The 139728-nt window shown below is 37.7% G+C and overlaps 1 protein-coding gene across 1 annotated transcript; it reads right to left on the bottom strand.

Annotated features, from left to right (window-relative positions):
- Nucleotides 1-55923: 55923 nt before the first annotated feature.
- SLC7A11 (solute carrier family 7 member 11) lies at nt 55924-139019 on the bottom strand. Its single transcript, XM_008267436.4, has 12 exons — nt 138460-139019; nt 133588-133714; nt 129830-129945; nt 119862-119987; nt 115208-115307; nt 108883-108927; nt 74431-74554; nt 72543-72646; nt 71658-71754; nt 69996-70145; nt 68624-68801; nt 55924-60432 (listed from the first exon to the last, which is right to left on the bottom strand). Exons 1-12 carry the CDS (start codon nt 138734-138736, stop codon nt 60368-60370), a joined length of 1509 nt encoding a protein of 502 aa, XP_008265658.2. The 5' UTR covers nt 138737-139019; the 3' UTR covers nt 55924-60367.
- Between the last annotated feature and the right edge of the window lie 709 nt (nt 139020-139728).

Raw genomic sequence — 139728 nt, 5'->3', positions numbered from 1 at the left:
AATTATGACTATGTTTGAGCTTTGGTTTCAAGGCTGTGATGGTACATCTGTGTGTCAATTTAACCATATATTTGATTAAATATTACTTCTGGGTATGTCTGGGAGGGTGTTTCCAGAACATCTGAATTGGTGAACTAAGTAAAAACTATATGACCCTCTCAAATGTGAGCGAGAATCATCCAATCTGTTGAGGACCCCCCCCAAAAGAACAAGAAACAGAAATATTCAATTCACTCAACCCACTGCTTGAACAGAGTTGTTAATCTTCCCACACCTTTGAGCTGTACCACTGGCTTTCTGGGTCTCCAGCTTGCAGAAGAAAGATCATGGGCCTTCATGGGATTCCCCAGTCTCCAGAATCAATGAAACCAGTTCCTTATAACAAATCTCATTCTTTAGAAAAAGTTTAAATATAACACTATTGGCTGTTTCTTTGGAGAACCCTAATACATTATATTTCAATATGCAAGTGACATAATCTTTTATCCATACTGTGAGGAAAATTAACTTTTTGATCCATTGCTCCTCTGTTCAAAAGGAATTGATTTCCATGTAGATATAATATACAAGAATAAATATAAAATCCAGTAATTACAATTTGATGATTGAGTTGAGATTGTTTTAAATAACTCACATTGTCTTTGCCCTTTGAGTTTATTTGTTATATAATCACCAGCCCATGAATCTTTTATTTATAAGATTCTAAAGTTGGTATATTAGTAAGGTCACTGGGGAGACCTTGATCACCAAGGTGCTCAAAGATGCTCAAGAGAAAGACTTCCTTATTTTTCAAAGCCAAAAAACTACTGAAATTACAAAAAAAAAAAAGAACATTGAAACACAGAATAAAACTTGCTTAAGATAATCACATCTTCAGGGCAATCACCTTTCCATTGCCTTCAGAATATTAATGACTCAGACAATTAAAATGCTAGAACTTGAAGGAGCCATCAGATCTTCATTCCAAGGCCATCTCGAAGGTAGTGAGGAAAGACAACAGTTGATGGCCACTCCTTCTCAGCCAGAGCAACTTTCATCACTATTCTGTTACTTGGTTTCCTAGGCAGAGTTTCTCTTTGAAAAATCAAGCGTAGTAAGCCTGTGCTTATAAAGTAAACTGAAGTATGCTATCGCAAAAATGAAAGGAAAAAAAAAAGGAAAGGTGAAAGCAAGGAGATGTATGGGGGAGGGAGGAAGGGAAGTATGTCCATCTTCCTGGAATTTTATCTATGAAGTACATGAAATCTGTTCTTAGATTCAGTGTGACTGAAGACTCAGAACACCCACTCCTAATTGTGCAGCTAAACCTCACTTTCCATTGTGCATGAGATTCTATGACTCTGTCCTGGAGATGATCAGGTGCACCCCAAATACTGTTTATTTTGTATCTTTAATTAGGCCCTGGTCTGAGTACCATCCTTACTGTGTAAAAGGATCTCCCTAGCCTGGATGATTGTGATTCTGTCTCTTGAGGTTTCCCACGCTCACATCTGAGTGTGTACTATCATTTGGTCTTTCAATAAATCCTGCTACTCAGTTCACCTCTATCTGTGTCTACACGTTGTATTCATACATGGAGAAAGACAACAACCTGGACTAAGTCTACCTGGAGGTCTCTTTGGGCTCAGCCAGGGCTCTCAACCCCCACAACATAATTCGGTGATCTGCATTCTACAACTTGCCCCATCTTGCAGAGAAAACCAATCACTGATACTGGGATGGTTGAAGAAAGTGGGTATTTACTTGTGAAGGGCAGGGCAAGGATCCAGGTAGTTATTACTGAAATTCCCAGGCTTCTTGAGTGGTGAAGGGTGAAGTTTCTCATAAACTGAAGTCAGGCAGAAGAGATACATGTTTAGTTCATGTCCAGGTATCTAGTTGCTCAGTGGTACTCACGACCTTCCTTTGAGTGGTAGTGACACTGTGCTATTCAGGGAATTTTTATGATGGTCAAGTGGACTTCAGTCCATCTGAGGTCACATGCAAGTGGTAGGTGCTCTCCTCCCTGGGTCAGAATTCCCCTGAATGGAGACCCTATGAGATGATACTGGACAGACATTAATTACCGGAGATTTTTCTGGGCCAATTGCACCAATCATCCAATTCAGTTAATTCCTTTTGTTAGGTGTTTAATTAGCAATCCTAAAGGGAAGGCAAGAACACCTTAAATTCAAGATGGGAGATCCCAAGGAGCTGAGTGTGGGTGATATCTTGCCTCTGTGTTAGGAACACTGGTAGAGCAGTCCAGTTGAACTGCAGTAAATATTTACTTCATTTCAGGATCATCATGATTATTCTAATGATCATAACTGTGTCAGCAGCAGCATCTTTGTTGTCATCTCTTCTGTTCTTCCTGCGCTATATGATGTTGCCTGATTTGGTTGCCATTCAACAAGGACTATTAAGTATCTTAATAAACTAGGTGCTGTGAATATCAAGATCTGATTATATTACTTTGCACAGTTAGATATACTGCTTTGTGAGCATCCTAGGAGTTCCTTAGTATATGCAATTTTGCTCACACAATAGATTTTATAATTTCTGATACAATGTAGGAAAAAGGGTTTTCATTGTTAAGAAATGCTAAATGCTTGAGGAGATAGATATATTTACCTATTTACTCTTATTTGAACATTACATGATGTACATACATATTGAAATGTCATGTGGTGTGTCATAAATCTGGACAACTTTTATGTACCAATTAAAAATAACAACAAAGAAATGTTGAACTCATTTGTTATGTCTCTCCTGTTACACTTTTATTATCTAAGTGTCTAACATAGGCACACGATCATAGCAAATGATCTGTAAAGTACTGGTTAGGGAAACTAGAAATAAAATAGGGAAACTAGAAATAAAACCAACACCATTGAACTTATTGTTCAATGGCAAGAAGTTAAGAGTGGGAAGTGGAGATCAACCCCAGCTAAACCACGGGCGTGCTGCAGCCTTGCCTGACCTTTCTGTGGCTTTCTATGCTAACGATCATGCCCTGCTCCCTGGAACTTCCTATTCTCTTTGGGTTGTTTTTTTTTGTTTTGTTTTGTTTTCTTTTTTAAATTTGTCACAGCTCTCCTCTCAGCTGTTTGAAGCTGCCTTCCAAGGACAGTTTTATGGTTGTGCTCACCCTCCACATATTTTCATTCTTTCAAGTGCTTGTTCATAATATTCATTCCTTTGTTACTCTTTACTTGAACGTCATCTCATCTTCTAAGATTCAACTTCCCACAGGCTTTCCTTACCATTCAGGTTAGAACTACATGTTTGTTCCTCTTTTCCATTATAAATTAATTTAATTTTTCAAATAGATATTGCATCCATATGGTTTAAAATATAAAAAAATATAGTAAGCAGACACACAGTGAAGTGTCTCCTTTCCACTATTGTCATACATTGCTCAGCTTTCCTTCCCAATGGTTGAGTCTAAAGATACTTATGAATATTAAGCAAAAACAAGCAGATGTTTACACTGATTTTACACAAATGGTGGGATGCTATGAAGTATTATCCGCACATGATTGCTTTTTATTTAATTGTGCGTTTTGGAGCAAGGTGTTTTCATCTTAGTCCCTAGAGTATAGCATCATTCTCTTACAACTATATAGTGTTTTACTTCAGTGTAATAGCATAATATATTCAATTCCTCTCCTGTTAATTAAGGTTTAAGTGATTTTTAACTTTTTTCTATCATAAACAATGTTGCAATTAATGGCTTTGTACATATGTCATTTTGGAAATACATCCAAATGCACCTATAGGACAAATTGAAATTGTTCTATCAGAGAGCACAAAAAAAATTTTTTTTTTTTTTTTGACAGGCAGAGTGGACAGTGAGAGAGAGACAGAGAGAAAGGTCTTCCTTTGCCGTTGGTTCACCCTCCAATGGCTGCCGCAGCTGGCGCGCTGTGGCCGGCGCACCGCGCTGATCCGAAGCCAGGAGTCAGGTGCTTCTCCTGGTCTCCCATGGGGTGCAGGGCCCAAGCACTTGGGCCATCCTCCACTGCACTCTTGGGCCACAGCAGAGAGCTGGCCTGGAAGAGGGGCAACTGGGACAGAATCCGGCACCCCGACCGGGACTAGAACCCGGTGTGCCGGCGCCGCAAGGTGGAGGATTAGCCTGTTGAGCCACGGCCGGCGCCGGCCGAGCACAAAATATTTTAAGCATTTTCATTTAGCCTTCATTCATTCTATACCAGTGTATCTTTTCCAAAGCAATAGGTGAAGTGTTTGCTTCCCTCATCATTCTTGGTAACATAGCTTATGTACCTTTGTCTATCTTAATAGACAAAGACAAAGACAATAGGCAAAGGTAAGAGATGTTATTTCAGAGTAATTGTACTTTTCATTCCTTTTATAGTAAATCAGGTTGAGCACACTTATTTTTAAGGATCTTTTACTCTTTGTACCAGGAATAGAGGGATGACTAAATCATTCTTGTTTCTTATCAATACATAAGATAGGAACTTATATATGTGTAGCAAATCTTACTGCTCTTTACCATGCTTTTCCTGGTACCCTTTACTGGGTCTCCAAAATCCTCATTTTTTTCAGCAGAGAGTGGCATCTAAATGTGAAGTTTAAGTTACCTCTTTGGGATATGCTGATTTTTCTGGGCATCTCTTATGTATACATGAGAAATAAAAGAGGTCTTCAATTTTGTCCAAAACATTTTGAATTATTCATGTACATATTAATAAATGTCTGTTAAGGCCAGCATTGCAGTACAGTAGGTTAAGCCACCAATCCAGACACATGCATCCCCTATTAGAGTGCCTTCGGGAGTCTTAGCTACTCCACTTCTAATATAACTTCTTACTAATGCATCTGGAAAGGCAACAGATGATGACCCAAGTTTTAGGTTCCTGTCACCCATGTGAGAGACCTTGATGGAGCTCCTGGTGCCCATCTTTGGCCTGCCCCAACTCTAGCTGTTGTTGGCACTTGAGGAGTGAAAGAGTAGATAAAAGATCTTTCTCTATCTCTCCTTCTGCATGTATGTGGGTGAATGTGCACGTGTCCCTTCCCCTCTCTCTTTGTGACTCTGCCTTTCATGTAAAAATAAATAAATCCTTATAACATCTTTGAAAAACAAATGTCTGCTTTTTCTCTTGTTACTTTCTCTTTTGTTATGGAAGATTCTTACTAAGAACTCAGAAAGAATAGAGAAAAAAATCATATTCCTCCTCCTCAAAAACAAGCCAAAATTATTTAACAGATTGGTTTTTATTTGGGGTATAACATTTTAAATACAAACAAGAAAAACTAGATGTGGATGTATGTGTGCGTGTGCGTGCATTCCTGTGTACAGTTATAGGTAGAGGAAGTAAGCTCACCAAAGGATCCAAGTTTCTTTTTTAGTCTATAAAACAACCAAGTGCCAGAGTAAAAGCCTCCTAGAATACATGAAGTTTATCCATCCCAAAAGCTATTTACAAATAATGCCTTTGGAGTAAATCAATGGAAAACTTGAAAGAAATGAGAGACTTGCTCTTCAACAAATCCAAGATCAGTCAGTACTACTATTACCAAAATAGAGTCAGTTCCCTTCTTGATGAGTAGAAATGAAAACTTTCATCAGAAGTAATTCTCAGCACACACAATGTAATTTTTATTTGCAACAAAGAAAGAGACCATGGGAAATCATTTCCAAAGCCATAGCCTCCAGAGCAAGGAAAGCGGGTACCTGTTCGTTGGATGGGGAATGATTATTCAAGAGGGGAAGTTTTGTCATGTGGAAGCAGGCATTAACTCATGCAGGTGCAATTTGGAAACAGTCTCACATGCATTATATGGTATGGTAATGAAGCTTATGCTTCTCCAAGGGTAGGAATCCTAGCATTAAAATTAAAGAGTGACATTTAGATACTCTTAACCCGTGTCTGCACAGATGTTGCTCTTGTGACGGGGTGTGGACTAGCTACAGGGGTTGGTGGTTTCTTACAGGATTACAACTGAACACAACTTTCTTCTTTTTTAAAGGTTTTATTTATTTATTTGAAAGTCAGAGTTACACATAGAGAGAAGGAGAGGCAGAGAGAGAGAGAGAGAGAGAGAGAGAGAGAGATCTTCCATCCCATGGTTCACTGCCCAGTTGGCTGCAACAGCCAGAGCTGCCAGGAGCCAGGAGTTTCTTCCAGGTCTCCCACATAGGTGCAGGGGCCCAAGGACTTGGGCCATCATCTACTGTTTTCCCAGACTATAGCAGAGATGGTTTGGAAGTAGAACAGCCAGGACTCTAACTGGCGCCCATATGGGATGCCAGCACTGCAGACAGCAGCTTTACCCAGTACGCCACAGTGCTGGCCCCTGAACACAACTTTCAAAAACAGCAGGTGTTTAGAGACTCCAGGGCTTTGAAGATAAATATTTTTGAACTGCTCAGAGTATTAACTGGAACATACTTCCGTGTGTTCTTGATTTTCCTCTTTATATATTATGCATACAAATTTTAGAACAGTTTTTAATAGAAAAAAGTAAACATTTAATTTTATAGAACATTAGCCACTTACTCTAATGCTATTTTCTAGAACATTACCCATTTACTCTGATGATATATAGGGCTCCTCACCCTATGTTTAAAGTGAAGGTTGTTGTCCACCTGGTCAGAGAGAAAGTTTGGAACTCCACACTGCCAAGTTCATCCATTGTTTTATTCTTGGTTCAGAGCTTGATAAGGAGTCAACACAGCCTCTTTCACTGTTTGTTTTTGAGTTCCCTGTGCTGGCATGCAATTGCATGAGAGCAATTCACCATGATTTTTTTCTTGCCTCTGATGATTGCACAAAAAATAAACAGTTTTCCTACAGTGCTCAATAGCACTCAAATGTGCCAATCCAAGGACCCCTGTTCAAGAAAGTGAAATAAAACATATGGAAGGAAACTAAGAACTCTTGTCAAAATTATTCCACTGTGAAATTAGTTACATTCCACAAGAAAATATAATCATTCCAAGGGTTTCTTTCTTCAGTGACTCTCACATAAACTGCAGCAGAAGGAAAAAAAAAATATATGGTGTTCAGCTTCATAAGCTGTCAGTGCCATTGGCTACCTAAACCCATTCATATTTGATTATTTTCAGTCCACTGCAATTTTTACACAGCCCTCATGGATATTTCCTTGGTTCATTGAATAAAACATTCACATCAGTCTATGATTGTGTTGCCACCATCCCTTCCATAATTAAAACAGCAACAGATTAAAAAAAATACCACCTAAAATAACTGGTGTAGAGTTCACTTCCAAACAGAATACACATTAAAAAAAAGATTATTCAAGAGAAAGCTGCCAAATGTACTGTAAACTGGAAGAGTTTCAACATCCCTTATACACTCAGCTAGACGCTAACTGAACCACATCTCTGCTGCCAGCAGAGCATGAATCTCTTAGATTTGTTTCAGTTTCCATTTAGTCTCTGCCAGTTAAAACTAAAGCCTTGCATGGGGTAAAAACATATTTCCATTTCTACTAGACTTGACTACTTCCCCCTTGATAAGCAATACGTTTCCCAGGCATCCAAGGATGCTAGAGCCCCTTTATGAACACAACATTGTGAAAAGCAATGGTCTCATAAAGTTTCCCAATTTTTATCAGCATCCTCATCTCCACAATCCATTCTGATGAGCACACAATTGTGAATGCCACTATGCAAAGAAATCTGACAGGTTCTATCTTTATTTTTATAAGAATGTCTAATGGAAAACACACACAGAGAGAGAACCTAGAGATAGAGAGGAATGCAAAGAGTAAACTGCTCAAAATTTCCCATTGGATTGCTACTGCTTAGCAAGCAGATGTGTTCTCAGCACCTCATGCAAAGGTTTCTGTGTTTGACCTATCTCCTAAGTGTACCTAGTTTTCCTAGTAAACCAGTTTACTCATGGGTCCTGTGTCACATGATGCTTTCTTGTTGTCTGATCCCATCTCCTATATAAGCAAGAGAATCAGGGTCCTGGAGTTCACCAGTCTGGAGTATGGGGTATGAGATGCCTGATTCAGAGAGAGAGGGAAGTCAAAGAGGAAAGGTAGCCTTTGTATCTTATGTTTAGCCACTTGGCACGCAACTAAGAGAGGGATCTGAATCAGAGTATCCCTCGGAGGTGCCAGTGGAAAAGCATGCAGACTGTACAAATAAGGTGTCCACTTAAATTGGTGCTACAGGAATAAGGTAGAAAAAACAACATGTATGAAGGTGTGAGATGCATCCTGAAACTATAAATGAGAAAAGAAGTAGAATGGCATTGAAACCTCACCCAAATACTGTGCCTTGAAGGATGCTAGATATCATCAAGTCCCATGCTAAAATTAATTCAATGAGTTGAGGGAGTGGTGCAACTGGCCCTGCAAGATCCTTAGTCCCTGGTTCGACAAGGTTCTAATCACCAGACCAATGGGTTCATTTGTTTCTTCAATGGCTACTATCTTGATTGTCAGTCTTGTCTCCTGGAGTTCCTTCACCAGGAATGCTAGACCCTGAACAAACCTTAACCACCACCTACACGGAGCTGCCAGATTGACAGGAGCCCACTTTGCTGTCACCAAAACGTCTTAAAGGACATGGTATTGCTGACCGATTGAAGGAGGGACACCAGCACCGCAGGCCAATCAGGAACTTGGATGAGAGTGGAACACAAACCACCCAAACTGAATCCAATCTGTAAAGAAACTTTTCCCCTAATATCTTACTTTGGGAGCTTAGGAATTAAGCAATAGCTTGGGGGCTTCTTGCTCTAAACTTTGCAATAAATGTTTTGGTTTTCTCCCACTTCACCAATATCAGTGATTTGCTTTACATGTTGGGTGAGCAGACACCACTTTGGAAGTTCCATAGCAAATTCTCCATCCAGTTTTGGAGACTGTTCTCTATCAATAATCTGTATTGTGACTGCTTTTCTTGGTTTTAGGGATAGAGAGTGAATAGAACTGCATGCCCCCTGAGTGCTTATAACTATAGCATCTTTCATCTTCCTCTTCTGGTTTAAATCATATCATTTCCTCCAGATCCATCTCAAATATTATCTCCTTGGTGCAACTTAGCACTTTTCCTTTGAAAGAGGTCATCATTCCCTCTTTTGCACTCCATCAGACATTGTTGGTACTTGTCTGATGGCATTCCTTCCTACATTGTGGATTAATCTTTCATTTATGCTCACACAACTTTATTATGTATGTTGTAAATTATGAATGTTTTCTTTCTTCATATCAACTGTAGTATCAGCATACCAAGATACATAGCTGCTATTTAGTAAACATTCTTAACATTATTCTGACTAACATCTGAGAGAGTAAAAATATTTTTATGAACTATGGAACAACAAAAGAGGTATCAAGGTCTAAATGTACTTTTGGATGCTTTCCCTGTTGGCGAGTTTCTTTGGCCTTCCTCCAGTATGTTTTATACAGATAACTAGATATGTTTAGCTTTTACTGAATATTTACTTATAATTACTCGAAGTTCTAGTCAATCAGATAATTTATCACGATGAAATTATTCACTATGATCTCAAGCCATATGAAGGATGCTAAATTTCCATAGAAATAGAGACATGTCCATTTTAATATTCTCTTTTGTTCTTCTTAACATAACCAAGAGATGGTCTCAACCCACATAAAAATTTGATAACAGGAGAAATACAGGTAATGCTTTGGTTAAAACTTAGTTGGCTTTCATTTTTAATTTAATAATCCTTCCTCCCTCTATTATGTACAATCATTTTGGAAAAACCTAAGGTCCTAGTATAATGCAAAGAAAAAATTTACATATCAAAAGTAAAATACTTCTTGTATGTTTTCTGTTAGCTGATGGAAAAATTGTCACCAAATTTTCAGCAAAATCTAATTGGCATTATAAGAATCATAATTAAATATTACTCCTGGATTTATCTAAATTTTTCCTACTTATTTCCCATTTCTCTAATTTTTACTTTAAAAAATAGTATATCTTATAAGTCTCTTCAAGTATTTTTAAAATTGCATAACATAAACACATAACATCAAAATTACTTTATTCACTCTTCAATATCATAATGTCAAATATGTAGGAATATATTATTCTATGGAAAAGAGAGGGCCATATTTGTTCTACTTTTTGAAAGTACAATGATTTCAAAACTAGTTGGAGGTTTCAGGAAAAATCTATCCATCTCATTTATTACTAACACAAAGGCAAGTCATTTATTAATTTTTGTCTCTTAGTCTTTAAAGGGTAAGATAAATAAAACTCTAACATGCCCATCTGCCTTACTTTTATAATTCTAAAGTATAAAGATGGGAAATCTTAACTTTCAAAACAGCTGCTGATATGTAGAGACCTAGAAGTTTATAAGATGTGCAGAATAGTAATATTCATTCAGGACTGTGTTCTCCAAGCTATAGGAATCTCTCAAGGAAATAAATATGCTACATCATTGACCACTCAGCATTCCAAAAACCCTCCTTGAGGACTATAGTTTAAAGTATCACTATGTTCCTAAATCTGTATATATGAAATACATTAAACTTGTTTAAGTTCAATAAAATTTTTTAAAAGTATACAGTTCTTTCATTAAAATAAAAATGAAAATAGAATTTAAAGATGATGAATTACAACATCATTATTAAAGTAATGAAGGTTTCTCATGGTTGTTGCCATAACTTTCATATTTGTAGTAATAATAAATAATAAATTACCAACTAGAATGTTCTAAAACTTAATACTTTAGCTAAAAACAAGTATACAAAGTCTTGTGCAAATTGTAAAGTTTCACCAGTACAAAATCCATTCCGTTTTTAATGTGTGCAAACTATGAGGCTTCTCATGAACTGGTTACTTAAATGTGCAGAAGTGAGCAAATGTTACTGCTGACTCAAAAAAAGACACTTGCTGTGTGGGCAGTGAGCATTGAAGCTATTTGTGAAGGGAAGAGTATGTCACCTAAATTAATGTGGGCGCATCGCCTCATAAGTCATCTCCACTATTCTGCTCTACCACCCTGCTAGAAAGAATAGAGGTCAATATTCTATCATTTAGAACACATGGAGCCTATTTATCCACTGTTCAGTGCTCATCCCTTCATGTAGCTAGGATACAATAAGGCTCACATTAAAAACTTCATTAAGAGACCCATTATTCAAACCACCAAATCAGCCATTAAACTTGGACAATGATTTCAGAATCTTGCTTTCTGGAGTGACCATTTAGCCTGGTGGTTTAGATGTCTGAATCCCATACCAGAGTAGCTGGGTTGAGACTTAGGTCTGACTCCTGAGTCTAGCTTCCTACCCTGGGAAGTGGCAGAGATAGCTCAAGTGGTTGACTCCCTGCCACCTGCCTGAGAGACCTAAGCTGTACTCCTTGCTCCTAGTTCTGGCCCAATCTCAGCCCTGAGACACTTGATAGTGTACCAACACAAGAGAGTGTCTCTTTCTCCCTCCCCCTCCCAGTCCCCCTCCCCCTCCCCCTCTCCCTTTCCCTCTCACAAATAAACAACAATTTTAAAAGTCTTGCTTGCTATCTTCTGGTGACAAATGTTGTCTAACTTAGTGTGCAGAATAGGCAACAACCTGCAGACTTAGACCTCAGTGCTGCTAAATGGGTTCATCACTGCAACATAAAGAATTGTTTCCTTCCAGTCTGCTTATTAAAGTCCTCATTTCTCATTTTTTTCACAAAATCCTTTAAAAGGGTATGTGACATCTCTCTGCCCAAGAATTAAATTCCTCTATGTAGAAGAACTGTATTAGGCATGGTGGCGATATTCACAAAAAGAAGAAAATGAGGGCAGCAATGGGAGAATATTGGTGAAATAAGCAGATGATGACAGTGTCAAAATCAAAATTCAAGGGGCCAACTTTCTGTATTTGTCTTTCTTTTTTGCTAAAAGGCTGTATGTACTACATGCCCTTACCATAAGTACTGGAGAGCTATTTTTGAATATTTGGATTAGTAATTGCCACTCATAGAAATTAATTATGACTGGACAAACAAATTCAATGAATATTGAATAAATGGATTGTTCCTGTCCATGAGGGCCAGTTTCCATCAGTAAATACGTTCTCACTACTATTTTGTTCCCAAAGTTGCAGATTATGCTGTGCTTCGATTTTCTTGCTCAGTAGATCAGCTCATTCAGTATATCCTTATGATGTTCTAGATTCCATTGAAAAGTCAATCAGTGATTGTGTGAATGAGAATGGGCCTCTTCAATGTACTCATTTTCTTTATCTACTCTGAGGTTTTAAATTTTGGTTTGAGTTCATTTTGGTTGATAATTGTAAGAACCTGTAAATGGTTAGAATTGTTTAAATGTGTAGGAATGGAAAAGATGGCAAAAGGCAAGAAGGTAGGGGAAGACTCATGCTGTAATTAAATATGGCTACTTCGGTTCTCAGTTTCCTAATACTCCAAAGAAGCCATGTGTGTTCAGCCTTTTTTGCTAGTCTTTGTTTTTCCAAAATCAAGCACAATTAACTAGCCAACTTCTTTAAGATTTTCTTTTAAAAATATGCCTTGAGTGATAATTATACATAAAGTACTGTGGTAGATATTTAATGAAGAGCATTAAAAGAATGTGACTCATGTTTTCAAGAAGTCCAGATTCCTCATAAATGTCACTATGAAAGTAATATAATTAATAAAAAGTACTCTAACTGGCAGTAGATTTTAGATACAATAAAAGAGATAACACTTGTAGGATAGAAGGATTAACTAGAAGGAGAAATAGAAAAAGACTTCATGAAAGAGGTGAAGTTAGAGAGGGGCTTTGAGACATTGTGATAGAACCCACTTCTGTGTATACATCCAAAGGAACTGAAACCTGCATGTCAAAGAAATACTAAAACTTCCTTGTACATTATTCAAAGTGGCCCAGCTCTAATCATTACAGCCATTGGGAAAGTGAACCAGCGGATGGAAGCACACACTCTCTCTCTCGCTCTCTCTCTCTCTCTCTTTCTCGCCCTCTCCTTCTCTCTATGTATCTCTGCCTCTCAGATAAATAAATAATTTTTTAAAAAAATTAAGGAAACTGTATCATTTCCAATAATAGGACTGACCTTGAATGAAAATATCCCAAATGAAATAAACTATAAGAAAAGACAAAAACTATAATTCCACTTGTACATAGAATCCAAGAAAGTCCATCACATACAGAGTAAAAGGGTTGTTACCAGAGATTGGGGGTGAGTAGGGAGAGGTTAATCAAAGAGTACAAAGTTTCAATTAGATTTAGACTGGAGGAATGTGTTTTAGTGATACATTGCACTCCATAATGACCATAATTAATGATAATGCATTGTAGATATGTCAAAATTACTTAAAATAATTTTAATGTTCTTATCATAAAAAAGTTTGTGAGGTGATGTATGTGTTAACTATCTCGATTTAATCTTTCTACAGTGTAAAATAGACTAAAATATCCTATTGTACCCTATTATGCTTTAAATACACATAGTTATTTGCCAATTTAAAATATTTTTTAAATTGTGACTGCAAAAAAATAATATAAATTCAACACATGGGATATAATAAGTCAATTCATTTTCCTCAGCATCTGTGGGTATAATAATCAAATTTGGTGTTTATAGTTCCATCCCATGAACTTTTTAGTTGATTCATGTTTTCATTCCAAGCATTGTGTTGGCTAGAATTTTTGTCACCATATGTTCACAATCTCTGCTCTTATTTCATTCCTTTATGAGAAATGACTCAATTTATGTAACCATATTTTCTCATGAATTTCTATTTCCTTAGCATTTCTATCATCTGTTAGACCCTTCCTTAACCATTTGTAGTTTTCCTAAGTCCAGTTCAATGGGTTCTCTCAAAACGGAACAGATATCAGACATGGAACAGATCAGCACTGGATTTTCTTTTCTACTATAACATACACTTGAAATGAACAATAAGAAAGTCAATGAGACAAGTCAACAGAAAGGATGCTTCATAATATTACCTGAAATTACCCAGACCCTAAATCCTCATCTTGTTGAGGAAACATCATCTTGGTGGAAAGAATGGGAACTATGGCTACTGGGTGACTTACACAACTACTATCCATTGATGTTTTCATTTTCTAAAAGTGAGTCCCAGACTTCAGATTGCATACATATGCTTGCCAATACCTTTCCTTTAACCGAACACAGGAGGTTAGTTTAGTAACCAAGTGGAAAGAAGGAAGTGAATTGAAGAGTGAACAAGAGTAGATGAGTGTTATGGAGAAGAAATCACAGAGAGCACAGATGTGACAGTCTAGAACAGAAATGCCTCTGGGTTCAGCACACTTACACTATCTTCTTCCTCTCAGCTCATTCATTCTTCATTAACTGTTCCCTGGAAATTGGTGCTGTATCACTTTGATTTTAGTTATGTTTTATTTGCCCAAATGTGCTTTTGCTCTCAGTCCTCTGTTGGCACAAGAAAGAGGATGGTAAACTGACATCTATCCTCCTGAAACATGTATTTCATCTTCAGCAGCTCATTGAAAAGCTGACAATAACTCATTCCTACAAACCTCTTCCAAGAAGTCAGGTAAGAAATAGCCTACCACCCAGAATGAGAAAGAAAAGCAATTTTTCTATCATTTTAAATGTCTGAAAAGAAAGAACTCTATTGAAGACAGTTGTAAACTGCACACACAATAAATTATTTGAAAATTGATTAAGCTATCAAGTTTTGCTTTGTCTATTAATCAATGACATGAGCAACTTACTATTTTACATGTAATAAACAGAGTGATAGTGAAAAATCAACAGGCAAACCCAAATTTGACTGTAATTTGGTTAGGTCATCTTATGAATCTCACGAAGAAGGAAGACAAAACAGATAATTAGGTGGTACAGAAACTTAGGCATGCTAATTTTTATTATTGCTATACCAGCAGTGTTTGAGTTTTGACTGTGAAATTTTAGGATAGATTTTAGCTCATAATGTGTTCCAGTTTCCTAAAGGTTTCTTATGTGAAAATATACCCTGAAATTTGCTGTAAATGTTTTCCGTATATTTATGTATCTTTGAAAAACTATTTTATTCTACCCTTTTCATACTTTTTATTTTTCTACCTTTTGGAATAAGTTTGAGCTTTCCCAGGCATTTTCAATCATTAAAAAGTTGATGTGAAAATAGCTGAATGTTACAGGGGAAAACAGAATGGAGCAGTAGAATCACTGAGCTGCTGTCATTTTTTTAAAATTTTATTCAAGTTATACAAGTTTCATGTGTTTTATATATGCAGATTTAGTGATACTTCCCTCCCTAGTCACCCCTCCTGCACACACTCCAACACAATCCAACCCTTCTTCCTCCTCCCTATAACATTCCAACTCTTAATTTTTACAAAGATCTATTTTCATTTTACTTAATGATCATATGGTTAACCCTCCACTACGTAAGAGTTCAACAAATAACATGAAGAAAAAAAAGCAGTGTTCCTCAATGTAAGAGACAAGGGCTATAAACAATCATCAAATCTCAAAATGTCTATATCACTCCAATACATTACATTTCAGGCACTCTTAGTTACCTTGCATCAGGAAAAATGTATGATTTTTTGGGGGACTGGCTTATTTCACTAAGTATAATGGTTTCCAATTGCATCCATCTTGTTACGAAAGACAAGATTTTATTCTTTTTTACAGCTGGGTGGTACTCAATAATGTATATACATCTTAATTTCCTTATCCAGTCAACAGTTGATGGACATCTAAGTTGATTACATGCTTAGCTATTGTGAGTTGTGCTGCATTGAACATGGGGGTAGAGATAACTCTTTGATTTGCTGATTTCATTTGGTTTGGGTAAATTCCCAGTGGTGGGTTGGCTGGATCATAAGGTAGGTCTGTATTCAGATTTCTGAGATACCTCCATACTGTCTTCTACAGTGGCTGCACCAGTTTACATTCCCACCAACAGCGGATTATGGTACTCTTGCCCCTACATCTTCGCCAGCATTGGTTGTTTTTTGATTTCTGTATGAGAGTCGTTCTAACTGGAGTGAGGTGAAACCTCACCATGTTTATTTTAAAGCTTAGAAACTTTATTTATTGTGTGATTTACAAGTTATCTCTATACATGATCCATAAGACTGGATCACTTATATAAAAATTTAGACTTTACTTTTTCAGATATGTAATAAAAGTTTTTTTAACAGGATGAGAAAAAACAATATTTAAAAAAACACTTAAAAAACAGCTCAAGAAAGCCTAAGGGGCAACAGTGGAATAGTAAACATCCACAAAGCTGAGGAACCTCAGTGGTGTCTCAGTTTTACATACAATTATACATGCAAGGAAAAAAAAGGATTTTGCATCTTTTACATAATAAATATATTGGTACAATTTAAACAGCAATCATAGTCTTTTTTAAACTCACCATTCCTGCCACTGTCACCACTGCCACTTTTTACCTTCCCTCTTCTATTAGTTGTCATTTAGTAATAGGAACACTAAGAACCAACATATAGAACTGCTTACAAAATAACTTATTTAAAATACCATCTAAAATAAAGTGAAAAGTATAAAGCTACACTGTGACTTTAGCCTTTTGGTACTTTTTTTTTTATTCCAGCCAAGAAGCTACAGGTTGAGGCAACAACTTTTAATATAGGGCACATAAATCACTGGGATTTATTTCCTTAATGAAAGAAAACAGAGTCCTGAGAAGGGATGGCTGATGATGGCCTGGTTCCCATTTATGTTTAAGTTTTTAAAGATTTATTTCAAAAGAGTTACAGATGAGACTATTTTCTACTTGCTGATTCACTCCCCAGATCGCTGCAACCGCCAGTGGTGGGCCAGGCCCAAGCCAAGAACTTCATCCGGGTCTTCCATGTGATGGCAGGGAACCATCTTCCATTGGTTTTCTCATGTCCAGGAGCTTGGTTGGAGTGGAGAAGCTGGGACGTGAACCTGATGCCCATTGCTGGCTTCAGGTCTCACCATGATTTTGATTTGTATTTCCCTGATAGCTACTGATCCTAAGTATTTTGTCAAGTGCCTATTAGCCATTTGAATTTCCTCTTTTGAAAAATTTCTGTTCAAGCCCTCTGCCCATTTCTTAACTAGATTGTTTGTTTTGCTGTTGTTGAGTTTCTTGAGCTCTTTATAGATTCTGGATGCTAATTCTTTATCAGTTGCATAGTTTGCAAATATTTTCTCCCATTCTCTTGGTTGCCTCATAACTTTGCTGAGTGTTTCTTTTGCAGTGCAGAAGGTTTCCAGCTTGACGTAATCTTGTCTGTCGATTTTGGCTTTGATTGCCTGTGCTTCTGGTATCTTTTCCAGGAAGATCCATTTTGAGAGGACTTTTGTGTAAGGTGTGAGGTAGGGGTCTAGTTTCATACTTCTCCATTTGGAGATTCAGTTTCCCTAGCATCATTGTTAAACAGTCTGTCCTTGCTCCATGGGTTGATTTTACCTCCTTTGTAAAAGATAAGTTAGTTGTAGATGCATGGATTTTTTTCTTGTGTTTCTATTCAGTCACACTGAACTACAAGTCTGTATTTATGCCTGTACTAGGCTGTTTTGATTATAACTATATTGTAGTATGTATTGAAATCTGGCTTTGTTTTTGTTATATAAGATCACTTCAGACATTTCAGGTCTCTTGTGTTTCCATATGAATTTTAGCATCATTTTTTCAGGATCTACAAAGAATGTCATTGGTGTTTTTGATTGGTATCACATTGAGTCTATAAATTACTTTTGCTGAATGGGCATTTTAATGATATTGATTCTTCCAATACATGAACATGGAAGATTTTTCCATTTTTAATGTCTTCTTCTATTCTCTTCTTTATGTTTTGTAATTTATATTGTAGAGATCTTTTACACCTATGATTAAATTTATTCCAATGTATTTAATTCTTTTTGGAGCTATTGTGAATAGGACTGATCTTAAAAGTTCTTTCTCAGCCATGACATTGTCTGTATATACAAAAGCTATTGATAGTCCTGTGTTGATTTTATATCCTGCCACTTTACCAAATTCTTTTATGAGCTCCAATAGTCTCTCAGTGGAGTCTTTGGATCACATATTTATAGAGAGAATCATGTCATCTGCAAATAGGAATAGCTGGCTTCCTCCTTTCCAATTTGTATCCCTTTGATTTCTTTCTCTTGCCAAATGGTTCTGATTAAAACTTCCAGGACTATATTAAATGGTGATAGTGAGTGGGCATCCTTCTCTGGTTGCAGATCTTGGAGGAGGGGTGGAAGACTTACAGCTTTCCCCTATTTAATAGGATGCTTGCCATGGGTTTGTCATCAATTGTGTTGAAGAATATTTCTTCTATACCCAATTTGCTTAAGGTTCTCATCATGAAAGGATGTTGTATTCCATCAAATGCTTTCTCTGCATCTATTGACAGAACCATATTGTTTTTGTTCTTCAGTTTGTTAATGTAATGTGTCACATTGATTGATTTGAGAATGTTCAAACTTCCCTGCATACCAGGGATAAATCTCACTTGGTCTAGGTGAATGATCTTTCTAATGTGTTGTTGGATTTGATTAGCTAATACTTTGTCGAGGATTTTTACATCGATCTTCATAGATATTGATCTGTAGTTCTCTTTCTCTATTGTATCTTTTACTGGTTGGGAAATTAAGGTTATGTAGGTTTCACAGGAAGAGTTTGCAAGGATTCCCTTTCTTTTAATTGTTTTGAATAGCTTGAGAAAAGTTGGAGTTAGTTCTTCTTTAAATGTATGGTAGAATTCAGCAATGAAGCTGTCCATTCCAGAGCTTTCTTTGGTGGGAGGGTCTTTATTACTGATTAAATTTCTGTCTTTCTTATTGGCCTTTTTAGGTTTTCTGTGTCTTCATGACTCAATTAGGTAGATTGCATGTGTCTAGGAATCTATTTCTTCTAGTTTTCCCAATTTGCTGGCATGCAGCTCTTTGTAGTAATTCCTGAGGATTTACTTTCTAGTTTACTTTTTATTTCTGAGGTATCTGCTGTTACATTTCTCTTTTCATCTCTGATTTATTGATTTGAGTCTTCTCCCTCTTTTTTTTGGGGGGGGGTAGGGGTTAGTTGGACCAGTGGTGTAACAATTTTGTTTATTTTTTCAAAAAACCAGCTCTTCTTTTCACTGGGTTTTTTGTATTTTTTGTTTCAATTTTGCTTACTTCCTCTCTAATTTTAATTATTTTTTCCTCCTACAAATTTAGCATTTGTTTTTGGTTGCTTTTCTAGATCTTTAAGGTGCATTATAGCTCATATATCTGGTACCTTTCCAATTTCGTCATTTATTCAGCAATTACTATAAACTTTCATCTTAACAATGCTTTTGCTTATGCATCCCAAAAGGCTTTTTTAAGATTTATTTATTTATTTATTTATTATTTTAATGGCAGAGTTACAGTGAGGCAGAGGAAGAGAAAGAAGCCTTCCATCTGCTGATTTACTTCCCAAATGGCTGCAATGGCCAGTACTGGGTCAGTCTGAAGCCAGGAGCCACTAGCTTCTTCCAGGTCTTCCATGCAGGTGCAGGGGCCCAAGTACTTGGGCCATCCTCTACTGGTTTCCCAGGCCATAGCAGAGAGCTGGATCAGAAGTAGAACAGCCAAGATTTAACCAGTGCCTATACAGGATGCTGGCACTCCAGGCAGAGTCTTAGCCCACTATACCACAGCACAGGCCTCTCCAATCAGTTTTGATCTGATGTATTGTTGTCTTAATTTGTTTCCAGAATTTTTTATTTCTCTTTTAATTTCTTCTCTACCCTCTATTCATTCAAGAATGTGTTGTTCAGTCTCATTTTGTTTACATACGGCTAGAGATTCTTGAGTTGTTGATTTGCAGCTTCATTCCATTGTGGTCAGGGAAGATGCATTCTAATATTAAAATGTTGTGTTTCTTTGTGGGGGGATCATGTTGTCTTCCTTATTCTTGCTTCTGGAATTTCTGGATTTGTTTTTAGGCATTTATGAAGTTGATTTTTATTTTTTCCCTCTGATTGCTTTTATCTTTGATCTATGCCTCAGTGGCTTAATAGAATGTCTACACTCAGTGAATATAAAGAGGTTTGTGGTGGGTGTGGCCATGGAGCTCTGATCAGTGCTCCAAAATGGGGCAAGTATCCTGAGTAACACCCAAGTTTGGAATGGCAGATCTCCATGCCTGTGTGTTAGCCTCCAATGTGTTCCAAGCCATAGTATGAACCACACAATTGATCTGCACAGCCAACCTGCTCCAGGCAACCAAAGAGCTCTGAGCAAGTGGATCCCTACCCATTGATTGCCCAGAGACCCAGCTACACCCTGCCCCTCTTAAGTAACCACTGAGACCTCATGGTCTCAGCACACAAGTTTCCCACAATCACTGGCTGCAGAGGTTTCTCTACCCTATCCATCTGCCCAGTCAGCAGTGAGGCAGATGTTCTCCAAAACATCTCCACCTAGGCATCTTGAACCTGGCAGGCTGCAGGCACTTCAGTGTCCTACATGGTTGCCCAGCCACATCCCAATCAGGCTCAAAGTCAGTGGGGTCTGTGGGTTGTTCCCCCTGCTAGAATCTCCATCACACAGGTACACAAGAACCACTGACTGAATGTTGCTCTCACCTCACCACTGCTACCAGTATTACCAAGAAGATGGCATCCTGTTTCAGCCAGTTGCTGTTCAGGTGCACAAAGTCTTCTGCTGCTCCTGCCCAAACCCAAAATGGCATGCCCTCCTTTCTCAGCTGGACAGTGGGTAGTGTTGTGGGGAAGTTGGGGCAAGATAAGTGCCCTATCTACTTCCATTGGGTTCACGGGCTACCGCTAGTAACTGCTAGCCCCAAGAGCTCTACCCGGACTCATGCAATGCTCTCCTTCTGACTATATTACTATGAGTTGTAGTAATCTGTTCTTATCTCTGTCTCCAAGCTGCTGCCTGGTACTGCTCTCAGCTGCTGCAGTTGTGTGTTGTGTTTCTGTTTGTGCTGTGTGCCTGTACCCTCCACACAGGTCCGTAATGTTTTAGGAATTCTTGTGTGGTTTTCTCTCCAATTCTCCCTTGAAAGCACATTTTTTTTTACTGTTTATCAGTAGCCTAGCACAATATGTCATTCCTTGATACACCATTTTGGAATCTCCTCCATGAATTTTTAGACGTATTCTTATATAGAAAATATGTAAAATATTAAAACTATATTTTGAGTGACAAATAGACTTCAAATTGTTAAATGACACAGAAAATATGACTGCTGAAAGAAGTGAGGGAAGAGACAACTACTTTAAATAGGACTCTTTGACCCTTTACACTATTGCTTTTCCAAGCCATTTTGAAATGGCAATACATCATCAAAAGCTCAGATGTAAAAACTTGAGTTCAAATAACTGTCAACACTTATCTGGGCTCCTTCATTCCTTTTCACATATCTAAATCACATGTATTTCATAATGTTGAATTCAAGCCAGATGAAATCCCTTGACAAAAAAATCGAACAAGTTCAAATTGATCTCTTAAGTGGATCAATAGAAACTTAACTGATATGGATTGGGAATTTTATCAAACTTGATGTAGTAGAACACTAATAAGATCACTTCCAATCCACACATATAGAACTAAATTTTCAGCCATGAATTGATTTGATTACTAAGGATGAATGGTCACCTTTAATAATGGATTAAGGCAATAAAGAATTCTTTTTCTATACATAAATTTCTTTCAAGAAACTCTCAATTATTCCTCTAACTTTTCTTCTTATCCTGAATTTTATTTGTTTCTTATATGTCAAGTTCAGCTTTACAATTACATGATTTTCATCATTTAACCTGACTACCTGACCTCTACTTTTTTAATCAGAAATATCTTTTGAAGTATTTTCAATTAGCGTTTTTGTCCCAGCTGGAGTGCTGGATTCTGTCCTGGTTGCTCTTCTTCCAGGCCAGCTCTCTGCTGTGGCCAGGGAGTGCAGTGGAGGATGGCCCAGGTGCTTGGGCCCTGCACCCCATGGGAGACCAGGAGAAGCACCTGGTTCCTGCCTTCGGATCAGCGTGGTGCACCAGCAGCAGTGCGCCTGCAGCAGCAGCCATTGTGGGGGTGAACCAATGGCAAAGGAAGACCTTTCTCTCTGTCTCTCTCTCACTGTTCACTCTGCCTGTCAAAAAAAAAAAAAAAACAGCATTTTTGTAACAGTCAATAATGCCATAATGACACAAATACATTGTCCCAAAATATCCTAGTATCTCTAAAAGATATTTGTAAAATGATGCAATGAATAATAAGGTTGTCAACATGAAAGAATTGCCTGTTTTCAATTCGGGACATGTTCAAGCTGACTTACCTCAAACGGTAGAGTTAGAAACATACCAGGGGATTCCAATTCAATCCCATCGAGGTGGCATGTATCAGTGCCATCTCACTAGTCCCAGTGTTCAAATTCTGTTCACAATTGATCATAATGATAGGACTAAGAACCAAAGGGATCACAGAAACAAGAATGGTGTCTGCAAATACTAGCCGATAGAATAAAAAAGGGAGAGAATGATCCAACATGGGAAGTGAGATACACAGCAGACCCATAGAATGGCAGATGTCCTGAACAGCATTCTGGCCTCAGAATCAGCCCTTAAGGCATGCGGATCTGGCTGAAAACCCCATGAGAGTATTTCAGGCATGGAAAGCCAAGACACTCTGGAAAAAAAAAAAAAAACCTAAATGAAAGATCTCCGCGAGTGAGATCCCAGTGGAAAGAACAGGCCATCACCCAGGTGCTTGGGCCCTGCACCCCATGGGAGACCAGGAAAAGCACCTGGATCCTGGCTCCTGCCATCGGATCAGCGCAGTGCGCCGGCTGCAGCGGCGGCCATTGGAGGGTGAACCAACGGCAAAGGAAGACCTTTCTCTCTCTGTCTCTCTCTCACTGTCCACTCTGCCTGTCAAAAAAAAAAAAAAAAAAAAAAAAAGAAAGAACAGGCCATCAAAGAAGGAGGTACCTTTCTCTGAAGGGAGGAGAGAACTTCCACTTTGACCATGGCCTTGTCTAAAAATTATCAGAGTCAGTGAACTCAGGGGGCTTCCATAGCCTTGGCAGCTCATGACAAGAGCCTAGGGTGATTACTGAGGCCATAAACAAGAGTGTCAATTTGTTAAGTCAACAACAGGAGTCACTGTGCACTTACTCCTCATGTAGGATCTTTGTCCTTAGTGGGCTGTACATTGAGATTTAATGCTATAACTAGTACTCAAACAGTATTTTTCACTTTATGTTTCTGTGTGGGAGCAAACTGTTGAAATCTTTACTTAATGTATGCTAAACTGATCTTCTGTATATAAAGAGAATCGAAAATGAATCTTGATGTTAATGGAAGGGGAGAGGGAGTCGATAAGGGGAGGGTTGCCGGTTGGAGGGACGTTATGGGGAGGAAGCCATTGTAATCCATAAGCTGTACTTTGGAAATTTATATTCATTAAATAAAAGTTAAAAAAAAGTTTTCTTTTTTTAAAGATTCATTTTATTTATTTGAAAGAGTTACAGAGAGAGAGAGAGGGAGGGAGATCTTTCATTCAGGGGTTCACTCTCCAAATGGCCTCAACAGCTGGAGCTGAGCCAATCCAAAGCCTGGAGCTAGGAGCTTCTTTTGGGTCTCCTGTATGGGTTCAGGGGACCAAGGACTTGGGCCATCTTCTGCTGCTTTTCCAGGCATATTAGCAGAGAGCTGGATTGGAAGTAGAGCAGCCGGGACTCAAACCAGTGCCTGTATGGGCTGCTTGCATTGTATGCCAGCCTTTAACCCACTATGCCACAGTGCCAACCCAGTGAAGTGCATTCTTTGTTCAGTTTGTGACTATTAGTCTGATAATTCAGACAAAAGTTTCTTAGAAAATCTATTGCATGTTAAAATGTAAAAATAATATTCATAAAATTTATGCATGAAAATTGTATAATTAATTTTCTGCTTGGTTGACATAAAGATTCATCATTAATAATGATGAATAAAGGATAAAGATTGTGTTTCTCTAAGAAACAAAAATTTGAATCTATCCTCTAATACATTTGATAAATTAGAAGACTCATGCATCCTAAACAGCCATCTCTTCCTTTCAACACGAAGGGGCTAGCTTTGCAATTGCTTCAGAAATTGGCTACAGAATGCTCAGAGTAAGTTTCCCTTTTCTTCAACAAATACAAAAGAGTATTGTATTGAAATGCTCATATTCTAGGATGTCTTTTCAACATTTTGCTAGTGAATGTACGTGGGTATATAGGTATTCTGAACTCTCATATCGAGTCGTCGTCTTCTTCTTCTTCTTCTTCTTCTTCTTCTTCTTCTTCTTCTTCTTCACCTCCGCCTCCGCCTCCACCTCCTCCTCCTCCTCCTCCTCCATTTATCTCTCTTTCTCACTCTGTCTCTCGCTCCCCCCTCCAGAATCTCTCTTTATCTTTCCCCCTAATGACTCCATATTTCCTCATTTGACATCTGTTAAGTAAAGGAATTCCAAAACAAAAACATGCTCTAGGTTTAAGAATAATGCTCAAAGTAAGCATCCAAGGTTTGGAGGAAATGTATGGTGTTCCTCTCTTCTAGTCTCACTGGTAGATGTGTTTGAATTACAAGTTTTGAAACATATTTGCTCTTCAGTAAGGGAATTACAAGGCAAGGCATACAGAGGTATTTGCTTATGGGTTCCTAGGTGTACTTAATCCAAAGTGCTGAACTTCATCTAAAAGACTCTCCATTCTTTTCACTCAGGATAACTCACAAGAACTTTCTACTGGAGTATCAGCCTAGAGTGTCTTGTTCCCCAGTGTCTTTTCCCTTGTGTTCTCACCTGTATTCATTTTTGCCCAGGCCTGCAAAAAGGCCTGAGCTCTTGTTGAGCACCGATTTTGGACCATTTGTTGATCACTAGGAATAAGACAACCATAAAGCCACCATGTACACCTGGCAACATGAAAACTTTGATAAAACTAAAAATGAACGAGGCATTATACAGACTCTGAAATGATTTGGAAGCTTCCGTGAATTCTCAGATGCCAGTCTCCGCTAGTTATTCTCTATGCTTTATTTTTTTCTTACTTTGTTTTAAAAGGGAATTTAATTGCATTTTATCATATCTTCGATGAAAATAGCTATTTGAAAAATCTAAAAAAACAAAAGAAACAAAAACATATAAATCCCACAAACCAGAAGGAATTGCTATTAATGTTTTGAAAAGAACTTTCTATGTGTTTTAAACTAAAAATTCTAGAACTATAGAATTTGATAGGAAATCTCTACTTCTAGACCAAAGCCCAAATAATGGTCATATATTTTGTTTAATCAGTGCAAGAAAATGTTTTCTTTTCAAAAATAAGCAGAATGGAAAACAAAGGATTTAAAATTAGTTACTACAATTTTTTTAAATTTATTTATTTTACAGATAGAGTTAGTGAGACAGTGAGACAGAGAGAAAGGTCCTCCTTCTGCTGGTTCACCCCCAAAATGGCCGCTACAGCTGGAGCAATGCCAATCCGAAGCCAGGAGCCAGGTGCTTCCTCAGTTACTAGGATTTTTATTAAGAGATAACTAGTCTAATTCCCAATCCATTCATCCATCCTACCTGAGTATGTAGGAAAGGATATAAAAGGCAGAGACACAGTAAGTTGAAACACTCCTAGAATCTATGAGAAAGAAGCGACTTCATGCTACCAAGAGTGCCAGACCACTCTTCTCACTCAGCACAGAGAAAGTCATATCCATTGACAAGTGGGTAACAATGCTTTGAGCAATACATCTTTTAGAGCCTCATTTAAATGAAGAGTTTCATATCTTCTTGATTGAAGAGTTAGCATGTTACATGGGTAAACAGAATTTGAGCTCCATTCAGAGACCAAAACCGTAATATAGGATGTGACATGGGCATGGATAGTTAAAGTGGAGTTATGGTGGAAACTTTTTGATGTGAGGTAGTGAAGGAAATGAGAGATGAAGGCTAATGTTTTGTATAAAACCAACATTTAGTTCTCTCCATGAAATGTCTCTCTTGAAAGAATGTTTCCACATTCCCACTCTGTTAAATCTAGTAGTTGTTATGTAAATTTCTCTGCTACCATGTACACGAAGTAAGGTGAATTAATAAAAAGTAGAAGACTTAAAAGCCTTTATGTGGTTTGCTATGTCTCTTCTCCCGGTGCAGACAAAAATCCAGAGAAAGATGACTCCATTACTCTGAGTTCAAGAGAGAAAACAGAAGAAGAAATTAGCATGAGGGAAAACCATACATTTGGCATTATATGCCAAGAAGAGTTTTGAATTGTCTACTGTTGCAGTGTGATGTAGCCTATCCAATGGATCTAAACCAGGTGTCAATGCTTTCATAGACTAAGGACATCAATAAGAAGTGGCAGCGCATAATACAGCTATAAGAACTGAACTGAAAAAGAGATCTGTTTTCCTATGTAAGCTCTAAAGGTAATTTCTGGAAACAGCATAGACTTTTTTTCACTATGTATATGATTTTGATTATTACACTTTTTACTCAGATCATTGTTTATGCTTTATACATTTTTAGAAAGTAGACTTTTCTTTTTATATTTTTATTAATGTAAAGAGAACAGATTTCATGCATCCCATAGGTACAGTTCCAAAAACACACTCATACTTCCCTCCTTTCCCCTTCCTCGCCCAATCCTTCTCCTCATCCAATCTCCCTCCCTCTCTTCCCTTTGTTACAGCCAATATATTTGCTTGTGCTATTAGTATTTAGTTTGTCTCCTAATATTTGCCTTGTCAATGAAACTATAGAAATGATACTCATCTTGATATTTAAATTTTAGTACATAAGTTATATGTTGATTATAAATTTTACTTTATGAAAACTTTGATAGAAATATAAAAACTGCATATTTACAGTGCACTATGCAATGCTTCATCATATGTACATATACACCATATAATATCTAGTCAGATATTAAGACATTTAATATTTCTGTCATAGTGAAAACATTCAAAATCCTTCCTCTAAGTTTTTCCCTAGTAGACAAAAACAGTACATTAGCATTATGATAGGCACACTACTGTGCAATACAACAATGAAACTTCTTATTCTTTTCTAGCTATTACCCAATATCTGTCAACCAACCTTTCCCCAATATTCCCTCCCTGCTTTCCTCTGCACTCTCTGGTAACCACCATTACATTTTTTTTTTTTTACTTCTATGAGGTCATATACATTTTATTATCTACAAATTAGTTAAGATCATGATGTATGTCTTTCTGTGCTTAGCTTATTGCCATTACCATAATGATCTCAAATTCCTTCTATGTTCTTGCAAATGACAAAATTACATAATTTTTGTGGCTGAATAATATTCTATTATGTATATGTGCTATATTTTCTGTATACATTCATTGAAAGATGGGCATCTAGGTTGTTTCAATTTCCTGGATATTATGAATAATGCTGCAGTAAAATGAGACTATGATGTCTTTATGACAAATATATTTGATCTCCCTTGCAAATATACCCAGAAGTGGAATTGCTGGATTATTTAGTGCTTCTGTTTTTAACTTTTTGAGGAATGTTCCTACTGTTTTTCACAATGGATCTTCCAACATACTTATCCACCAACAATGTGGGTATGTGATGTTTTCTCAACATCTTCTACAACACTTGTTATCTTTTTTTCATTTTGATAATCAACTATCTTACTGAAGTTAGGAGATTTCTCATTGTGGTTTTGATTTGCATTTGTTATGATGATTGGTAATGTTAAATATCTTTTCATGTATTTGTTGCCCATTTGTATGTCTTTTTTTTTTTTTTTTTTTTTTTTTTTTTTTTTTTTTTTTTTGACAGGCAGAGTGGACAGTGAGAGAGAGAGAGACAGAGAGAAAGGTCTTCCTTTTGCCGTTGGTTCACCCTCCAATGGCCGCCGCGGCTGGCGCGCTGCGGCCGGTGCACCGCGCTGATCCGATGGCAGGAGCCAGGAGCCAGGTGCTTTTCCTGGTCTCCCATGGGGTGCAGGGCCCAAGCACCTGGGCCATCCTCCACTGCACTCCCTGGCCACAGCAGAGGGCTGGCCTGGAAGAGGGGCAACCGGGACAGAATCCGGCGCCCCGACCGGGACTAGAACCCGGTGTGCCGGCGCCGCTAGGCGGAGGATTAGCCTAGTGAGCCGCGGCGCCGGCCCTGTATGTCTTCTTTTGAAAGATGTCTGTTTAAAATCTACTGACCATTTTTCCATTGCATTGCTTGTTTATATAATATTGGGTTGTTTGATTTCCTTTTGCAACCGGATATTAGCTCCTTGTTGTGTGTATGGCTTGTTACTATTCTCTCCTATTCTATAGGTTGTCTTTGTACATTGATAATTGTTTCTTTTCCTGTGCAAAAGTGTTAATTTGATGGAATCTTATGTTTGCATTCTTCTTTTTATTTCATATATTTTAGGGGTCTAATCTAGAAAAATCCTTGCCCATTCCCAAGTTGTGAAGTGATTTCCTTATGTTTTCTTTTAATAGTTTCAAAGTTTCAGGCCCTACATTTATGTCTTTAATTCATTTTGAGCTGATATTTGCAAATGGTGAGAGACAGGGTATAGCTCTATTCTTCTGCATGTGAATATCCAATTGTCTTAGCAAAATTTATTAAAATGTCTATCATTTTTCCAATGCATGTTCTGAACAACTTTGTCAAAAATTAGTTGGCTGTAGATGTATGGGCTTAATTCTAGGGTCTCTATTATATTACACTAAATAAAGATTTGTTTTATGCCAAGGCTATGTTGTTTTAATTACTGTAGTTTTTAATATATTTTAAAGTCAGCTGGTATAATGCCTCCTGCTTTATTCTTTTTCTCAAGATTGCTTTAACTATCTGGAGTTTTTCTAGATCCATGAAATTTTAGTAGTTATTTTTTCTTTGGTTGGAAAAAAATGTCAGTGATAGGGATTTTATTGAACCTATAAATTGCTTTGAGTAATATGCATATTTTAATAATATGGACTCTCCCAATCCATGAACATGGATGTCTTCCTATTTTTTGTGTTTCTACAGTTTCTTTCATCAATAATTTATACTGATTATTAGAAATATTGATCATATTTTTATTAAACTTATTTCAATACCTTTTTTGTCATTATTGGAAATATGATTTCGTTTTCAGATTACTCACTGTTGGGGTATAACAATGCTATAGGTTTCACACATTGGTTTTGTATTCTTCAAATTTGCTTAACTTGTTTCTTATTTCTAGTAGTTTTTTATGGAGTCTTTGTGGGGTTCATATCATCTGCATGAGTTCACTTTTTTATTTTTAATTTTTTTAACAGGCAGAGTTAGACTGTGAGAGAGAGACAGAGAGAGAGTTACAGAGAGACAGAGAGAAAGGTCTTCTTTCCGTTGGTTCACTCCCTAATGGCCACTACGGCCGGCGCTGCACCGATCCGAAGCCAGGAGCTGGGTGATTCCTCCCTGTCTCCCATATGGGTGCATGGACCCAAGCACTTGGGCCATCCTCCACTACCCTCCTGGGACACAGCAGAGTGCTGGACTGGAAGAGGAGCAACCAGGACTAGTACCCGGTGCCTCAACCGGGACTAGAATCCAGGGTGCCGGTGCTGCAGGTGGAGGATTAGCCAAGTGAGCCACGGCGCCAGCCATGAGTTCACTTTTTTAAAAATTTTTATTTAAGATATACAAATTTCATGTGTTTCCTACTTATCGATTCAGGGGCATAATTGTACTTCCTACCCCACCCTCTTTCTTTGATACTCTCTCACCCTTTTTCCTCCTCCCTTTCCGATTCCCACTCTTAATTTTTACAATGATCTATTTTATACACTCTATTAAGTTACACCAGTCAAGGGAAATCATATGGTATTTGTCTTTTGGGAACTGGCTTATTTCACTAAGTGTGATGGTTTCCAGTTACATCCATTTTGTTGTGAATGAGAGGATTTCATTTTTTAAACCACTGAGTAGTATTCTATAGTGTATATATTCCATATTGGTCTTAGGAATTCTTGAAGGCAAGGAAAGAGAGAATTGAAGTAACACCTTGACAGTAGGGACTCCATTTCAGAGGACCTGAAACTCCATCTTAAGAAAGCATACTCCACAGGAGACTATGGTCTGAAACTAACTATAGTCTTAAAACTTAGACAATAATAGTAAGTACACTGCATCTCACTTGGAAGATTATAAAATCTCCCTAGCATGATCACTCAAGCTTAAAACATAGGCTGCACTTCAATCAATGTTAAGATTGTAACTTGTTTATTGTCAAGATTGTAACTGATACTAGTTTCACATATGACTTAGGTTAGTTTGACCCTAGTAACCACGTATTCCCCCCAATCCTAGCAACCCTGTATTCTCCCTCCCCTCTTGTGGTTTTTGCCTTTATAAACCCTGTTGCTTGGAGCTTTGGTGTTGAGAGTTCTTTAGAACATGAGACTACTCTCTAGCACCATCAATAAAGGGCCATCAAATTTTATCAATGTGTGGTGTACCTCTTTTTACACTTGCTCAGGCACAGCACAATGGCTTGGAAGGCCTTTGTAGTGAAATAATTACAGAAAACTTCCCAGATTAGGAGAAAGAAAGAGACATCCAAGTACAGGAAGCACATAGAACTTCTAATAGACATGACCAGAAAAGATCCTCACCACAACACATTGTAGTCAAACTCTGCACAGTAAAACCTAAAGAAAACATTCTAAAATGTGCACAGGAGACACCAGATTACTTTCAGAGGATCTCCAATTAGACTCACAGGGGATTTCTCATCAGAAACCCTACAGGCTAGGAGAGAATGGCAAGATATACTCAAAGTTGCTGGATCTTAGTCCACCTGAATGAGGATGGACTGGGTCCAAAGAAAGGTAAGTGCGCTGCTCGCCCGTTCCCCAGCCTCCCGATCCCGGAGACAATGACAGAGTGGGGAGTCAAGTCAAGCAAGCAAGAACTCCATTTATTGACACATGGCAAAGCTTTTAAAGCACAAGACCACATAATTACTGGGGCAGGGCTTAAGGACCAACCAATTACTTAAAAGGTCATTTTACAGGGCAACTTTTTACAGGACCATCCATATGTCTGTACACTCATCATCAGTTGTCGTCACCTCCCTTGATGCTGCGTGGCCAATCAGCTTTGGTGGTAAACGACTTTGGGTACTGCCCACCTTACTTCCTTTGGGCGCCATCTTTGAATTGCCACATGTGCCTAATTTCCCCACAAAAGTCTTAAGAGAAAACAACTGTGAACCCAGAATACTGCACCCTGCAAAACTCTCATTTATGAATGAAACCTTCCATAACAAACGTAAATTCAAAGAATTTGTCACCACACTTCCAGCCCTGCAGAAGATGCTTAAGGATCTGCTACACACAGAAACATGGTCATCAATATGAAAGAAGGTGAAAGCAGAAAATCTCCCAGTGAAAGTACAAAGAAAATCCAAAGTAAACAATATGAATATTTGTAGAAAAATAGCAGATCCAAGTTGTTACTTATCAATAGTAACCTTGAATGTAAATGCCCCCAACTTTCCAGTTAAAGGATAGAGACTGGCTGAATGGTTTAAAAAATAAAACCCATCTATTTGCTGCCTACAAGAAACACTTTTCAGCAAAAAAGATACATACAGGCTGAAAGTAAAGGGTAGAAAATATATTACATACTAACATAAGCCAAAGAAAGAGTTAGTGTAACCAACCCAATATTAGACAAAATAAAGTTTAATACAAAAGCTGTTAGATAAAGAATGGCACTATGCAATGATTAAGGAATCAATTCAACAGGAAGATGTGATTATAATAAATGTATACACACCTAATTACAAGGGCACCTGACTATTTAAAAGAAATGTTAATGGGAGACATAGACTCCCATACAACAGTAACAGGGGACTTCAACACCCCACTTTCAGCAATGAACAGATCAACCACACAGAAAAGCAGCAAGGAAACAGCAGTTTATTGACACTATAGACCAAATGGATCTAATTGATATCTACAGAACTCTTAATCCTACAGTAACAGAATACACTTTCTTCTCACCAGAGCATGAAATTTTCTCTAGGACAGACCACATACTAGGCCATAAAGCAAGTCTCAGCAAATTCAAAATAATTGAAATCATGCCATGTATCTTCTCTGATCACAATGGAATGAAGCTGGAAATCAACAACTCAAGAATCTCTAGAACATATGTAAACACATGGAGATTGAACAACATGCTTCTTAATGTTTCATAGAAGAAACAAAAAAAATTGTTGAGGAATATTTTTTTTCATATTGCTTATTGACCTCTTTACTTAGTATAGATTTAATCTTCTGTGTAAAGTTAATTAAAAATTAAAGTTAATTGAAAATGGATCTTAGTAAAAAATAAGAATGGAATAGGAGATGGAGGAGGAGAAAGGATGGGAGTGTGGGTGGGAGGGCAAGGCAGGTATAGTGGGAAGAATCACTGTCTTCCTAAAGTTGTATTTATGAAATGCATGAAATTTGAATATCTTAAATAAAAGGTTTCTGGGGAAAAATATTTTCTATCATTCCTTGCATTAATCTGTGACTTCTTGTATAAACATATCATATTTGCTATTTTCTTATTTCAGTAAATTACTATAAGCTGATACACAATCATTCTAACTGGCTAGCTAACCAGTATGTTACAAACATATTTATATTTGACTTTTACAGAGATAAATGGCAGGATTTTGGAACAGTTTCTGAAGGATAGCTGCAGTATGCATGATCTCACGACATAAACCTTGTTATTTCCAGAAAGGTCAACTCTAGTATCATAACTGAGCTTTACTATACTTGTGATGTAGGTAGCCATGCTTTCACTAGAGTTCTTTAGAAAACGAACTAAGATATGCAGGTTAAAAAAAGTATTATATTAATCCAGGTCCCATTTACCTTAGGTCTAAATAAAATGAAGTTTTATAAAGTCAAGACTATGAGGCCGGTGCCACAGCTCAATAGGCTAATCCTCCGCCTGCAGCGCCGGCACACCGGGTTCTAGTCCTGGTCGGGGCGCCAGATTCTGTCCCGGTTGCCCCTCTGCCACTCCAGCTCTTTGCTGTGGCCCGGGAGTGCAGTGGAGGATGGCCCTGGTGCTCGGGCTCTGCACCCACATGGGAGACCAAGAGAGACACCAGGCTCTTGGCTTCAGATCAGTGTGGTGTGCTGGCCGCAGCAGCCATTGGAGGGTGAACCAATGGTAAAGGAAGACCTTTCTCTCTGTCTCTGTCTCTGTCTCTGTCTCTCTCTCTCACTGTCCACTCTACCTGTCAAAAAAAAATGACTATGACTGGCTTAAATGTGTATTAGAAAAATAATGGAAGTGGAAGTCATGCTATCATCTGTGCAAATAGTAGTTCACAGATGATACACATTCATGTAGACAATCTATATAATTCTAAAAGGAGATGAGACAGAACTTAGCTTTATTCAAATTACCTTGTAATCTATACTATTAGGTTCAAAATTTACTAAATGCTATGCATATACAAGATGGGAGTCATGGAGGATGATTGAGAATGATAACCAAATTTCTGATTTGAGAAACAAGGTAAATGATAATACTAATCTCTAAGAGAGAAACACCCAAGATTACTTGAAGAGTAAACGTCTCATGTGGGCATGAAATTGTCAAAAAAAAAAGTGAAACCAAGATTTTTGTGTGAGTGTGTGTGTGTGTGTGCGTGTGTATCCTTCTGTTAATATGGGGATAATTTTCTACACTTATTAAACTGGTTAGTGCGGTATCTAATTCTGTTCCTTAGCTATTCTGTGATTTAAATTTACAAGAGATCAGAAAAGAAATGGAGAAATAGGAAAATGTTTTACCAAGGTAGTATAGTAGTGAAAATAAATGCTTACACAATAATAAGTTTAACTCATTTGAAGAAAGTACTGGTCATTAAAATATAGTCACAATAGATACTAGGCTGTGAATTACAGGGTCTTAAATACCTCTTTACTATTTGACTTTTTGGAGTATTGGTTGGAGTAGAAGGGAGTTTCACAATAAATAATAAAAGTCAAATTCTAAGCCTGTCAGCTATGATTTATTATCTGTTATTTTCACTTAAACGCTAAAGGAAATGACAATGGTATAAATAGAATGAAAGCCAACTTAATCAAGTCTTTTTTATACAGTTCAGCAACACTGAATTTAAACTATTTTTCAGACAAGACAATTTCAGCACTTAAGTCAGATCTCAGGACTGATTTGCTGGCATCAATACAGAGATGCCCTTTCAGCATTATCTTTGTGACCATCAGTTAAAAGGGTCAATGTACTCACATGATCTACTTTGCACATTTTTTCAATTTGATGGTCTCCAAACAATCCTTCTAGACTTACCAGGTTTAAGCTGTAGTTGGTGAAGATGTGCTACAGATGAAAACCTGATTAGCCACTTCAAAGTTTTGAGTGTACTAATAAATCCAAAATAAAGACACTTTATTAACTTATAAAGGTTCAAGGTACTTCAGTACAATCTAGTCAACCTTTTAGATTCTAAGGTACTATTATCTGAACTGTGATTGATCTAAAGGTATGTCATCATTATAATATCAAAACAAGTCAAAGATTGTGGCACATTATCCTTCCACATACCAATAGCTGTCTATGAATAAAAAATTGGTTCAAGGAAGTGAATTGGCACTGAACTTTCCCATTCATTTGACCATTCTATTGAGGATCTAGTTTAGGTCAGCCACAATGTCATATATGAATATAACACATATCAAGTGTATCATCCCTGTCTTTTGTAGAGACCTAGCTAAATGGCTTGAATTGCAAAGTCTAAAATAAATGTAAAATCAAAGTTTTCCATCAGCTTTTGAGATTCCAGGCCTTGACTTTATCTTGGTGCCTTGCACGTCCAGAATTATTCATAAAGGACACTTAACACCTTTAACAGTAAACCCATGTATGATTATGCACACATGTGCATACGCACTTGCCTATTGTCCAGTTCAGAAATGCAATTAAAAATTCAGCACTCTTGGGGGCCTGTCCTGAAGCCCCAGCATCCCATACAGGTCCCAGTTCTAATCTTGGCTGCTCCACTTCCAATTCTGCTCTCTGCTATGGCCTGGGGAAGCAGTGGAGGATGGCCCAAGTCCTTGAAGCCCTGCACCCATGTGGGAGACCTGGAGGAGGCTCCTGGCTCCTGGTTTTGGATCAGCAGCTCTGGCTGTTGCGGCCATCTGGGAGTGAACTAGTGGATGGAAGACCTCTAGAGAGAGGTCTTCTACCTCTCTCTGTAACTCTGTCCTTAGAAAAGAAAAAATAAGTGATCACTGTTAAATATAAGAGTGGAAATAAGAGAGGGAAGAGATGTGCAATTCGGGACATGCTCAAGCTGACTTACCTCAAATGGTAGAGTTAGAAACATACCAGGGGATTCCAATTCAATCCCATCGAGGTGGCATGTACCAATGCCATCTCACTAGTCCCAGTGATCAATTTCTGTTCACAATTGATCATAATGATAGGACTAAGAACCAAAGGGATCACAGAAACAAGAATAGTGTCTGCAAATACTAGCTGATAGAATAAAAAAGGGAGAGAATGATCCAACATGGGAAGTGAGATACACAGCAGACCCATAGAATGGCAGATGTCCTAAACAACACTCTGGCCTCAGAATCAGCCCTTAAGGCATGCGGATCTGGCTGAAAAGCCCATGAGACTCTTTCAGGCATGGAAAGCCAAGACACTCTGGGAAAAAAAAAAAAAAACCCTAAATGAAAGATCTCCACGAGTGAGATCCCAGTGGAAAGAACAGGCCATCAAAGAAGGAGGTACCTTTCTCTGAAGGGAGGAGAGAACTTCCACTTTGACCATGGCCTTGTCTAAATATGATCAGAGTCAGTGAACTAAGGGGCTTCCATAGCCTTGGCAGCTCATGACAAGAGCCTAGGGTGATTACTGATGCCATAAACAAGAGTGTCAATTTGTTAAGTCAACAACAGGAGTCACTGTGCACTTACTCCTCATGTAGGATCTTTGTCCTTAGTGTGCTGTACACTGTGATTTAATGCTATAACTAGTACTCAAACAGTATTTTTCACTTTGTGTTTCTATGTGGGTGCAAACTGTTGAAATCTTTACTTAATGTATGCTAAACTGATCTTCTGTATATAAAGAGAATCGAAAATGAATCTTGATGTGAATGGAAGGGGAGAGAGAGTGGATAAGGGGAGGGTTGCGGGTTGGAGGGACGTTATGGGGGGTAGCCATTGTAATCCATAAGCTGTACTTTGGAAATTTATATTCATTAAATAAAAGTTAAAAATAAAATTAAAAAAAAAATTCGGAATAAAAAGAAAAAATAAATAAATAAATAAAAATTTGATGCTCTTGGTATAGAATTATAGAGCTGAATGTACAAATTTCTCCCATCTCTCTATGACACTGCTCCTCTCTCCATTATACCTCTCACCTGTTCTCTACTTTCTCCATCCCTGAAGTTATTTTCCTCCTCTCATATCTGTCATCTCTACATTATTTCAAAAGAATACTCTAACTCAAAACAAAGTCCTCTATAATTCATGTCACTCAATAATCTCACCAACCTATAGAACAAGATTGATACATAGAGCATTCTGTAATGATGAAAATGTCCTGTATTCATCTTATCCATAAAATACCTATTATCACATAAGGCTACTGAGATATGAAACATGGCTAGGCAATCAATAAGTTGGACTTTTAGTAATTTAAATTTTTAATTAATTTAAATTTATTTTTATTTTTTTAAAGATTTATTTTATTTATTTGAAAAACAGAGTTACAGAGAGGCATAGAGACAGAGAGAGAGGTCTTCCATCCACTGGTTCACGCCCCAGATGGTCACAATGGCCGGAGCTGTGCTGATCCGAAACCAGGAGCCAGGAGCCCCATCCAGTCTCCCACACAGGCTCAGGGGCCCAAGGACTTGGGCCATCCTCCACTGCTATCCCAGCTCATAGCAGAGAGCTGGATTAGAAGAGGAGCAGCCAGGACTAGAACCTGCGCCCATATGGGATGCTGGCGCTTCAGGCCAGGGCTTTTTACCCACTGCAACACAGCACCGGCCCCAATTTAAATTTAAATAGCCACTATTTTAACAAAGTGTTCACTGATGCTAAATTGATGTATCCAACAGTTAGAACAATCAGCTGAGAATGTATTACTGATAATTAACCAAGATCCAAATCCACATTTGGTGTAAGTTCATCAGTAACACTAAAAATGTAATTTTAATATAAATTTTTATTTAATAAACATAAATTTCAAAAGTACAACTTTTGAATTATAGTGGTTCTTCCCTCCCACACACAAACCATCCCATCTCCTACTCCCTCTCCCATCCCATTCTTCATTAAGATTAATTTTTAATTAGCTTTATATCCTGAAGATCAACTCTATATTGAGTAAAGATTTAAACAGTTTGCACCCACACAGACACACAAAGTATAAAGTACTGTTTGAAGATTGGTTTTACCATTAATTCTCATAGTACAACACATTAAGGACAGAGATCCTACATGGGGAGCAAGTGCACAGTGACTCCTGTTGTTGATTTAACAATTGACACTCTTATTTATGATGTCGGTAATCACCCAAGGCTCTTGTCATGAGCTGCCAAGGATATGGAAGCCTCTAGAGTTCACAAACTCTAATTTTATTTAGACAAGGCCATAATCAAAGTGGAAGTTATCTCCTCCCTTCAGAGAAAGGTACCTCCTTCTTTGATGGCCCCTTCTTTCCACCAAGATCTCACTCATAGAGATCTTTCATGTAAGTCATTTTTTTTGCCACAATTTCTTGGCTTTCCATGCCTGAAATACTCTCATGGGCTTTTTAGCCATATCTGAATGCCTTAAGGACTGATTCTGAGGCCAGAGTGCTGTTTAGGGCATTTGTCATTATATGAGTCTGCTGTGTTTTTCATTCCCATGTTGGATCATTGCCTCCTTAAAATGTAATCTTAATATTGAATGCATGTTACTTGTACTATGGAGACCTAGATTTTTTTTTTTTGCTTCTGCAAGACAAGTTTTTGATAGCCTTTTCTTTCTCACTTGTGGTTCTCAGAGTAATTGCAGAATGTTCTGTGAATGTGGCGTCCTAAGATAAACAGGAACTGAGTAGAATAGCCCAGATGATATGATTTTGAATGTATTTGGTTAAACATATTATTAAAATTAACTTCACCTACTTAATTCTACTTCTTTAATGTGACCAGAAGAACATTTAAGGTTATCTATATTGCTTGTGTTTTGTGGCTCACATTAGATTTTTACTGGGTAGCTCTGGTCTAAAAAAAGCAAAACACCTTAGCCTATAAAAGTTCAAAGCCTCGTCACTATCTCTTTAAATTCCAAGATACTACACTTCTCACTGCACTTTCCTCCAACATCTGCTCAATGCACACCATCCCTGTTTTGCTCTACATTAGCTCAACCAAAAATTCATAACCTTAGTCTGATATTAATTTCAAGAAAATGATGTATATAGAGAGAAGGATTTTTTAAAAATTTATTTATTTATTTGAAAGGCAGAGTTACAAAGAGGCAGAGGCAGGGAAAGAGAAGGAAGTTTTCCATCTGCTGGTACAATCCCCAGCTGGCTGCAATGGCCGGAGCTGGGCCTATCTGAAGCCAGGAGCCTGGAGCTTCTTCTGAGTCTCCCAGGCAGGTGCAGGGGCCAAAGCACTTGGACCATCTTCTACTGCTTTCCCAGGTCATGGCAGAGAGCTGGATCAGAAGTGGGGCATCTGGGACTTAAACTGGCAACCGCATGGGATACCAGCACTGCGAGTGGCGGCTTTACCTGCTATGACACAGTACCGGCCCTGAAAGAAGCATTATCGACAACGGGTAGGGCACCCTAAGATCTATTTTCTCTTTTGCAGGCTTTCTTTCTCCCTTTGTTTTTTGTTTCTTTTTTTTTTTTCTATCTGCTCTTCTTAGGAACAAACCAATTCCTCTCTTTTTCTCCTGCACAGTAGTCTAGTAACATCTTGTATTGCTTTAGTATGCTTCTGAGAGCTGTCTCCCTCCTTCTGCAGACAGGCAGTTTTCTCTTAAGGATGAGCTCTAATGAATAAAGTTTTCTTCATCTTTTTAACTTGCAATACAAATATGAAAGCCACTGGAGAGCATTTTTTGCATGTTCACAGTGTCTAGGAGGATACGAAGATGATAAAAGAAAAATGAACACAGATTATGAAAAAAACTCCTTGAAAAAGCTATGTATAGCTGCTTTGGGAACACAGGGAACCATAGAGCTTAGTATTAATTATGAGAATTGATAAGTGTCATCAGTGCTTGCTTCCTTTGGGCTACATTGACACAGTGCTGGAGTCAATGGCCAAGCAACTTTTATCATTCACCATATGAACAATTCTCTGTTTCAGAGGATCTCAAAGTATAAGTACGATTTCACCATAAGTTCAAGTATTTAAACAAAATCATGTGGAAAATATAAACTTATACCTCAGATAAAAGCACATTTATTCTGACTTTGGTTAGAGATGTGGAGTTGCATCTGTTCTTTCCTCTATATTGTTACAAACTGATGACCCTATCAGACTTTGGGAGAGCAGTGTAAAAATCATAGTTTTTTTCCTTGGCTCCTAAAATAGTCTCCCAATTTTCCATTTCTGCCAAGTCCTATCAGTCAACATTGAGGGCTTCTTATCTTCCAAACATCCATAGTGCTGCCTTTCTTTTGCTCATCTCACTCCTGCTATTCCCTTTTTAACTAGTATGGTGTTGACTCTGATTCCTGAAATGGCTAAGAGCATCCAAATCCTTTCCTCCAATGTAATTTTCTTGTAGGCTTAAGGATCAAAGGCAACTGCCACTCATCCCTTATTGGCTAGAGGGTCCACCGGTACCTCAATCTCCATCTGCTGCAATACTAGAATTCTCACACCAGAATTATTGTTCTCTCAGTTTATATATTCATTTCAGTTAATATACCCCTCTTCTTAAAATCAGCTGAATTAAATACCAGGTAGTATTTTTTTTACTTTCTTTCTTACTCACCACTTTTGTAAATTACTGAGTCTTCTCAAACACTTTTTCAATTTGTCACCTGTGACAGGCACAATAGTGACTAGCAGAGATCTCCACATCCTCATCTCTCATGTGAGTCTATGATATGGCAAAAGAGACTGCACATGTGATTCATGATTCAGTTAAAACTCTTGACATAAGGACTTTATCCTGAAAATCTGGGAGAGCCAAACCCAGCATAATCACAAGGCTCAAAAGGCTGACATTTGGAGAAGGAAGTGTGACAACCAAAACAGAGGTCGTAGTGATGCAAGGAACAGGCTATGAGCCAAGGAATGCAGGAATGCTGGAAAGAAGTAGGCACTCCTCAAAAGCAACAAGAAGAAACACAGCCCTGTGGACATGCTGGTTTTAATCCAGAGGACTGTTTCAGATTCTTGACTTCAGAGCTGTAAGATAATATGCCTGCAGTGTTGTAAGCCACTAAGTATGTGGTAATTTAACACAGTAGCAATAGGAAACCAGGCTACCTCTTTTGTTCTTATCAAGTCTTGCCTGTTGGCTGGCGCTGCAGCTCACTTGGCTAATCCTTCCACCTGCGGCACCGGCACCCCAGGTTCTAGTCCCGGGTGGGGCCACCGGGTACTAGTCCCGGTTGCTTCTCTTCCAGTCCAGCTCTCTGCTGTGGCCCGGGAGGGCAGCAGAGGATGGCCCAAGTGCTTGGGGCCCTGCACCCACATGGGAGACTGGGAGGAAGTACCTGGCTCCTGGCTTTGGATTGGCACAGCACCAGCCGTAGCGGCCATTAGGGGAGTGAACTAACGGAAGGAAGACCTTTCTTTCTGCCTCTCTCTCACTGTCTATAACTCGGTCTCTCTCTCTCTCTCACTGTCTAACTCTGCCTGGCCAAAAAAAAAAAAAAAAAAAAAAAAAAGTCTTGCCTGTCACAACTTTTAGAACCCCTTTATTATAAGCCATCTTGTATGTTTATTCTCTATCATCCATTCCCTGCTATTATCTGAGAGTGCCCCTTGCTTACCACCTAAAGCAATTGTAGAAATCCCTAACCAAGTTCTGCTTGGTTCCACATGACCTCTCCTACTTCTGCCTACTTCTGCAGCCTGTGTCCTTTCTTCCTTCCTTAAACACGGCACAGGTATACTGTGTAATTTATACAATGTTCCTCTTCACTTCTCACATGCAGAAACCCCTAGATGGAGTGTTTTGCACCATCCCAACTCTCCAACCTCCCTTTGCTTGGCTGGATTCTCAAACTTTGTTCATGAATCATAGCTCCAGAATCTCATCTCTGCTCCATAAGCTGCATGTTTGTATTGAGCAAACCCATAAAACACTATTTTATATCTGTCTGTGGCTCATTCTTTCATCAAATTGTTAAATACTTGAGAAAAATTGTGCTTTATCTTTGAATACCCAAACTCAACCTGGAATATAGTAGTTACTTATTGTTTATTTAATGAGTGAAGCTATTGAATTAAACTATAAAATTATACATCTATAAAAAGATTAGTTTCTAGCAAAGGGAAGAAAAATATTTAATGTGTAATTGAAACAATATTGAAAAACTGTGAAAGAAACACATGTCACCAGTGCAAGACGTTTCAATGCATATTATAAAACACCACAACTCATTCAGTTATTTATAACGTGGAAAACCCATCTATGAGAGGAAGTACTATAAAAACAAATCAGGGTTACAATGAGAAATTTTCAGTTTAAAATATAAATTATCATTTCAGTAGGTTTGATGCAGATAAGATTAATGTTTGGAAAATGAAAAAAATATTTTACAGAACAAAGCAGTAATTTCAGATCCATATTCATGCTACAATTCAGAGAGTCTCTGGAATAATCTTCCATTGGTACATTCATCTTATTATATGGCTAAAAAGTTTAATAGGCCTAACTCAAGTTATCTATTTGTTACTTCATTTACTGTAGAATTAAAGATAATTTATGGAGAATATCTTATTTGAAAATTATATCACCTGGATACTACAACTTATTAGATCATAGGTTCTGCCAGAGGAGCTGAGAAAGGAGAAAGCCTGTTCTATACTAGGTTTTTCTCTGAAACTTAGTATAAATGGAAATGCCCTTATATGAAATGCTTGGAACCACAAGTGTTTGGTACTTCAAGTTGTTTTTCAGTGTACAGAATTTTAAGCTATCCTTTTGTTACTGATTTTTTTTTTATTTTGCTCTATTTTGACATAATCTCCATGACATTGAAACCTTAGAAGTTGATTTTCACTGAATCTAAATAAAAATACAATTTTTGTGAATGGTGCATTGGTGTGCTCAAAAGTCATATTTGTTTATTGGGTATTAAATATATATGTACATGTTAACAAATGCAGCTTTTTATGTGTGTATACAGATTTACAACATTCATATTTTGTTGCTTTGATCTAAATAATTTCTGAGGAAGTATTCAAAATCTCTACATAAAACTAGTACACTCTGTTCCCCCCAAAACAGACACTTCTGAAACCAAGAAGCGGAGGGAATGGCAAAATTTTAAATTAGAAGTAAAATCACATTTACTAGCTGTAACTTCATGGTAGGATTACAGGAAAAAGGCGTGTTATTTGACTGGAATTGCTTGCTATTTGCTGGAATGTCATCCTTATCATCCCCTCACAGCTAAGTGAGACATTGTCTAGCTAAACACCACTGTGCCCTGTGACCAATGGATATCCAGAAGAATCAAGTAATATCCATCATCACCCCTCCTGCTGAAAAACATTTCTGATACATTTTCCAAGTACATCAAAACATTTCAACAATTATGAGTTAACTGAAAATAAGATACTTTGGGGGTCGTAATTGGGGCATAGGGGGTAAAGTCACTGCCTATGATTCCAACATCTCATCTGAGCACCAGTTCAAGTCCCCACAGATCCATTTTCAATCTAGCCCCCTGCCAATGGCTTGAGAAAAGCAGTGGAATATGGTCCAAGTGCTTGGTCCCCTGACACCAATGTGGGAGAATTAGATGAAGCTCCAGGCATCAGTCTGGCTCAGCCCTGGCCATCTGATGCCTCTTGGGGAGTGAAGCATTGGATGGAAGACCTCTCTCTCTCTCTCTCTCTCAATTTGATTTTCAAGTAAATAAACAATTTTTTAAAACAAGGGGGAGGGAGAGGAAGGGAATATCATATTCTTAGAATTGTAACTACAAACTATATTGAATCTGTTAAAAACTATTTTAATATTTAACATTTGAATCTGTTAAGTGTTTTTAAAATAAAAGCATTTCAAAAAATAAAAGACATTTGGTAGTCAGAGAAAAGAAATAATTTAAGAAGTTGTTATTTTTTAAAAGATTTTATTTAATCAATGCATTTTTCATAGGTACAACTTTAGGAATATAATGGTTCTTTCCCCTATACCTGCCCTCCCACCCCGACTCCCGTCCCACCTCCAACTCCCTCTCCCATCCCATTCTTCATTATGGTTCATTTTTAGTTTAACATTATATACAGAGGAACAACTCTATGTTAAATAAAGATTTCAACAGTTTGCACTCCCCCCACATGTACAATATATAAAGTACAGTTTGAGAACAAGTTTTGCAGTTAATTCTCATAGTACAACTCACTAAGAACAGAAGTCCTACATGGAGAGTAAGTGCACAGTGACTTCTGTTGTTGATTTAATAATTAACACTCTTATTTATGACGTCAGTGATCACCCAAGGCTCTTGCCATGAGCTGCCAAGGCTATGGAAGCCTTTTCTGACCACAGACTCCATCAGTATTTGGACAAGGGCATAAGCAAAGTGGAAGTTTTCTTCTCCCTTCAGAGAAAAGTACATCCTTCTTTGATGGCCATCTTCTTGTGGAGGGACCCGAAGGCCATTTTGGACTCTTTAGCAGGGAGGGGTGTTCGTATTTTGTACTTGTAGTTGAAAGCAAGAGATTTGAATTTTGAACTGTTTTCTTGTGTGAACTGAAAATTAGAGTCTCGTTGAGAAGTCAAAGTTAAAATTTTATTCGGCTGCTCAAACTGAGAATTTATACCTGGAAACAACTAGTCAATTGCCTAAGGTAGCTGTTCCACAGGCCTGAGTTTGATTACAGATTTTATGCTTTTCTTCCAGAGTACATGCACTGAATTAGGTTTAAGCGATACAGATTTATGAGTGGTTATCAATCACCTTGAAAATCAAAGAACACCGGGTAATACATAACAGACGTGATTATTGATTAGGGAGGTACATTACATCCCAAATTCATTCCCACAAGGGATATTATGTGTAGGCAGGGTGAAGCTAACAATGGGGCTGATAATCACTCTTCCTACAATGATCCTAAGACATGAAGTTGACTCCTTTCTAAGGTACAGTATACGTTTTCTTGACCATAGCTGATGATGGTCACAGTTGAGGTTTGATGAGAGATCTTGCTACTGGGAAATCAGCTGCAGGGCATCTTCACAGCATAGACAGCATCATACTGGCTGACTTAAGCCTCTGCAGGATTTAAGTTCACACTTGACTGGGGGAAATGTATACCTTCAAAAATTGTTTAGAGAAACTAAGTACATGGAAGAATAGAAGATCAATGCAGTTGCACAGAGACAGAGAAATAAGAAACTGAGATACATAGGAGGATGCATTTGGTGCATCAGACAGCATGTGAGACAATTGCATTCCATATCAGAATGCCTGGGTTCATGTCCGGGATGTCCAGGTTTTGTTGCTTCTGATTCCACTTTCCCATACTCTGGGACACATCAGGTGATGCCTAAGTGCCTGCCAACCACATGGAAGACTCAAACTGAGTTTCCTGCTCTTGGCTTCAGCCTATCCCAGCCCTGGCTGCTGCCACCATTTCACAAGTGAACCAGCAGAAAGAAACTGTCCTTGTGTCTGCTCCCATTCCCCCAAGACCCCTGCCTTTCAAGAGAAACAGAAAGAGGGAAAGGGGGAGAGAGAGAGAGAAAGACGGAGAGAGAGAGAGAGAGAGAGAGAGAGAGAGAGAGAGAGAATATGAAACAAATGGAGAAAGTGTTTCCTAGATTCCTAAACCTTAGCATTTCCAGATTTTTGCACCTTTTCTGAGGCCATACTTAATTATTGATAAAGAATTCTCCAAGATAAACTATATCCTTATCATACTTCATCCATTGCTTCAATTAGTTTATTTTCTATTATTTGCATCTAAAAGAACCTCAAAAATACAATATAATCAACCCAACAAACATATTAGGGCTGAAGATTTTGTCTTTGGCTGTTTCTGGGATAAGAAGAGAATACAGTCATTTCTGTTTGACATCTTTTATTCACATCATACCTGAACCACAAAGCCCAGGATGCCTGCTGTCCATCCAACTTGAACACATGCAAGAAACCAAGGATACCATCAATGAACGTTTTCTAGAACTGCAAGAACTTTTGTCATCCCATTAAACAGAATTCATTTCAAATTCAGAGATCGTTAGTGGACACCTACTCTGTCATTTCCCCATTTAGTTATCCTGGCTTCTCTGTTCCCTACTTGGCTCCTGCAAGCTCTCTCCATGAGGCTGTGTTCTTCTCTGTTAAACTCTCTCCCATGGAAAGTCATCAGTTCACATTATCTTCAACTGCCAGTTTTATCTACACCTTCCATCAAAAACTATTGGTGAGTAAATAACATTTTTCAGGCATCATGCTTGAGGAAGATTGTGGATAGAGTACAAATGTTGTAGCTTCTGAACCAAGGGCGTTTCTCTTCAGGTCACTCCTAAATGTCATGAAGTAGAGTGAAGAGAAGATGATTCTTCCCCATCTCTGATGTTTAGTTCCCTGTGGAAGGAGCTACTGCACAGAAATATTTTTCGATTTTTTCTAGAATAGTGGTGTAACACTGGCTGTATGTCTTTCTTCTTGGTAGACAACTTGACACCAGAGAGCATTAATTCTGCTGCGTTGCTCCCTTTTTCTTACATTGTACAAAGTCAGGGATCTATGAGAAGAGGCTTAACTGATAAAAGTCCATCTATAATGGGATGGGCAAGTTTTTGTAACCCTGACTTCAATGTTAGAAAGTCTATGTGGCCAGCGCCACGGCTTACTAGGCTAATCCTCTGCCTTGCGGTGCCAGCACACCGGGTTCTAGTACCGGTCGGGGCGCCGGATTCTGTCCCGGTTGCCCCTCTTCCAGGCCTGCTCTCTGCTGTGGCCAGGGAGTGCAGTGGAGGATGGCCCAAGTCCTTGGGCCCTGCACCCCACGGGAGACCAGGATAAGTACCTGGCTCCTGCCATTGGATCAGCGCGGTGCGCCGGCTGCAGCATGTCAGCCGCGGCAGCCATTGGAGGGTGAACCAACGGCAAAGGAAGACCTTTCTCTCTGTCTCTCTCCTTAGTAAGTTGTAACAGCATTAAGGGTACTATTTATGCTCATGTGTTCTGATTTTGATGCATGTCTTAACTGAATCATATTTCAAATTGGGAACAGTATTATTTATAAACCTCCTCAAGGACATTAACATGTGAATCCGAAATACTGTCCTTTAACTGAGCTCTTGTCCTGTATTCTAGTGGTCAACAGGTATATCCAAATGTAATCCTCACCACCTCAAATGCAGCACTTTGCAAACGGAAATGTGATCCAATTTCCCATTACCCCATGAAAGGAAATTGAATTTACCATCAAACATGCCTGTTTCCTTCACATATTCCTTCACTCACCAACTCATTCAGGTTTAAAACCTCAACTCACCAATAATTCATCCTCCTTGGTAAGTGAAACAAAGAACTCTATAGTTTATTCTCCAGAATTTCTAGCTATTTTCCCTTGTGTCTCTGCCCCACTATAGACTTCTTCATACCTGTTTATTGCAAAAGCTCATCAGCTAGACTTTGCTGATCATAGATTTCTCCTGATATACTCTCTAGCAGAGCAGACAATAAATCTTTGCCCAGATACCTCTTAGACCAGATGATTCCTTCAAAACTGCCTTTAGGGGCTCCGTTTTCAAAAAGGGTTTGCTTTAAGTAGACATGAAACAACCACATACATACCTTCATCCAGAACCAACATCTACTCTCTTTTCTATCGTCTCCAAATGTTTTAGGACTAATACAGTGTTCAATGCATTTATCCTTTAATGCGCCAACAGTGGTCACACACAGTTCCACAGTTAATCACATACTGTCTTAACTTGTGTGTTTCTGTTGTATATTAAAGATTCATCTGTCCCCAAGCCAGAATACTGTGAGTTCCTAGAGCTGAAGAATCAAGGCATTTTTCCTACTTCAGAAAATTCTTTGTAAATCACATAGTAGATAAAAGAATTTAATGACTGACTGACTTGTGCACACAATATTTTCTTTACCTAAAAGATGGTCTGATCAATACTGTTTAAATGTAAGAGTGATTTGATAATCAGAGACTCTACTCTGACCTCTTGGACTTTCTCTGTTGCTCTAGGCAAGCCATTTTAGCTATTGTGGACTCATTTTCCTAATCCAAAAATGGAAGTAAGCCTTGTCATCTGTCTTATTCATGGAGAGTAGGGAGGAATGGCCCACTCAATGCAAAGCACATGGCTAATACAAAGTTTAATAAAAATGATAAATAACATCTATTACAAAATTGAACCATTGTTCAATTTCTACTGCCCTTTCAGATCTTTGATTCAATATTCTCTTACTGAAATCTGAGAGCTTTAATTTGAGAAAGTGTTTTACTAATAATCATAGACTTTCAGCATTAACCTTTTCTTATCATTAGACACACCTGGATGATATCAAATTATTCTTTTAAGGAAACCAATATATCACTATAAATGCATAGGAAAATATCTGGTAATGGGAGTTCAGGTAGGGGACACTTGAGTACAAAAATGTACTAGAGAGCCCCATTTTTCACAGAAAGTTTCTTTAAATGATATTTATTTCCTGAATTGTTTCCCCAAAATCTTGTTCTCCTGCTAGAAGAGCCACTCTTCCTTCCTTGTGAATTACGAAGAGTGGGAGGGGATCGGCACTGTGGCGCAGTGGGTTAAAGCCCTTGCCCGAAGTGCCGGCATTCCATATGGGTGCCAGTTCTAGTCCCAGTTGTTCCACTTCCAATCCAGCTCTCTGCTATGGCCTGGGATAGCAGTAGAAGATGGCCCAAATCCTTAGGCTCCTGCACACATGTGGGATATCTAGAAGAAGCTCCTGGCTCCTGGCTTCAGATTGGTGCAGCTCCAGCTGTTGCGGCCATCTGGGGAGTGAACCAACGGATGAAAGACCTCTCTCTCTGTCTCTAGCTCTCTCTAACTCTGTCTTTCAAATAAATAAAATAAATCTTAAAAAAAGGAGAGTGGGAAAAACTAAAAATCTATCCTCTGTATTTTGAAAGAACCAGAGAAAATAAATAATTCACTAGTAAACCACTAGAATCAAATGGATGGTGCTTTACTTGTAGGATAACTTCATTAACAGCATTTTAGCTGAAGTATGGTTTGATTTACTGTTCACATGTGGGCAAAACCATAAAATTTGAAGTGAGGATTACATTGCTAAGAATATATTAACTTCATTAAAATAAACATTAAAGCAGCAGAAGAGTATTTCCAAAATCAAAGACCACAAACCATCTTAGTGAGTGTTCAATAATATAGATCAAATAGAGTTTAATTTGGAAAAGAGGAGAGACAACCATAAAACTGCTAGAACCAAGATTGTCTATATCTGTTGATCATATTATTCCACCAATTATTTCCTTTATCAACAGGAAGCCTCTGGCAGTTTACAAATACTTTTAGTGGTGTGAAGTAATTAGAAAAAGAATAATAAACAATAATAAGTAAAACTCAAATTATTTCATTATTGTTCTGAAAGAATCCCTTTTAGAGGTGTCAGGAGAGGGAGATTTGAGTTTCGATAAAGTTCAATTGTTTATATTATGTCAAAAGTCATATCTCCATTTTATGGTATGAAGACCAAAGTTTAGAACATTACCTAGTAAGAACTCTACAGCTGTCCTTCTCTGGGTGAATTCTGCAACTTGTGACAATGCTAGGGCTAACTGGTTTTTCATTTATTTCATAGGACAATAGTGGCTTAGGGCCTTTGTCACCCAGTTCACCTTGCTTGTAATACCCTTCCCCTTATTTCCTCTGTTCCTTTTTACCATGTACCCATTCTTCAATGTCAATAATATTACACCACCAGGAAAGCCTTCACCAACATCCAAGATTATATTACATCCATTTGGTTGACATTTCTTACAGAATCTGGAAAGCATCTTAATTTGTAGTCAGCCCTGAATATACATAGGTTCTGTATTCATGGAGTCAACCAATCAGGGATACAAAACATGTAAGGAAAAACTTTTATCTCTATTGAGTATGTACAAACTTTGCTTCCTTGTAATATTGCCTAAACAATACAGCATAACAACTTTCCATTGTATTTATATTATTTTCAGTATATAGATAAGCTAGAGTTGATTTAAAGGATACAAGAGGAAGTACCTAGGTTATGTGCAAACATTCTGCTACTTTATATAAGGGAATTGATCACCTGTGAGTTTTGATATTCATAGGAGTCCTGTAATCAATATTTCTTGGAATGAAAACATTTGAGTGATTAAGAAAAAAAACCCTTTGGCTCAACTCAATAGCAGGTTCATGAAGCAGAGGAACACCTGGATTGCTAACTGTTGTACCACTAGCACTCACCACATAGACTGGCATAAGGAAGGTGCTAATTGAATTATTGTTGAATCAATAAATGAAAAACTGAACTTCCACTTCAGTTTATTGAGTAACCAATTATGAAAGATACAGGCAATTTTGGATTAAGAAGTAAACATAAGCAATTTTAAGCCAGAATTCAGAATAGGAAAGAAGTAAGCATGTTTGGATTTTAGAAAATGGAATATATGACAATAAAACATGTTACATAATTTCAACATAAATTACTACAACAAAAGCAAAATTAGTTTCCTTTTTAAGAAAAGTTAGAATAAGAGATAACTAACTTGCCTGTACATTTCCTAGAATTATATTCATTTATCTTCATATATTAAAATATATTTATTCAATTATATGTTATTTTATTGTAGATGGAGAGTATTTTGATTTTTTGGTAGTGCTTAGCCTATATTCACAACTCCAAAATCCTGTTTTGTGGCTTTCAGAGATTAATACATTTTAAAAGCAAAAATTTTGAAGGACATTGAATCCTAATTATATTTTTATTTATGAATCCCTTCAAACATCAAACATTTTTCAGAATGTACTTTTAGCCGGTGCCTGCTGGTGACCAGGTGTTCTTAAATTTAAGACCATAAAAACAGCTAGAGGGTTATAAAAGCCTGACTTTCAAAGTCAGATGCCCAGGGAGCCAGAAGATGTAATTTTTAGGGCATTTGGCACCAAAAAAAAAAACCAGTATGGTACACATAATCAGCTCAGATCTTTGTAAATTAGAGCCTACAAATGCAAGTAGAAAATTATTAGATGTATTTCAGTTGCCAAATTCTTGATGAACCTGAACCTACATGTTTAAATGCCTAATAGCTCAAAAACAAGTGGCCAAACATTCTACATTTTAATCAAACACATGTTTGGTCGTATTCATCAGTTTTAAAATAAGTACACATACACATCACATGGTTCATAATTCTTTCGAGGTTCTTTAAATTTAACAGGTGCCATAGTTTCCTTCTTCATGCTTTCCCAAGACATTTTACCAGGCAAAAACACTAACTACAATGTCTATTTCAAAGTGAATTTTGATAATAAAAATGTGGGTTTCCTTTGGCTCGTGGTACACTTCAAATCATAAATTTTTTTCTTTTATTTTGGGCCATATATTTTTCTCAAGATATTATGAAAAAATACCTAATCATGAACTCAGGAACATAAATATCTTCTAATAGGAAGAATTCGTAATATTTCATATGCATATGAGTTTTCTTTAACAAGAACCACCTACCTCTGGAGGAACTGGAGAGGTGGAAGAACAAAGACAGGAAGAGAGACTCAAACTTCCAGTCAGTTTGCTTTTGTACTGACTGTAAGGCATTTCATAGAAATTGTATTTCCACAGAATCTGTATGGGTTATTTAAATGCAGAGGTAACAAAAACTGCTCCAAAGAAAAGTATATCATGAAGCCTAATGAATAAGTCATTCATTCATGTGCTCATTTATTTATAAATTTAATAAATATTAATTGCACACCTGTGCTTCTACCAGCGAAAGACAAAAGTGTGCAAATGCATGCAGAGGAGTGCAATAAGTCAAAGACAACAGTGTTCAATGACTGCTATGAACGAGAGATGCCCAGGTGATAAGTGAGCTCAGAGGTCAGGTCCTCAACTAACTTGAGCAGTTTCCAGAAGCGGTGACTTTGCACTCAGTCTTGCGTGTTGAGTACACGTCCACTCTGTGTGGAGTAAAGGGCATGGAGAAAGGGGAAGAAACACAATTTTCCTGTAAGACTCTGCAGTGTGTAGAAGAAATAATGCTATCTTTTCTTTGTGGAGCTTCTAAAAGAACATTTACCATGTGTGCAGTAAATGTGGGAAACTGGAGAAAGAACGGTGAGAGGTTATGAAAAACTGTTTGTTATTTGGTAGAATTTTAATTTTATCCATCCAGAAATCAATGTGAAAGCATTGAAAATTTTGACCTTATTTGTACTTCAGGAAGAACAGACCAGGAAAACATAAGAAAGCTGAATTAGAAAGAGAAAAAAGGGACAAAACTCTCATTAAAGGCAGAATCTTGTTAAAAGATTCTGAACTTGCATGGGTGAATGTAGGAAAGGGGCTAGATATTTCAGATCAGAGGTCAGCTGCATGTGGGCCCTGAGAAAGAAATGTTTACAAGAGACTCTCTCTGCCACCAATTGCAGTTTGCAGTATGGGAAGTTGATGTGAAGTGCTATGCTCTCAGAAATACACAGAATCAGTGAGATAAGAACAATCATGAAAACCACAACTATCCATTCAAAGGACTGTGTGTAGCTAAAAAAGAAAGCAAAACATGATCTTTATTATGGAAACTATCAAATGTTTATTTAAATTTCCATTTAAAGTATTTTAAGTAAAAATATATACAAAAACAGATATACAAAGGTTGCAGCAACTAGAAGCATGAGAGGTACATATATATATACACATAAACACAACTAAAATTAAGTTCAATGCAAAGTTGAGTGACATCATATTGCACCAAAATTTATTCCATACAAAAACACATGCATCAAGAGGTTCCATCAGATGAAAGCACACTTATTTCATAGCATTTTACCACTTACACAAATAGCCCATAAACACCATCTGGCAGTGTGACTGCTGCACCAGATCTCTCCCCAGAGGGAAATCATTTAGCCGTAGAAGAATCCATTTTATTTCACATAGCTCATGCTGGTCTATGCATCAGTGCCAAGGAACCCTAAGAAACATGACACAATCCACAAATGAAAATCCCTTTACACCATTTATGTTTTCGTAGTTTAGTATATTACTACTCCTAATGTGCGTGGAATGTAGATGCAGAAAAGCAATTTTCCTCTTTAAGAATTTATCAACTGACATAAGACATTGTGTTACAATTTTATAAAACACCCACAATCACCTGCCAAGTTTCATTACCATAATGCCAGAGTGGACAAGAGAGGACCATTTAGGATTTTGAGGATCACTCTTCCCTAGCTGGATCTTTCTGTCCCTGTATTTTAGATCACGGGCCAAACCTCCCATGACCCTGCAATTTGGGGAATGGTTCACAGTCATGACAAATGCATTCCAGACCTAAGTTAGGAACTGAGCTGGTCTGTAAATTATGTTTAAGGAAAGATCAAAGAGATGACTACCAGCATAACCCTGATGAGTAACATGCCACCACCTGATTCTTTTGCTGCACATTACTGGAACTTGCCATAGAATATAAAGGCATTTAAATACATTCATCTGTAGTACCTAGACATATGTTAATGTGAACATACAAACACATACATATGAATTTTTCACCCCTTCACAACTGAAAAAGAAGCTACTTATTAAGTCAGATTTTTAGACAAGGCTCTAAAAACTCAGTTTAACAAAATAATCCCAGATACACTTACAATAAAAATACCAGAAAGACATCATAAAGTAAATTCTGAGTCAATAATGAAAAACCATTTCTACCAGTGCATCACTACCATGTAATCCATTCTAAGATAGGTAAGAACCAAGTTCTGTAAAATGTATAGTCTAATCCTGTCGGAAAAGTAACACAAATTAAGTTCATCAAATAGTCATACAAGAGACCGTTTGTCTTGTCTTTTTCTGACATATGCTTATTATGTCAGAAACCACAGGTACCCAACATTTAGCATCAGTAGAACATGTCTGATGCATGTTTGCTTCCCTGTTTGGCTTATGGAGAAAACAATGTATTTCATAGTAGTAACTTATACATTCTTAACATGTCTGATGCTTATGCTTGCAAAGTCCCCAAAAGTTGAGATATGGCACTGAACATTCATTACTATTGTACTGTAATCCATATACAGAAAAATTTGGGGCCAATATTCATGTTTAAAATACCTAAATTTTAAAGCAAAATATACCCTAATATAACAATACATAACAATGTATTGTAGGAGTTACCTTAAAAGGGTTAAGTGTTACTCCACTCTCTGAATATGGATAACATTAAAAATAAACCTAGTTTTGAGAGCTATTAAAAGCTTCGTTCCAGATGTATAGCAGTAGCAATAACATTCACAAGGCAAACTTATCAGTAACAAAATTTCTCCAAGGAGAGGCTTAGATTATTTAAGGGTGCTGTAGGATTCTGGTGGCTTGTGCAATAACCATATCCATATATATTGGTTTTTGCTTTCAAAGCATTAAACAAGTGTTATGGAGTAGTGTTTGAAATAATTAGTATAAATACTAATTTAATGTAAATTGTTTCTATTCTGTTATGGGCACATGTTCATTTGAAACACTGTGTTATATTGCTCAAAGTATTTTTCTGCTTTAATAAAGCATTCTCTATATTTTTAAAAAAATAAGGAGTTTAGAATAAAAGAAAATTTTGAAATATGACAGCTCAAACCTAGAACGAAGGAGTCACATTGCATTGTTTTGTGGTGTAACAAGACAGTACTTCCAAACATACATCTAACAAGGTTAATTAGTAGGAATGTGTGAGGTCCAACTTCACAATCCACATTTACATCAGGGCACTCATCGCCTGACCCAGTTATACAGCTCTACCTTCCAAAGGCTAACACATTTTTCCATAAATGCTGTGCAAATACCCTGCTGCACCAAGTGCTCAAAATACAGCTACCCCTGCAAAAGAGATAACTGTGCATTAGTCGTGTGTGTGTGTGTGTGTGTGTGTGTGTATCTTTCAGAGGAAGCTTCAACAAGAGGTAATAAGTACATAGCAAGCAGGCTTACTAACCAATAAATTAATTCGCTAGAAAGTCACTTTTGTTCTTTTAATCAGTAGTGTATGAGTTGAGAAAAATGTTCAGCTTTCAAACCACTGCAGCCATCTGTATGGCTCTGATACCCAATGTTCCTTGGTTTTTTGAGAGAATGGGATCTATTAAAGCACGAAGGCAATTATTGCTGATAGATATGTACCCTTGACCCAAGTTCACTAGATGGTAGACATGTAGCTGATAGGTATTTGGAGACAAAACCATCCTCTGTGCATTTTAAAGCCAATGGTAACAAAGACTGGTGTGAGGAAAGCTCTCATAAAAATAACCTTTAACAGACTCATATTAAGCAAATCTGTGTAACTGTGTAAATTCAAAGTAAAATTCACTTCCTACCTAGAGGACATAATGCAAAAAAATAAAACTAATGTAATCATTAACAAATTCAAATAATGGGGGACTAGTCCAAAAATCAAATTTTTTTTTTTTTTTTTTTTTTTTTGACAGGCAGAGTGGACAGTGAGAGAGAGAGACAGAGAGAAAGGTCTTCCTTTTGCCGTTGGTTCACCCTCCAATGGCCGCCGCTGCAGCCGGCGCACCGCGCTGATCCTGGCAGGAGCCAGGAGCCAGGTGCTTTTCCTGGTCTCCCATGGGGTGCAGGGCCCAAGCACCTGGGCCATCCTCCACTGCACTCCCTGGCCATAGCAGAGAGCTGGCCTGGAAGAGGGGCGACCGGGACAGAATCCGGCGCCCCAACCGGGACTAGAACCCGGTGTGCCGGCGCCGCAAGGTGGAGGATTAGCCTATTGAGCCACGGCGCCGGCCACCAAAAATCAAATTAATATTATTATCAGAGGATAAACAAGGAGAATATCTCATGACATACAGAAAGTTGGTAAAGTGTCTGTGAGAGCATGATTTACATTTTTTTGCATCTGTATTCAATTTAAAAATAGTGCATTTAGTTTTAGAAACTAATTTGAAAATTCAACAAAATTAAGAAAGGATCCCTTAAAAAATTGACTATTAAAATATCTTTTATAAGTACAGTTCTAATAAGCTAGAGCCTACCTTCAGGTCACACTTTTGGTATTATACAGATAGAGAGAGAGAGAGAGATTTTTTTGAAATACTGTTTACAAGGAAATTAATTAATGATATATAAATAATATAAACAGAAGCTATCAAGATGACTCAACAGCTACTCTAATTCAAATCCACTAAGGGTTTTCTTGCCAGTTATTCAATGACATGCTTTAATTCTTGACTTTGAACCCTTAAGGAAGTAAAATGTAACTGTAAACATTATCAGCACCAACGTACTGCATATCATGTGGGGCAAAATGAAGCAAAATTATATTCAAGTAAAATCAAATTTCTTGAGTCATCTGCATTCAAATCCAAAATCTCTCTATATGAGTATTTCTTTCCAAATTAGTTAAAAGATTTACAATTAGAATCCAATCCATTGTCTATCATTCAAAATGAAAAAATAAAGTATGACAAGGGTGAAACTGTATCTTTACATATTGCTATATCTTTATATTTCACAAAATAAATATAATGATGAAGGCACTCAGTTATATATAGATATTTAAATTAAACACAATTTTATTACTTAAATTATATCCTACAAATACCCCATGTTTATTACTAAAAGAAAAATAATGGGAGTTATTGCTTCTTCACAGGGATAGATGAAGATATAGTGGGGCCAGAGCGATAAACAATTTTACTAGTCTTCTTCAAGAAAATTAATACAAAATTCCTAATTCAAAGTTAGGTACAGGAAATTGGGAGGGACATGTCTGAGTGAAAGGCTGGGCAACTTATGTTTGGGATATCCACCATGCATAGCAGACAGTCCTTAATTTTTTTTTCTGATCATATAGCATTGTATAACATCAAAGTATTGTTATTTCCAATGCTATCCTGTCTTTTATTTCCTACTACTCAGACCTTCAGTTTTTCATCTTTTCATAACCTACAACTCAATTACAAGAGATTGATTTTAACAAATGTCAGAGGTGCTAAACTTCTTAGCATTATACATTATCTGCAAATCAAGATAAAATAATGAGTTTCTTGAAGACTGATTACAGTTTATGAAGAATTCTCTTGTATAATTATATTCACCTTAACCATCTGTTGATATGTCAAATAGTAAGTGGGAAAACAGTTTTACCAGACATATAAGACATTCTGGAAATATTTTTCAATATGTATATTTTAATGACAAAGAAACTGCCTTGCATTGTCATGCAACTTAATCAACTGTCCAAATTTTGTACCAGAAAGCTGGGGGTACTTCTGGACAAGTGTACATGCAAGTAGTTGGCACACACTTGACTTTTAGGTTTGGAACTGGAGTTAGGCATCTTTTCTAGGACAAATCTTTCATCTCCTAGAGAAAGAAAAGAACAGAGCCTGCTTCCAGCTGACCAAATCACCATTTATAGTGATCCAGTTTTCTTTATTTGATCAAAGAAAAATAATCTAACACTTTAAAAATGGGGTCAGAATAGCATTGTGAGAAAAATTCTTCTAAAAATATTCATAATTGTGTAAAGAGTATATTTTTATTTGTTAAAAAATCAAATTATATTTTAGATTTGGAAGTCTTTACTAGATCTGTAAAAATCAAAATTAAATCTTTGAGACTCTAAGTACTCAGAAAAAGAATATTGGATAATAAAATATATTTGTTATCTTAAATAGTACTGGCCACTTGTACTTTTTGTGTTACACTCAGAGCATTTATGAGGGTGCTACAAAAAGTTCATAGACAGTGAAATTAAAAGGTAAGTTAATTTTGGTGTAAGAAAATTGAAATCCAAGCAAAATATTTTTGTAATATGTGTTTTATACAAGTTTTTTTGAGACTCCCTTTTGTATATTATTTTAGAAATATGAGAAACATTTTACTTTCTATAAAAATAAGACAGGAAGGAGGAGGATGGGTGGGAGCGTGGGCAGGAGGGAGTGAAGCGTGGGAAGTATCACTATGTTCCTAAACCTGTATATATGAAATACATGAAATCTGTATACTTTAAATAAAATTTTAAACATTTTTCAAGAAATATGCATAAATAATCATGCAAGAGCTTCTGAATTAGATATGCTTCACATGTCCCCAGTTTAGACAAAAATTAAGAATATTGATTCTGCAATTAAAGAAATCTTTTGTCTTCTCATGGTGTATCCTAAAAATAAGCTGAAGTACACATAACCCCTACCCCATTTTCTTTTATATTCATCAGAAACCTTAAAGGAATACAAACTTCATACATTTCATAATTACAACTTTAGGAATATGGTGATTTTTCCCACCACTCCTGCCCTCTCCATTTTCTTAATTACTAGATGACTTTGGCTAAAATGAGATTCCATTGGCATTAGAAATTTAACTCTACAAAAATCCCTCTTGAAAATAAGAGAGAAATGCATATGTATTCCAGTTAGCTTGTAATGACACATTTAAAGAAATATTAGAACCAAAAACAATCAAATAAATGAGCCAAATCTACCACTGTCAATATTTGCACATTAACTTCAGCTCAGGAAGAGTTTCCTTGTACAGATTCAATGGGCCTAGACTGTGTAAAACATAGGAAGATACAAAGTGTTTTACTTCTACCAATACATCCAAGGGAGAGATGCTGAGAAATGGAAAATGTATATTTTAAATAAGGACTGCAGATAAATCTGGAAAACCTGGAGCTAAGAGTAAAATAAAGAAAATTTTTAGAGATGGTGTTGTGACACAGCAGGTTAAGCCACAGCTTGCAATACCAGCATCATATATAAGACTGCAGGTTCAAGTCTCAGTTACTCCACTTCTGAATCAGCTCCCTACTAACATACCTGAGAAAGCATCAGAAGATGGTCCATATCCTGGGTCCCTGCCACCCACATGAGGACCACTATGAAGTTCCTGGCTCCTGGTTTCAGTTTGGCCCAGACCCGGCTGATGCAGCCATTTGAACAGTGAGCCAAGGACAGCACTGTGGCCCAGTGAGTTAAAGCTCTGGCCTGCAACTCTGGCATCCCATATGGCCACAGGTTCAAGTACTGGCCTAGGAAAGCAGTGGATGGGCCCTTGCACCCATGTGGGAGACATGGAAGAAGCTTCTGGTCCCTGGCTTCAGATCAGTTCAGCTCAGGCCATTGTGGCTAGTTGGGGAGTGAAACAGCTCTACCTCTCACTGTTACTCTTATCTTTCAAATAAATAAAATAAATCTTTTAAAAAAATGAGTGAACCAGCAGATGGAAGATACTTCTTTCTCTCTCTCTCTTTCACTGCCTTTCAAATAAATAAATAAATATTTATTATTTAAAAAGAAATTGATAATAATTCCCTTAGTGACTCAAATTATAGGTTTAGCTTAAAAATCAGCAATCTTGGATATATATTAAATTTATCAGGATCAAAAATCGAAATTAATGAATTGGAATTGCTTCAAATTATAAATCTCCATCTCAATTTTGGGTAAATTTCAGTGAACTCTATGTCTACTTTTAATGATTTTAATCATTGTAATTCCTTCAAAAATTCTTATTTTGAAATGAACGAAAGTTTAAAGATGATTATGACTAACCATTTAATCTTAGGTAGTTATAAATGATAAGTAAAACATTTTATCATGTTAGCTTCCTTTGAAAATTCCACAATATTCTCTAATCCTGGCATAATACATTTCAGCACACATCCATGCACAGTTTCTTCTTCTTTCAATGAACTTACTAACAGTTATCTCTTTTGCAAGTTGAATGATAATTAAGGTGAAGAAATTACTGACTAAGCCTAGACATTGACATGGGAAATTTTTAGAAGCATCAGTTGTAAATCTTATTTAGCAGTGACATTTCTTCCTCAATTTTTATGTAAATATATGCCTTTTCCTAATTTATTTGGACGTTTTTATCCAAAGAGATATTTTAGCAGAATACAAAATGTATAAAGGAAATTTACACACTGTCAAAATTCATCACCATGTAAAAATAGCAATAAGATTAAAAAAATTGTTCAGAATTACTAACATGGCATATAGTATGATTATAGGAATAGATTGGACATTTCAGACATTTCCCTTGTTCATGATTTCTCTCATACTATTATAATTTATTAGCTATATAATATAAATGCATGTGTGTGTGTGTGTTTGTATTCATCAGAGGGTAAATTATTAGTGAAGCAGATGGTATCCTTCAGAGGATTTAACACCAAAATGACACCTGCCCTAAGAAACATTACAAACTTCCCTGATCAAACTGACTGACATGACAACTAAATGGCACATAACCGTGGAACTTCCTGATAATGACTGAAAAAAAAACATGTAACACAGTAAATTCTCAAAGATTTTTGCTCAAACATAAATGTCAGATTTCTCATAAGTAACAGCCCCCTAGAAGCTCTTCTTTAATGTATTCAAATAAGTAGGCCTACTCTCTCTGTCCCTGTCTTTTGTTCAAAATGCTCTAGGTATAATCCATTTAAAGATCAGTGATAGCTAAATTGTTATTTAATGGGAAGCAATGCAATGCCAATATAAAATAATTTTTCTATCTTCTTTGTCATAATGATGTGTACTATACTTTTTTCAGAAGAATAGAAAACACTTTTCACAGTATAGTAATCTACAGTATATAAAACCGTGTTTACAAATCCATATATACAGAAAACATCTCAGTTTTCAATTTGAAGGTGCTTAACTTTGATAAGATATGTTGTAGAGAATGACCATTCAAGTAACCATCCATTGCCTCAGTCTTTCTCCTTAACCCTAACAGAGACTCAAGAATTATGTGAACTCATGGTTCAATTGCCTATTAGCTTTCTATAACTACATGGAGTCATAACTAAATTTCTTAGAAATTAGTTTCAATACACTAAAATATATGAATAAAAATAATTGAATCCTTTAGTACACCATCAAGTTTCAATTTTCTGGATTTTCAGAAAATGCAGTAAATATCCATGCTGTGTCTTTGCTCAAGTGCAAATTGCCAAGATTTCAACTTCATTAGTTTGTTATTTACGACAGTCTTCTTCAGGTACAACTTCCAGTATTATCTGTAATGTTCTGGTTATTGTATCTACAAAGAAATAAAAGACAAATTAAAAATGCATGGAAATTAGAAATGCATAAAAACAGTAAAATATGAATTATTTTAGATTGTATATGGAAAATACACAATTGCCTTTTTCAAAGAGTACTTTCAAGAATTATTGACTTCATTAGAATCCTATCATGCTCAATTAATTTATTTGCTACTTCTGTAACTTCCTGTGATGGCTTCTCAGTAAGAACATGTTAATATTCTATATTCAAATAGGGACTTTTATTCATGACAAAAGACTGAAAATATTTTGAGATAATTAAGCCAAGATATAAGTAAATGTCCAAAAACATTCTGCTTATTCCATTTAAAATTGGTTTGTTCTTTTTGCAACTGTGAGATCATTACCAATCCTTCAGAAGAATCAAGAGGAGAATCAGAATATGATAGCCAGACTCGAATTTGTAGTGTCTTATGGAGCAAATCATTTTATCTCCCTGAGTTTTATTTGCCTAGCAGGTAAAATACAAGATTTGGAGTACATCATCGGTTCCCAGAGTGTGGACTCCAAACCGGTAATATTATCATCACTTGAAATATTGGAAATGTATCTCTTTTTTTTATTTGAGAGGTAGAGTTATAGACAGTGAGGGAGAGACAGAAAGAAAGGTCTTCTTTCCGTTGGTTCACTCCTCAAATGGCCGGCTCTGTGCTGATCTGAAGCCAGGAGCCAGGTGCTTCCTCCTGTTCTCCCATGAGGGTGCAGGGGACCAAGCACTTGGGCCATCCTCCACTGCCTTCCTGGGCCATAGCAGAGAGCTGGACTGGAAGAAGGGCAACCAGGACTAGAACCCGGCACCCAGGAAATGTATCTTTTTAAGCCTAACCCTATACCATATACTGGAACCCAAAAGTAGAGCCTAGCTGCCCATGACTCTGATAGATACTAACATGTTAGAACCACAGGGCTGGACGATTTCTAAGGCCATTTAATATCAGCATCCCCAGAATCCTGTGATCCCATCTTCCAAGGATGTGAGTTTTTGTTTGCTTCTTATCTTGGTCATCAATCCCTACACAACTTTTTCATATTTCTACTTGTTCTGGAGCAGTCTAGTGCCTATCTACCTACTTGATAGTTTCCAATCCAGGTCATCTTTTTTATCTGATTCTTGACATAGCCCCTTCCAAGCAATAATTATAATGTATTTGATAATACCACAAAAAGGTATTTAGTTTCATCCTGTCTGTATAATCATGTTCCCAAAGTTGTTTTTCTCAGCACCCTAATATGTGTAGTTAGCATTAATTGTAAAGGGTCCAGTATATTTCTGGTCAAATGTTTTCTAAATAAATTGTATTTTCTTACAGTGCACTCTTCACATGGAGATACAAGAGGAGAACTCGGGGTAATTAAATCTCATATTGACAGAAAAGGTAAATGGTAAAACAACTCTATGAAAACAGAAATTTTTTTAACTTTCAATTTACATTTTAATCACAGGCTCAATCATCTACTTAATAAACATTTCAACAAATAGAAAGACTTCTATTCTGCAGAAGTATGGAGAAGGGCTATTAACGACAATCAAATCTCAAGATATGAATTTCACTCAGATCAATCACATTTTTTGCACTCTATATATTAGCTACCACAGATCAGAGAAAAAATGCGCTATTTGTCTTTTTGGATCTGATTTATTTCACTAAGCATGATGGTCTCTTGTTGCATACATTTTGTTGCAATAGACAGGTTGTCATTCTTATTTAAGGCTGAGTGTATTCTATCATGTATATATAACATATTTTCATCATCCAGTAATCAGTGGATAGACATTGTACATAAGACTCCAGTAGCACAGGCAATAGAAGCAAAAATAGACAAGTGAGATTACATCAAATTAAGAAGCTTCTGCAAAGGAAACACTCAACAAAGAGGCGACTGACAGAATGTTAGAAAATATTTTCAATCTATACATCTGATGAAGAATTAATATCCAAAAATATATAAGAAGCTCAAGAACATAACAAAACAAAACAAACAACCCAGTTAAGAAATGGGAAAAGGACATAACCAATAATTTTTCAAAGGATGAAATACAAATGGCCACCAGACGCATGAAAAAATGCTCAGGATCACTAGCCTTCAGGGAAATGCAAATAGAAACCACAATTAGGTTTCACCTTATCCAAGTTAGAATGGTCATCATTCGAAAATCAAAAAATAACAAATGGTGGCAAGGATGTGGAGAAAAGGGTACATTAATACATTGTTGGTAAGAATGTATAGTACAACCATTATGAAAGACAGTAAGGAGAGTTCTCAAAAATATGAAGATTGGTCTACCATATAACCCAGCCATTTCACTACTGGGAATTTACCAAAGGAAATGAAATCAGCATGTGAAAGAGTAATTTATACCCCCATGTTTAGAGCAGTTCAATTCACTATATCTACGATACAGAAAACAGACTTTTGGAGAAAGGGAGATGCAGCTTCCATGAGGCGTGAAAGGGCAAAGGCTATCTGAGAGTAGGTAGAGAAAGCAAAATGGATTACACATTTGCAAAGCTCAAATGAAAAGCAGCAGACCTAAAGACACATCCTCCGCAGCTCTTCTTCCTGCAGAGGTCCTACTGCAGCCTCCTGAGCTAAGCTCCTCAATGGCTGTGTTCTGTACTCACCTCTGCTCCTCTACTCCCAACACAAAGCCTTTCTTCTATATTTTGGGACTCCTGGCCCTTTGTCTTCTTAGACACCTTGCTCCTCCATATCATACTGCATCCATTACAGACAAATGGGAGCAACTAAGACCCTGAAGCATTCCTGCTGTGTTATTCTCAGTTCCATAGCTCAGTTGGGATCCTCCATTCAGCAGCACAGAGAAGCCATAGAATCTCTCACCTGCTCTTGCACATGTAGTCCTGGCTCTTTCTCTGCATTCAGTCACCCCTGTTATCAATCTCCCCTGTTGCTTTCTTATGCTCTGTCTTGGGGCTTTAAGATTTGATTGACTATCGTTAAAAATGAAGGTTTCTGCAGAGGGTAGATGTTGGTTCATGAGTATCTTACTGGAGTCACAACAACTTGCCCAGCTAGGTTATCTTACAGGCCTGGAGTAAGACAGGCATGTTTAATAGAACCAGACAAGCCTCGATGGAAGCTTCCTCCACGCCCAGGAAAATTTCAGAGCATGTGGCACTTGATTGCCAAGCCTACATTCAGGCCCATGGTAAGGCTTTTGGCTTTGGGGGTAACCAAACCCATGATAGTACTTCTTTGAACAAAGGTGAGCTGGTATGAGTCTGCATTGGGGGTTTTAAGTAACTACAAGCTATAGAACAAAATTGTAGCATTTTTAGCTTTTTTTAAATACTGTTCTTGTTCATTGTTTATTTCTGAAACAATTGAGACAACAACTAAAATTGCAAAATCTGATTGACCCAACACCTGATTAATCCTACACCTGGTTCCACCATGGGACCAAAAGCCCAGATGGAAAGTTTGGGAAGTAATGCAAAGGCAATCTGCTCTGGAAGTCATTTTAGGAATAATAGGATGTGTTTTCTCAAAGGTTTCCTGCACATTATCTCTTTTTATCCCTATGGTGAAGATAGTCTGAGCCCCTTGGAAGTGTAGGTGAGCTTAATTCATTGACAATGTTGTACTGCAGTCTTGGTGAAACTTCGGTCAAGTGCATTACCCAGTTTTCAGTGACATATAATATAAATGAATTACTTTGACTCACTGCAGCATATGCTTTTAGACTGGAACTGCAAAGTCACTGACCAAAAAAGATGGATTATAATCACTCTGCTGGTGTGGCCCAGAATCATCTTTTAGAATCAAGGATTTTGTTTAAATAAGGTTGCCCTCTACATCTCTCCCTGAGCAAGTGGCACCGATTTCCAATCACTCCCCTCAGTCTCAGCTACAATAGGGTTTGGCTGACAGAGGCAAGCAAGTGAAACAGCTGCTGCAAGCCCTGGCAAATCTGGGCCAGCACTAATATAGGTTTGCAGGTCTTGCTACTTCCACGTTTTTGCATATGACAGTAGGGGGTGGGGTCTGCCCCTTTCTCCTCCTCCTATGAGAACATTGTATTTCCATAAATGCATAAATAATATAAATTACCAATACAAAGGGCAGGAAAAATCTTTCTGTGTATCTGACTACCCCCTTAAGAGCACACTTTCTTTTCACCCTGGAAATGCTATCACACAAAAAAGTGGTTCAATACTGGCATCCTGTGGCCAGAAAAATTCATCAAATTTCTGAACAGTCTTAGCTCCTTGGGTTCTGAATGTTCCCTGGCTGTCAGAACTAGGCAGCTTTTCACCATTTTCTGAATGCTGCTTTCATTTTTCAGGAAAGCAGCCACAGTAAGATGCATTTTGATAGACTGTCATTTTCACAGAGCCCATCTACTCATATAGATTAGGGTAAAAATAAATGAAAATATAAAGGCTAAAGAATTCTGCCGAACAAAAGAATATGAAATAAAACCACTGAACAAACCGCTCCAAGCAGAGGCTCTTTTTGGCTTGCAAGTTCACACTGAGCTTCTTTCTAACAAAAAGGACATCGCTGGAGAATGGACAGGGCTGGTGGTTCAGGACTCGGATGTTTTGCACATCCATCTGTGTGTGTAAGTGCTTTAGGGCCAAAGGCTAAGAAATTACTTACTATCATAGTAATAAATATTATGATTTTTCTTTATTTTACTACAAGAATGCTGCCTAAGAGGAAAATCAACCAAATTACAAAGGATTGTTGCTTCTTGCTACTCACTTTCCAGGCGGCTATAAAGATAAAGAGTTCAATGATAGCAGTTGAAAGGCAGAATTGCCATGCACCCTGGTAAGATTTAATGGCATTTTTGAGAACCAAATAACCGTTATGGGACTACTCCATTGCTGCTAGTTTCACAAATGGCTACCACTAAATTCAGAGGCTTTGGAGATGTTCAAAACATCATTAGAGACAGAAAAATAGAAAGAAAAAAAAACCTTCAAAATGACCTAACCATGGAAAGACAAGGAAGAGGCATCAAACAGGGAAACTACTTGTGGGTGTGCACTGACAAGGAATGGTCCAGAATGCATGCGTTTGAGCAAAAGGAAAGAACTTTCAGGGTCTGACTACCAACAGGAGGAACAAAATCACCACTAAATGAGATAGAGCAATGAACTGTCAATCATGTTTCTTGTTTCACTCTCAGATTAAACTCAGTTGTTTGTTCATAAATTCTCTTGATTTTCCAGGGTGCTCAGAGATTTGAACCGTCTCTATCTAGGATTGGAAATAGATGAAGATCTCACAGTGATGAGTGGTTATTCTCTCCTAAATATCAGCAATGAGTAAGGCAATTCTAATGGTAAATAGTGTTTCACTGACTTTTTTTCCCTTTGGAATGGGTCCTAAATTTAGTATGCATGACTGAGAAAGCCTACCTAGAAATATTTCACAAAAACTAAAGTGAGATAACAAGAAATAAAGATCAAATACTTGGTTAAGGCAATCAGTGCACCGAGCTAGTTTTAAAGAATATAACATGGACCGGGGTACTTTAAAGTTTCCTAGAGGTACAGATATTGTGGTGCAGTGGGTTAAACTGCAACTTGGGATGCTTGAATTCTGTATTCCAGCGTTGCAGTCCACCTCTGCTTCGCAACCAACTTTCTGCTAACATGCACTAGCGGGGGAAGGAGGGCGGGCAGAGGGTCCCTGTCACCCACAAGAGAAACCCAGATAGAGTTCCTGGCTCTCTGCTGTTGCAAGGATTTGGGAGAGTGAACCATTAGATGGAAGATCTCTCTCTCTCTCTCAAACACATGAAAATAAACATTTAAAAATAAAACAATAAAGTCTGTGGAAAATGGAATTAAAAATAAGTTTATTTTACTGCAAAAATCTTTTGAAACCCATGCAGGGTTTTCTCATAATGTACATTTTCCACAAAGTTGTAGAAGACCCCAGATATGGTACATGTATTTGTGGAGTAATGTTGTCATCTATGGAACAAAATCCAGGTACAAAGAGTAGACAGAATAAGGAATAAAGGTCTCATATGCCAGTTAGAAGCTCTTAGAAAGTAACAGCAGCACTCTGCTTTAAAGGACTGGCCTCTGAATTAGTTTGTGTAGTGCACTTGAGATTCAAAATGTATGAAACTTTTTTCTTTTTTGTTTTTCAGCAACACTGACATTATTTATTAATAATTTTACCAGAAATCTCTCTGAACTTTTAACTAGGACTTTAAAAAATTAATTATGGTGAAGTAAGTACAAAGGGGAAATACAAAAACTGTGTTCTAAATTCACCAAATTCAAGAGCAAGGACATATCTGCTCCTCTGGCCCCTTTTTCATTTTACCTCTCTCTCTATATTCTGCCAGGCACCCAAAGCTTGAAACAGCACGGACTTAGAAGTCCAGTGGATGTGGGTTCAAATTCTAACTCTATGGTTTAAAAATCTGTAAAGTCAAAAATAAATTCTCTGTTTCCCTGAGCCTTCACATGGATAAGGGAAAAAATCTCATCTTAAATCTGATCTTGTTGAAGATTGAAATTTGAAATGATGGTGATGGAGGGGAGCAGACTCAGCAGAGTCCCAGCCAGAGAGATAAGATTTCAACAGACTCTTCTTAAATATTACTCCTACCCACTGATCAACTGTATTTTCTCTCCCTTACCTTAACTGGTAACCAAGTCCTGCTGGGTTTTTGTCCTTAATATTTTTCCCTTTCTTAATATCTTTCCCTGTTTCTCAAACCCTGTGGAGAAGGCCGTGTTCAGACCCTCCTCAATTCTCACCAGGATTGCTGCAGGGACCACTAAACCTGACTGACTTCAGCCTCAGCCATCTTTAATCCATTCTCATGGACCCCAGTGTGATTCTCTAAAACAGGAAGCTGCCTGAGTTGTATTTCCAGCTTTTCAATTCATATCTGTATGATTCAGAATAAGTGACATGAATTTGCCCATTATAATTCAATATCTATAAAATGGGGATAATAATTTCTCCAACCCCAGAAGGATGCAAACACATAGAAATCACACCATGAATGAGATTGTTCTTCTTTCTTTCATTGTTCTTGCTGTTGTTAACACCTTTCTGTGATACACAGTTCCCTTGAAGGTACAACCATGATATTTAAGACATTTTGAACTCCACAAAAAATTCTATGTCACTCATCAAATTATATGCTATGATATAGAATCACTAAGCACCATACAACCCAGAAGGAAAATTACTAGGCTAGGAAGGGATTCCAAAGAGAAGATAGGTCTTTTTTGGAACTATTGATAAATTTCTATCTAAAGTGATTCTCTTAAGAAGTGATTAGAGCCCCAACTAAATATCCAGGAAGGAGTCAATGGTTGTACCCTAAATGTCCTTCCTGCTTTCTCCTCCTTGGTTTCAATTAAGATGCAATAATAAACTAACACTAGCAAAGGTGCCACTTACATTTTTAAATTTTGAAATATGTTTGTCAAAGAGGTACACCTTTGTAAGTTTTCTACAGCATGGTCTCTATTTTAAGATTTAGTTAGTTAGTAGTTAGTTCAAAGTCAGAGAGAAAGAAACCTTCCATCTACTGGTTCACCCCCCAGATGGCTGTAACAGCCAAGGTTGGGCCAGTCTGAAGTCAGGAACCAGGAGCTTCTTCACGGTTTCCCACATGGGCAGCAAGGGCCTAAACACTTGAGCCATCTTCCACTGGTTTGTCCAGGCCATTAGCAGGTACCTGGATCGGAAGTGGAGGAGCTGAGACACAAAGCCCATTTGGGATGCCAGCTCCACAGGTGGCAGCTTTACCTGCTATATCACAATGCCAGCTCCTTCTACAGCCTGGTTTCTCACAAGCTCCTGAAGCTGCTTAAAACTCTTACCTGACAAGGGCTAGCATTTGGCACAGTGGTTAAAATGCTGATTGGCATATACATTCCGTATCAGAGTGTCTGTGTTTGAGTCCCAGCTACAGTTTTGATCCCAGCTCCCTGCTTATGCTCATCATGGAAACTAGCAGGTGATAGGTGAAGTAGCTGGGTCTCCCACATGAGCGACTTGGATAGAGCTAGGGGCTCCTGGCTTTGGCCTGGCCCAGCTCTAACTGTTGTGGGGGAGAGATAACTCTGTCTGTCTGTCTGTCGCTCTTTCTGTTTCTCTTCTTTCAAACAGACAAAATAATCAAATTAAAACATTTAAAAAAAAATATCTTACCTGACATTCTTCGAAACCACTTGGGTTTCTTGTCCCATATTATAAAGAGATAGTAGGCAGGGACCCCACTCAGAGTGATGACGAAGCCAATCCCTGTACTGAATGGGTCCGAATAAAGGGAAAGGGCAACCATGAAGAAGCAGGTGAAGGAGAACAAAGCTGGGATGAAGAGTGGTACCTGGAACACAGCACAGAAAGAAGTCACTTAGACCAACACATCAGGGGACAGGCTTCAGCCATGTGCCCAGCGACAGGCACCAACCTACCTGACCTCAGTAGCAAAATCTCTTTCCTGGGGCACAGAGACTGTACAAAACATGTTCCCTTATATTTAATTTAATTTATGTTTAAATCTTTGGATAGAACAGAATCTAAGGACAACAAAGGGCATTTCATTAGAGATACCGTATTTGAGTTATTTTAGTAACTATATGCCATTATGATTTATGCTTTTGATTTTAAAAGATTGGCTCTCTGATAATTATGATTAGAATCCACTTTAATGTGGAGTCAAGAGCACCGGCTGCTTGTTACATGTTAAAGCCTTTCAGTGTATATTGATTTTCTGTTGAGATTCACAACAAGAACTGACAGAAATAAAACAGGCCAACTCCTATTCAACCGCTAATAAAGACGCCGCCAGCATTAGGCAATGAATATAATTAGAAACAAATTCTGTCAACATGACTGACAACATTATCTGTGCTATTTCTTAAAAGCAAATACATAGCGAGGTCAGATCAATCCATGAATGTCCAACGCTGAAGGGGACGGCAAGCATGTTCTTCAGCGATCCCCAAAGGAAATGCTTGCTTACGGCAAATGGGCATTCTACTATGTGCTAAATGCATGGATCTTTGCTTTCCTATGAACTCATGTTCTAAATACACCTTGTATATGTTGTTTCTAGAGTGTGTAATGCAGAGAAAAAGCAAAGCAACAAGTCACAACATGTGTTTAACAGCACCTGTTGTGTAAAATAGCATCCTTGTAAAAGTTTGAACTAATAAGTGTCTGCCTCACTCTTTCTCAGCATGGCCAGTCTTCAGCAGACACACACATCCCACACTCTGCACGGAATCAGGTCACTGGACACATTCATGAAATATCAGCATCGCCGACATACCTCATATATTTTCTCTTTTCAAAAATGTGACATCCAAAGTTCAGTACCTCACATAAGAATGTGATGAACTATTTTTTTTCCAAGTTAAAATAAATCCAATCTGAAGGCACTCCCCGTAAGAGTTAAACGTTCAATCCCACGGGATGCCACCCCCAGCCCCAACTCTCCATCATGCAGTTATGACAAAGGGAGGACTGGGGATTAGGAGAAAGATTTATGTAAACCCGTCAAGATGGCTGGGGTTACCTTGAAAGGACGCTGCATATCTGGGCGTTTGTATCGAAGATAAATCAGCCCAGCGACTGCCAGCCCAATAAAAAGCCACCTGGCAAAGCTGAGGAAATTCAGAAGACTGTAGAGGTCACCAGAGAAGAGCATTATCATTGTTAAAGGGTGCTGGAGGGAAAAGGCAGAAAAACCAAGATTGGCGGATTAGAACACTGCAAACAAACACCTCCACACCACACATTACTAGTATCTTGGTCACATGATCCATGCTGACCAACTGTCAACACAGTTAGAACCTAGATTCAGTTAACCTATTTTCTATATTCTGCTCTCACAACCCCACTACACACCAGAGACCCTGTGAGAGAGCCATCCTCATTACCCTGCAAACAAGTGGAATCATGTAAGAGCGTGCTATTTTGTTTCCTAGTTCCTTGTACAGTTGAAAGAAGAGAACAGACCGGGTTTTCAAAGAGTAAAAGACAGGATATCCAATGACTCAAAATGTAAAGGCCCAGAGACTGAGATTAGGAAGTAAGTAGTAATAAAAATTTAAAATGCACTCAGTTGGAAAATATACAGGAAACTGTGAAAGTCTCCTGCTGAGCTCTTGACTGCATACACACAGGAAACACAGCCACTTCTAGGTGACCCTGTTGGCTCCCGAATGCAAAACGATGACCTTTGCTTCTTCCACATTTGCTCTCCCCGTGTGCCTGCCGTGTGTGACCCTCAAGATTGTGGAAAAGAATGAAGTGCGGAGATCAGCAGAGTAAGTCCCTGCAGCTGCACATGCCAAGGACAGCATGACTGATAGCAGAGGCTTAAAAGGAAAGCCCTCTTCACGGAGTAATACATTCTGTTCCCACAAGTGGCTTGCACTTCCAGATATGCACAGAGAATGTGCGTACCTTAAAAAGAAATTTCAAGGAAACATTCTGAAACAAATTAAATGCGCAGGGGAAAAAAAAAATGTTCAAGGTATTCTATAATATTCCTGACAGCAGATTCTAGTGGAGAAAAACGTTCCGAAAACGTAGGTAAAAAATGAATATAACATTGCCAATGGGTATCTGCGGACTTTTACACCTCCTACAATCTTTTGTGTCCCACATTTCACAAACATTATTCTCTACAAAAAGAGTTCTACAACTCAGATTTCAGTTGTGGTGCGTCAATTTCTTTTCTGTCGGGTTGCTCTCAAATGTTTCACTTTTAATCACAGAATCATTGCACTGCCTAGGATTTCACTGATTCTTTGCATGGTTTTGCGTACATTTCATTATAAGGGGCCTATGATAAGACATCTGGGTAATCCGGTGCTGTGGCTTCCAGCTCTGCTCTCAGAGCTGAAATTTGTGACCCTACACCCTATTCTGGGAGGCTCTATGACAGCGAGAGGTGCCGTCTGATCATTTTCCTGCAACCTCGCAAATGCCTACCAAGGTAAAAGAGAAATGGTGTGACTGTTACCCCAAAGCATCAAACACTCGTCAGCATCACTGAGGAAAGGAAAGCAACAGGAAATATCCTGCCTCTCAAACTCCTCGACGACACCCCGAGAGCCGATTCAGTAATGGATGGGAAAGGAAAGCATTGTCTGAGAAATCTGGCTTGAATTCCTCTGTGCTAACTTGTTATTTGAGGTTATATCGAGATATACTTGTGAATATGCATTACCAAAACAATAACAGCTGGCAGAGGAGTGTGCTTGCGGACATGAATCATGGAGAGGATTTCTGGAAGGTGACCCTCTCGAGACGCAACATAGAATAACCTGATGGGAGAAAAATGTGGGTGGAGTTCACTGTATAATTGATTATTTCAAAGGGAAAATCCAGAAACCACAGAAAAAAAAAACTTGCATCTTATTCATACCAAATGGTTAGGAGCTGTTTCGGTGATAACTGAGGTTTCATTTTTCAGAGAAAATGTCATAAGAAATATGAATTTGAATTTTACAAAATCTGACAACATATTATATTATTCTTTGAGGAGAAAGAATAGCAATATCTGTCTAATCTTGTTCCTTACATACACATAGATATGATGAATTTAGCTTTAAATTTAACTTTAAATACATATGGTGTCAATTCAGTCCAGCAAACATACATACACACACTCACATAGCATTCATAATTATCTGACTAGATTTTAATCTTATCATATTACAACAAAAGGAATTTTGCATCAAACAAAACGAAGGAGATACAGATGGTAGGGTGGTGATGTTCAGTGTCTATATTTTTCTTGGTAACTTTAAAGAAACAAAGATTTTATCAGTAGAAATAAAATGCTATTGCTAGACTCTGTAGACATACTATTAAAAAAAAAAAAAGCCACATGCCCATCTTCAGAGCAGGCTATGCGTAGACAAGCAGTGCCCTCTAATGGGCAGAATAAAATAAACTGTTGATAATAGGAACAGTAAGGATCCACAGCCTTGCATGTCCCTTTAAAAACAACTGGTTTGGAGTCACTATTTCTTTTCTTTCTAAAGTTATCCTTATCACATCCAATTTCAAAAACAGAAATGTGTTTCTGGAAATTCGTGAACCCACTCACCTGGAGACAGCAAACACACCTCCATTCATGGAGCCAAAGCAGGAGAGGGCCACAAAGATCGGAACTGCTAATGAGAAATTTCCCAGGAGCCGCTCAGAAAAGGTCTAGTGAAAGAAGAAAAGAAAAAAAGGCAAATTAATGCTTTGCCAGAAAGTGGAATAAAATGAAACAATTTAGGCCAAACTTGCTCTATGACTTTCTATTAGCCTGCTGATACGTGGATGTTTTATAATCCTTCTCTGTGGCTAGGGTCAGACTAACTCCACAGACAATAATCAAAAGCAGGTGCCACAGCACTGCTTGTTGCAAAACTATGGGCAAAGGTCTAAACAATCACCTTCTCTCTCCTTTCAAAAAGCAATGATCCATTTGCCGAATCTTTATCAACTGTGATGTGTGTCATCTCTGACCCTGGTAAGTGGAAAAAATGCAGTTCAGAAGTTCAGCTTTGGAAGCCAGAAATCCTTCTGCACAACACCTTCTCTTTAGCGCAAAGGCCACATTTTTATACGGATGCACACATGTACACTAAGAAGTATTTGTAGATATTTGTTTCATATACCAATATACTCTCAGGGGATTAATAATTGATGATGTGATCACTTATAGCATATACATGATTAGCTCTGAAAATCGTTTTCCCAGAAAAATAACACTAGCTGAGCCTCTTGGTATGGAGTCACATCCTCCCCCTTAGGGATCTGTCAGTTCATTCTGTGGTTTCCTATTTAAAACTGGAACACAAATACAAATCCGACACACCACCAAAAGTATGAAAGATAAACAAAAATTCTGAAATTTATTTTTGTGTCGTGGTATGTACGCAATACCGCAAATTCCCATGAAGGATGTATTGTCTCAAAAAACGTGGGACTCTGCGATCGACCTTGACGTGACTGGTGCTGTATAATTAATGGAGCACATTATGTCCAAAGAATAAGTGCTGCCCTTTGTCTGGAGAGATGAAATGACTGACCTGACAGCAATAAGCTTTGTACATTTGATGGTCTGATAGGACTTAAAGCAGTTGGAAGTCTTATTTTAATATGGTGAACTCACACATAAGTTCATATGAAATGAGATAATTTATTCTCTTTGGATGTTGCTGATGTGAGGTAACACTATGTTAAAAGGAACTGACATCCACTGATGGGAAGTTCATTGTTATGAGGTCGTGAGTGAATGCTCTCTTACTAGCTAAGTTTTTAGCAATAAAAAAAAAAAGCATGTGACACAGAATACCAGCCCTAATACATGCTCTTCAGCAACAAAGATAGTCTTAAAGTCAAATACATTTTGGAAAATGATGTGTATCTAGTTTCTAGGGAGTTAAAATGTCTATTAGCATCTTTAATATTCCAAAAAAAGTACCTTAGCAATTGTTTAACTTTGAATAACCAAGTATTTTCCCCAATTTATTAATATCCTTGGATTAATATACAATATGTTACACTGGCACAAACATGTGGACACATGATCCACGTGAAAATTCTTAAGTTATACCTTGGGAAAAGGCTTCAAAGTTATCATGTGACTAGCTTACAAACAGAAAAGAGTGCATAATAAATTGTAATTTTCATACCTAGAAAAGGCATTCATTAAGACTCAGAAACTGCCCACTTCCCCTTAAAGAGAGGGTTTCAAGCATATATGCGCGGAAATGCTTTCCAAGAAATTAAAAATAAAGGGACATCACAAAAAGAATCTATCTGCATTGGTAAAATGGAATATGCTAAGGTGTGCTCTAAATTTTTAAAATATTCATTTTCATTCAGGTCAAGAAAAGATTACTGAATTTCAAAACACTTTCTGCTGGAGGGAACTACTACAAAATTGCATCAACTCATTAACCTAAATTCAAATTGGCATTTTCCCAACTTGGACTTACCACTGCCACTGCATTTGAAAGCAACAGCTCCTCAGCGCTAATGGTTGTAAAGTAGGCCACATTTGTTAGCACGTAGCCAATGGTGACGATGGCCATGGATATACATATTGCAAGAGGAACAGTTCTGAAATGCACAAAGAAATCACCTATTAGTAATGTTTTCTTAGTCACTGACACTAGAGAAGATAACAGACTATATAATGGGATCCATGATAATTATAGGCTCTGTTGGGTATACCTAAACATTTCATCAGGGTAAAGTGCTACATGTTCCTTTGTAATTTAATAAGGTCCCTGGGAAAAGATTCATCTGTCTACACTGCTGCTATGCCCCTGGAACATATGGATCTACTCCATTCATATACTCCATAAATGCTATAACAATATTCCACAAACTTAAGCACACATCAGAACCACCTAGAAGCCTTGCTAAAACAGACTGCTTGGGTAGGCATTGTGGCAGAGCAGGTTAAGCCACTTCCTGAAATGCCAGCATCCCATGTAAGCTCTAGTTTGAGTCCCAGCAGCTCCACTTCCTATCCGGCTCTCTGCCAGGAAAGCAGTGAAAGACGCCCTGAGTGTTTGGGTTCTTGCCACCCATGTGGGAGACCCAGTGGATTTCCAGGATCCTGGCTTTGACCTGGCCCAGACCCAGCTATTGTGGCCATTGGAAGAGTGAACCAGATGGTGAAAGACCACTTTTGCTTTCTCTTTCTTTGCCCGTCTCTAAACTTTGCCTTTCAAATAAATAAATTAAATAAATTTTTTTAAAAAAATATTTTACTTATTTATTTGACAGGTAGAGTTACAGACAGTGAGAAGCAGAGTCAGAGAGAGAGAGGTCTTCCATCCGTTGGTTCACTCCCAAAATGGCCGCAACAGCTGGAGGCTGTGCCAATCCAAAACCAGGAGTCTCCTCTGGGTCTCCCACATGGGTGCAGGGGCCCAAGGACTTGAGCCAACTTCTATTGCTTTCCTAGGCCATCAGCAAAAAGCTGGATTGGAAGAGAGGAAGCTGGGACTAAAAGCTGTGCCCAGAAAGGATGCTTGTTCCATAGGCGGAAGACTAACCTGCGCAACAGCGCTGGCCTCAATAAATAAATCTTAAACACACAGACACACACACACACACATACAGATTGAGAGAGAGAGAGAGAGAGAGAGAGAGAGAGATGGCTGAACCCTACCCCAGTTTCTGATTTGCATTTCCCCCAAGTCTGTAGGTGATTCTGAGACAGCTGACCAGGGGAGCAACACTTTGAGAATCACTATCTTCTAATACCTAACATGAAGAGACCACTTTTACACCTTTCTGATACTAGTCTCAAAACCATTTTCCACACTCAGTGTTTTCCCCTTCAGAGGCTTCCCTTTTCAGCAAATAAGTGCAGGCTTTTTGGAAGAATGATAAAGGAATATGTCTACCTTTCTACATGATGGCAATAATATTTTTGTATATCATATACAAGAAGTACAGAAGTGTTCACAATAATGACTTTGCACTGCCCTGCTGTGAGTTCAAAGGAAGCTCAAGATCATGAGTATCTAATAAAGCCACAGCACAGATAATCCCATGAAATTAGAGGTGACGTGCTGTGAAGAACAGATGACCAGACAGTGCTGACATTGTGTGGCATCAAGAAGTACCCAGCACAAATGCAATATTATGTCTTCATTTAATGCGCTGGGAAAGTTGGGAAGTTACTGACCCTAATAATTTGATTCCATGTTACCGATACACATTACTTGCTTAACATAATCGCCTCTTCAGACTCTTTCCAGCTCAGGCAAGTTAAACCTTCAACTCCCTGCACAAAGGCGGATCGGTTTTAGCAGCAGTGCTTATCAGCCCTTATGGAGCCTTCACCCTGCTGGGTGCCACTAATGAAGACCTCAATATAATTTCTTCCAAGGTGAAATCACAGTTCAGAACCAGGGGGGAAGAAAAGGCACAGCCTGCCTCACTGCCCAGACCGGGTGTGTTTAGAACACGAAGACCCAACGCATTATGCCGAACAGCAACATCCCCTGATGAGAACAGGCAAACCCAGCCAGTCAGAGGCTGCCATTCATTATTCTGCTTGGAGCCTGACACTTCCCCTGCTCCCCAAAGTCTTATGCCTTGATGGGGGAATACATTGACCTCCAAATCCTGGCATCCTGATAGGAAAATAGCAGATGCTCCTGTGCCCCTGTGTGAGGAAGGTCCTATGGGATAGTCTGTTAGCATCATCATATGCATTGCTAGTTGTGATTGATAAATGTTGGAGTCAAGCCGAGGAAATCACAAGGCTAGCTCAATGCAAAGAGTCTGAATAGCATAAAGCAAATGAAAGACTAATTCAGTTTCCTGGAAAGAAATGCTATATGTAAATGCCAAAGGGAGAGTAGAGAACCAGGAAAGTAGACCTGCAGTTTTTCTACCACTCACTGTATTATTTTCAACTTGAATCTTTTCAAATTTTATAATATCTCCAGATGAGGAATAAATTCTTTCTATGGAAGAAACACAGAGGGAGAGCAGGAGATAAAAAACTCTCAACTCCTTAAAAGCATATGATTAACATATATAAATCTTCCTCTAATAAAAAGGATTAGACTAGGGGACTTGCTATTAAGTGCAATGAAGTTGCCTGACCTGTCCAGGATAGGGAACACTATTACATCACACAACACTGCAAAACAGCAGAAACAAGTCTGAAAGTTGGGACCATGGCCCTCCAGCACAGAATGGAGCCTCCCAGCCCCACTCCTCCAAGTTGGCATCCCTACTTGTTCCCTGCCTAGATGTTATGGTCACTCAGGGAGATTTGCTAAATGAATCTTAGCCGAAGGGATCCTAAACATACCAACCTTCTAAGTTAGTTTCCCTTCTCTCTCAGTTTGTTAATAACAAAATCAGCAGCAGCAGCTGTTGCTATTGGGCTACTCTGTGCCCAGCTTTTATGAAGCACTTTCCTTATTGGTCCCATTTTATCACAGAAAAAAAAATTTGTGAATTAGAAACATCAAAGAAGATTATGGTGCAGCAGTTCCGACATTGCTTGGGACACCAATAGCCCATATAGAAGTGCCTGGGTTCAAGTCCTAGCTCCACTCCCAGTCCAGTTTCATGCTAATGAGCACCGTGGGAAGCAGCAAATGATGGCTTAAATACTTGCCTCCCTGTTAACCATGTGGGAGTCCTGGATTGAATTCCCAGCTCCTGGCTTCACCCTGGCCCAGACCTGGGTGTTGTGCATATTTTGGGAGTGAACCAGAGGATGCAAGACTCCGCGCTCTCTCTCTCCATCTCTCTCCCTCTCTCTCTCCCCCTCCCTCTCCCTCTCTGCCTTTCAAATAAATACACTTTTACTTTTTTAAATGATGTATTTATTTACTTGAAAATCAGAATTAGAGAGAGAGAGAAAGAGAAAAAGACATAGAGACAGAGATCTTCCATCTAGTGGTTAACTCCCCAGATGGCATCAATGATCAGGGCTGGGCCAGGCCAAATGCAGAAACCAGGGGCCATGTGGGTTTAGGGGCCCAAAGACTTGGGCCATGCTCCACTGCTTTCTCAGATGCATTAACAGGGAACTGGATCGGAAGTGGAGCAGCCAGAGCTTGAACCAGTGCCTATATGGGATGCTGGTGCTGCAGATGGTGGCTTAACTTAAAATTAAAAAAAGAAATGTCAGCACTACTTTACACATGAGGAGATAGAGTGTTCCAAAGTTTAAATAATTGTTCAAGGATATACTGGTCATAGGAAAAGCAGAATTCAGCTGCATTTTACACACACACACACACACACACACACTCTTACCTTGAAATCAGGGCATTTTAGTCACTAATGCATGTGAATGCCTAAACTCTATTCATTTTCAGGGAAATTATAATTATTAAATATAAAGTTTATTTGCAGCACTCTGGCCTCAGAATCAGCCCTTAAGGCATTTGGATCTGGCTAAAAAGCTCATGAGAGTATTTCAGACATGGAAAGCCAAGACACTGTGGCAAACACACACACACACACACACACACACACACACACAAAAAAAAAACCTAAATGAAAGATCTCTGTGAGTGAGAGAACTTCCACTTTGACTATAACCTTGTCTAAATAAGATCGGAGTTGGCAAACTCAAACTCAAAAGGCTTCCATAGCCTTGGCAACTCATGACAAGAGCCTCGGGTGATTACTGACATCATAAACAAAAATGTCAATTGTTAAATCAACAACAGGAGTCATTGTGCACTTACTCCCTATGTAGGATCTCTGTCCTTAATATGTTATACTATGTGAATTAATGGTAGAACTAGTATTCAAACAGTACTTTATACTTATTATAAAACAGTGAAACATTGGAATAATGTGATGCAGAAAAATGATAAAAACCGTGAAACATTCCCTGCTTTGTACAAGGAATACGTTACTCATAAGAACTTTCAAATAAACTTTATATTTTTTTCTTTCTTTTTTTTAACTTTTATTTAATAAATATAAATTTCCAAAGTACAGCTTTTGGATTACAGTGGCTTTTTTCCCCCATAAAGAAAAAAATATAAAGTTTATTTGAAAGTCCTTATGAGTAACGTATTCCTTGTACAAAGCAGGGAAAATTCCATATTTTTTGATCATTTTTCTTTATCACATGATTCCAATGTCAAGTGATGGTTTTCACAAGGTTTCACTGTTTAAGAAACAGGCATTTTTATTATCCATTATTTAGAAAGAAACAGAGTCGTTCTTAAATTCTCCCAGATAAAGCTTCTAGAAAAAGAGTCAACCAAGCATACTTGTCAAATAGGCTGAAATGGATCATTAGCAACTTTACTATCAACCAAATGTACTATATAGATATGGGGTGGGAGGGAGGATCACAGGGACTTAAAGTAAAATGAGAGGCCTAATCTTGTAATGCACAATATACTCAGTGATTTCTCTCTAGTTAGACAAAATTAAGCCATGAGAATGGGAGTGGGTGCGGCAAAGCAACAACCAGCTTCTGTCCTTAGATTCTACTTCACTTTGACTAAGGGAAGAGGGCAGGGGCTCTCTTAGCCATTGTGGCATAAAGGGCATCATTTACAGAGGGGAGCAGATGACTGGTTCACAAGGGCTTCGCACCACATGGTTAACTCCTAGGTTTCAAGCATCAAAGAATAAGAGCAACTGGGTGAGCTGATAAAAGCTATTAGGCCATGCTAGAGCAATCTTTGTGGAGGCTTTAGATGCAGAGGGCAGATAAGCATGGTTAGGAACCCAAGATTAAGGTAAATGGCACAGGATAATAAAAGGAATTAGAGGATGAACCAGCACACCACAGGTGCTTCAAAGGCTCCTGTTACCTTATCCACCAGTCTCAAGTACAACAAAAGCTTTGTCTTTAAGCTGAATAAAATGACACATCAGTGAGTTCTACCCTTTCTCAAATATTTATGCATAAAGGTTAAACAAAATATAAATTTATTGAAAAGAATCACTTAATCCTTAAGACCTTGTTCTCATATATGCTATTTTCAATTAAGAGACATAAATGTGTGAGATTCTGATGGTTTTATCAGTTGCAAATGACATTAAATCAAAAAGATCTGTGGGGAGCTGGGGTTGTGACACAGTGGGCTAAGCCACCTCTTGTGACACCACCAGCATTGCATATTGAAGTATAGGTTCCAGTCTTGGCTGTTCTACTTCCCATCCAGCTCCCTGCTAATGCACTTTGGAGCCAGATGATGATGGCCCAAGGACCCTTGCCACCACAGGGGAGACCCAGGTGGAATTTTTGGCTCGTGGCTTTAGCCAGGTCTGGGCCAGTCCAGCTGTCATTTGGGAAGTGGACCAGCAGATGGAAGATTCTCTTTCTCTATCTCTCTGCCTTCCAAATAAATAAATCTTTTTTTTTTTAAGTCTGTGGTAGTCTACTCTTCTTATAGGCTTTTAATTTTTATTTATTTTATTTACTCAGAGGAGAGCTGGTGAGACAGATCTCCCAACTACTGGTTCACTCCCCCAAATGCCTGCAATAGCTGTGGTTGGACCAGGCCCAAACCAGGAGCCCGTAACTCCTTCCAGCTCTCCCATGTGGGTGGCAAGGATCTAATTGATCCATTACCTGCTATCTCCCAGAGTATGCATCAATAGGAAGCTAGATTTAGGAGTTAAAGCCATAACTCAAACCCAGGCACTTAAATGTGGGACATCAGTATCCCAAAAGGCATCCTAACTGCTACACCAAAAACCCACTCCCTCTTAAAGGCTTACTTTAAATAGGCATCTTTAACCAGCCTGTGTCACACATGGATAGTGTTTCTTTTATTTGAAATTGCTAAATGGAAGTCTCTGACACATCTTCAAATATATCCATTGTTAAGAGATAGAGCTCCCTGGGGCCAGAGCTGTGGCGCAGCAGGTTAACGCCCTGGCCTGAAGCGCCTGCATCCCATAAGGGCGCAGGTTCAAGACCCGGCTGCTCCACTTCCAATACAACTCTCTGCTATGGCCTGGGAGAGCAATGGAGGATGGCCCGAGTCCTTGGACCCCTGCACCCGTGTGGGAGACCTGGAGTGGGCTCCTGGCTCCTGGCCTCGGATCGGCACAGCTCCAGCCATTGCAGCCAGTTGGAGAGTGAACCATCGGATGGGGGACCTCTCTCTCTGCCTCTCCTCTCTCTGTGTAACTCTTTCAAATCAATAAATAAATAAATAAGAGACCTCCCATGGCTTATGGCTTATATTTGCACCAGTCCTAGCAAATATATTTTATTTTATATTTAAATATATGCATGCCATTTGAAGTCATTTGTGGAATGGGCAGAATATGAACAAACAAGCAAACAAAATTCACAGCAGCTCACTGAAACGGGAGGTAATACCCTCGCCTTCTGAAGGAGGAAACCAAGGCTCACAGAGGCTATATGACATAACTAAGGCCACAACAGCAGTAAGTGTGAGGGTGAGAATTTGACCCCAGCTCTTCCAGTTCTAAGTTCCACACATGATACATCCTGTCATGACATTGTGGCTGCTTCGTGTCTGCTTTAACTCTCCATACAAGTTCCCCAGGATTCTTATACACTAACAAATAAGTGTTCCAGTCTATATTAATGACATGATTATTAGAAGACCCATTGTTGCAGTGTGACATATTCTACATCAGAGTTATTTTTCTGTGCACCTAATAGCACAAAAACAGCTAGCAAGTTAGACAGCAAGAGATGCATTTTCTAATGTGCCTTATAACTCCGATAAAACATCAAAAATGACTAGTGTTTCTAATACTCCATTTTGGTTAAAGTGACTCCTGCTATGACAACAGAATGAATAAAACCAGCTTGATTCTCAAGAGACAAAGAAATCTGAAGGTTAGAGGGATTTCTGAAACTCAGAACACATAAGTAATTTTCTAATTACTTATATTTAGAATATTCCAAGACTGTATTATAACTTGAACAAAATCTTCTGAGATTTGTGTCAGCCAAAATAGGTCTCACACAATCCCCTGGGCTGCTCTACACAAAAGGACCAAAGAACTCAGCAATCCTGATGCAACTAAACTTGTCTTTGCTCAATGGTCTGGGCACAATGACAGTCAATTCTGTTAAAACCTTCTCTCCTGTGCTCTATTCTTCTACAGGAAATAGTTGATGCTTCACATCTTCTGTTTAAAAAACATGAATATTTTAACACTCATATTAAGCATTCAGAAAAAAAAAGGAGGAAGGAGAAAAAAATGAAACTTCAAGAAGGGCAAGAAAATGGCAAACTTCTTAATTTGTAAAATGACAAAAATAAAATGGAATTCAGGAGTTTTTCAAGGTTTTTTTTTTTATTCTGCTGGCAAACTGGTAACTATTTGCTATATATAATTGAAATGCAACTGTGATTCATCTTAACATTAAGTATTTATAATTATATTAAGTTCCTTTTGATTGAAAGCACTTATTTTAGAATCAGGCTTGTTTCAGATTTTCATTATAGTGACCCTATAGAGACTTTGATAGCTTAGCTGTAGAACTGACCCAACAGCAACTTTTCTTTGATCCACCAACCTGCTTTGTGTTGAATTTCCGTTTATTACTAGACCTGTAAATTTTATCATACCCTCCAAGCTCCAGCCATGTATTGCAAACAAAAAAAATGAATATATTTCAAAAAACTACCCATATTTTTTCGTTCATATGTTTTCTCTTCTTTCCATTTTTTCACAGTTTCCTGACTCTTACTGAGACTGGACTCTCTAGAGACCCTAGACATGGAACTGTTCTATCTGGCTATGTGATTTCTGACATTTTTAACAGGGAAAGAGGGATTGAATTACAAGTAACTTTTCTTGAAAGTTTTCCAGACTTGAAAAAAAAATAGACTTTAGGTGACTAAAATCATGCCAATTTCTTTATGGGTTTTCAGTAGCAGGCCTAATTGTCATTTGGTACTGTGGCTATATCTCTAGTGATCCCCTATAAGTAGGAAGGGGCTATTAAAAGCATTTGAAAAGAAGTGAATTTGAGGAGAAATAATAAGTTGTGGGAAAGGCATAGGTTTTCAAGGAACGAATAATTGTACATGGAGAAGAAAACATTTAATAAGCCTGTTTGTGAAATTCTTGAAGGCTCATGGTTCATATTTTTTGCTTAATGGCAATTCTGAGCCAAGGCTGAACATAGTGATGTGACAAGCATATTGTCACATAAATGTACACAATGATCCCAATGATTTCTACTAGCATTAAATACCTGCCCTGTTCTTTTTTACTGAACCATGGCAAGGCTATCGGTATTTTTACTGAAACATTTTAAATTTCAATATCACCAATGTCTAATCTAAATCTCACCATTCTCCATTGTGAAACAGATGAAGAACAAAAAGGGAAGACAGAGAGACCTGTAGGGAGAGGGAAGAAATGAAGACACAGATTAAGACTGCAGAGCTGAAGTAGGCGCTTGGAAAAATGTACAGAGATCCACAAAAGAGGGTAAAAACTGCAGCACAACGACAGAAAAAACCGCTTAAAGGATCACTTTTAATCAAGACCATATAGAAAAATAAACTAAAATGCAAACTTACAACTCAGAAACAGGGTAATGAGCATTCAGAAACATAAATATAAGCATTTTTATCCCATAAATATTTTTATCCCACCATTAGAGTAAATTCATGACTGAATCAAATTATTTGGCAAAATGTTGCTACAGAGTAAGTTTCCATTTGCTTGCATTTCACACAAACAAAAAATTTGCATTGTTTGCATCTCATTTTTTCTCATTTTCTAAAGATTTAAAGTATGTCTCCCATATATCTTACAGTTATCCATATTTATCATGGATAAACACAAACCTATTTGCAGGCAAATTCCAGTGTTCAGAAGCAAAATTGGTTTTGAATAAAATGCTGGCAATTAAATAATTAAGGAGACAAAACATTTAATCACAGTAAATTTCACATTAATGTCCAGTTCTTAATTTTGTTATATTATTTTTAAAATATGTATTTTTGAATGTCATTATTTTCCTCTGGACTTGTTCTGAATACACTGAGATACTGAAATATCTCTGTGTGAACTCTTTTATGCTAGTGTTTTGGTCTTGAAATTATAAAGACAGAAAGACAGAGACAGAGAGAGATCTTGCAGCTGCTGGTTCACTCCCACAAAGATGTGCAATAGCCAGAGGTAGACCAGGCCAAAGTCAGAAGTCTGGAATTCAGTGCAGGTCTTCCATATGGGTGGCAGGAACTCAAGCAGTTGAGCTGTCATTTGCTGCCTCCCAGGGTGCACACTGTGGAAGAATTCAGAGTAGAGAAAGGGCTTGAACCCAGGCACTCTGAAATGGGATGTGGGCGTGAGAAGCATTGTCTTAATTGCTGCACCAAATACCTGTCCTAAGAGTGTTTCAGAATTCAGATTTATGGCTAAGAAAATTAACTACCCACCAAAAAACTGCATTCCTCTATCCAAAGCACAAGCCATGCCTGAGAATCCACTACTCAGAGACATTTCTGAGACTGCGTAGTAGTTCTGTGGGGAATATGACTTAGTCTTCCCAACAAAATATGAGCAGTTGTGTCAACTTGACATCAAGGTGGTTAAGAAGCAGGTGGCCTTGTCACCCTTTTCCTAGTGGGGGTCAGTTGTAAAGGAACTGTAACATGACAAAGACACATTATGGTAGGAGTCCAGATCACAGAGGCAGCATGTGGAAGAAAGCCTACCAGCCAGTGAGTCACACAATAATGGGCTATTGTCATGACTTAAACTTTGGGTTGCTTAAAGCTACTGCAATGTTGTGCTTTATGTTTCAGTAGTTAGCACACCTCTAACTAAAAAAAAAAAAAATGAAGGGGGCTGGCACTGTGTCATAGTAGGCTAAGCCTCCGCCTGTGGAGCTGGCATCCCATAGGGTGCCGGTTCATGTCCCAGCTGCTCCTCTTTTGATCCCATTCTCTTTTTTATGGCCTGGGAAAGCAGTGGAAGATGGCCCAAGTGCTTGGGTCCCTGCACCCTTGTAGGAGACCCAGAAGAAGGTCCTGGCTTCGGATCAGCCCAGCTCCAGCCCATTGGGGCCATTTGGGGAGTGAACTAGCAGATGGAAGACCTTTCTCTCTGCCTGTCCCTCTCTCTGTAACTCTACCTCTCAAATAAACAAATAAAATCTTTAAAAAAAAATAAATGAATTATATAAAGACTCTTAGGTAGCTTTTAGTTAAAAGGGGTCACATTAAGTTTTATTCTATAGTATAATATTTTTATCAGAGGCCAAAATATGATCTAAAATATTTAAAGTAATATCCCAAATTAAAATATCAAACAAAAACTAATTTTAATCTGGAAAAGCTGGGATAGAGAAAAATGAATTATTATTAAAACTTCCCAGAAACAAAGCAAAGATACCCCATTGTTCATTATTTTGAAATACAAAATCTTCTGTGCTTCTAAAAATTGCTACCAACACAGCAAAGATCAAAGCACAATTGCCCCCGTTTTGCCCAAGGACACATCTTAAGACACACAATGTTAAATAAATATACTCTTAAGCTAAGAACAAGGCACCTTAAAATAAATATACCACTTTGGCATGGTACATGGGAATAAAAGTTAAAATTCCTCCTCAGGCTGCAAACACATATCTCAGAAGGAACTGATAACACTTGTACTATAAACACATAAGCCAGGTCCAGTCTCATTTTTGATAGTTGCACGATAAGAAATGGAACAGGTAAACATGGAGACATTCAGTCATGACAAATGAACAACTATTTCTACCTTCAAAATTTGCCTCAAACATTTTTGGCCAATAATGGTCTAATGAACGGGAATCATTTTACTTCAGTGTCTGGTGGTCAACTAGACAAGTAGCTTTCAAATTGGGTGTATAATGGATAGGATTTTAGACTACATTGTTGTCAAACCATTTAAGTCTTTCACTAGTTTTATGTATTAAAACTCCATAAAACAAATGGTGTGCTCCAATGCTTTAAGATAGCTTTAAAACCACTGCTAAAGGCACCATAAGTCATTCCCTTACATCAAACTTTGCACCCTAAGCTGGCTTCCTAAAGTATAGTTTATGAAGACACATAAATTAGTTTTATAAAATGCACATATATGAATGAATATACAGGTATGCATGTAAATACCTATTTCATCCTATAAAGTAGAATATAGTTTTCCCCTGCAACAAATCCCTTTTTATACTCCTGGGATAATTAAGGAAAAAATAATTTCAGCAAATAAAGCTAACCCTGGTGAAAGAAGTATGAACTTGACAGGGGGTCCAGGACTGGATTTAGTCAAAGTGGCAAGTCCCATGCAGGACTGCAGAGGACATGACACAGCTCCTTAAGGGAGCAAACGGAAAGGTGAGGGAAAGAAAAAGAAAAGTAGACCTGATGGACTGAACACCCTGCCAGGGTAAAGAGATCATATGTCTGTGCCAAGAAATTGATGATGAAGACCCCTGGTTGGAAGCGTTGACAGCCCCCTGAAAAGGTCAGGAAGGCAGAACCTCCTACAAGTCTCCCTCTCCTCTCCTCAGGCTGTCCATTTACAAAGATTCATATTCCCAGCAGAAATGGAAATGCTGTGATCTTTTCTCTTTGAGCTCAAAAGTTAAACTTTTTGAAAAATAATCTTTGGGGCCTTCATTTTATGTTTACTAATGTCTTTTATTAGGCAACAAAAATTCACGGGCAAACCTCTGTCTAGTGGTAATTTTCTCAAGGCAAATACGCTATCTCATGGCCCTGGGATTGCCTTCCCATGGGAATCAGAGGCAATATGTACCTTTAGCCACACCTTAGTTTTTCTTCTTTTCTATATTTTTCCTCAACTACATTCCTGAAATTCCCATGGTGAAGAACGCTCTCTCTATATGTAAATATACCATCCAAGATGAAAACTGGCTTTTGGCACCATCTTTTATGTGGTGTTTTTCCTTTGATATTTGCTTTATTTTAATTCATAGAATTATGAAAATGTCTCTGGACTCCAATCTGAAGGCTGGGTCTATTCATGTCTCTATGAGTGGTGGAAACACAAGAGACCACTAGTTACCTCTGAGCTTCCTCATCAGCTGAAGAGGGTGTTAAATTAGTGAACTGTAAAGTCCATTCCTTTGAAAACTTATTATTCAATAATGTTAGCATATAAAGTTAATCCACAAGATTTTTAAAAACAGAATTCTTTGAAAACTTGTTTGAGCATTTACTCGTATATCAGATCAACCTAAGGCAATTTCTTCCTTTGCTTTGTTCTGTCATTCAGAGTAGAGAATAAGAGGCTAACATTATAATCTCTTCTCCTGTCTTTTGGAGACATGATTCTCTCCTTAACCAGGAATACAGTGCTCAAAGCACAATCCATTGCTCTAACTTCAAAGTGTCAGCATGGCTGAAAAAAAAAAAACCAGGATGATTTCAGAAGATCATTTAAGGGATGGAAGTTCTGTCCCCACCACAAAAGTCTAAAAAAGTTTCACATGGAGAAAATGAGATCTCTGGAAGGCCACATGCATAGATCATATTATCATACACATGTGTGAAATATCTTCATAAATCACTATAATATTATGCACCTTTAGTGTATGCATCTTTATTACAAAAAAAGTTTAAATCATCTGAATTTCAAGAGGTCAGTTGTGGTAACATTGTTAAGGATATTTATTGTCAGTTGCATCTGTCACCATCCTTTATATAGAGTTCATTCATTTAACCAACATTTATAAAATATTTTCTGTATGCCATGCATTAATAAGTAAGCCGATAAAGGCATCAACTACACAGAAAATTCATCCTTTCATGGAATCCAAAATCCAACAGGCAAACTGATGAGGGGCCCTCTCCCTGCAATGCTACCCCACCCCAGATCTTCACAAAGATACCCCATTCTCATCAGTTGCTCTCAGAGCAAAGTCTTCCCCTCAGAGAAATCTTCCTTTCTGTGTCTAGACAGGCCTCCCACCTCAACACCCTCCATTCTCAATCAGTAATGTGAGGAAAGGCAAAACATTGTCTGGCTCCTAACAGTCTTTTCAAATATGTTTATTTATATGTTCATACTCCCCAAGTTCCACTAAGAAACTAAAACTGTTCGTCAAATGTTATAAAGTAGCCTCAAGGAGGTATTTCTCCTGAAGCTGTAGTGCAAACATTTCTGATAGGATCCACAGGGCTGTTTTTCACCCTCAAGGATAACTCTGTGTTGAGTGTAGTTTGTAACAGAAGGGATTCTGGTCCTTTTTGCCTCTGTTATTTTTCTTTAACTTTTTGTCAACTTTTTCCTAAAAGAAATGATTCCCTAAAACAAGGAGAGTTATGACTACCTAGGAAAATATAAATTGAGATTTAAAAAAATCAATTAAAAGTGTGTTTGAAGTAGTGATGGGAAGACATGCAACTTACCAAATTTAAATTACTTCAACCAAATTAAATTATCATTTTACTCTTTCTTTGACATTATTTTCCACAGCCATGAGATAAATCTGTACAAATTTCCAAAATAAGAATTTAAAATATAGATGAGAGCCATGAAAAGAATAGAAAAAAATAAAAAAGGAAGTTAAGAGGCAGCTTTAACAGAGAAAGGAAATGTTTATTTCACAAAATCCTCATGTGAATTCTAAATTATTAAATCTCTGAGAACACCTGATTTATGAACAGGATAACACTGCCCCTAGACAAAATCATTTTTAATAAAAAGCAGGAAACCTCCTGAAGTTCATCTCAGATTTAATATCAAACACAGCAGCCACACATGAATATTTCTTCATAAAACACATAAACAGCACAGTACAATCAGCTGGCAGCCATCAGTGGGGAGTCAGGGTACCAACAAAGCCTCAGAGCCTTGCAAGGGAGCACGCCTCACAAATCTACAGGAAATGGCCAAAGAACGACACACTGAGATGATGGCAACACCAGGAATGGGCACAAGGAGGACTCCAGTCTAAATAGACTCCCGCAGCCAGTTCACACTCCCCATCCAGGTACTGAGCTTCCTTAGTCACTAATACACATGAAAGAGCAATGCAACTACATTTTGTTTCATGCTTTATGTATAATTTAGATTCTACCAAGTGAAGTGGAATCACTGTGGGAAAACAAAGGCTAGACATAAAGTGAGCTAACTTTGCTATTCCCTCTTTTGTAAGAAAAGTAGCAGGCATAGAAGAAATTCAAAAATACATGATTCAAATAGTTTCCTATAGATAATTTGGTTCAAATAGATGAAAGATGTCAAGAAGGAAAAGGCATCTTAATCTTTCTAATATATTTGGCAGCATTTCATACAGTTCATGAAAAGTATGTAAGAGTTTCAATTTTTAGATCAAAATAGACATATTTTAATTCCATTTTTCCATTAATTTTTTGAAGTCCCATCATATTGCCTAGGATGTATGTTTAGTATCATTTTTTTTTTATTTGACAGGTAGAGTTAGACAGTGAGAGAGAGAGACAGAAAGAAAGGTCTTCCTACCATTGGTTCACCCCTCAAATGGCCGCTGTGACCGGTGCACTACGCCGATTCGAAGCCAGGAGCCAGGTGCTTCCTCCCGGTCTCCCATGCGGGTGCAGGGGCCCAAGCACTTGGGCCATCCTCCACTGCACTCCCGGGCCACAGCAGAGAGCTGGACTGGAAGAGGAGCTACTGGGACTAGAACCTGGCGCCCACATGGGATGCCGGTGCCGCAGGCAGAGGATTAACCAAGTGAGCCACAGCGCTGGCCCTGTTTAGTATCATTTTTATAACACAAAAAGTAAAGGATTATTTCTCAGGATTATAAATCCAATTAATTGAATACATATATATAAAATATGTATTCACATATATAACTAAACATATTTATGTTTAATACCTTATAGTATAGTTTCAATAATTACAGGGCTCATAAAAGGATATTTTTGCATGTTTCCATTAACTTTTGTTAATATTTTGCCATTTGTTATTTGCTAAAAATATTTCAAAAAATGTATTCTTAAAAGGGTTTAACAGTACTGGGATTGGTGCTGTGATATGGCAGGTAGAGCCGCCACTTGCAGTGCAGGCATCCCATATCGGCGCCATTTCAAGTCCTGGCTGCACCACTTCCAATCCAGCTCTCTGCTATGGCCTGGGAAAGCAGTGGAAGATGGCCCATGTCCTTGGGCCCCTGCAACCTCACAGGAGACTTGGAAGAAGCTCCAGGCTCCTGGCTTTGGACTGGCCCATGTCTGATGGTTGCGGCCATTTGAGGAGTAAACCAGCAGATGGAACACCTGTCTCTCTGCCTCTGCCTCTATGTAACCTGCCTTTCAAATAAATAAATAAATCTTAAAAAATAGAAAAGTACCAAAAAATCTGAAAAGCCAGGAGCTTTACATTTCAAAGTATAATGCAGATTCCCATTTGATGCTAGAAAAGCTCAGAGGAGAAACTGCCTCCATGTAAATGTAGGTTGTACCCAATGTTCTTTTATTCAGAGGCAAATAGTAATAACTGAGGGTCACCATTCCTTCCAGGTAAGAAAAAGAGTATTATAAACTTTGCATAACTAATTTGTGTAGTAGTTGGCTGATACCAATAGAAACAGATTACCTTGAAATACAATTTTATTAAAACTTAATAGCTGTCATTGTCATTTCTTCCTAACTGGAAGACTAGTATGACAGTTCAGTGGTGCTGAGATTTTGAGAACTTCAGGGCAGGAGTGGTGACTAAAAGACTACATTATATCACACTACAAAAAAAGGTCACTCCAGACAAAGGGTTCAATATAAAAACAATCAGGAAAAATCATTAAACAAACAGAAAAATAGGAGTGAGTTGTAGATGCTCTAGGAAATGCAGAAAAATGTATAATCATAAAGGTAATACATAAAAATTAAAAAGTATTATATTTAGGTACAATTCAAAGTCCTATAAGCTGTAATCATAAAGAAATCTGAATGGCTTGAAAATCTAGGGAGGCCAGCTCTGTGGTGTAGCAGGTAAAGCTGTTGCCTGCAGTGCCCGCGTCCCATATGGGCACCAGTTTGAGACCAGGCTGCCGCACTTTTAAGCCATCTCTCTGCTATGGCCTGGGAAAGCAGTAGAAGACGGCCCAAGTGCTTGGGTCCTAGCATGTATGTGGGAGACCCAGAAGAAGTTCCTGGCTCCTGGCTTCAGATGGGCGCAGCTCCGGCCTTTGTGGCCTTTTGGGGAGTGAACCAGGGAATGGAAGACCTCTCTCTCTCTCTCTCTCTCTCTCTCTGGCTTTGCCTCTGCCTCTCTGTGTCTGCCTTTCAAATAAATAAATATTTTTTAAAAGTATATTACCTTAAACACAATACTTTTCTCCTAGAAATTTATCCTAAGAAATTTTTGGAAATGTAAAGACACATATGAAATTTACACCAGCATTAATACATGTTAAAAAGTGAAAATATTTAAAAAGCCTAACAGACAAATGAATAAATATCGGTAGAGTCATCTGAAAAATATACCACCATTAAAAATGGCATTAACATTTTAGTGACATTGGGAAAACTAGTAAAATGAAATGAAACGGAAAAATCAGGACAAATCCACAGTTACATGAATAGAAAGGGTTAGAATTGAGCCTGAGATCCTGCAAAACCAGAAGGCAGGGCACACTTCCAGGTACCTTGCAGCTGCTGGGGGATACAGCAGTATCAACACAGACCAATCCATGGCCCTCATAAGCAAACAGGTAAATCCATCATATAAGACCAAAGTTACGAAGAAAATTGTGCATGTACACTTACCTGAGCCATACCAGGCAATACATACATGCACATGCATGCACACAACACGCATTGGGGAAACAAGGCCATCAAACTGGTAAGCGTGAATACTGGTATTTTGTGTGTTTGAGAGCTTACAGGTGATCTTAAATATTTTCTGCATAACTTTTCATCATTTTAAAATTTGACTATTATAATTCAAACAAGGGAAAGAGTATATATTGATGTTGAAATCACTAAGAAAATCACCAAGTTTAACTTCTTCTAGTAGGGTACCAAATATATTTAAATTTTGCTTTCTAGTACTTGACTAAATATGAGGGTACTTCAAAAAGTTGGTAGAAAACAGAGTTAAAATATGTATATTTGGGCACAAAAATTTTTTGAAATCCATGCAAATGAGGAGTCTTCAAAAAGTGCACATAAAATGCGTATGATTTAAAAAACTACACATGGATTTCAAAATATTTTTGCACCAAGATGAATGTATCTTTTAATTCTATTTTCCATGAATTTTTGAAATACCTTGGTAGATCACTGAGCTAGAACTACTAGTTGGTGATCTGTGTCTGAAACATTTAAAAATGTAATAAGCAAGATGTGTCCTTTAGGAGAGACATAGAACAGGCCAAGCAGGATGTCCTGTACTTCCAAGTGCCCCTGGATAAGTGGGGCGGGGAAGGGCAAGGAGGGGAGGGAATTCCAGCCAGGTGTTGCTATAGCAATGGCAACAACAGGAGCAGCCTCCTGGAGAACAGGAAATACCTGCTCTGCCCAGTCACAGGCTTGCCTCATAAACTCAATGGTTTGAAAAGCACATCCACATAGAAACTGAAGCACTCTGCCCAGCTGCAGTTCAGAGTTCAGCTGTGGCTTGGCATGATGACAAACAGCCTCTGGGCTCAGAAAGAGACATCCCTGAGTTCAACTTGCAGATGCTATTCCCCAGTGCTTCCCACTGGAGCACCTCTCCTTGGTACCAGGACGCTGAATCTTGAGGATCAAACAGCTAAGCACTTACATATATTAAAACATATGGAACCTTCCTTCCAGAAGACGCTGAGCAGAAACAAAACTCTGTCTTGGAATCACAGCCTCCACTGGCTATCCATCTCACTCATTTATTTTGTCATTTTCTGCCTGAAAACAAAAGTCAATCGTGTTTTCTGTATCAATTTCTCTTTTTCTCGTCTCAGGCCAGAATATAGGATGAGAGATTTTGATTGTTTGACAATATCAATAACAGAAAAATATTGCCCCCCAACGAAACAGCAGACCTTTTTTGAGAGCCAGTGTATGTGTAAAGATGTTAGAGATCTTAAAAAGCAGCTATTACCTTATCATATTCTAACATGTCAGCATTTCCTGATCATAAAGCTTCTGTTTTAATCTTGTAACCAAATGACTTTCAGTAAATGACCTGGAATAGACTTCTTACATCAACCAGGCTGGGCCCGTCTTTCATTATCTGTATGGATAACAGCTTTAGAACGTTGAATGCAAACAAATATTAGTGCTTTTTCGTATACTTCAAAGCAGTTTTGTTCTATTCTCAAATGATGTGGAGGTCACTCCCAAGATTACATTTTTTCCCTGCTAATTTCAAGGCTGCAATCTTACCATAGCTATCTCTCTTAAATTTGTTTTCAATAACACTGTTTGGAATGAGTTCTAGAAAGGAATGAGCATGTTAACTTGTAAATACAGACAAATTAATCCAATTCTATGGCTTTCTCATCATTACAAAGAAAGCTTTGGAAACTCTATGATTACTTCCCTTTTTCCAACCTTTGTGATTGATTCTTTCAAAGTTATTATGCTGTTAACTGTGACTATGAGTTGGTTTAATGAGCTAGGCCATGTCAGTGTGTCAATAGGAGAAGGTAAATGGGTAAAACAGAATTGTTCCCACTTAGGGGTAATAGGAAAGTTGAAACAATTTTGCAAATTCGAGGCATCATCACATCCTTTTCTATCTATCCCAGAGAGAATGATCATGGCAGTAGAACATTAAAAACAAGGGAGCAGCATCTGGGAAAAAACAGAAAAAAACCACTTTGGAGGTTATGTCACTTGAGGTGACTAGCAAATGCACTGTGTGTTGCAGCAGGCATTTAGACTACCTGGAAGACTCCAGTTAAGATGCACTTCCTGGGCTGGCGCTATGGCGCAACAGGTGAAGCCACCACCTGCAGTGCCGGCATCCCATGAGTGCGAGTTCAAGTCCTGGATGCGCCACTTCTGATCCAGCTCTCTGCTGTGGCCTGGGAAAGCAATGGGGGATGGCCCAAGTCCTTGGGCCTCTGCACCCACATAGGAGACTCCTGGCTTTGGATCAGCACAGCTCCAGCCATTGCGGTCAATTGGGGAGTGAACCAGCAGATGGAAGACCTCTCTCTCTCTCTCTCTCTCTCTGCTTATCCTCTCTTTGTGTAACTCTTTCAAATAAATAAAAATAAATAAATAATTTTTTTTAAAAAAAGAGCACTTCCCATGTGAGAGTAACTGGGTCCAGTACCCATCTTAGCTCCTGATTCTAGCTTGCTGCCAGTGCAGACCTTGTGAAGTAGCATTGATGATTGAACTAATTGGCTTCCTGCCACCCACATGAGAGATGACCTAGATTAAGTTCCTGCCTTCCAGCTTCTGTCTTCGTCCGTTCCAGGTGTTTCAGATATTTGGGAGTGAACCAGCAGGTGGGAGCCCGCTCTACCCCTTGCCCACTCCCACTCTCAAATAAAAGAAAATAATGGGAAAAAAAAATGGTGACATGGGTAATTTGAGCAGGCCCTATAAACAACTTTGCTGCCAAAATTATAAACTTCAGTTTTTCACATATTATGCCATTCAAGTACTATTCTGCAAATTTGATTTCATAAACTATTTTCTGTATACTATTGTATAACTTAATATATGAACAGTGGTCTTTATATTTGATCACTGCATTCACAACTATTGCTGTAGCTTTAATTCTATAATTTTAAGCGACAGAATACAAGAAAATGGAATAAAAGAGAATATGACACAACAGTATATAGTTAGCCAGGAAAAACATGAGGTTTTTTTTTTTTTTTTTGAAAACTATGAGCTTGACTCCTTAGAAATCCAATTATAAAAATATGTGTTTTTGTAAAACAATTTCCAATGTCAACAGATTAGAAAGGCCTATCTCTGTGATTGAAAAAATTTCTGTTTCCCAGGGTAAAATGTTGCAAACAAGAGTGTCTTTTACCTTGTGAAATGAATATTAAATCCACACTTTGACAATAAACTCCAAAAAAAGAGTGTGTTTACTCATGGTCTGTTTATCCAGATCTGATAATCTACATGGGGTTAAGAATGAGCTAATGACATGGTATTTCACTTAAGAGTCAGGGAAAGAAATGCATGTACATTTGAAAAATTATTACAAAGTTCTTGCTCTTTTTTTGGGTAGACAGCATAAAACTATCAATAAACCAGTGCAATCATTACTGAACTATTGGAAATGTTGAACACTTACATGCTGCATACCTGTGAGAGAAAACTGCTCTCTACAAAGGCAGTTCCCTATATGCCTATGCAGTTGAGAACAACTGAATCACATTGTAAAAGACTATGGACCAGGGAGGTTTACAAACTATAAAAATAGTAATCAGATACAATGATTAATCTTCATACAACATTAGTAACTTTCTTAAGAAGTGTTATTCACATCAGTATTTCTCCACATATCCCATGACCCTGTACTTAAGGATAGATTCAGAACCTGGACCTAATAACTAAGTTCCAACCCTATCTGCTACCATTTGCATGGTACCCATTCTTCCATGTGACTATCTAAATTTCTTAGCATTTTCTGAGATAACTCAGGATAGCTGGGTCCTGCCTAATCTCCTAATCATCATGGGATCTGGACATGGGCCACAGATTCCCTTTCTCTTTATCTGTGTCCTTGACATTTTTTTCTTAAATTTTCCTGAGAGAGACCTCTTGTTTACTTTTCCTCTTCCTGACTGTGCTCGCAGGATGACATATTCTCCCTGTCAAACTAGGTATTTGCATATCACCTATGATATGAACATCTCTAAGACAAATATCTTATACCATGAACAGTGAACATGCTAGAGATAAAAGGAAATTCAGAATTTGCTGTTCTATCATTCATTTTTTATAGCTGATAAACCAGGGCTTAGTCCACAAAATTAAATGTTTTAAGAATGACCATGAGAAACTTCAGTCACTTGACGCCAAGTTCTGAGTTACCTCCTCAACACCAGTGTGACTCTCCCTGCACCTGGTGCTGTCAGTTCTCTTCAGTCTGGCTCCTGTCCTAAGTGGCACTATTTCCTGCTTTTTACACTAAACCTTCACCTACAACGCCAAGTGAATGATAGTCAAGTCTTCAACCATACTTACCTGAAATGTTTCCAAACTCTGATCTAGAACCTCGAGTCAACCTCCAAATCTTACAAAGGAGTTTCCTTTATCTTGCTAGTGTATGACACCTCCCTCCAACCCCACCAAAAAGATAGGCCTGTAGTATAGTGTGTGCATCCCCACATGGTGTCCTGTGTATTCACAAATCTAAAAACAGAACCACGGTGTCTTAAAACAGGAAACAAATTTAGGCAATAATATACTTCATTTTTCAACCTAAGTATCATGATTTTTTACCAAACACTAATATATTTTGTCTCTTTTTTGAGTACTCGAATGCCTAATCAAATTCCCCTATTTCAAAACTTTTGAAATACTAATTTTAAAATGAATCATCTTCCCATTTAATTTAATACCACTTTCTCCTCCATTGGAATAGAGAATAAAGAATATCATCTTTTTCATCAAAAAAGATAGATTATTTCTAAAGAGATTATATGAATAGTATACCGATTTATTCCTTTTCTCTAAGTAGTTTAATCCATACCTTTGGACTCACAAAGTGTGGAATTATGATGCTATTTGTCAGGGCCAGCGCTGCGGCTCAATAGGCTAATCCTCTACCTGCGGCGCCGGCACACCAGGTTCTAGTCCCTGTCTGGGTGCCAGATTCTGTCCCAGTTGCCCCTCTTCCAGGCCAGCTCTCTGCTGTGGCCCGGGAGTGCAGTAGAGGATGGCCCAAGTGCTTGGGCCCTGCACTCCATGGGAGACCAGGATAAGCACCTGGCTCCACTTCAGATCAGTGCGGTGCACCGGCTGCAGTGGCCATTGGAGGGTGAACCAACAGCAAAGGAAGACCTTTCTCTCTGTCTCTCTCTCTCACTGTCCACTCTGCCTGTCAAAAAAAAAAAAAAATGCTATTTGTCAGAATTTCTGCACATGATTTGGCACCTTTTCCAACTTCAGAAATACAGCAAGCATAGGAGGCAATTAACTTTTCAAAGATATTTGCATTCACTAAAAATACAAACTACAACTCCTTAAATTGCATATGGGTCAGCAGACACTTGGCTCTGAAATCTCTTGAGATGCCTACATCCCATTTGAGAGTGCCTGAGTTTGAGTCCCACCTGCACTTCAAATCTAGCTTCCTGCATATGCACGCCCTGGGAGGCAGCAGGTGATGGCCCAACTACCTGGATCCGCTTACCCCATATGGGAGACTCAGGTTGAATTTGAGGCTTCTGGCTTTAGCCTGGACCAGCCCTGTCTGTTGTGGGCATTTGAGGAGTGAATCAGCAAATGGGACATCTCTTTCTGTCTCTCTGAATTTCAAATAATTTTTTACTTGCATGTATGTCATCAAAACAAAATCCACTGGACCTGAACCAGGTCCAGTTTCCTGTACACAATGCACAGAAATTATAACAGCACCCCCCATCCCATTGGTTACTGGACGAAATTCAATGTCCTTAAAATGAGGGCTGAGACTCTCTTACCCCAACAAAGATATCCCATTACTACTTTGTCTTTGATTCCTCTTCACAGTCAGAGCAACCAACACATTATTCTCAAACTGTTTTATGGCTCTGTGTATGCCCCTCTACTTCCTGAGACAAATTCACTTCTCTGTTCTACTTCTTTAGGTCCTATCCTGTCTCCTACAACACCCTATTCTATAGCACTATGTTATTAAAAGTAACCCACTGTGATATTTCTACCCTATAATCCAAGAAATATCATTTGTATTTTTAATAGTTTTAAATTGGGAAAAGATTGATAAAATCCATCTGGGAGTGAATGTGTTTTTACATTCCCTTGTTCTATACCAACTCAATAGCATCTTTTGGGGAGAAAGTAAAAATACAATGTTAAAATACATAACATCAGTCACTTAGATCAAGACCTTGTTTGTCAGATTTCATAAAGGCATTTCTTGGGAAGACAGTGAACCTAAAAATATACTGCAATAGAAGTACAAACAGTCCATCCATTATACAGGCACAATCAGCCAACAGGGTGACAATGAATATATGGGTGTAGGCATACATATATTTGGTTCAGAAAGGGAAAAATCAGCCAAGAAATTCATTCTGATTTTGATGCATGAGCATATTGTTACCTGAGGGAGGTTAGTTAGACACTATAAAATAAGAAGCAATTCTAATCATCTTCTGAACCTTTTGACCACTAATAATTGGGTACTCAGCTGATGATGGAGAACAACTTTTCAGGCTGATTAATAGGTCATGTGTATAGAAAAGGCACCCTTTATTCATAAAACAATTATGCTAAACCTCTAATTTTTTCAAAGATTATGAAATACTGTAGTCTTTGAAGAATATAGGTTTTGGTTGCAGATGGTGTTTGTATATTATTTGTCAAGCTCATTAACATTTTTGAATTTCACATATTTCATCCTTACAACTCACAAGAACTGTAATATAAGAATTATTACTCTCCATTTAAAGGTGATAAACAAAGATTCAGAAACAATTTAGAGGTCCACCCAAGGTCAAAGATCTAGTGCAGAAGAGAGAGAGAGGCTTAGAATTTTTGATTTCCTGAAGCAGTGCTATTTTCAGAAACTCAGTAAGTAAATATTTTTATAGTTCATAAAAGTGAAGAAAATCTCTTCTTCAACCTCATTTAGTTCATTTTAGATATTTATATTGGCAATACAATTTTAGTTTGTGCCAATACAAATTGAAAAGTTGCTCATTTTCCTAAGATCGATACGCTGAGTCAATGTTTGAATGTGACTAAAACAAAATTATTAAAAGAATTTCAGTGCATGGTATGTGTAAATACGATGCCCAGATGCATCCACTGTATGCCCACGACAAGCAACACGTGACATGACTATGTCAGTGCACATGTTGAACACCAACTCTGCCTGAAAGACCAGCAGCAGCAGGCCATAGACTAGATTTTAGTGGCTTATACTTTTTACCAAGTATAACCTAGAATGAAAAATTTATTTATAAGTCACATTTTGGACACACTTTTCTAACTTTTCAGTTTGGATATATAGAAGGGTATGAGGGTAACTTATTTGCATAAATGGGAATGTGGATTAGGGGAGACTCAAAGATGTGGTCTCAAAAGCAGGAGAAATGCTAATGACTAACTAATGCTCCTGATTATGGAAGATACTTGCTTTCAGATAACAGATCTAGAAACCAGCACATCAGCAGGAAACCAGATAGGAAGCATGAAGTAGCCAGGACTCAAACAAGAACTCCAGTATGGTAAACTGTCATACCAAGAAGTGGCTTAACCCACTATACCGCAAGATCCCCCTGCCCCCAGCTAAGTATTATTTAATTCCTTACTTGAGTTAGACCCATCGCAGCAAAGATATTTGACCAACACTACACATGCCACCTAACCAACAGTTTATCTTAGCTTGACATGATCATGCAACTAGCAGGTTGTTACCAGCATAAGCAAAGGAAAAATACTACCAGCTCAGTTAAATGATATTTTGGCCAGTTTCTCACCTTTTCTGAGCTGAATTATGCTGTAGAAAGTATTATAGAGGAGACTTGTGCATCAATTTAAAAACTATTTTATATGATCTCCAAGGTCTCTGCTAATCCTAAAATTCTGTGAGTCTATCTTTCTATACTTTATATTACTTCAGGTTTCTCATTTTTGGCTAAAGGGAACAGAAATTTAGGATAAACTTTAATCAACAACTGCTATCGTTCTTAAAACATGAATTTATTTTTCTAAAATCAAAATATAAACTTCAATAAGACTAAAATTAGAAACTAGAAATAACTAATACGAAAGGAAGTAAAACACTTAGGCATTGCCCTTGAACTTTTGCTCATAATGGGGTAAGAATCTTTTAGATCTAAAAATGAGAAAAAAGAAAAGCTAAATGGCTTCCACAAAGCACTTGAAGGATTAATATCTGTCTTCTTTGATTACCCCATGATGAAATATTATCATATAATCCTATAATTTCTGCACCACTTATTTGACACTTCAGCCTTACATGAACAAACTGTCTTTGAGCCAAATGTATTTTTTATGCATATGTGAAGCTGAGAAATGCAAGAATTTTGATCCTAAGGTACATCAACCACATGTTCCATTAGTGAGAAATTTTGACTGAGTAAAAGCCAGGAAGAACAACTTGGTGACCTTGTTCCCTGAACACAGAATCATCAGATCCAATATTTGGCTCTGTCTGCCTCAGTGGCTCGACCAATATAACTATACTCCTATGGTGAAACACGTTTAAAAATTTACCACACTTTAGGTATATTCCCAGGAGATCACCACTTGAAAATATTTTAATTCAAATATCAATTATTTCAATAATTAAAAAAACAGTGTCACATTTTGTCAAAGAAAAGATCTTTGTAAACTTGGATGTAAATTCAACTTCAAACTTAACTCTACTAGGAGACCTCATTTGTTGACATTCATTTGGCAAATACATTCTCAAATCAAATGTTTAATAATCCAGATTTTCCTGTATATACATGTTTATAGTGAGATAACTGTCTATAAAAACTTGTTTATGTAAATTAATAACATATATTACCTGAGTGATTGTAATTAAAACTGGAAATGTATTAAGAATGTAGACAATATTACCTTATAACAAAAAATTCACAAAATAAAATATTTCTACAAGTGGTACATACAAGTGCACTTCACGAAGCCCATGGAAAATAGAATTAAAATATAAAATTTTCTGGTGCAAAGATTTGTTGAAATTCATGCACAGTTTTTTGATAATACACATTTTCCATAAACTTTTTTTTAAGATTTATTTATTTATTTGAAAGTCGAGTTATAGAGAGAGACAGAGAGGCAGAGAAAGAGAGAGAGGTCTTCCATCTGCTGGTTCACTCCCCAATTGACCATAATGGCCAGAGCTGCACCAATCCGAGGCCAGGAGCCAGGAGCTTCTTCCTGGTCTTTCCAAGTACTTGGACCATCTTCTACTGCTCTCCCAGGCCACAGCAGGGAGCTGGATCAGAAGTGGAGCAGTTGGCCGGCGCCATGGCTCACTTGGTTAATCCTCCACCTAGGTGCCAGCACCCCGGGTTCTAGTCCAGGTTGGGGCACCGGATTCTGTCCCGGTTGCTCCTTTTCCAGTCCAGCTCTCTGCTGTGGCCCGGGAAGGCAGTGGAGGATGGCCCAAGTGCTTGGGTCCCTGCACCCACATGGGAGACTAGGAGGAAGCACCTGGCTCCTGGTTTCGATCAGCACAGCACGCCGGCCATAGCGGCTATTTGGGGGATGAAGCAACGGAAGGAAGACATTTCTCTCTGCCTCTCTGTCTCTCTCTCATTAACCATGCCTGTCAAAAAAAAGAAAAAAAAAAAATGTTGAGCAGCTAAGACTCAAACCGGCACCTTTATGGGATGCTGGCACTGCAGGCAGCAGTTTAACCCACTACACCACAGCATCGGCCCCTCCATGAACTTTCTAAAAAATCCAGTATGCACAGTTTTCAATTTTTTTTGCACCAAAATAAACTTATGTTTCAACTGTACTTTCTATCAAACTTTTGTAGTACCCATATGCAGTGAAGACATACGAAGGGCTTCATGTGGGGAGCAACTGGGAGCAACTCGGACTGGACTGAGTTACTGGAATTAAGACTTATTCTATGCATCTGCTCTCCCACAATATGGCGCTGGGAGAGGAGGCAACAGCTTCTACCCAGCTGCCTCTCACCAACTTGACAAGCTGCAGGACCTGCTCCTGATTGGAGGAGAGCAGCGTACTCGGCGTGTGGGCAGCCGAGTTAGGATTGGCGGAGGAGGACTATAAAGGAGGAGAGAGACGGCATGCACCAGGAACATCTAAGGGGAACATCCACCTGAGGAACACCTGTGCAGCCCCCGAGAGAGCCGGCCGGCGGTGTGCCGCTCCCCTGCGGAAGTGGGGAAAGTGGCCAGGGGGAACCGCCCTTCCACGGAGGTGGAAGGGACGGTAGCCAACCCGGGAAGAACCAGCAGCAAACCCGGGGAGGGCCGAGCAGACGAAAGAACAGCGCAGGGTCCTGTGTCGTTCCTCCACGAAGAGGGGGAGCGACACTTCAAAAGTTTATGGAAAGGGCCCAGCGCTGCGGCGTAGCAATGCTGGCATCACATATGGGCATGAGTTTGACACCTGGCTGCTCCACTTCCAATCCAGCTCCCTGCTAATGGCCTGAGAAAAGCAGTGGAATATAGCCCAAATGCTTGAGTTCCTGCTACCTACATGGGAGATCTGGAAGAAACTTCTGGCTTCTGTCTTTGGACTAGCCCTGACTCGGCCACTGTGGCCATCAGCAGAGTGAAGCAGAGGAAGGAAGATTTCTGTTTCTCTCTCACTTTCTGTAACTCTCTTTAACTGTAACTTTCAAATAAATAAATATTTTTTTAAATTTTGATGAAAAAATGGAATCAAAATATAATTGCATTTTAGTGCAAAATGTTTTTGAAATCTATTATTTTTTTCATTATAAGCATTGACCATTAACTTTTTGAAGATTCCCCATATGCTAATTTTCTAGTAGCTCATTAGTTAGAATACTATGATCCATATAAAGAGGAAGATTTCTCTCTCATAGAAAAACATCATCTTTAAATACCAAAATGCAGGATAAAAGTCTTCAACTCAATTTTCAATGTTTTGTCATGCAACTTTGCTACAACACATTTGGGAAAGTTTTTTGTTTCTTTTTCTTTTTCCCATTTTTTTAATAACACTATCCTTTAGACAACATTAACATTGATGTTTGTTTTATAAGCAATAGGTCATATGAATTAAACAGTCAACAACGAATTAAAACACAGTAGGAATGCAAGACTGCAATATCTGAACTGACTGCAAAAATAATGTGATTATTTTAGGCCACTTCTGGACCAATTTGATCAATCACATTGCCTTAAAAATCCCTGGACATTTTTCCCAAATCAAGTTTCTCTTCTAAGTTATCATTGGTACAAGGTGTGATGACTTTGAGGCATCAATTAATATAAATTGGAAGCTAGAAAAGTATTAATTAAACTTGACACTCTGATTATTTAAACCTTCTATTAAAGTTGATTAGTCAGAGCATGTTGATAGCCTGTTCTTCAAAAATGACTGATGATATCAAGCTTTACTGACTTTCTCTAAGTCTACTATTTCCGACTCTTTTGAACAGAAGGAATAAATGAAGTGAGAAGAACACTGAAACAAATCTAATAGACAAACTGACTAATCTCAGACCCCCAAGGTCAAAGCAAAGCAATTCATTTCTTGGCTTTCATCAACACAAGACATGATTTATCAATCGAAGAGCAGGACTACAAACATTATACATCTCAATGATAGGTTCTTTGCACTGTAGAACTTCTTAAACAATGACAGATTGCACAATCCCCACAAAAGTAATGTCACAAGGCAAAACTCATTATATTTGCAAAAACACTTTGAGTTCTCAAAACAAATGTATAACATTATAAGCCAATATAACTGCACAAGGGAAAATAACATTTTAAATCCAGATCTTTGGGATTCTATCACCTTCATGGTCCAAAAATTTAGACATTCTTGCCCCTTAAAACACTCTTCTTATTGTAATATTTCCAGTTAAGGAGCCAGCTACCATGTGATGGGTAATTATTAAAGTCATTCTTCTTATGTTACTATAAATGTTCGATAGAAATAATCAAATCTCAAAGATTGCTTCTTCTACAAATCCAAAGTGACTCTTGGAAAGCATTATAAAAAAATAAGACCCTGAGCAAATTTCCCAACATTGTAAATGTAATCACATCAGCAGAAATTTTGTTAAAATTTATTTCTCATGTTGCAACACTTAAGGAACTATTCTATACAGTGTGTTTATAATAGCAGCTCTGAAATTCTTTCATGGAATAATGTTAGCTTTCATGAATTTTTTTTTAAATGAAATTGCATGGGGGCCAGCGCTCTGGTATAGTGGGTGAAGTCACTGCCTGTGATGTTGGCATACCATTTGGATGCAGGTTTGTGTCCCAGCTGCTACAATTCCAATCTAGCTACCTGCTGATGACCTAGGAAAAGCAAAGGAAGATGGCCCAAGTACTTGAGCCCCTGTCATCTATGTGGGAGACACAGAGAAAGCTCCTGGATCCTGGCTTCAACCAGCCCAGCCTTGGCCCTTGCAGCCATCTGGGGAGTGAACCAATGGATGGAAGATCTCTCTCTACCTCTTCTTCTCTCTCTGTAACTTTGACTTTCAAGTAAATAATTAACTCCTTTGACAAAAAGAAATGAGAAGGATAGTTAACAGAGATAATGAAAACTTGCTCTGCTTGCATTCTATATATTTTAAATCACATTGCTATTTTCTCTTTTCCAAATTAATTACTTTTTCCATTGGGTCACAATTGTAGGAAAATTGTACTGCCCAGGTGGAGGAGGATACTGAAAGATGTTGTATGTTCAGCTGATGATTCATTTCACCAGCTGCCAGAAAGTTGCATGTTGCAGCACACCTGGACACAGGCTCCCGTGACTGATTGCAAAACACATTTATCTTGGCACATCACAAAGGAGATGTAATCATAATTATTCTCTCTTGTAGTTAAATGTATTTTGGGGCTGTGTCTACCTACAGAATAATACAAATTGTACATCTGAAATAGAGCCACAGAATTTTAGGATCTTCATATTCAGTCCTTAATATTTCCCAAAGCCTTTTCTGTGTTTAAAAAATAAAATTCAGTTCTGAATAACTTAGGATGATGGTAAATTACAAGGAATGCCATTTGAAAAATTAAGACATTTGAAAAATTAAGAAATTGCTCAAAACCCTAACTTTTCTTTGGTTTAAAAATATATATAATATATATATATATATAAATACATAATAATAACATTAATTTTTACATGAAGGAGATTCTTTGTTTTTTTGCATACTTTAATTTTGAGGAGATAAATGTGTTGGCTAGATTTTACACAGTATCCTCCATGGAAGAATTGAATATTTGAATATCTAGAGTAGAAGAACACAGATTCATCAGCAATGTCCTTCTTCCCTAAAGACTAAGTAGTTACTCATGCTGTTGATCTTAAAAGTCTAGAAATTCTTAATCTCTCCTGACAACTTCTTTAATAATATGTGAAATTCAAATTACTCCAGATATATTTAATGAAGTAGACAGGTTCATGATTTCTAGAAATTGAAAATATTTCATCCAGTATAACCAGTGATAATCTTTAAGTAAGATTATATTTGATTATAAAACTCTTCTATTTGATGTTTTCCCTTTAAAATTAAACTGTTTTCTCTAAATAATAAAAAAACTTCAATGAAGGGCCAGTACTGTGGCATAGCAGGAAAAGCCAGTGTCACATCCCATATGGGCCCTAGTTCAAGTCCTGGCTGCTCCACTTGTGATCCAGCTCCCTGCTAATGCACGTGGGAAAGCAGCAGAAGATAGTTCAAGTGCTTAGGCCCGTGCACCCACATGGCAGACTGGGAAGAAACCCCTGGCTCCAGGCTTTGAATCAGCCCAGTTCAGGATGTTGTGGTCATTTGAGGAGTGAACCAGTAATTAGAAGATCTCTCTATCTTTCCCTTTCTCTCTGAGACTCTACCTTTCAAATAAATAAATATATCTTAAAAATAAGACTTCAGTAAAATCTATACAAGAATAAGAGAGTTCACAAAATGAATATTAACTTCAGTATTGAAAGTTTTGTAGAGTAGATTTCAGTACGATGTGGAATAGATGTTCATATTTTTTCAAAAGTACTGAAAAAAGATAGTTGCTTGGAAAATTGAAACCTAGAAAATACTATCATGTAAATAAAATTTTACTTTGGTCTAGAGTAAGGAGTTAATATTAGTGGTAACAGTAACCCCACACTTATGTAGAAATTAAAAAGCAACAATCATGAATCTAAGTATTTTATACATATTAATTCATCAACAAAACCTAGTGAGGTATATATTGCAATTATTATTCATTTCATTTTTTGAGACAAGAATTTTTTTTAAATTGTATTTAAGATGTACAAATTTCATGTGTTTTCTTTATATAGATTCAGGAACATAATGATACTGCCTACCCTACCCTCCCTCCCACCCATGATCCCACCCTTCTTTCTCCTCCCTCTCCTATTCCCAATCTTAATTTTTACAAAGATCTATTTGCAGTTAAATTTATACTCATTCATAAGATTAACTCTACACTAAGTAAAGAGTTCAACAAATAGTATGAAAAAAAAACCTTTTCCTCAACAGTCCCTACTTTAAGCAATCATCCAATGCTGTAAGCAATCATCCAATACTGTAAACAATCATCCAATGTCAAAATGTCAATTTCACTTCTATATATTACTTTTTAGGCACTTTATTAGTTACCAAAGATCAGGGAAACATGGTATTTGTCTTTTGGAGACTGACATATTTCCCTAAGTATAATGGTTTCCACTTGCATCCATTTTGCTGCAAAAGATAGGATTTATTTATTTTTTTAACCACTGTGTAGAATTCCATAGTGTATATTTTCCATAATTTATTTACAACAGGTAAAAAACACTGAGTCAATCCGTCAACATCATGGCTGCTCAGTATTTTTCTACCCTAAATCATGGACCATATCAGTATGCAAAACCAAGGCTCTTAAATTGGGAAGGACAGAGAGGCAAGTAAGAGAATCTCACTGCATTGTACTCAGGTGGAATACACCAGAAATTCAACTTGGGCTTTAATGGTATTAACAGTTTAAAAATGTTTAATATATGAATATCCAATAATATTGCACATGTAGCAAACAAAAACTGTGCTTAAACTGTTAACAATATTAAAAGAGGATGTTTATATCTATGCTACTGCTGTAACATATAATAAATTATAATAAATGTTACACTATGTCATGTCCACAAACATACAATTTTTTGACATTTTTTTCACAAGAAACATACTAGATTTTAGTAACTGGTTTCTTTAAAATATTTGAGACATAAGTTAGTTATAAACTACAGTAATTTCTTTCACATAGTGGAAATTAAATAAATATTTTGTGTAAAATATGATAAGCCCTGTCTTCAATCCATGTTGCCACTTCGACACTATTTGAAAAATATATAAAACAGGCCAACCTCTTTATCTCTGTAATCATTGAGCTTAGGGTCATAAGGTAGTTTAACACTGGCAAATAATTTTTTTTTTTTTTTTACTTATTTGACAGGTAGAATTAGACAGTGAGAGAGACAGAGAAAGAAAGGTCTTCCTTCTGATGGTTCACCCCAGAAATGGCCGCCACGGCCAGCGCTGCATCAAACCAAAGCCAGGAGCCAGGTGCTTCTTCCTAGTCTCCCACATGGGCGCAGGTGCCCAATCACCTGGGCCATCCTCCACTGCCTTCCAGGGCCACAACAAAGAGCTGGACTGGAAGAGGAGCAACCAGGACTAGAACCTGGTGCCCATATGGGATGCCGGCGCCGCAGGCGGAGGATTAGCCCAGTGAGCCATGGCGCTGGCCCCCATTTGCAAATAATTTTTAAAAAAATTTAAAACTTACAACATTAGTTTCTGGTAAATATTTGTTCTCTACCCACACTTTGAATTATAAACATGATAATTTGGCTATAAATTGGTCTGAAGTTTGAAGAAAGCAGCTTTTCACATATTATATTACACATCAACTTACCTAACAGTTGAATCAGACACTATGAAGCATCACTTCAACCTCCATTGCTGGGTTGTGTGTTCTAAACCCTGACAATCCTGGTACTTGCCAGATCTAATCAGCTATCTCCCAATACACTTTGTCCCAGAATTTCTTAGTATATTTTAATTTGAATTGTCAACCCTTAGGCATAATCTCTGATGTCCAGACTATTTTATATTGACTCACTTTCTTTTGGCTGTTCATTCTCTGTTGCTCTCTCCTCCTCCTCCTCCTCCTCCTCCTCCTCCTCCTCCTCCTCTCCCTGCTTCCCATCTCTCCCCCAACCTCCAAAACATTTCCTCATTATTTGAAGCTCTATATTATATTATCTACCTAGATATACTTAAACATCTCCTCCTTTCATCTCTGCCAAAGTGGGTAACCAATTGTAGTATTATTAATCGTAATATAATTGTAGTACATTAATTGTAGTATGATCACATTGTTATATTTGTTTATACATTGAACTCATTGACTGGACACGGAAATACTTGAAGACAAACCTTTTTCATCGTGTAAGATGTTCCTAGCATAAGGGTTAGAATACAGAAGATGCTTAATAAAAGTGAGGTGAATTAAATAACTTTAAAGTCTGCTTCACATTTTACTTCTTAATATTTCCATCTTTTGCCTATTTTTATGTTACTTTTCTGTGCAAATAAGATGCTTATTCACAAATAAAAATAAGTTATTTGTCTAAGTTAATTTTAGAAATATATAAATCATCATCAAATCACCAAATTAATATCTAGGAAGAAACATTAAAAAACATAATTCAGGTCCAAAACTTTGCAAGATTCTGTAACAATCTGTGAGTATTTCTAAGCTCTCAGAACTAATTACTCAATAATTACATCAATTCCTTTAGTTCAATAGTTATAAAAAATGATATATGATTAACATTCAACATTTCGAGTCTCAGCTACAGTTGTAGGAATCTATGTTAAGTTATACATATACATTTATAAAGGATAGTTTACCTAAAATGTAACTATTCTTTTATGCTTCTGGCTATAAGGAAATTTAGTATTAAAGATGGACTATATAATTAAGTTATTTATATTTACTTTATAAAATACCAAATAATTTTATCTGCATAAGACAATAATGATAATAACAAATTCAACCAGCCCACACTGAACTCCTTCTTCAGGTCCACACTTTCAACTATGTAATCTTAAATTTTACTCCACATAAAAATTACCAAGTAAATATGGCTACTTACCTTTCTGGGTTTTCTACTTCTTCAGTAACAAAGTTGAGGTAAAACCTGAAAATAAATAAATTACAAACCATTAATGTATTTTACTATTGTAATACAAAGTTACACATTTTAAATATTTAAAATTAAAATCAGAATTATGAAAACTTCATATAAAAAAACTTTTGATGTGATGAAAACTCCCACCAACGATTTTCATATTAAACCACAATTGTGGGATGCTTCTTATGTGTCAGACATTTGGAGAAATAAGAACAGAAAGTCCATAGACTCTCCACAAGGAGCTCACGGTTTACACAAGGGCCTACAGAATAATGTGATGCAGTACTGGAGCCAGAGGGTAGGTCCGGCACAGCCACGTAGGTCAAGGAAGGTTTTCCTAGAGGCCACATCACCAGCTTCAGCCTTCAAGATTGCTGACCCTCTAGCCCTGGTGATAGTGCAGTGGTGTATTGCTGCCTGGGCCTAGTATATGAGCACAGAACTGTGACAGAGGAGTCATGCCAAGGAATATGAGCAACAGTTTCGAATTCTGCAGGACAGGTGTGGCCAGGAGAGTGGAACAGAACTTAAGTATGAGATGATTTGCAACTCCTGGGAATCTAACTGTTAGTGGTATAGATAAGTCAATCAAAAAGTATGACAAAAGCATTTCTCGTTTTAGGGAACTGTTCATAGCTTCCTAGATATAAACACAGTTACAAACAGGAACCAAAATAATGTAAATAATAATGACTTGTACTTTTCAAAAATTTAGGAAAGTAAATGTTGAATGTTCTCGCCACAAAAAATGTTAAGTATGTGAGGTGATAGATATGTCAGCTAGCTTGATTTAATTATTTCACATTTTATTTATGAATCATCACAGCCCATAAATACATGCAACTATAATTTGTCAACTTAAAATTAAAAATGGAAAATTTTAAAAGATGATAAATTCTCAATTTGCACTTCATCCTTTAAAGACATGGTTTTCCAACGTGTCCCAAATAACCTCAAGTCATAAAATGATGAAGTTATCGTTTCCGTTTTCTTTTTGTATATGCAGCCAGTTGATTTTCAGCATATTGCTACTTGTCACACCATAATTTAGTAACAAAAGCATCAGAAACTTTCAACACGTCCCTAATACAGAACACTTTACTGGAAATTTCATGTGGCTAGGAGCATTCTCGGCTTCAAATTCCATAGTACTGCAAATATCATCCCAATGTCAAAGCCCTAGAAAATTTCAAAATCCTTTATTCTATCTGTGGCTCTACCAGTCCCACCCATGGGTGGGACTACCACCTTGCATCCTTGACTTTGTTCTCCAGATTAACCCCACTGGAGCCCTTTTAAAAGCTCCACGGTTCTCTCCTAAGTTTCCATATGTGAACAATGAGGCAGACTTAATCTTCAAATATATAATTGTGGCTAATCAGTTTATGAGAATGGGAAAACCAAGGGTCACGATTGGCAAGAGCTAAACACATAAAGACAAAGACCTTGCAACCTCTTCATTTCAGTCTTAGGAAATTCTCACATAGTATAAAAGTAAAAATTTCAATATATTTTGTTATTTTTTTAGAAGTCAAAGTTACCCTTTTACATAGATGCATAGGAGCATAGGTATAAAGGGACAAAATCTCTACAGTCTAAAACCAAATGGCTGGAATATGAATCTATCAGATCGTAAGACGCTAAAGTATCTCACAATCTGAAACTAAGATAAGGAAACCTGTCTTGCTCCGCTTTCATGAAAACCTCATCTCAATTCACAAGTAGGCAGCAGATGTTCAAGGTGAAGGTGTCTACAATTTTAAGGACTGTGATTTATGCAGAAACATTTGAAAAGCTGAGAGAACAGTAGTAATAAGGGTGACCTAAAACGTTAGCAGCCAAGGAGTTTTTTTAATGACTAGAAAGTTAAGTTTCAAAAAAAAAGAGGTTGTAGTTATACTAAGAAGGCAAACACCAATCAATACTTTATCTGGAATATGCACTCAGAGAAATCTGTTATAAGCCTGAGGCAATGGGAAGTACAGGAAGAAAATGGAAAAAAAACAATCACACGCATTGAGAAACAGGAGGGTGCTTCAAAAAGTTTATGGAAAAAGTAGAATTAAAAGATGTTTATCTAGAAATCACTTCTCGGTCTTTTGGCTAAGGTCAAGTGTAAAGATGTTTATCTGGGTGCAACAATATTAAAATCCAGGCTTTTTTTTTAATCATATGTATTTTTCATGAACTATTTAAAGACTCTGTATCTTTAGGCTTCTCATGTCCAAAATAGCCAGTTTCTTCATAATAATTATTTTAGAAATTGGTCTTTTCCAACAATGTTAAAGCAAGAAAGGAAGTACATGTATGAAAAAACACACAATTTCAAATATTTGCCATAGCTCCAGAGAACAGAGAAAAGGAAAGGGATTGGGGCCGGGTTGGGGACAGGAAGGAGAACGCTTCTTATTTTAGTCCAAATATTCACATCCTGTGGGAAATACACCTTCATGCTCTCCTAGTCTCTAGCAATAAGTCGGTCGTATTCTCTCTGGTTTACATCTCCTCACAGCCTCTAGAGAATGTCCACAAGATCTATTGTTCCAGCTTTTCCATGATTGTGCATAAAAGACACTGCAATGCTGGCAATGCATTCCAATTCCCAACTCTGTGACTTATTTTTAAAAGAAGCTTATTCTTTAGATTAGATTTGACACAATGGTACAAAATAATCCCAGCAGGTGCTTTAGAAGGACAAAATCCATGGAGGATATGATTTAAAAAGGAAGGGAAAAAAAGACACTGAAAAACTATTTTCTATCACACAGTTATAAAAAATAAAAATCACACCAAGCAGCATTTAGCTTTGCATCAGTAGATGGGACTGAAATTGGTTGAGTTCCCCAGGGCCAGAGGGGGAATGGTGTATGGATTTCTCTGAATGCAGACATTGGCAATAATATTAAAGTTGTTCTGACCCAACTCTGTGACCTGGCTTTGTTAATGATTTCTTTTCCCCTAATCATGTTTCTGTGAAGGAGTTTTCATCATTCTAGAAAGGTTCTGTGCTCCTCAGAGCCAAAAGCTTACCCTATTCAGATTCCCCAAGGTTTGCTGGTGTCTTTTTCCAAGGAGTTGAATGGCTCATAGAGCAAGGTCTCCAGGACAACAGTGGTCTTGCTGCTTTTACTTACAGGCTAACAGGCAGGGCAGTAAGTTCTGATGACTGGCTCTGCTTCACTGCTGTCACACTCATTAGCAATGTCTCAACATTATTTTTTTATTTTGTTAAATATTATCCCAGCAGCAGCCCTGGGGATGGAGGTTCACTTAAGTTTCATTTATAGGCCTCCATTAAGTTCTACAATCCTGTCTTTTAATTAGATCATGAAAGAGAGAGCTCAGAAAAGCAGGGAAAACACTAGGAGAGTGAATACATGCTCCTCTCTTTTGGAATGCTTTTAGCTTCCCTCATTTCATTTACATCCAGATAATAACTTTTGACCTGGAACACCAAACCAACTGACTAGCTTTTCTAAACACAGCTTCCCTTTTCTAAAACTGATGGCCATAGATTAACAACCTATTATTTCTACTTCTTCACAAAGCAGCATTCAGGTAGCACAACGACCTGTTATAGAAGCAGTTACTTATCTGTCCCCTACAAAAGCCAGTTGTATCAGATAACATTCCATTTAAAATCCGGGACTTATTTTCCAATACTGTGATTGAACTCTCAAGAATATAAGGAAATCAATGGTTTCTTGATCTTTAAAATAGGGAGTAGACATGAGGATTATAAGGGTAAAAGTATAAATAAAGGTTCATGTCAACTGCTTTTAGCTTGTAAACAGAATAACATTTTAGGCTGAACAGCAATAAAATTTGCTAATAAGATAATTCAAAATAAGTAGAGTCTTTATGCACCAAGAAATCTATCGGTCCTCAAAAGCCTACAGAAGTGGAGACAATTTGCTCTACTTTAATAAAGCAGGTGACCTGAATATTCAGCGCTGGGTAGAAATATTTTTAAGATTCCATGGGAACAGAAGCATGGTACTTGCAGGCAAAAGAAACTTCATTCAACAGAATTAATCAAATCCCCCTTGTGACTATCTCCACATTCCACATTCCTGATTGAATATTGCTGGGTTCCCAAGGCTTGGCTGCAGCTGAGAGCTTTTGCTATCCCCCAGGCCCCCCGCCCAGACTTTGCTCTACATCTCCCAGTGACCCTTTGGTAGCTTGGCTGCTGCCCCAGGGCATGGAACTCTGATCCCCGCTGAACAGCCACAGAAGAGTTGATTCTGCTTCTCACCCTGTAATCACACTTCGTTCTTTTCTCTGTCCAGCACCACATTGTGCTTTGGACAAAAGTAAAAAGACTTCAAACGCACTGAGTGATTCAAAACTGAGGCTTACACACAATGGCTAACAAAATATTCTGGGAATATATAAACATTTTTCAATCATCTCCTTTGAGCTATGATTTTCTAACCTTCAAACATATTTTGTTTCAAAGCCATGTTAAAATTTTAAGTTCCTACACCCTCGTAAATCTTTTCTGATGCTATATTTTCATAATTCCATAAGATTAATAGGGTACACATTCCACTTATTTTGAAATATATCTTTATGTTCCATGCACTCATTGGAAGGTAAGAGTCTAAAAACAAAAAAAAAAAAAAAAAAAAAAAAAAAAAACCAGGAAATTGCATTTGTATTGGAAGTATATTTACATAATGTTTGAGCTAGTGCAGTTTCCTGATTTCATGTCTAGGCTCATAGAACATTCTCACACCCCAAACTGTATGACTATTAGTCATATAAGTAATTAAAAAGAAATATTGCTATTATTTACTCCAAAACTGTTAACATTAATCTTACTTCAACTATTTTGATGTTTGAATAAAACTTTTCTAACCAAGAGGCTTTCTTGCAGCAGCCGCTTCCATTAAATCTTATTAGGTATATAAAATAAGTCAGGAAAGGATTATTGCTATTCAAGTATCTGAGTCAAGCAAAGCATAAAAACAAACTTCCAATGCTTTAACCAGAATAGTAGATATCACAGATAGACGTCTACCAAAAGAAATGCAAGCAAAGCTTCACAATTTTAATCATCTTTGCTGCATTTTTGTTTTCAGATGTGGAGGGAATGTTAAGGATCTTTTAAGGATAAGGCCTTTTAAATGCAACAGATTTTCTACTACTACTGATTTTATTATCTCAGCTTCTCTTTCCCTGCCTGGACAGCACCATTTTACCTCCTAAGGCCACTTACTTGTTTGTCAGAATTACTTTCTTTTCTTGGAAAGATCAGTTAATTACCATGTGTCATTTGTCATATGTGTCAGTACTCTTGGAGCTTTAGCTGAAAGGCATGTTGATGAGCAAAGCACTAATGTTTGATACCGCATGACACTATTCTGTCCTTATGGAAACATGCTAAGGGGATTCATACTCACTCTTAAAACCTAGAATTTGCTTGCTTTTTATGACATGCAGCTAAATTGTAGAGTCTTCTTTACTGAGTTGGTTCTCAGAAAACCAGAGAATGGTTTGTTGAACATTTGAAATTAAGGAAATCCAAAAGGGCTATGGAAGTTAAGATCTACCTGATCTCCTGCCCTGCTCTCTCCTGCTTCCCTTTTTCATGCAAGCAAGTGGGAGACTAGAATCCTTCTTTCATAAAGTGGGTCACTGAAACTAGAACTCATCTCCCCCAGAGCAAGTCCTAAAGTCTAGAAATCTAATTCTAATCTACGCCCAGCCACCACCACCTTCCTGTGTTGGAGTTGGTCATAAAGAAATTCACTGACCTACCTTATCCGATAGTAAGGTATAAAGTCCTCATTTCAGAGGGATCCTACCCCATTCCAAGGAGGAAACAATGCCACATAGAGAGGCAGAGAAGAACCTAAATAGGCAAGTCTGGCAGGTTCTCCGCCACCCCATCTCCAACATCGTCTTACTATTACCATAATAGTTTTCCCTGGGTCTTTGGGGCTTCATTTCATAGGGCTCCCATGTCACATAAAACTTTGATAACATAAATTTGTCTTGCTGGTCCCTTACTACCTTGTTTCTGGTATAAGAGTGTGGGGTGTGGCCCTTAAAATGAGTGAGAAAAAGTATTATATCTTTCCACACCTACCACTAGGAATCTGGGTTGTTGATTTTTATGTGCACAGTGATTGGCTTCATCACACCATATATCTCTTTTCAGGTAAAGCATATCACACTGGATGGTGGCTCAACACTTACCTAGCACCTGCTTGTACTTAAAGAACTGGAAGGAATTCATGAAGCATACAAATGAGCAGAATTACAGAGATCAACTTACCAGCCAGCATATGCGTACATTCCATAATAAAAAGCCAGGGGCAATCCCATAACACTGGCATCTCTCCCTGAAAAGGCATCTTTAAAGTGCTGTGTTTGACCTGCAATTAGAATTGAGACATTTTAAAACTTGTCAAAGAATCGGTTATTATTTTTGTGCTTTAACTATAAACACAAGGGAAAGGGAACAATAGGAAATGAACATTTAACTCTAGATTTACTCTTCTCATTGCCAAGTTTATCTGTTAATACTGTATCCATTCTAGGAGTCTCAAAACCATTGATCACCATGAATGCAATTTCACATTTTGCTTTTAATAAGGTTATAACCAAGAAGAAAATGCATTAAAAACCATTCGAAGATGCCTCTACTATGACAATGAAAAAAAGGCTACAGGAGTTTCTGTAAACTGTAAATGTGGGGATGGTGATGGAATTCTTCAAAATGAAGAGAAGGGTCTGCGTTCTGGAGTAGCGGGTAAAGCCACAGCCTGTGATGGGCATCATCAACCCGTACAAGCACTTGTTCATGTCCCAGCTGCTCTGTTTTCTGATCCAGCTGCCTGGTAATAGCCTGGGATGATGGCTCAAGTGTTTGGGCCCCTGCCACCCAATTGTGAGACTTAGAAGAAGCTCCTGACTCCACAGCCTCAGCCATTGTGGTTATCTGGGGAGTGAACCGGTGGATAGAAGATCTCTCTCCCTCTCTTTCTGTCTTTCTTTCTGTCTCTGTAACTCTTTAAAATAAATAAATAAATAAATAAATCTTGAAAAAAAACTGAAGATAATGCATTGCTTATGCTTTTTTTAAGATTTTTTTTATTTATTTGAGGCAGAGTTACAGACAGCAAGAGAAAGTCAGAGAGAAAGGTCTTCCATCTGCTGGTTCACTCCCCAAATAGCCACAACGGCCAGATATGGGCCAGTTCAAAGCCAGGAGCCAAGAGCTTCTTCCAGGTCTCCCACATAAGCACTTGGGCCATTCTCCACTCCTTTCCCAGGACATAAGCAGAGAGGTGGATTAGAACAAAAGCAACTGGAACATGAACAGTTGCCCATATGGGATGTTGGTGCCACAGGCAGAGGCTTATCCTACTATGTCACAATGTGGCCTCTGCTTATGTTCTTAAAAATGTATATATGAAACACATGACTTCTTCCTTCCTAATTTGTATCCCTTTGATTTCTTTTTCTTGCCTGATGGCTCTGGCTAAAACTTCCAGTACTATATTGAATAGCAGTGGTGAGAGTGGGCATCCCTGTCTGGTACTACATCTCAGTGGGAATGCTTCCAACTTTTCCCCCATTCAATATGATGCTGGCTGTGGGTTTATCATAAATTGCCTTGATTGTGTTGAGGAATGTCCCTTCTATACCCAATTTGCTTCGAGTTTTTATCATGAAAGGGTGTTGTATTTTATCAAAAGCTTTCTCTGCATCTATTGAGATAATCATGTTTTTTCTTCTGCAGTTGTTAATGCAGTGTATCACATTGATTGATTTGTGAATGTTGAACCATCCATGCATACCAGGGATAAATCCCACTTGGTCTGGGTGGATGATCTTTCTGAAGTGTTGTTGCATTCTATTGGCCAGAATTTTATTGAGGATTTTTGCATCTATGTTCATCAGGGATATTGGTCTGTAATTCTCTTGCTCTGCTGCTTCATTTTCAGGTTTAGGAATTAAGGTGATGCTGGCTTCATAGAAAGAATTTGGGAGGATTCCCTCTCTTTCAATTGCTTTGAATAGCTTGAGAAGAATTGGAGTTAGTTCTTTTGTAAATGTCTGGTAGAATTCAGCAGTGAATCCATCCAGTCCTGGGCTTTTCTTTGTTGGGAGGGAATTTTATTACTGATTCAATTTCTGACTTGGTCATGTATTTGTTTAGGTTTTCTATGTCTTCATGGTTCAATTTAGGTAGGTTGTATATGACTAAGAATCTATCCATTTCTGCTAGATTTCCCAGTTCATTGGCATACAACTCTTTGTAGTAATTTCCGATGAGTCTTTATTTTTGTGGTGTCTATTGTTATATTCCCTTCTTCATTTCTAATTTTATTGATTTGGATCTTCTCTCTCCTTTTTTGTGTTAGCTGGGCCAATGGTGTGTCGATTTTCTTATCTTTTCAGAAAACCAGCTCTTAGTTTTGCTGATCTTTTGTAATTTTTTTTGGATTCAATTTTGTTGATTTCTTCACTATCGTTATTTCTCTTCTACTACTTTTGGGTTTGGTTTGCTGTTGTTTTTCTAGATCCTTGAGATGCATTGATAGCGCATTTATTTGGCCCTCAACTGTTGCCTCCAAGAATGTGAGTTAACAGGAAGATGGAATTGCAAGTGGAGCTGGGACTCAGGCCCAGGCATTCTGATATGAGCCCTCAAACCACCATGCCAAATACCCTAAGAAAATCGTAATTTTATAGTAACAGAGCAAAGATACCCATTTAAATACTCTTGAAGATGTTAAAACTTACTTTAAATGTATTAACATTCTTAGACAATTTCTGAATGAGATCTTTGGAGAACCCTGCTCACATTAAGCATTGATAATATGAATACTAATTATCATTTTATTATAATTACCAAACAAATTCAAGAGATGTGTCATGACCTCTGATCTCAAGGAATCTACATAACAATAACACTTGGGCAACCAAATCCTGCCCCACACACATGATAAATGATTTGTAAAACTAACTAGTCTATGCTGCCACCAATGTCACAAATTAAACAAAAATGAAAGAAAGTAATAAAGAAAAAGAAAGAAAGAGAGAGAGAGAAAGAAAGAAAGAAAGAAAGAGAGAAAGGAAAGAAGAAAAGAAAAGAAAAAAAGAAAGGAAAAGAAAGGCAAGGCAAGGAAAGGAAAGGAGGAAGAAAGGAAGGGAAAGAAAATATGTTTTCAATAAATAATATATCAATTTCAGAAATTTAAACTAGTACTAAAGAAAGGCCAGTGAATCAAGAGTTTCTATACTGTTTAAATTCTAAGAAATTCTTTACAGAAGACAAAAAAGTGAGCCTGGAAAAGAAAGCACCACACAGATTATTTTGCCTGCATTCCTAATGAATAGGATAGAATAGGAGCTGGCCAGCTTGATGGAGGCCAAGATGAATTAGAATAGCAAGCTCTTCACTCCCCTTCAGGGAGAGCTACAGTGTTCAGACCCATTGTACTTACTTGAGCCAGTTGAGGTGGCTGGATTTAATGAAAGTATTTAGCCAGTAGGACCCTAAGATCTCCCTCAAGGCTTATTAAATGGATACCAGCAGCTCCCTTTCCCAAACTACAGAGGGACTGATCTTGCATTGTTTGTTAGTGTTTAATGCCAACCGTGATTATTGTGCTGATCTCTGACATTTCCTTTTACTGTGCGTAATTCTTCTCATGCAACGTCATTAAGTTTCTCTATAAATTCCCTTTTGTGGACCAGACATTATCAATGTAAACACTAAATACTTAACATGCCCAAGTTATATGTCATCCCTTTACAATTTCTTCTCACTTTCCTATATCCAACTATATTGCCTATTGCCAATTAAATATCTCATGTGGACCTCATTCTCTGCCAACAGTTTCCACTGAATCCATGCAATTACAGGTCTGCCTCCCTAAAACAACTAAAACTCATCACCTTTCAACTCCTTTTCTCATTAAACAGTATACTCTGTAAGTCAGATAATACCAGAAAATGTCATATTCCAATAAAAAAACAAATGTTACATTAAACTAATAATAAAACCTCCCATTTTTACTATCTTATTTGCTTATAATTATCTTATTTTACAACTATTTTATTATATGTGGTGCTTAAGAATGCTAGTGTCATATCTCACTCCCCTTCTCAGGAAACCACTCTCTAGATAAAAGCAATAATAACCAGACAGTAAAAGAATGATTGGTGGGGCGTAGCAGATAAAGCCGCCACCTGCAGTGCTGGCATCCCATATGGGCTCAGGTTCCAGTCTGGCTGCTCCACTTCCAATCCAGCTCTCTGCTATGGCCTGGGAATTCAGTAAAAGATGACCCAAGTCCTTGGGCCCCTGCACCCACATGGGAGACCTGGAAGAAGCTCCTGGCTCCTGGCTTCGGATCTGCACAGTTCTGGCCATTGCAATCAATTGGGGAGTGAACCAGCAGATGAAAGACCTCTCTCTCTCTCTCCCTCTCTCTCCCCCTCCTCCTCTCCCTCTCCCTCTCCTTCTCTGTGTAATTTTGACTTTCAAAAATAATAAATAAATCTTTAAAAAAAAGATTGGTCATCTTCCTTTACTTTCCTGGTATTATCTCTTCTTTATTACTATAATCAAGAAATTTTAAAGTAGAAATAAAAGGACATACTTATCTGTAGCTAAAACCAAATGGTAGGTTTATTTTTTCCAGTGTAGGTTTTCACTCCAAGACTTACTACTAGAGAAATCATTGATGCCTTATTTTTTGCTTGGCCCACTCTTAATCATTTTGCTGCCATTCAACCATAAATATCAACTCACCCCCAATGTGGCAGCTTTTCATATCAATTAGATGACAGTAGAGTTTAACTTTCACAGGCAGAGACTAATTAAGGATTCTGCTAGTACAAGCAAAAGTTAATGTTAGAAGAGACCAAAAGCAGATACGTATTTTAAAAAGCATTTACTTTTCAGTTCATACCTTTAATTAACTGCATAACTCCGGGGACTATAATTATCAGAATTGCTGTGAGCTTGCAAAAGGTTAGAAAAATCTGGATCCGGGCACTCCAGCTGACACTCATGCTATTTAGGACCATCACTGCAGCTGCAAACAAACAGAAGAAGTTACAAAAGGCAAATCCTCATTGACATGAGGACATCTTGGGTCCTTGTCACCCAAGGGTAATCTACAAGCCAAAAGTATTACCATTGCCTACAAGAGTTTTAGAAATCTGAATCTCAGGCCCTGCTCCAGACCTAATGAATGAAAATCTCACTTCAACAAGGCCTCCATATGATTTTGAAAAGCTTGGATAAAACTTCTAAGCAGTAAGAATTACTCTCTTGTTCTTCGCATACATTGCTAGAATGAGTATATATTGTAGGACTCTGCTGGTCAAAAATATCTTCTAGCTAAATCCTGAAGCCAAGCCAGTGTGCATTCTGATGACTATGTTTGACACATTAACTTGATATAGCACCTCCATAATGGGACACCTGCAGTATGGACCACTCTAAAGGAAGGATATGAAAAGTAGTTGAGAGGGATCTTACTTTCCACCTCCAGGGCTAACCTTACCCAGCACTCTTTTTTTCGTTTTCTTCTCTGCTTTCTAATGAGTACATCAAGCATGACTTTTAATCTACCCTAGAAGTGTAGACTTAATTAGTCGGTCTACAGTTTTCCCAAGCAGCAGTTAGTATTCACCCTTCCTGCCTGTGCACCATGAAAACCCTGGGAAGGAATAAGGCTATTCATTTCTGTATTGCTAGTTTCTAACTCAGAACTAGGTAGACAATTGACACATTTTATTGAATTAATGAACGAACTGGATCCTCAGAAAAACAGGCACAAAAGAGAATAGTGATGCTCTAAGATTTTTCCTTTCTTCCTGCTGGGATGAGTGAGGTTATTCTAGACAGTAAATATCAACTTTATTCTCTTCCCAAAACCTCATGCTTAATGGTAACAACAACAATAACAACAAAATGCTGCCACATTTATGACAATTGCAGGTATTATCTATAACCTTTATTTTTTATAAAGTGTCATTTTCTCCAAATATTAAAACTGTGTGAAACTATGTCTCAGAGGATGAACACAAACACAGAATTTTTATAATTCAATTGTAAGTTTTCCTTACGTACAGCAATAAGATTTATCTTCACAGTTTCCATTGCATAATATAATCACTAGCTCATTTTGGAATTTGTATCTCAGTACAGAGGTGGGCATTCTGTATAGGGGTAAAGATGCCCCTTGCAATGCCTGCACAACATATCAGAGTGCCTGGGTTCAAGTCCCAGCACCACCCCTTATTTCAACTTCCTGCCGATTCATACCCTTGGGGACAGCGGGTAATGACTCAAGTAGTTGGGTCCCTGACTCCATGTGAGAGACCCAGACAGTATTCCAGGTCCTTGGCTTCAGCCTGACCCAGTTCCAGATGTTGAGGGCATTTAGAGAGTGAACCAGCAGATGGGAGATTTCTCTCTCTCCCTATCAAGTAGATAAAATAAACGAATAATAAAATTTCAAAATTAAAAAATAGCCAAATGTTATCAACACATCATATAAAATGGGAAAAATTTTTTAAAGAACCTAGATCCCCACATGGAGATTAGTTAGGATGTATACTTTTTTATTTATTTATTTATTTATTTTTTGACAGGAGAGTGGACAGTGAGAGAGACAGACAGAGAGAAAGGTCTTCCTTTTCTATTGCTTCTATTAATGATTCATATGCAAATATTTAAAATCATGATGCAGTTAAGTAATTACTACATGAAAGGGTGTTCATCATATATTATTAATATAGTAAGTTATGCAGAGATGAATGGATAGATCTATTGATCAACCTATCTACTGACAGACTCAAAGAGAGAAAGGAAAAGATCTGAAAGACTATTTACCAAATCATTAACAGCAAGTGTTTATGGATGACAGAACATCAAATTTTCCACTTCTAGTATTATTTTTCTGCACTATTTAAATATATTTTATGATGACTATATAACATGTTGATGATATTGTTGGCAGTACTGAATTTCTTCCTCTTTCATTCATTTTAGTCTTTCATAAATGAATTGAAGATCTGTATAGCATCAGAACTATAGAAAAATGTGTTACGTGTACTGCATACTTGAAATGTGCTTAGATTTCTTACACACAGAAAATGAAGGAAGCTAACTAAGCAAGACAATAGATACATTAACTAACTTGGTTGCAGTCATCATTTCACAAAGTGTATGTACAACAAATCATTACTTTGTATACTTCAAAATAACACGATTTTATTTATCAAACATGCTTCAATATAGCTGAGAAGTTTTTAAATAAATGAAGCAGTAGAGCAAATTTAACTTCTGAAATAAATTCCAAGATGAGAAAAACTTAAGAATCAGAAGATGCCACACACAGTCAAATGGAGGATTATTAATGAAAAAATATTTTGAAGAAGTAACAGTGGAAATGCTTAAAAGGTTAGAATACTGAATAACCTACAGAAGAGGCTAACGGAGGATATTTTATCTATGTTCAAAGCTGAAAACATGAAAGGATAAGCCCATTGTCATCAACAAAATGTGTTACTTTATTAAGAATGAAAAATAAAACAAAATTATTTACCTCTCCCCAACCTAAAGCACTTTTATGTTGAAAATAATTTAGTGCAACTCAGCTGCCCTCTTCACCATCCAGTGATTTCTTTTCTATGTGAAACATTGTGATAAATGAGTCACCATGAGAAAATTATTTTTTAAATTAAGGAGTTTCAACTTTGGCAAGAAAGTGAAAAAACTGGTCTCATGTTCCCACCAGGAAGAAAAGAGCACTGTTTTGCTTCAGATAGACCTTTTAAAATCCAAACTAATTTCTATTTTTGAAAGTACTGACAATAGAAAAGAACTATTATACAGAGTGGAAGGAAGAAAAAGAAAGGAAAGAGGGAAAAAAGAGAAAACAGTGAGGTGGGGAGGCAGAAGGCAGAAAAGGAGGAAAGGAGGGGAAGAAACAGGAGGAAGGAAAAGAAGACGGAGGGAGGGAGAGAGATCTTATTGGAGCAGACAACCATCTATGAATTTAAAAAGAGGGAACAGGGTTCCTACTTTCAGGAAATATATAAATATATGATGCCTACTGAAACAGAAAAAAAAGTGAGTATTGGGCCCTCCTTTTTGCAAATTTTTCTTAGACAAAGGGAGGACAAAACCAAACAAATATTACAGACTGATAATCTCACCTTGCTTTCCTCTCAGAAAACTGAAACAAAATTCTGGATCTGACTGGTTTTTCTCAAAGGTTTCTCAAAACCCTGCTTTATCTGGGCATCCAGACCTCGCACTCATTATTTGTTACACCAAATTCCAGCTGAGACGGACTTGTGTGACCCTGCAGGTACAGCTTAACAAGCAAAGAGGCAGCCAGCACTGAGGCACAGCAGCGGTTCTCAAGGGGCTGTAACCGCTGTTTCATCATGTGTCTTTACAGTGATATTTAAGACTATGCATGTTGCTTACCCAACAATATTGAAAAGGGATTTGGGACTCACTAAATGCAAGAGTTTTCTGAGCTTCTGAAACAAACATCTGTTTTTTTTATATATACTATCTACTCACATGGTAATAATGAAGGCAATCTGAGACAGTGCTCTGATCCTGGCTTTACTTCCTTTGAGTAACAATTACTAATTTCACACATGAGTAAATAATTACATCAGTTTGGGGTTTTTTTTTCTTTTGCTTGCCTTAAATTTTATCAAAATGAAAATACAGGGATAGGTAGTTTTTATTTTCTTGGTTGTGATACGGTTTCCTAAGGACTGAAATGTAGCAATGAAAGCTGCATGTATAAATCCTGGACATAAGAAATACATACTGGTAGGAAGCTGTATTTGCAGAGGATGTTTAGGGAAATGTTAAAGATTGACACTGTGATTTGTGTACTAGCAAATATTTCTTGCACACTCTCCATAATTTGGGACTGCCTTTGGTTTTGGAGAATGAGATTACAGAGTTTGGATGCATAAATTTTTCTTCCAGGTTCAAGTTCTTTTGGGCTTCTAACTATTGCATGCTAAGCTGATAAAAATAAATGGATATTATCCCCGCATGCTACATGGTGAGATGATGTGGGTTCCACCATTTTTTGTAATAGCTGCCTGAGTTCTCTTTGTGTCTGCTAGCATTCATTTCGAGGATGCATTTACTTCAGAGATGATATGTAGCAATAAATGCTTTTCAAAAGCAGACAGCAGATCGGTAACTAATCTCTCCCTGTTGGGAATAAAATGTAAAGAAATGTAAACTATTATTAATGGCCAATATAGTACAAAGACCTTACATGGACAATGTTGTTTAATCCTCCTATCAGGTTACTAATACTGGCTTTAGTTTTCAGATTAGCAGCTGATAATCAGCACATTATTTACCTTGTCTATGTTCATATAAGTAGGAAGTGTGAAGATAGGACTGGAGCCAGATGGTCCAAATTTGGAGCCCACACTTTCACCATTAGTTCACAGGTAAACAATGAGGAACTGGCTCAAATACATATGATCTCATTAGCACTAGTTTTTTTCTAGCTTGGGATGACTCTTCCTCCCTGCAAAGATTCAGATTTATCTTAGGCAGGATTTCTCTCTAAGAATTGTTTGTCTTGGTAATTTAGTTTTGGTAGAAGAGGAGAGGGCATAGCAGACTTCAGAAGTTTTAACCTGAGCCATTCCATGTGCTATACTGAAATGCTAACACAGAACTAGCCCTAGAAGTTCTTTCCTGTAGTTTAATGGTGATGGGAAAATGCAGTTTTGAAAACAAAAATATGGCAGGACATTTGTAGAATCAGCTAATTGTTTTCACAATGCACACACAAATGGTATTTTGTTTGCTCCTCCCAATCACTCTCACAAGGTCTGAGAGGTAGTATGGAGCTCTTACCTCAACATGTAAAATAAGCTAGCAAGGAAATTGAGACTGAGTTTATTAGGGGTGGATCTGGACCTAGATCTCACATCTTAAGGCACGTATGTTTAAAAGAACTCTGCCATTCACATGTGTATTTATACAGAGTGTAGTTTTAGGAGACAAGGACAACAGTATTCTAAATATTGAACATCCACTAATGTTTATTGAAACCACAACAGCCATGAGAACTCCCGTCTTTTATAGAAGGTAAAGAGACAAATGTCAGTTTGGGCTACAGAAAGCAGCCAAGTAAGAAAGTATGATTTTCCAATTAAAACTCCATGTGCCTGACTTGTTTACCAGAACAGGATTTTGAATAAGCAAAAAAATTTTCTTCTTTATTAATCTGAGAGAAATGAAGTAGAATTTTTTTTTAAATTGAGGCAAATAAGCATTCAGTTAACCCCCACCCTTACCCTATTATCATTTCTCAAATACTTGAATAATGTTTCATAAAAGTCAAAACTTTTTTTCTCCAGTGAACTAGAGCTTTCTAAGTGCAACAGACTGTTTCCTTCCCCCAAAGAACACAGGGAAGCAATTCATGCAATTAAACTCTATTTTCTACATCTCAGGAACCTTCCGCCCATAACAGGCAGAAAATCACCTCTCCTCACTTTGAAGAAGGAAGGATGTGAGAGATTTGCCCCCAGGTAAATTTCTCCTTCTCTATCTGCAACTCCACCTCCTGTTGCTCCATTAAAGCTAAATTCTGTTAGAGACAGTTTGACTTTCCCAATTAGGCCACCAATTTACATTACCTCCCACTGAGTTATAAGGATATTCAGTTTTCTCAATGCTTCTACCCTGGAAACACATTTCCTTCTCAGAATCTCAAGCTTGCAAAAGGAGCATCAAAACTTATAAATTAATCCTATAGAACAGTGGCAAACAGGAGATGTTTAGGTTCACCCAAGACATACTCAGGCTCTTTGTTAACTATTCCACTCCAATCTCTGCTACATACATTTTGTGAACCGCAACTTACTTATCCTTTCCTGTAACTACTTTAAAGTTTTGGTTTGAAGAGTTTCCACTGAATACTCTAAATACAAATTTTTCTCTTTAAGAAGTTTTATAGAATTTGGACAAATAAGAAGAGTCATCTATATGGACAAAAATAGAAATATATTATTATCTATCCAATTCCAAACACAAAGTGGACAAAACTTGTGGATTTTTAAAAGATTACATAAGACCTATTTAAAGTCTTCTGATTATAGCATTATTTTTTAGGATTTATTTATTTGAAAGGCAGAGTGACAGAGAGTGGTTGAGAAAATTGAATTGCAAATGACTGCAATGACAGGGGTTGGGCCAGGCAGAATCCCGGAGTCCAGAGTTCTATCTGAGTCTCCCACATGGCAGGGTCTCAAGTGCTTGGGCCAGCCTCCACTGCCCTGCCGTGTTCATCATCAGGGAGCTGGATTCGAAGTGGTGCAGACTGAAATCGACACTCTGATATGGGATGCAGGTGTCCCATGCAGTGACAGCCTGCCAAGCCAAAATGCTCACTGCTGTTGCACTTTTGGATTAATAACCTCTATTGTTAACTTGCATAGCTCTCAAAAATACTACCTCTAGCCTTTTTTTTTTCTAAATATGATCATTTCAATAAGGTTCTACATCAGTCATTCAAGAGAAAAGAATATGGTGATATAAAAATGTTAGTCCAAACTCAATGCAACAACAGATTTTTTTCTTTTTTTATTTATTTGATAGATAGAGTTAGATAGTGAGAGAGAGAGAGAGAGAGAGAGAGAAAGGTCTTCCTTCCATTGGTTCACCCCCCAGTGACCGCCACAGCCGGTGCTGTGCTGATCCAAAGCCAGGAGCCAGGTGCTTCTTCCTGGTCTTCCATGCGGATGCAGGAGCCCAAGCACTTGGGCCATCCTCCACTGCCCTCCCGGGCCACAGTAGAGAGCTGGACTGGACTGGAAGAGGAGCAACCGGGACTAGAACCCGGTGCCCATATGGGATGCCAGCACCGCAGGTGGAGGATTAACCAAGTTAGCCACGGCGCCAGCCCTGCAACAACAGGTTTCTTAAGAATTTCCTATGGGTAAGGCATTCTATTAAAGGCCTTCAAATTTCTGAGTTAATTTATTTTTCTACTGCCATTCAAGATAAGCAATCTTTCCAGAAGTATTTTAGTAATAAGTAAAACTGAGGCTTAAAGAAATTTAGTAATTAGCTCAGGATCACATAATTAAGAAACTGTTACACTAAATTTCAATCTCAGGTTTTTTACCTCCAGATCCTGAGCTATAATATAAACCACTATGCCAAAATGGTTCATCCCATAAAAACTCATCATGTTAAATAGGAACAGCATATTCAAGGTAACTGTTTCATTTTACCACCAATTTTCTGATGCTTGAGTCCAATCCTCAAAGTTTGGGTTTTTTGTTTTTTTGGGTTGTTTTGTTTTGTTTTGTTTTGTTTTGTTTTGTTTTTGTCAGGCAGAGTTAGACAGTGAGAGAGAGAGAAAAGTCTTCCTTCCGCAGGCTCACCCCCCAAAATGGCTGATATGGCAGGCGCGCTGTGCCGATCCAAAGCCAGGAGCCAGGTGTTTCTTCCTGGTCTCCCATGCAGGTGCAGAAGCCCAAGCACTTGGGCCATCCTCCACTGCCTTCCCAGGCCACAGCAGAGAGCTGGACTGGAACAGGAGCAACCGGGACTAGAACCCAATGCCCATATAGGATGCTAGCGCCCCAGGCAGAGGATTAACCAAGTGAGCCATGGCACCGGCCCTGTTTTTTTTTTTTTTTTTTAAGATTGATTTATTTATTTGAAAAGCAGAATTACAGAGAAACAGAGGCAGAGAGAGAGAGAGAGAAAGAAAAAGAGAGAGAGATCTTCCATACACTGGTTCACTCCCTAAATGACCCAAATGGCCAGAACTGGGCCAATCCAAAGCCCAGAGCCTGGAGCTTCTTCCAGGTCTCCCACGTGGATGCAGGGGCCCAAGCATTTGGGCCATCCTCCACTGCTTTCCTAGACCATTAGCAGAGAGCTGGATCAGCAGTGGAGGAGCCAGGACTGGAACCGGCGCCCATATGGGATGCCAGCACTGCAGGCGGCTCCTTTACCTGCTATGTCACAGCACCAGCCCCAATCCTCCAAGTTTAAAACATAAATAAATTATAGACTATTCTGCTAGAGAAAAGCTTTTTATATCTCTTCTAATAAGATCAGTCAGTGAACAAATATTTTTTGAGCACAAACAACATGCCAGGAAGTGTGAAGGGACTGGAAATAAAACAGTGAATAAATAGTCCTTAGTCTCATGGAACTTCAAGTTCTATCATTACATTAAATAGCTATCATTAATACTGTGTTAAAAACTTGCAGGTATTACTGAAAGCATTTTTTATATATTGTCTCATTGAACATCATTTAGTCCTCCCAACACTGTATAACACTAGCACGGTTGCCGGATAAGAATGCTGAGGTGCAGAGGGAAAGTTCAGTGATTTGCCTCCGTGTGTCACGTGTGTACTGTGTGTCAGGAGCAAGATGAATCAAATACACCATTGCCTCGCCAAACTCAGAAATCTCCATTTACAGTATTCTTTGGCTTTTCAGAGATTTCACTGAAGAACAATTATACTCACATATTTGGTGGTTAAAATGGGAAATTCAAGATGAACCTAATTAAGCCTGGAACTATATTTAGGGCCCGGCGCTGTGGCTCAGCGGGTTAACGCCCTGGCCTGAAGCGCTGACAACCCATATGGGCACCAGTTCTAGTCACAGCTGATCCTCTTCTGATCCAGCTCTCTGCTGTGCCCTGGGAAAGCAGTGGAGGATGGCCCAAGTCCTTGGGCCCCTGAACCCATGTGGGAGACCTGGAAGAGGCTCCTGGCTCCTGGCTTTGGATCAGCATTGCTCCGGCTGTTGCAGCCAATTGGGGAGTGAACCAATGGATGGAAGACCTCTTCCCCCCACCCCCGCCTCTCCTTTCTGTGTAACTCTTTCAAATAATAAATAAATCTTTTTAAAAATAAGAACTATATTTACTTGGCACTCTATAATTTCTGTGTAATTTCTAATGATTGCCTAGAAAGTAACCACTCAGCTTGCTGTTGTCAAAAGTGCGTATTTTTCTTCATTGTTCTGTTGAAACACCTAAGTTGTACATGGCAAAAATTCTTTCATGAGTACACAATTCATTTATTTCTGACTACCTTCCCATTTCTGAGCAGTTAAAACTTAATCAAAAGTGTTCATACTGACTTTTTTAAAAACAGTGATTCAATGAACATTGCAAATTATGCTGTCCTTTCCCATCATGCTCAAGGGTTTGTTATTTGGAATCTTAGGGAAAGTTAGAGACATATTTGACCTTTATGTCACTCACATCACTTAGTGCATGTTCCTTTTTTTCACTTCCTAATAGCCAATACCATTGATAAAGAAATGAACAAGTTTCTAATTTTGAGACCATAAAGAAACCTCCTAGTTGAAAAATGCTACTAATAATCAAATCTTCAAAGAAAAATCTAATCATGAGCATCAATAGAGAGCTAAAACTGTAACACTGAGGGTGAGAGCTGTTAATAGAATAAAACTTATGAACACAAGATACACACCCAATGCATTAACATAGCTCCACAACAAGTGTGAGTTATATTTCAAAATATCCCTGAGGTAGGATAATCTCCAATTGAAAAAAAAATCATAAAATAATTGGACTTTCACTTTTAAAGTAGTTTTTTATACACAATCCACTTAATGTTTTACTTACAAGTTTTCTTGTTTTAAAATATTAGTCATCATATCTATTGCCTGAATGCAAACCAGGCATGAAATGTAACATCAGAGAGTTGTATTCTTTTCCTTAGTTTCCAACACAAATTTGGAACTATAACCAAAAAGAATACAAAGTGGAAAGTAGTACAACCATGCAAAAAGTCTAAAGAAACTTTATCTTCAATCACTTGCTTTTTTTTTTTTGATATTTTTATCTATAATACTCACTTATACCCACAGCTGTAACCAGCTTGATCGCAAGTTCAGGAATTTCACATTGAATAAAAAATGGTTCCAGAATGTAGCGTCCAAATGCCAGGGATATCACAGCAGTCGCTGCAGGGCTAAAAAAAGTGTATATATATATATTTATATTTAGGTGAACTACAGGAAAATATAAACAATATTTTCATTTAATTTTTTCTACTTTGAGGCATTATTATTTATCATATGGAAAACATTAAACATAAAATCTGCAATTTTCAGAGCTTCATATTTGTTTATGCTGTCATAGACATTCCAAATGAAATATTGCCTATAATATTAGTGGCTAATTTTTAACTTCACATTTTCTTGGAAGCAAGGGTAGATACAATCAACTTTGCCTCTACTCTCCCAAATTTGACATTTTTCCACTTAAAAATCTGATTTATTACAGAAGATGCTGACAAAGCTGGGCCTTATTAAAAGTAATCTTGTTTCTCAAATCAATAATTAAGCTCCAGCCACAGTATGCATTTATTAACATGACAGATCTACTGAGCTAGGGCATGGTCAAGAAAATGAACACAAAACTTGATCCAAAAAATGAGTTTTGATAAGTGTCCTTTGAAAATACATGACTAAATACTTGACATAGTTTTATTCTTATTTTTCCTGTATAGACAGAAACTCAAAGCCAAGTGATTATTCTTAACTCCATAAAAATATTTTGATGCAAAGTATAATTTAAAACTAATAGTACTCTTGTAATTTTAGATAAATAAGTTCATGTACGTACCAACATAAGGAATACAATGTTCTAATGTAATTCTTCAAATATTTCTATGAGAATATCACATATTCTTATTTTAAATATATGTACATATGAATGCATATTCTTTATATACATGAGCAGGTCCATGTTATCATCTCAGTATTTATGACAAATTTCCCTTTTAGCTTTTCGTCTTTCTTATGTTATCTAACACCCATGCCTGGTCCCTGTATTATCAGAAATCCAACCACCATTATGTGTTTCTAATCTTGGCTTGCTGGTACTAGCCAGCATCATTCATTTCTTGATTTTCTTTTTTCCTCTTCTCTTCTCTCCAAACAAGACTATTTTTCCTGTTTTCCATCATTTTCATTCATAAAATATAAGCTGATTATGCCATCTTGGCACTTTCAAACGTACTCAGAATGTATAAAAGTCCTTTATACTGCATTCAAGCCTCTATCTGGTCTAAGTACTCCTTACCTCTTTAATCAGCTGCCTCCCACATAGAGGAGCTGCACCTTTTCTTCCCAAAGCCTTTTCAACTCATTGGCTATTTTTAATATCGCAGATATTGGTTCAATTTCCCTTCACCTGGGGAAGCATCTCCAGTTCTCTGGTAGGTCAGAGCTGCTGGAGTACACTCCCACTGCACCTTGTCCTCCCTTCCACAGTGTTCATCACAGCAATTTTATATACACTGACATGATTTCTTGATTGATCACTATTTCTCCCAACTAACCCCGAACTCCAGGGGTACAAGACTGTGTCCTTCCTAATCATGGTTTTACCCCCATTGGTTAGTACAGAGTCTGTCATACAACAGAAACTGAATATATATTGAATATACAGTGAATAAGTGAATTGAATGACCCTCTTCCTTACTGCGCTCTGATGGATGATTTGTCTTTCTTTGAAATCTGCTTTACAGATTATTTCAGGAAAAACTGAGTCAATCTGAAAATATAATTTTACTGGGAAGTATTGCGCTGTCACGGGTGTTGGAAACAGAAGAGAAATGCTGAAGTACTTCAACATCTTGTACTCCTTAAGCTATTTGTTATCTGCCTATTTGAAGGACCAAATCAGCAGCACAAGTCCATCATGACAAAAGGGTAAATAAACACATTTTTAAAGTTTTTAAAATATATCTAGGTAATACCTTCTGTGAACACACACACAAACCCAACACTGCACCATGAGGCAGTTGTCTTAGAATTAAGGCAACATCTGATCATCAGTTACTTGAGAGCAGGAATTGTGGCTCATTCCAATTTAGATATCTCTGTCTTGTCATTCATATTCAGTGGCACTTTATGAAATGAATAAATTAGTGAATGAGCACCATATCCATGCTACTGCAAATGGAATGATCATGCTAATAATAATAATAATACCAAGCAATTAGACAAATTTATGTAACTAATAGATGGAAGGAGATAAATTCAATACATCAGGCTCCAAAATGCAAGAGCCTGCTACCTGATGGGATGGCAATATACATAAGTAGTTCACCCATCTGAAAATTGAACGTGTTGTATTTAATATATAACATTGAAATTTCACTTATCCAAAAATAATTTAATATCCAGGTCTAATACTTTTTTGTTACACTTTGTTAAACCTGGTCTTACATATTTGAAATGCTTGCAATTTTAACAAAGAAACAGAATTCAGACACCTAACATATTAAGTAAGGATACAAGGTATGCGGCCAAAGTCAAATGAGAAGCAGAGATTATGTTTTTCAGAAATAAAGAGATAAAAGAAATTCTATAAACTAGAACAAGCATGAAATTAACTCTGGAAAAGACAGGATTAAAGTTGACCTTTGGGGAATATGTAAGAAATAATTCAAAACAAGTAGAAGTACATCCCAGGATGATGGATATTAGAAAAAGAACAAAATTCTCCTTTATCATTATTTCAATATAATAAGTTTTAAATAATGCAGAATTGTTCAAAATTAGAAGAGTCTTAACAATGAGTTGTATACTACTCTGAAGTTCTTTGATATATAAAAAAGGAGACATCTAACACCATAAAATTCATGATGAGTATTAATGGATAAACTTAATAGTTCTGCATTTGCCACTTACCATAAATAACAGAATATAAGCTCATTAGAGTGTGCAGCTTTATAAAAGGAGTATTCAAAAGTTTCATGGAAAATATGCATTATGTTTTAATTCCATTTTTCCATGAACCTTGTGAATCTCCTTGGAGGTCTGATAAGTTTACCTATACCACTAGTTCTCCACTTATTTCTACTGAATTCTGTCACTTTGGATGGATGTAGTTAGCCTTTGGGCCATGTAACCCAGTACACTGCTCATATGATGTCATAAGTTCCCCCACAAAGTTGAAAGCAATTTGCTATTCAGCGTGACTTAGCACTATTTGTTGCCAAGACAATCAGGAAGAGGAACACATTCTTAAAACAATAACAAAAAAGATTTTCGCAACTGCAGCTCATTGATTTGCTTAAGGTGAGGAAGTGAGTCATTTATGGGATGTAAACTTAATGTTTTGTAAAGTGCAGGTCTTGGTGACACACCAAGTTGTTATTAGGCATAGAAATTTCTTAGTCACGAAATTGAATAGCTAAATGACCAAATGATATACCCTGTAATTCAAACAAAATCTCCAAGTCAGCATGCTGAACTTTGTCAGTCAGTCAAAAGGTACGATTTATCAAGGTGAACTTTGATGCTACATATCCTTGCAAGTAAGCATCTTTCCTAGAAATGTCACGGAAAATAATTCAAGATTAATAAAAAGCATTACCTTAAAAGTGTGGCATTTTTAGTGAACTGTTGCCAGTGACAAATATGTTTTAAAATGTTAATTCAGAAAGGTATTTATCACAGACTTTATATCCTAAAGTTTACATGTTTACAACACAGTCACAAGAGATGCATATTTCTAACTAGTAAAAATAACCAAGGTGACTCAGAAGAATGACATACACATAGGTTTCTTTTTTCTTAATATTTTTCTATGTTCTTACCGTATTATGAGCAGTTCAACCCAGACTCGTACAAAAGCTAGCAATGGACCAAAGACTTCCAGAATATAAGTGTAATGGCCACCAGATTTCTTTATACTTGTTCCCAGTTCAGCATAGGACAAGGCTCCTGTGAAATATTTATAATAAAAAGGTACAAATTTAATATATTATCAAGCCACCCAGCAGAAGAATCACTCAAGCAATGTTTATGTTGCCTGAGTTGTAACTATTTCCTTGGGGTGAATGGCGTCCTTATTTCAAGACAAATAACCGCCATGTACTTGCTGAAACCTACCAAGTTCCTCTTCCAAATTCCTCTCTTGGAGCTCTAGTTCACTGTATTTGAACAATATAATTTTACTTAAAATGGTAAGGACAAACTTCTAAAATAGTACCATAGGTTTCAGAATTTTGAGTTGAGCAAGGGAAAACTAGAAGGTGGATACCCATCATAGTGACTTGTTTCGTGAAGAACAGAACTTCATACCAAAATAAATAATTGTCCCAACCTGACCTTATTATATTGAGAATCCTTTAACAAATGATACTTCCATAGCAAGTGAAAATAAGTAAATTTTTGGCTGCTCTCCAGGAAAATATGGATCCTATGACCTGCGAGACTCCATTTCATTTGTAGGATATATATTCTGTGATTGAAATGAATTTTGATTCCATTTTTTGTTGCTAGAAAAGGTTATTTGGATGTTTGTGAAGTATATATTCTGGGTGGTTGAAAGAACATACTTTTAAAATTAAAAAGGGATGTTACAGTTTATATTTAAGAACACTAGGTAAAATTACTTATAAACAGAAATGTTAACATTTAGGAATGCAAGTCACATGGAATTGGGCATGAAATATAACCTCTCAGAACCTCAGTTTCATCTCCTATGAGATGGACCTCAATTTTCACTTCACAGGGGAGTTGTATGCATATATGTGACAGCAGGAGATACAGCTATATCTATATATCTATTAACTTGAGCAATTATGAGAAAATGAAAAATAATATTATTTGAAAAGTTTTATCTATACTGCTAAACACTCAAATGTAACATACAACTTTTGCCCAAGTTTCATCAGAAACAAAAGATGGAAAAATGCTACTAATCAGTTATGCTTTTGGTACAGCTATTCAACAAAAGTAAATTTTGAAGATGCAGTGAAATCTTAGTAGCACTTTATCCCTGAACATAGCACTATGCAAGAATCACCTGGAAATAATTTTTAAGTAGCAAACAAATGTTCTCTCTCTTACTCTTTCCCTTCTTCTCTCTCTTTGCCTCTGCCCTTCAAATAACTAAATAAATCTTAAAAGGGGGGGTGGGGTGGCCAGTGCTGTGGCATAGCAGGTAAAGCCAATGCCTGTAGTGGCCTCATCCCATATGGGCATGGTTCAAGTCCCAGCTGCTCCACTTCTGATCCAGCTCTCTTCTATGGTCTGGAAAAATAGTGGAAGATGGCCTGAGTCTTTTGGGTGGTCTGGGGAATGAATCAGTGGATGGAAGATTTCTCTTTTTCTCTAACTCTGCCTTTCAAATAAATAAATAAGTAGATAAATAAATCTTTAAAAAGAAAAAGAAAACAAATGAGGGGCAGACACTGTTGTATAGCAGGTAAGGCCACAGCCTGTATTAGCGGCATCCCATATGGGTGCCGGTTCAAGTCCTGACTGCTCCACTTCCAATCCAGCTCCTTGCTAATGATCTTGGAAAGCAGCAGAAGTCTGCCCAAGTCCTTGGGCTCCTGCACTCATGCAGAAGATGGGGAAGAATCTCTTGTCTCCTGGCTTTGGATAGGCCCAGCTCTGGCCATTGTGGCCATTTGGAGAATGAGCCAGCAGATAGAAGATCTGTCTCTCTCTGTCTCTGCCTCTCTGTAACTCTACCTTCCAAATAAATAAATAAATTTTAAAAAGAAAAACAGGTTGTCTTTAAAAAATAAATAAAGAAAAGAAAACAAATAAAAGACAGACTGTAAGACCACACTACACGCCTACTCTCCAATAGAGTTAAGCTCCCATAGGAGGGACCAAGAATCTCTCATACAAAATGTTATTGGAAAAACTCTTAAGTACCTCAGAATTTATTGTCACAAAATCAATGCCTACACCTATGTATGCTTTGCTGTAACTCCAGGATGGTTGCTCTAGATTTGAATTGAGTTCTAGGGGAATAGGATTTTCATTTAAAGATTTCAAGCTCTATAATCACTTTGCATAGATGAAAAACAAAGTTGAAAACAGGATGTAAAAATCTATCTATTGACCCTGGCTTTTAAAAAGTGCAAAGCAAAAGCTTGCACTTAGCCTAGTAGTTATGATGCCAACACCTCATATCAGAGTATCTGGTTTAATTTCCAACCCCAGCTCTAACTCTAGCTTCCTGGTAAAGCAGACCCTAGAAAGCAATGGTGATAGCTCAAGTAATTGAGCTTGTGCCAGCCAAGTGGGAGACTTGGGTCGCATTCCTGGTTACAGGCTTCAGTGTTGGCCCAGACCTGGTCATTCCAGGCATCTGGGCATTTAGGGACTGAACCAGTGGTTAGGATCAGTTTCTCTCTCTCTCTCTCTCTTCCTCCTCCCACTCCCCCTCCAAATAATTTTTTTTTTATTTGTAAACCAAATACAGACACTCCTCCACTTATGATGGGGTTATCTCCTGATAAATCCAGTGTAAGTTGAAAATGACATATATGAACTTTGCATTTAATGCCCCTAACACGCTGAACATGACAGCTTAGCCTAGTTCATCTTAAATATGCTCAGAATACTCACAATAGCCTACAGTTGGGCAAAGTCATCTAACACAAAATCTGTTTTATAATAAAGTATTGAACAGTGTGGATGATTTATTGGATAAGTTATTATTATTATTATACACCACTGTGAAATCATAAATCAAACGATCTTGAGTTAGGGACTGTTTGTACACAGATTCTTTACTTTTAGTCCCAGAAAAAAATGTTTTCCTTACATTTGCTTTGCTTCCTGTTAGGGAGGTGCTCCTGTCAAAAGGCTCCTAGTACTTTAAGTGACAAAGTCAATGCAAATACAGAGAAGTAGATTAATACAAGAGCACACTCCCTCCCTGCAATTAGTAATCAAAAAATACCAACTCACATGTGACTTTGGCTTGTTTTCTCTGAGTTACTGCTCTAAATGACATACTAATGCATTACCATGTTGTCATAGTGCCAAGTCAACATCACTTTTACCAGTTGAATACTCAGAGTAGTCTAGTTTGTTACATCTCAATAAGTTTTTGTATGTGCAAGAATGGAATCACATTATGAAAAATGCATATACATAAGTATGCAAAGTCCAGGAAACTGGCTGTGGTTTTTCTGATCAAATATTGATTTATTCTGAACAGCCCAAGTACTGCAAGAAGATTCAAGGCTGAGGGTGCACAGAGTCTTTATGAAGATAAACAATTAGGTTTCTCTTTATTTATAACTGTATATGAAGAACTATTTTAATATTAATCACAGCCAAGGGTTCTGTCAGTTTGCCATAATCAGACTACTTCAAGGTATTCTATAAGGATGGAGAGTAACACTTGGAAAACAATGACACACAATATTACTGAATATTTTATAAAACACAAACTCTTCACATAAATAATGCTACAAACTCTTTCTGAAAACCTAAAAATATTTTTGACACTGACTTTGTTTTAACAGATTTTACTTAAAATACTTTCCTCCTAAAAATATAAGCCTGCCGATGACTGCCCAAAGCAATGGATTAAAATATCACAAGATTCAAATAGAAAGACTGAATGTATGGGTACCTATTGGACTAAGAGTTAGTACTTGGTCCTAGAATTAGGAAAAGATCAATAACTTCAAAGCGTAGTAACTTTCAAAATCAAAACAATCTATTTCAGAGATGAGCAAATAATCTTAGGCATTCACTGCATAGCATAAATCAAGTTAATTTTTGATAACTGCAGTTTTTGTAACATTTCCAACTAACTCAGGTAACTTTCTAGCAATCTGCCAATGATATGAAGCATCATTTATTACTTCTGTATCATTAACTCATAAATCAATAGGAGAGACATGAATCTTGAAAAAAAAATCATACTTCTTTGACCACTTCTCTTTAAATTAACTCGGTGAACAGGTAGACAAATTACTTGATTTCCTGGAAACTAAGTGAAACACAGACGAAGAGAACAGACCCAGCCAGGCACAACAAGCTAACAGCCAAGGAAGTTTTAAAACTTGCATTGCAGAAGGTGAGAAGTGTTAAGGAGAGATAAAGGTTGAAAAATATTTGAAGTATGTTCAGGACATTGCCACATTCCCACGGATGAGAGAGACTGAGTTAAGGGTCTGCATGCATCTTTCCATGTCACTGACTTTTGAAAGAATATCAGGAATTGACAAGCAGATGAACTTAGAAGGAAGAGACTGCTGCCCATTTGTTTTGCTAATCAGAAGTCAGTGAGACTCAAGCTGAATGCTCAGTTCTGGGTCTGAATAGGCCACTCCGGGTTTTGCCTCACAGGTGTCTCATTCAGTGTGCCAGCTGCCTGAATGCCCCCACCAGATGTAACTAAGCACAACAGCCAGGAGAGAAAGCATGCATGCATTTTCCTAGGTCATCAAAGTTTGCCTATGCGCACATCACCACGGGGAAAGTCAGAAAATAGTCTGTCTGAGTCAGGAAAAGACAGCATAGCCTGCAGGAAGCAATTTGGGGCAACTTAGGATCAGAACAACAGTGAGCATTCTGTTGCAGCATTTCACATACCTCAACAAAAATCAAATAATGAGGAACAGGCTTTGCCGTTCCTTCACTCCTCAAAGTTAGCAGATTGCAAACTTCCCAGCCACACCTCCCAGGAAAGAAGTCGTACTCACCGAACAGGGACAGGACTCCGCAGAGCGTCCAGACAACCAGAGACATGCCCACGGTGCCGGTGTTGCGCAGCACACCCTTGGGGGAGATGAAGATTCCTGCGCCGATGATGGTGCCAATGATAATGGAGATTCCCCTCAGTAAGGTGATTTTCTTCTTGAGCACCACTTTCTCCTGCCCAGGGGGCTCCTTGCCACCCATGGAAGGCAGCCTCCCGTTCACGTTTCCCTGCAGGTAACTCCTTTTGGAGATGGTGGACACAACAGGTTTTCTGACCATAGTAGTGATACCAGGGCAAAAAGACAACACAGGAAAAGAAAACCAAAACTTTCAACTTCAGTGTCTCTTGGTGTGACTGATCTCCTCCTCTTTGCGTTCAGATTGTCTCTCTCAACGCTATTACGAACACAGGTAGAAACTCAGAGGTGTATTTTATCCTTCCCAGCTATCTAATTACTACTCAGAAACACCTGTGTGTTCATGGTGCCCTCAGTTCTCCACCTCCTCGCACTACCACTGTTGCTGCAGCGGCTGCTGCCCTATCATTACAAACCAGCTCAGCTTCCTCGTGGGCTTGTATTTAAGCTCTTGCCTGTCACACCAACTTACTCCGGCTACATGATGATGCAAATTCTCCAGGTTTGCATCAGCCACATGAGAAGGCTCCAGCATTACTCAGCTTTTTTTTTTTTTTTTTTAACAGTAGCAGCATGTTGCTCAACTGACATAAGCCTTTCAGAGAACAAAGCACGCACTTAAAAGGCAGCTGCACCAATCCCAAAGTAGTAAATTCAGAACAGACCTTCAGAGAGATTGAAAGCAACTCCTAGTGAGGGGCAAAAGCTCTTCACGCCGAAACAAAATGAAAAATGAAACAGGAAATGATCTCTTCATTGTAAGGGAGTTTCTTTTTTTCCTAAACTCACAAGTAAAAATATTTAACAGGCAACTTTTTTGGTGACAGAATGCACTGCAGAGCTAGACTATTTGCAACAAGCATTTTTAGATTTCATATTTGTATCATACTTATTTTCACTTTTTCCCGTTTGAGATTCCTAGCAACACAGTTAAATCTAATATTTACAAAGCTAAAACGATCTTCACTCTTACTTGCTGCAACACACCTAACAACTATGAGTCTGACTCACATTAAAGATAAAATTATTTCTTATGACTCATGGTCAATCAGTATTTAAAATCACACTCAAATGAGTGTGGCAAATTTAAAAATCACAGTGACTCTGGAAAATAGATATACTAGGTGATTTCCT

This window comes from Oryctolagus cuniculus, chromosome 8 (genome assembly GCF_964237555.1).
Source record: "Oryctolagus cuniculus chromosome 8, mOryCun1.1, whole genome shotgun sequence".
NCBI lineage: Eukaryota > Metazoa > Chordata > Mammalia > Lagomorpha > Leporidae > Oryctolagus > Oryctolagus cuniculus.
This window is presented reverse-complemented; position numbering and strand designations above follow the sequence as displayed.

Coding starts and splice junctions, on each gene's coding strand:
- SLC7A11 (XM_008267436.4), bottom strand. CDS start 138,736: ATGGTCAGAAAACCTGTTGTGTCCACCATCTCCAAAAGGAGTTACCTG. Junction 72,647..74,430: donor TTTCAAATGCAGTGGCAGTG/GTAAGTCCAAGT, acceptor TTCTTTCACTAG/ACCTTTTCTGAGCGGCTCCT. Junction 70,146..71,657: donor TGCCAGCTGTTATTGTTTTG/GTAATGCATATT, acceptor TTTTCCCTCCAG/CACCCTTTAACAATGATAAT.